Here is a 118,197-nt window from a genome sequence, read left to right as displayed (position 1 = left end):
ATATTGTCAATGTGGATTGACAGTATTGTCCAAGTGGAGAATTAATATTGAGAGTTCTCAGTAGATGAGTCAATATTTGGGGGATTAGAACCCAGTCTGACTTCAGAACCCACACATTTAACCACTACACTGAATTGCCGTTGCAATCCCTTAATTTCTTGATTTATTTGTTGATGCAACAAATACTTTTTAAGCTCCAACGTTTAGGCACTTAACACTGAGTTAAGTGCTGAGAAAAAAGAACAATATAGCCACAGTTCCTGCCTTCATGAAACTTGTTGGAGAGAGAGAGACATAGACAGTAATTAGCTAGTCTCTTTGTTGGTAGAGCTATGGCCATCTATAGAGGACAGGCACCATGAGCAAGTGTAGCAGGTGGCCTTGATCTAGACTGAGAATGAGGGAAGGCTTTTTGAGAAAAGAGACATTGAAGGAGGGTGGGGAGGGAGGGAGGGAGGGAGGGAGGAAGGAAGGAAGGAAGGAAGGAAGGGAGGGAGGGAAGGAGGGAGGGAAAAGAAATTGCTAGGCCAAGAGGGAAACAAACATTCCAAGCAGAGGCCTGAAATTTCAAAAAGTCATGTGCAACCCATGGAGAGAATGCCCTGTGTGCCATGAGTTGAGGAAAATGTGGTCCTCCAGATGCAAGGAAGAGCTATGTCCTGCAGAGCCCAGGGAGCCCTGCTGAAGATGTAAGACACGATCCCTGAACAACTGGAAAACAGCAAAATGATTTAAGTGGGAAGACAATATGATCACTCACAAAGACTTGCCAGGATCAACCCACCAATCTCCCTCTCTTGAGTTATCTTTAGTTACAAAATGCTAACAAATTTGAAATAATTTTCAGTACTATTTTTAATCACCGTATCCTCTCTACTATTTAAGAGATAGAAATAGTTACAAAATATAGTGGGCGCTCTGACTTGCATTGAAATCCCACTTGAGAATGAGACTCGGCTCAGCAACCCACAGTGCTGCCCACAGACAGCCCCCAGCTGTCAGCTGTGTTCAGAAAACCTCTTGGTTAAAGAGAGCTGCTATGCCAAGGGCAGCCAGAACACATGACAGAGGTGTGAAGACTTGGCCCCACTCCCAAACTCCAGGCAGTTGTGTGTTGGAGAATCGGAGCTCCCTGGGGAATCAGCTGTGTCCTTTCTTATGGTGGCTTCTGTGGCCCACAATGGCAATTTGGCCATTAACCTTCCAGAGCTACCTCAGACCCCACAAGTTAAAAGACAAGAGTCCCTAACAAGATTGAAGATACCCTCACATCAGAGCATCCACAAATTCCGGGGCCCACAAACCAGCAGTACTTCTATAAAGTTTACAAAATCAGGGTTTCCCCCAATTCCATCATATATGATAATTTGCTAGAATTACTTGTGGAACCGAGAAAAGCACTGTACTTATTATAAAGGATACAAATCAGAGCCTCCGTGTCCCCTTGACATTAGGACATGTGACCCTCCCACACATCTGTGTTCTCACAAACCATGAAGCTCCACTGAGTTTCAGTGTCTGGAATTTTAACTGGAGTTTCATTATAATGGCTGTGATTGTCTGAATCACTTGTCCCAAGACTGAACTCAATTTCTAACCCCCTTCCCCTCCTTAAAGGTCAGGAGGTTGGGCTGATATGTGGCTCAAAGCTTCAACCCTTTAAAATCATGTGGTTGGTCTTTCTGGCATGACTAGCTCCCCATCCCTGGTTAGAGTCAATCAGGTGGGGCCCAAGGGCCCACCATAAAATGAAGATATCACTCAGGAAATTCTACAAGTTTAGGAGTTACTGCCCAGGTACTGGGGATGGTATTTTGTTGGTTTTCTTTTTTGTGTGTGGGAAGGGCACCAGGGATTGAACTCAGGGGCACTTGACCCCTAAACCGCACCCCAAGCCCTGTTTTGTATTTTTTATTTAGAGACAGCGTCACACTGAATTGCTTAGGAACTCACCATTGCTGAGGCTGGCTTTGAAGTCACGATCCTCCTGCCTCAGCCTCCTGAGCTACTGGGATTACAGATTGAGAATGAGGGAAGGCTTTTTGAGAAAAGAGACATGGGATTACAGGCATGGACCACCACACCTGGCAATCTTTTGCTACTATCATGTTTAAGTTGCTTTTATGGTGGTGGTTGTTGTTTTTTGGGGTTTGTTTTTTGGTACCAGTGATTGAACCCAGGGCCATGCTTAACAACTGAGTCACATCCCCAGCCCTTTTTACTTTTATTTTTATTTTGAGACAGGGTCTAGCTAAGTTGCTGAGGCTAGCTCTGAACTTGGGATCTTCCAGTCACCACGCTTGGCTACTATTACATGTAAGTCCTGACACTGTGCCTCAGTTTTCTCTGCCTTCCTTGCTCCTCAGAAGGGCTTCTCATTTTCATACTTAGCTCTGATTTGCAGAGTAATCACTCTAAGGCTTTCATTGTCTCTCTCAATTCTACTTAGCAATAGCATCAAACTCCAGTCCCTTTATAGTTACTCCTTTCCCTGTACTTGAGAACACTGCACCCAGTTTTGCTGTATACCCTGTGGTTTTCCCAGCACAGGATCGGTTCCCTGCTTGCTTATGTTACCTATGTTGCACCTGACACCACTGATTCATTGCTGGACAAAACAGGTGACCAACTCCAAAATCCAACCAATATCTGCTTTCTTGGACCTTTCCTGACATCAAATATTTCATGTTTGTTTCCATGAAAAGTAGGCCCTGAGTCAAAGGTGAGTGTTTAAGAAGTTTATTAATGAGTATAGTTGGGATCAACATCAGTGCAAAGGTAGGGAAGAAAGCAGGATCAGAGAGGGAGAAACTGGCAGTGATGCTGTTGTGTAAAAACACCATCCCCAGCCAGTCATGGTGGCATACTCCTGTAAGCCCAGTGGCTCAGGAGGCTGAAGCAGGAGGATCTCCAAGTTCAAAGCCAGCCTCAGCAAAAGCCAGGCGCTAAGCAACTAAGTGAGACCCTGTCTCTAAATACAAAATAGGGCTGTGATGTGGCTCAGTGGTCGAGGGCCCCTGAGTTAAATCACCAGTACCCTTCCCCCACAAATAAATAAATAATAAATAATAAATAAATAAAAACAGTAGCAGAAGATTAAGTGGGAACTTCCAAAACAAGCTAAGATCACCACTTAGTGTGAGGGGAACTCTGAATAAATCCTCTAGCTTCACTTGCTTTTAGTTGACTTTAAAAATCACTAATTTAGGAGGTCCTGCAGCTGAGCAAAACTTATTATTGCTGTAGACAACACATCTGACACATGCATTATGAGGATACCAGCTGCCTAGGTTACTTTTCAGGATTCGAAGCTGCTTTTGTTATAACTACTAACTCTTCGTTTGGGCCTGGGGGTAATCTCTTTGACATCAGGGGACCAGAAACTCTCCCCTCAGACTAATACTGCCATTATCTGAATATGTGTCCCATGAGGGGGTCACAAAGATTGATAACACATGCACAGGCCACTCAATATGTCACTTCCTATGGCCTTTCCCCATGCCTTGTTTCAACCTGCTTCTTTTTCTGATAAATATTCCCGAATCCTATCCTTAGGGAGTCATATTTGTGGATATTTGTGACTCCCACCTCCTCATATATGAAGAATCCCTTGCAAAATTTGAAATTGTCATGTCAGTGATTGGCCTTCTGCACAAAGGGAAAAGTGGTTCAGCTTTGGAAACACCTTGGTGATCCAGTCAGGAAGCAAGACAGACCTTTAGCCCTTGGCTTGTAGGCCTTTGCTGGTGTAGAGAGGCCAAGCAGCTGCCTGGGACACCTGAGAGCAATCTGGAGAGTCAAGATTTTTCAGGTATTTTAACCCAGTGTTCCCCATCCCATGTGTTAGAGTCCCACTCTTTCTCAATTGGCCAGTGTGACCCAAAGGCATTTGGGTTCATTTAACAGTTTTAAGAAATGTGAGTTTTCGGGGCTGGGGATGTGGCTCAAGCGGTAGCGTGCTCGCCTCGCATGCGTGCGGCCCGGGTTCGATCCTCAGCACCACATACCAACAAAGATGTTGTGTCCGCCGAGAACTAAAAAATAAATATTAAAAAAAAATTCTCTCTCTCTCTCTCTCTCTCTCTCTCTCTCTCACTGTCTCTCCTCTCTCACTCTCTCTTTAAAAAAAAAAAAAGAAATGTGAGTTTTCTTTAAGCCAATTTGAATGGAATTAATTAGGAATTTTATCAACATGTAACATGCATACAAAGATAAAACACATAACTCACAGACACAAAAATCTTATAACTTTTATTTTATAATATTAGTCATGAGACAAAGTGATATAATAATAAAAAAATTATAGCCAGGCATGGTGGTGCATGCCGTAATCCCAGCATCTTAGGAGGCTGAGGCACAAGAATCATGAGTTCAAAGTCAGTCTCAGCAACTTAATGAGGCCCAAGAAAATTAGCAAGAACCTGTCTCAAAATAAAACATAAAAAAGGGCTGGGTATGTGGCTCAGTGGTTAATTCCCCACCCCCACTGCCCACCCCACCCCTGACAGCCACAAACCCTGTACCAAAAAAAAAAAAAGAAAGAAAGAAAGAAAGAAAGAAAAATAAAGAAAAGAAAGGAAAGAGAAAGAAAAAAATGACCAGTTTGTAAAAAGTCAGTTAATTCCAAATTATATTCATGGCAAAATGGAACAAGTTAAGGTCACCTGTTCAAAATGAAGATTTTTATTTGTAGTCTTCTGAAGGTTGTGGACCAAATTTTTCAGGCAAAGCATCTCTTGTAGCAGTTTGATTTCCAAAAAGCCTCTTTTACCTTCCCCTTTTCCTTTTCTCAGTTTCAAAAGAGATTAGGAGTTAACTCTTAGATGTAGGCATTCCAGCTAGGAGATAACAAACCTCCAAGCAACCTTGAATAGTACATTTATCTTAACATAAGAAGAAAAAAATCAGCAGGATGAAAAGAAACTAGAGAGCTTAAAAGTCATTACATGCTAACCCTACAATTACAGCTTGGGCTGAGGATGTGGCTCAAGCGGTAGCGCGCTGGCCTGGCATGCGTGCAGCCCGGGTTTGATCCTCAGCACCACATACCAACAAAGATGTTGTGTCCGCCGAGAACTAAAAAAATAAATAAATATTGAAAAATTCTCTCTCTCTCTCCTCTCTCTCTCTCTCCTCTCTCACTCTCTCTTAAAAAAAAAGATTTATCTTAATGGTTTTCACAAGAAATGTTTTAAATTAAGAATGTCAATCAGGGCTGGGAATGTGGCTCAAGCGGTAGCGCGCTTGCCTGGCATGCGTTCGGCCCGGGTTCCATCCTCAGCACCACATACAAACAAAGATGTTATGTCTAAAAAATAAATATTAAAAAAAATTAAAAAATAATGTCAATCAAATGAAAATATTAAATTCAGCCTGCAGAACCCAATGTGAATTCATTGGAAGAAGACCACCAATGTTACCATAAGTTCAATTATGTTCAAAAGTGCAAGAGAAACTGCCAATAAAAAAGGGGGGAGGGGGCAGCAGATTGGCCTTAGGAACTTTCCACCAAAGTTACTCTTGAGGATTCTGGGGACAGTTTGCATTGCTGGGTTTGACTTCAGTTATGCCCAATGCCATCTCCAGGACCCATTTTCAGTCCATTTCTCTCCTGAGTTCCAAATACAGTGCTTTGAAGTAGTATTACAGGAAAAAAAATCATCTTTTTCCTTTTCATGGATTTGTAACTGAAAGTTGCCCAATTTTGGGAAACTCAACCCAACGGTCTGCTATGAGAAATGAATTAACGTTTTCTATTCCTTCAGAACTTAGATATAATTGGCAAAAAGTATATAGTTATGCCATTTATGCCAGAGCTGGAATCAGATCTCAGAAGTCCAAAGAGAACCTAACCTCTGTGAGCAGAGATCCTTAATCCTTACGCAAACTGGGACCATCACAGTGAAAGTCAAACCAGAACTCCCTTTTGGAAGTCAAACATTGGAGTCCTGAAATAGGACAAAGAAGGCCATCGGAAGGGAAAGAGAAATGGCATTGGTCACTTGTATCACAGTTACTCATGTGATTAATGTCTTTTGGACCCAGGAACCATCTGCCTATTGCAAAAGTGAAATTATGCTCCAAAGGTAAGTGGTTCCAAGATGGGAAAATTCCTGGGGATGCTGAGCATGCCAAAATGCCCCAATCCTTCTTATTAAAATGAGTGCACCTTCCTTGCAAGATGATGTGAAAATCTGTTTCCAAAATAACATTCATTGAAAATCCCACCAAGATACCTCCCCTCGCCCCTTTCTGATAGCTAGACAACAATTAGGGTCAAATCATTATATTCCAGGGCATCATAGGCTGTTAATATTGAAATGCAATCCTACCCCAAAGAATCAGTAGGACCTAGCCAGCAAGGATCAGAAGGAGAAAAAGAGAGCAAGCAGGGGACTGAGTTCTGAAGGTTATGGGGTGGGTGAGAGATGGAACATAAAGTTAGATAGTGCAGAATTCATCAATTTGGGATCACTCTCCCAGGATATGGGATTCAGGTGAGAACCCTAGATGGAAGTGTGACCACACTTGGAACGTCATCAGGAAGCATGGTAAATCAACAGCCCACAGCACAGCAAGTTAAGTAGTTAAGTAGAAATGCTGGTATACTTGATCATGTAAGAGGGAACAAAACAGCTCAAATAAGGTGGCATGCTAGAATGAAGATACTTATGTAAAGCTGGACAACCCAACAGATGAATATCTTTCATAGGAAAGTTCAGAGGATAGACCACTTACCAAATCAATAAGGAATTCTCTGGTGCCAGAGAGGCATCAGCATTACCCAGAAATTCAGTGGTGGCTTTTCCTATAATTCAGGTTAAAGGTAGAAGAGGCCACTTCAGAACTGGGCTTATTAACAGAAGTAGGGATGATAGGTCCTTGTAACACAGAGGTCACATGTGACATTTAAACTTCAGAAGCCAGATGAATGCTTCAAGGGAAGAGTGGTAGTCAAGGGGATTTGACTCACAGAGGTTGGGGAGAGGGTGAATAGAACCAGGCATATAGTCCTCCATCTAAACAGCAGAGATAATCAAAGCATAGATGATCAAACTGTTGAGGGCAGATGCCCTGATAAAAAGTCACTATCACTTGCCTTGTTTCTGGACTTGAGCAAGGTTTTGGGCATGGACTACACTGACAGAGGGAGCAACCAAACTCCAGGAGAAGGGACTCTGCAGCACTATGACAGGTGTGGACTTTCAAATTGTCATCCTAACAAGTTGCTAGGGCTAGGTGTAGACTAGGTGGTAAGAGACTGCTTTAATCTTAAGGAAGCCCCCACACTTTCATGGGTTTTACCTCCAAGAAACCCACCAACTTTTCACAATGGGAAACTAATAAAGATGCCATCATGACTCTCAGAGACAAGAGAAGACTAATCATTGTGAAATATACCCAGAATATTCTTCACAGTGAAGGCCTACTTTCCAGGGAAAAGAATACCAGAAATTTTTTAAAATTTTTATTTGTTTTAGTTATACATGGCAGTAGAATTTTGACACATTATAGGTGGAGTATCATGTCGCATTTTTGTGGTTGTACATGATGTGGAGTTACACTGGTGGTGTATTCACATGAAAACATAGGAAAGTTATGTCCGATTCATTCTACTGTCTTTCCTATTCCCGTCCCTCTCCCTTCCCGTCATTCCCCTTTGTCTAATCCAAAGAATTTCTATTCTTCCCTCCCCACTGCTTAATATGAGTTATCAACCTCATATCAGAGAGAACATTTGGCTTTTGTTTTTTGCAGGGGCAGGGATTGGCTTATTTCACTTAGCATGATAGTCTCCAGTTCCAACCATGTACTGACAAATGCCATAATTTCATTCTTCTTTATGGCTTAGTAATATAACATTGTGTATATGTACCACATTTTCTTTATTCATTCAACTGTTGAGGGGCACCTAGGTTGGTTCTATAGCTTAACTATTGTGAATTGAGCTGCCCTAAACATTGATGTGGCCATGTCACTTTAGTATGCTGATTTTAAGTCCTTTGGGTTTATGCCCAGGAGTGGGGTAACTGGTCAAGTGGTCGATCCATTCCAAGTTTTCTGAGGAATCGCTATCCTGCTTTCCAAAGTGGCTGCACCAATTTGCATTGATGTGGTGCATCACTATAGTATGTTGATTTTAAGTCCTTTGTATATAAACTCAGGAATGGGATAACTGGGTCAAATGATGGTTCCATTCCAAGTTTTCTAAAGGAATCTCCATACTGCTTTCCAGAGTGGTTGCACCAATTTGCAGTCCCATCAGCAATGTATGAGTGTACCTTTTTCCACACATCCTCGCCAACATTTATTGTTAATTGTATTCTTGATATTGTTACTTATATTTTTGAAGGTGGAATGAGAAGGACTTCATTACCCTAAGTACATGTATGAAGACACAAATGGTGTGACTCTACTTTGTCACACCATAATTGCCACGAGACTGGAGTGAAATGAAATGTTAATATAGTTTTAATTTGCATTTCTGTAATTGCTAGAGATGTTAAACATTTCCAGAAACTTATTCTGCCTTGTTTTTCTTATCTCACTTAAAGAAGTATAAATAGATATATAAATAAATAAAAATTGTGAAGGTCACACTACTCAGGGGCATAGCTCATTAAAAGATAAAGATTTAATCATAAGAATAAAAAAAATTTCCCTCCCTACTTCTTACCAGCACACCAATATGGTTCCAGAATAGTAACTGGATTACAGCTAAAGAACCTGCAAGATACAGATTCTGAGAAAGAATTCTTAGGGAAGCCCAGCTTCCACAGGGGGGACTACACAAGGACAGTAACGGAATTTGTCCCCAGCTACAGGGAATATTAAACGTGGCCCATCTCTTAGCTAGATTAATATAAAACCTCACTTTTAAATGCAATTTCTTTCAGTTCATATTTACCAATATATCATGCTAAAAGGCAAGAGGAAATATCAGCTGAAAAGACAAGCAAGCATTAGAAGCAGGCTCCGATATGAAACAGATATTGAAATTGTCAAATGGGGAATTTAACATAACTGTGATTAATATGTTAAGGGCTGTAATTTTAAAATAGACAACATGCAAGAGCATATGGATAATATAAAAAGAAAGATGGAAACTCTAAGAAAGGATCAAAAAACAATGCTAGAGCCAGGTGCCATGGCTCATGCCTGTGATCCCAGCAACTTCGAAGGCTGAGGCAGGAGGATTACAAGTTCTGGGCCAGTCTCAGAAACTCAGGGATACCCTCAACAACTTTGTGAGTCCCTGCATCAAAATTTAAAAAAGGGTTGGGGATGGCCTGGAGTTATGAAATGGTAGAGCACTTGCCTAGGACAGGTGAGGCCATGGGTTCGATCCTCCGCACCACATTGAAAAAAAAGTAAAGAATAAAGAACAACAAATAAAGGTTAAATTCTTTAAAAGTGTGTGTGGGGGGGGCCGCTGGGAATATATCTCAGTGGTAAAACACCCCTGGGTTTGATCTCCAGTACAAAAAAAAGGCTAGAAATCATAAACACTGTAACATAAATAAAGATTGTCTTTGATAGGATCATTTGTGCACTAGACATGGCCAAGAAAAGAATCGGTAATATTGAAGATAAGTCAACAGAAACTTTCCAAACAGATATGCAGAAAGAAACAAGAGTCAAAAACCCAAAACATAACATTAAAAACAGTGGGTAAAATTTTTAAAGTATAACATAAATATAATTGGAAAATCAGAAAGAAAGATAGAATGAAAGAGAACAAAATATTTGAAGTAATTATGGCCGAGAATTTTGTAAAAATTAATGAGAAACATACATCCAGGAAATTCAGAGAACATCAAGTAGGATAAATACCCAAACATAGGGCTGGGTATGTGGCTCAAGCAGGTAGTGCGCTCGCCTGGCATGCGCGCGGCCCGGGTTCGATCCTCAGCACCACATACAAATAAAGATGTTGTCCGCTGAAAACTAAAAAAAATAAATAAATATTTAAAAAAAATACCCAAACATATAAAAGTAGGTGTGTTAACTCAAACTGCAACAAAGCAAGGACCAAGAAAAATGTATTGAATGAAGTCAAAGGAAAAAATGCCTTACTTAGAAAACAAAGGTAAGAATCACTGTGGAAACCAAGCAAGCAAGAAGAGAAGGAAATAAAGTTATCAAAGAAAAAACTCATCAACCTACAATTTCAGGTAGAGCAAAATTACCTTTTAAAAGTGAAATAAAAACTTTCTTAGTGAAGAAAAACAGGGAATTCATTGCCAACAGAATTTTATGCAAGAAATAGTTTTTAAAAAAAAATTCTTCAAGAGAAAGAAATGGTGGCTGGGAGTGTAGCTCAGCAGTAGGATATGTTTAGCATGTGTGAGGACCTCGGTTCAAACCCCAATACAAAGAAAGAAAGAGAGAGAGAGGGAGGGAGGGAGGAGGGGGTGAAGGAAGGTCAGAAAGGGATGGGGGGGAGAGGAAGAAGAAATGATGTAAGTGAGAAACTCAGATCTACATAAAGTATTGGAGAGGGAGTGAATGAAGGTAATTATTTTCTTAATTTTCATTGATCTAAAAGGTAACATTTTGTTTGAAATAATGCTAACAGGTTGACCCATACAGACTAATAAAATGAAGGACACCAATGTCACAGGGATGGGGGACAGGAATTGGGGATATTTTGTGAAAAGTTTCCCATACTACTCACAAAGCAATATAATGTTATTTGAGAATTGGTTTAGATTAATCAAAAATGTATATTGAAAACTCTAAGGTTGGTTAGGTTGGGGAAGAGGGTGGAACAGAACGCATCAGAAATTGGTTTCAGACCCCATTGCGCTGGCTGAATCTATCTGATGTAACCCTTAAGGAACTCTGGAGTCTACTGAAGGCTTGCAACTTCCAGGGGGAAATCTAGAATGTAAGGTGCAGTTAAACTCAGTCACTTTCAGCTCTTAGCACCATAGCAGCTGCCCATCCCCACACTACTCCACAAGCCGCAGTGCTGGTTCTTGGAGCAGTTTACAAATAGCTGGGTGGGGAGGACTGGGGGAGGGGGCAGGGGAGGGGCTGAGGTTGCGTCTCAGCGGTAAAGCACATGCCTAGTGTGTGTGAGGCCCTCGGTTCTATCATCAGCATTACGTATAAATTAAATAAAGGTATTGTGTTCTCCTTCAACTAAAATATATATTTTAATAAATAAATAAATAAATAAATAAATAAATAAATAAATAAATAGGGATGACCCAGAGTGGACAAAAAGGACAATGTCCTCCAAGTATCAGGGATCTGTGTTTTGATCACTGATCACTGCTTCTGATCACAGGGGCAGCCATTGTTGTACCCACCCCCATCTGTTGTAAGTCCCTGCAGCTAAAGTTACCTCTGGGAATTGAAAGGGCTAGCCCCCCCCACCTCTCCTCCTCCTCCTCCTCCTCCTTTCTTCTTGTCCTTCTCCATCTCCTTCTCCTTCTTCTTTCCCTCTTCTCCTCCTCCTCCTCCTCCTTCTTCTTCTTCATTTTTTCCCCCATTTTTGGAGCCAGAGAGCAAAAAAAAAAAAAAAAAAAAAAAAAAAAAGAACATTAAAAATAACATATATAGAGAAAATTAGAAAATGCACATTCCCAGAGAAAATCCCTAAGGTCTTGAGAAGACCTTAAGTTTACACCTCAGGGTGATCATCAGCACAGACAGAATAAACTTTTAAAAATAAATGCACAAAAACAAGTTAGGAAACCAGTAAACCCCGGGAAAGGGGGAGAATCTGATTTCCAGAATTACCATATTATGAGATTAAAATGTCCACTTTTCAATTAAAAAAAAATCACAATCATATAAACAAACAGAAAAATATGCCCCCCCCAAAAAAAAAAAAATTGACGACACTGTCTCTGAGAAAGCCCTGATGGCAAATCTACTAAAGAAAGATGATGAAACTTATGTCTTAAAGATGCTCAAAGAAGTAAAGGGAGACACAGAGAAAGCCAGGGGAAAATGTACCAACAAAATGGAAACATCAATAAAAATAGGAAACCTAAGAAGAAACCAAAATGGAAACTCTGGAGCTGAAAAGTACAGCACTCACTTGAGGGATTCAAAGGCAGATTTGAGCTAGCAGAAAAAGGAAGACAATAGAAATTATGAAGTCTGAGAGAACAAAAGAAGAGAGAGAAAAAAGAAACCACTGGGAGCCTGCTATAGGTGGATATGGAATGTCCCCTGGAGTTAAAGGTTGGTCCCCAGCTTGGCACTGTTGAGGGGTGGTAAGTCTTTGAAGAGTGTAGTAGTTAATTTGAATTGTCAACGTGATTAGATTAAGAGATGCCAATGATTAAGAGGCTTCTGGGTGTGTCAGTGAGGGTGTGTCTAATGATTGGTCTGTGTGATAGCCAGCTAAAGTGGAGACCCTCCCTCAGCATGGGCAGCGCCATCCAATAGGCTGATGGCTTTGATATAATAAAAGTTGGAAGAACAAGGAAACAGCAGCAGATGCAAGCTTGATTCTTCTTGAATGGGTTCTTGATTGCTGCAGTGATTATCTGAGGATATCAGACCATTAAGCAATGGTCACTTTTCCAAAGTGGACTCTGCCAGTGATTCTCCAGGGAGTTTCCAGAGGCCTTCAGTCTTGGACTAGGTTAGCACTGCTGATTCCACTTGTTCTGGGGCTTCAGCCTCTTGGGCTGTGCAGTTACTGCTTCTTCCAGCTCTCCAGCCTGCAGATGGCCACTGTGGACTGTCCAGCTTCTGGTCACATAAACCACCCTAATATATCCCCTTTTTTATAATTATACTTCTTGTTGATTCAGCTCCTCTAGAGAACCCTGACTAACACAAAGGGGATTGTAGGGCCAGTCTCTTCTTTCTCTTTCACTCCGCAGCCAGAAGGTGAACAGATTTTCCCTGCCCTGTGCTTCTACCATGATGTGCCACTACACACCCCAAACAACAGGGTAAATAGATCATGAACCAGAACCTCCCAAACTGAGTCAAAATAAAACTTTTCTCTTTATAAATTAATGATCTCAGGTATTTGTTAAAGTGATGGAAAGTTAACTAACACAAACACTGTCAGGCAAACCAATACACTCACTCTGGGGATTCCAAAAGGAGAAGAGGGACAGATACAGGAAAGAGACGATATTTCAAGAAATCATATCTGCACACTTCCCAAACTGTACTTTATGAAAATTAAGAAATTTTATTTATCAAAACAATATAAACAAAGTAAAAAGGCAGCCCATAGAATGGGAGGAAAAATTTTCAAATCACATATGTGATAGGGAATTGATGTCCAGAATGTTTAGAGAACTCCTAAAACTCGATGACAAAATATCAAGCAGCCTGATACAAAAATGGATAAAGGACTTGAGTAGACATTTCCCTAAGGAAAATAGATAGCAAATAAACCCATGAAAAGATGGTCAGTGTTTACTAATAGGGCATTATGTAAAATTGTGGATGTGTAACCAACGTGATTCTGCAATCTGCATTTGGGGTAAAACTGGGGGTTCATAACCCACTTCAATCTAATGTATGAAATATGATATGTCAAGAGCTTTGTAATGTTGTGAACAACCAATAAAAAAAATAAAATAAAAAAAAAGAGAAAAAAAAAGATGGTCAGTGTCAGCAATCATTAGAGAAATGCAATTCAAAACTACAATGAGATACCACTTCAGAACCCTTATGAGAGGTGATTATTTTAAAAGAACAAAATACAAATGTGGGCAAAAATGTAGATAAAATAGAAACATTGATTTCCTGAAGGAATGTAAAATGGTGTGGCCAATGTGGAAAACAGGATAAAAAGTCTTTTAAAAAATTGAAAATTGATTAACCATGTGATCCTGAAATTCTGCTTCTGGGTTCAGAATAATTGGAAGAAGGAGCTCAGACAGAAATTTGTACACCATTGTTCAGAACAGTAGTCGAAAACTGAAAATAACCCACATCTCGTGTTGGGGCCATAGCTCAGTGACAAAGTGCTCGCCTAGCATGAGTGAGGCACTGGGTTTGATATAACTACAAAACAAAAATTAAAGAAAAAAACCCAAATGTCTATTCATGGATGAATGGATAAAGAAACACAAATATATACATAAATAAAATATTATTTAGCTTTAAAAAAGGAAGGACATGTGCTATAACATGGATAAGTCTTAAAAACATTATGTTGAGTACAGCAAAACAGACACGAAAGGACACATATTGAATTAATCCATTTTTTTGAGATACCTGGAGTGGTCAAACTCATAGATACAGAAAGGAGAAAATGGTGGATGCCAGGGGCTGTGGAGGAAGGGAGATGAGGACATTGTTTTTAAATGGGGACAGAGTGTCGGTTTGGGAAGACAGAGTCCTGGAGATGGGTGGACACCAGGCCGTATTACTTTCTTCTCCCAGTTTTCAGCCAAAAAAAGCACCATAGGATTCCATTCCAGGAAGTAAGACAGAGGCAACCAATTATCCCTCACCATACAGAATAAATAAGGCTTTGAGTGGAAGCAGGCATGCTACTTCTAGCAAAAAGTCTTCCAGTTCCAGGTTCAACATGTTTCTGGAAATATATCATGCTTTAAAACAGACACCGTCAAAGTGGGTGGGTGAAGCAATTGGGAAAGTTCTACCAAAAAAAAAAAAAAGGAGGAGATGGAGGGATTGGAAGAGGAGGAGGTCAAATGGGAGTGGGAAAATGAATGATCTGGGGGAGTACTTAGAACTTCTACAAATAAGAAACAATAATTTAAGTCAGACGCAGTGGTGCACATCTGTAATCCCAGCCACTCAGGAGGCTGAGGCAGAAGGATCACAAGTTCAAAGCCAGCCTCAGCAACTTAGTGAGACCCTGTCTCTAAATAAAATATAAAAAGGGACTGGGGATGTGGCTCAGTGGTTAAGCACTCCTGCATTCAATCCCCAGTAACACCCCCCCCCAAGAAAAAATAAGAAGGAGAAGGAGAAGAAGAAGAAAAGAAACAATTAAAAAAAAACTTTGAATCCAAAACTCTAAAATGTGTGTGATGAATGTGTCTTGTGTAGGGGATTTCATATACATGAAGCTTTATGCTGAAGAGTGGAAAACGATCTTTAAAAAAAAATGTCTATACATCATCAGGATAGTTACATCCGATTGTGGGTTAAATATCAAAGGAAACTAAGCCCAAACAGATGCATTCTTACAGTATGAAGCTGTTAAAGAAAAAAGTCAAAAGTGTACCCCTTTGGTTTTAACAAATTTATTGAATAACTTCTGGAATTCCTTAAAATGAAGTGTGCCAATGAATCTTTCCTTCCTTCCTTTCACAATGGACAGATCCATACTCAAACTCAGTGACTGTAAGGATTTGTTTTGTGCAATTCTTCAAAATGTCATTTGTTTTTTCACTTAAAAACAGATACTCTGGAATCTGAAAAAAAAAATAAATGTCAGAGATGATCTCTAAAAGCAAATGGAGTTAATTGAAACTGAGCCTCTTATATTTCTAATTGGTCAGGTGCACCCTGAATATAGCAAAATGCATTTTGACATCTGTCTTACCATGAGGAGATTTTAATCACCAAAAGCCTATTCTTGTAACGTGATTGTTCTACTCAGTATCAATGCTATTTGAGTAATAATAATAAGGAAGTGAGAATATCCATTTTAATAAAACCATGCATTCTTATGTGTATTTTATTTGGTATTAACACCTTACTCTCAAAATTATTCAATAATTATTTGTCTTTAATCTTTTTTAAAAATTAGGTTTCTTGTCTGCCCACTCAATTGTCACCTATAACTTCTGTTATTCTTATTTTAAATGTACATCTTTCATTCAATTCTCAAAATCTTTTCAATGCCCCACATTTCTTCTAGGCTTGGATTTTTCTTATTTTGAGATTCCCAGAACTGAGCATATTCTTCTAGACTAGACATGTGTTGAAAAATATTCTCACCTTTCTCCCCACATGTCAGATACTGAAAAATGTTCACTGTGCTTAAAAAAGGAATACCAGCAATAAAAGAGCCAACCACCCCCAAAGTAATTACTTTCATACTTTTCATTCCACATCTATGTAGGATTTAGGTACTGTGGTAAATGAGGTGAGAGCTGATATGATGTGGAAATAAATGAGCTTAGGAAAGGATTGCCAGAAAGTTTGATGTACTCTCAAATTGTTCCCTTCATAGATGGATTCAGAAAATTTTGTCTAAAACAAGACAAGTCAGAGGAATGTTCTGAACCAAACATTTGGAACTCTGCTTAGTTCCAACTATGCGAGTATAGTTTTAGAACTTTAAGCTTTGTAGAATTTCAGAAATTAACTTGGAAATCCATTTCAAAGAAAACAAGACCCGTACATGGAATAAGAAATCTTTACTCCTGGTTTTCTGATATCAGATATTTTGTGGATATCTTTTTTAGTAAAAACCAGTGAGTATTATCTTGAATATCTTGTTAAAATTATCTTATTAAAGTCATTTCCATTAAATTCACCAGAAAGATTTAGAATTAGCTTTCACCCACATGTTCTTTTCTTTTTTAGGTAATACGTAATGAAAATGGACTGTTTGGTGTTGGAAGATTGGGATTAATGTAGTTTTCTAGAAACTTGCATTGCTTTTTTTTCCAGTGGAGTAATACTTTCATGATATAGGAAATTTTTGTTTCTTCTACTTATTACTGTTTCATACTTTTTCATAAGTTAGTTTCTACTTTTGCATAAGAATTTAAAACAGTAATTAATGACTCCTAAAATAATAATTTAATGAAAAGAACAAAGAGGAATTACATTAGTATAACATTGCAGATAAGTGTGCAGTTACCAACTGGGACCATCGGACAATTGTTTTGATCCAAGTTCCCTAGAAAGCAGATCCTACACTGAAACCTCACATGTTAACCCTGGGAGTATAAACTGAAGGAAACCAGAGTGAGGGGGAAGGAAAAAAAGCAAGTAGGCAGGAAGAATAAAGTTGACAGTGCATGTCTGCAAGCAGCCATAGTTTGGCAGCAAATCATCACTAGTTGTTGAGCATGAGGGACATCTCCAGATAGACCACAGCAGATGCCATGGGCCAGTCCTCTCCATTTGTAATTCCTCTTCACTCTCAAGGATCCATTACCAGGCTATGCACACACTGATAAAGGCAAAACTTCCTCAGTCCCCACCCTGGGGTAGAGCTTCTTGATGTAAGTTAGTGCCCTACTAACAAACATCTAGGTTTATATCCGTAGTAACAGCAAGAGTGGTGCCCTGGCAGCTTAAGGATCATGGAATGGTATCAGCCATTTCTGGAAGCAAAAGTCAGTAGACAAGTCCTAAGGGTCAGGCAGGCTGAGCCAATCCAGGGAGCATGTACTTGAAAAAGTTGTAAACTTGAATCTCAGTTTTATTGTTGATAAAATAGGAGACCATTGTGGTGACTTATTACAATATTGTGACAAAAATTAAATGGTTTAATATATTTAAATGAGATTAGAAAGTGCCTCCAAAGGATGATGTTATCAATGCTTTGAGCCACGATGGCATTATTATCTTATTACATATGGAACCTATTAGGTGACTACGTAAAAAAATACAATGTCCATTCCAATTAATAAGTTCAGTGCATTTGTTTAAAAACAACAAAAACATCCATTAACAGTAGAGAGAAATCACTGTTTCTCTCCTTGAGATCCATGCCTTTGAGCCACATTGTAAGGCACAAAGGACAGACTTAGGAAAAATGCAAAGCACTATTATTGAAAATTTTATCTGTCAGAGTTAACAAAGGGAACATGATATATAATCCTTTGATGAATAAATATAACACTAGGACAAAAAATAAAATCCAAATTCAGTTCCGAAGAAAAGCCCAGGTTCCAAGTTGTGGGGCTAGTATTTCCCCTTGCCTTTGGGCAAGTCTTTTCAAGAGGCCATGTCATGCTCTGGCCATTTCCCCCTCTTCATCTCTTTCAGATCTTCAGGGAAGTGCTCACTAAATCAAGTTCAAATGACAGGAACCTGACCTAGAGAGGTTCCTCTTCCTTAGTTCCATTCTATGTGCCCCTGGGTTGGAACACACCTTTCACCAAGTACTGAAAGCGTAACTCCATGTTCTTTTCTTTGGATGTTGATAGTAGGGCTCTGCCTGATCACCTTTCCTTGCAATGTGAGTTTCTTCTCCTGGCCCACTGTGCGAAGCTAGGACATATTATTGTAGCTGGTTCAGCATGGACACAGACATCCATAAGACTAGCTTGCATCAATATAATTGGCTTTGAAACTGGGAGATAGACAAGTATTCCCTCCCCAGAGCCTCCTGACCAAAAGAAAATGGTGAATATGTGTCAGAAGCGGGGGAGTTCACCTTCTTTCGTGTTTTACTGGATGCATGTTACTGCATGTGAACTGTGCCATAACTATGCTTATATTCATGTTACCCTGTTCATTTTTTATGCTTAGCTTTTCAAATGCATTTCTCTAAATGAAACAGCAAAGTATTCAACTTTGTTGCCCAAACTTAAGTTATTTCTTCCATCACAAACTAAGAAAAAGAAATGACTTGTAATCTTATACTGGGCCAAGAAACTAAAAAATGGAAATTTTACTTTAAGCATATTACCCTTTCTTATTATGATTTATCATAATACATCTTCTAAGGGAAGTCAAATTGACTCCCTGTTATAAACAGGGAGTTTTTTCCATTTTTAGCTCCTTAAAAAAAATCAAAGATTCAAATATTCTTCAGAAAATACCCAGAAATATCAGGTTTTTCCCCTTTATAGGCAAAACAATGTGGTACTGTTTCATGAATGCCATGATGGGGTTTTTTTTCTTTTCCCTTCCCTAAGCAGTAGTTTTCTGGTTTGCTTTTAATGGTTTCCCTAAAAAAGATCCCATTTTCTGTGCCAGTGCTGATGATTGATTTATATTTCACTTTCTGTCTTTGATTTCTCTGTTTTAGTGGTTTTGGTAGCCTAATAGTGCCCAGTTCTGCTCATCATTCACGATGTTCAGACAGTGCTAGAAGTCTGCTTTCAGTTTTTAAATAGAAGAATAATAACTACCTGGTTTGAAAAGCTCTTTGGGATTATGGGTTTGGTTAATATCCTCTAAAAACAATTTTTAAAAAACCGTAGTAGATTATAAATGACTTTTTTATGTGATTGCATCCCCTGGTGCTTTGAAATAAAAACACAATAAACAGTGTGAAATCACTTGGTCAGAAAGGCTAATCCTGGGTTGATGCCATTTAGATTTAGATTTAAATGTCACTCTATTTACTCTTTTCAAACTTTGCTTCAGGTTTTACACTAAAAACACATAGAAATTAAAAGCCCTCATGTGAGCGCCTGGCGGGCCCTCAGGCGGCCGGGCGCGGGCACCGCGAGCTCCCGCCCTCCGCGGCGCCGGGACGGGAAGCGGCGGCGGTGGCGGCGGCGGGGCCGAGCAGCCCTGGAGCCGCGGGCCGGAGCGGGCGGCGGGCCCCAGGCCGGGGGCGGCGCGGACGGCGGGTGCGGGCCTCGCTCAACCAGGAGACATGATGAACATCAAGGCCTTCACCTTGGTCTCTGCGGTGGAGCGGGAGCTGCTGATGGGTGACAAAGAGCGCATCAACATAGAATGCGTGGAGTGCTGTGGCCGGAACCTCTAAGTAGGCACCAACAACTGCTTCATCTATCACTTCCTGCTGGAGGAGAAGGCTTTGCCCACAGGGAGAGCCGCGTTCTCTGCCACCAAGCAGCTGCACAGACACCTGGGCTTCAAGAAGCCCGTGAACGAGCTGCGGGCGGCCTCGGCCCTCAACAGGCTGCTGGTGCTGTGTGACAACTCCATCACCCTGGTCAACATGCTGAACCTGGAGCCCGTCCCCTCGGGGGCCCGCATCAAAGGGGCCACTGCGTTCGCTTTGAACGAGAACCCCGTGAGCGGGGACCCGTTCTGCGTGGAAGTGTGCATCATCTCCGTCAAACGCAGGACCATCCAGGTGTTCATGGTGTACGAGGACCGCGTGCAGATCGTCAAGGAGGTGTCCACGCCCGAGCAGCCTCTGGCCGTGGCTGTCGACGGCCACTTCTTGTGCCTGGCTCTGACCATTCAGTACATCATCCTGAACTACAGCACTGGCCTCTCCCAGGACTTGTTTCCCTACTGCAGTGAGGAGAAGCGGCCCATCGTGAAGAGGATAGGCAGACAGGAGTTCCTGCTGGCTGGCCCCGGCGGCCTGGGTGAGGAGGGCGCTTGGGCGCTGCCACCGACAGCACCTCTATCCTGCCGCGTCGTCTAATGTCTGCTGTAGTGGGAGAGAGGTTTTACTTCCTTATTTTTTTGGTCCCAGGAATTAAATCCAAGGGCATGTAACCTCTGAGCCACCTCTCCAGCCCTTTTTGTATTTTATTTAGAGACAGGGTCTCCCTGGGTTGCTTAGGGCCTCACTAAGTTGCTGAGGCTGACTTTGAACTTGCAGTCCTCCTGCCTCAGCCTCCTGAGCTGCTGGGATTACAGGCATTCAACACCACATCCAGCAGGGGAGAGGTGTTAACTGTGAAAAATTAACACAGTCATGCATGTTCTGCTGATAGGGATATGTTCTAAGAAGTGCACATTTCGGTGATTTCTTCATGGTGCAGTTACCACAGGGTGTGCTTACATCAACGAGGATGGCTATGATGCCGCTGGGTGATATCATGCTCTATGGGACGAGTCATGTACGCAGTCCCTTGTGGACCCAGTGGTCTGTAAGCGCAGCACGACTGTACTCATAAAGAGTGTTTGCCAGTGTTCCTCAACACTCTGGCCAGATCAGGGCAAAACTACATGACACATGTCCTGTATTCCATCAGTAAGTGCATGTGGGGTTAAGTAGGCAAAGGTGGTTTTGTTTTGTATTAAAGTGGAGTTTGCAGATGACTCTGCTGGGAAAATTATTTTAAGTAAATAACCACAAAAATAAAACCCTGTACAACTTCTAGCTTTTCCCAAGTGGGTAGGTCTGTAACGTGGTTGTTTTTACTCCTCGTTCTGAAAACAGGTTGAGGCAGCTCACGAGGGTGTTTGGAAGGGTCACTTCGGCCCACAGTTTTAGAGGTTGTGGCCCATGGTCAATCAGGTGGACCTGCTGCTTTGGGCGCCTGGTGGGGTTTCCAGATGGCAATGGTGAGGAGCAGGTGGCAGAGCAAACTGTTACCTCCTGGGCAGCCGGGAAGTGAAGGAGAGGAGGAAGGGGCGAGGTCCCGCTGTCCTCCTCAAGGGCATGCATGGAATGACCTGAAGACCTCCCACTGCATCTCCCAGAGGTTCTGCCAGTTGCCCCACCCTTGGGACCAAGCCTTGGCATATGGGCCTTCGGGGACACCTGAGACCCAGACCAGCATATGTCCATAATTTTCTCTAGTATTCCTATATTCTCTATTTTTCCTATAATTTATCCCACCAAAAAGTTTTTAGTCACTTTTTGAAAGGGACTTTAGCTGTTCTCAGGTGGCCCTTTCCAGTTCCCTGCAGTGCATTTCAAGGTTGAGTACAGAGCTATTAGCATAAGTGGTATCTTCTGGCATGCTCTGTTAGTCCTGGGTGGCTCCTGTGAGAGTTAGTGTATGTTTATGTCGCAGGGTGCTGGTGAGAATCCATTCTACAGTCAAATGTTTTAACCTTCGAGAGTTTTTGTGTGGATGTCTCATTTCAAAGTGATTGAAATATTTTCTAATATTAACTAAAATCTGGGTCATGAACTAGTTAAATCTCTTCTTGAGTTTTACTTTTAAGAAAATAGACCTTAAGTCGGGCATGGTGGTGCACATCTGTAATCCCAGCAACACAGGAAGCTTAGGCGGGAGGGTTGCGAGTTCGAAGTCAGCCCCAGTGAGGGTGGGGCACTAAGCAACTCAGTGCAACCCTGTCTCTCAATAAAATACAAAATAGGGCTGGGAATGTGGCTCAGTGCCTGAGTGCCCCTGAGTTCACTCCCCAGTATTCCCCCTCAAAAAAGAAAAGAAAAATAGACTTTATTTTTAAAAGCTGTTTGAGTTTCCCAGCAAAATTGAGAGGAAAATATAGAGATTTTCTATCTTGCTTCTGTCCCCACAGGCACACCTCACCCATCTTGTATTTATGGGTGTGTTTTTCAGTTTGTTTGAACTGGTTCCAACCAAGGCCCATACATTGCAGTTGGTTGGTAGCTCAAGTTTCTTTCTTTCTTTCTTTCTTTCTTTCTTTCTTTCTTTCTTTCTTTCTTTCTTTCTTTTCTTTTCTTTTCTTTTCTTTTCTTTTCTTTTTTCTTTTCTTTTCTTTTCTTTCTCTTCCCTCCTGCTTTGTATTTTTACTTAATTTTTGGTTGAAGAAGTTGGATGGTTTCAACCATAGCTTCTCAGTGCCTGGATTTGGGTGATTTTATCCCTGTGATGTTTATTTGCCTCTCTGACCTCTGTTCTGCAAGTGGGTCCTTAGGAGATATTCATCCATTCCTCCTTCACGTGTTTCAGGAATGCTTCTGTGAAGCAAAGTCTGTCCTCCTCTACTGTTTGGTTATCCCTAAGCACTGGCATGAAAAGGTAGGATGAGACCATGTGGTGTCCCTCTGACTTCTAGAAATGCCTTTTTAACAAGCATCGTTATGAACTCACGGGCCTCAGCATTTGTGATACACTTGGTTCCATTGGTGCTTGGTGTGCATTTGTTCAGGTGTACTCCTGAGCACCTTTGATGCTCAGGAGTCTAGAAATCTAATAGCTTTCTTATCTTCTGGAATGTTCTGGGCTCACCTCCTGATTTGCTGCCCCAGGTCTGGTTTCAGCCATTCCTCCAAGGAGCCCTGCTGTTACACACCACGGTCTGGGGGCTGGAAGTGCTGGTTGGCCATCATTTCTAGACCTTTTCTGGACAGCACTGGGACCTCCATCACGAGCTCATGTTGATGGGACGGTCCATCTGTATGTTGGCGTCTACTTGAAAGGAGAGGTTGAAACCACCCCAACATCATTCCTTTGATTTATCCCACAGTATGCAGAATAGAGCAGCAGTACCACAGCATAATTACTGGAAAAAGTCTGATTGTTGGTGGTTCTTTTTGTCCTTAGGATATTAAGAATCAAAAATTACTGGGTTTAAAGTCCTTGGAGTGGTTCCCTGTGTGTGGCTATGCCACCAACTGGCATACAGTTAGGTTGATTTGTTTTATTTTACTTTCAGATCTTAAGAAATTGCTTTAGTTTTGTTTATTTTTTATTATATAAATATTTACAATCCAAGTGATGCAGCAGGGTATAATCAAAGAGGTAACCTTCATTTTCAGGGCTTATTCTTTCATTTTTAAATAAAACATATGAAAAAAAAAGCCCTCATGTGCATCAATATGTTTTGAAAAGTTATGATGCCCAAATTTAGTTGACTTCAAAAAATAACAACTGAGATAAATGGAAGGAGAAAGGAAATGTAGATATATGTGCTTGATACAACAAGTTTATTGCAGTCATTATTAATGATGGTGATCAGTAAGCAATCCACATAGAGGGATCATTAGAATGTGGCCCCGCCAGTGTTGGGCCTTCACTTCTGTGGATCTACAAATATACCAGGTATGATGGTTGGACTTCAGGATTTTCCAACTCCAAGATTTTTTTGACTTATGGTGGTGTGCAGCTTATGGTGGTTACCAGCTTTGTCAGTAGATTTTGAATTTTGGTATCTTCCTGGCCTAGCAACATTGGGTCTGGTCCTCTCTTGTTATAATACCACAGTTCCCAGGTAGCCTTGGGATCACCCTGGGAAGCAGCCAACACTCCATATGCACTGCGTGACTGAGCTGCAAATTTGATAGTTTAGGTAGATTCAGTTCATTTTTGACTCACAATATTTCCAACTCAATGATGATTTTATTGGGACCTAACTGCATTGTAAGTCAAGGAGCATCTGCAGCCATAGAATCTAATTCCCATTTTTAATGAGTGATAGAATATATTTCATAGTGGAAACCTTTTCTACTGAGAACCTAGACGTCGGTTCTATTCCCACATGGACTGTGTGACCAATATTCTATTTCTTTATGACATAAGGGATTCACTAGTTTATCATCAGAGATCTTTCAAAAACTGAAATTCTATGACTCTCTGTTAGCTATAATTCTATTTCAAACGACTACTGGCCATAAGCTCATGACATGGGATGCCTTCTAAGGGTGTTGGATCAGCAGGAGACCTGTCACAACTCCTGGAAATGGCTCCTGAGAGGGTGCTATTGGGTAAGCTGTGATAGCCTGATGGAGCAGAGCCCATGCCAGGCTCTTGCTTACTGCTGGGCCTGAGGGTTTGTCCAGCTACAAACTTTCAACCATAAGGGGAATAAGGTGGCCTGTTCTGACACATACATATTTTTGTTTGGTAACTCAAATTTCTTCAGAAAGAGGACATATACTTATTTTATTGTCAAATCTCTTTTGAGTTCTCACCAATCTAAATATTTTACATTAAATAAAATGGAATAAAAATCTTGAGGATTTGGGTATAACATTTGAGTAGTGGTGTCCTGCTCATTTCTGTACCTCTCCCTTTCTTTCTCTCCCTCCCCCATCTTCTCTTTCTCTCTTCCTCTAAGGCTGTTTTTATATCAACCAATTTCAATTCACTGTAAGATTTTTTTTTTTTTAGTAAAACATCAGAGCAAGGAAGGTAACTCCATGGTTGAACATTTAACCTAGTATGCACTAAGTTCAGGGGTCAGTCCCTAGGACCACAAAAACAGAATCAAAATTTGCTAGAACATTCTTGGAAAGTTGAATCTTCTTCCTCTCCTAATGTTGCTGCCACTTTCTCTAGGAAGGTAATTTATTTAATCAAAAAATATGATTTGATTTTTGTTAATTAGTCAATAAACGTTTCCTGAGGACTTATCACATGCTGACCCTAAGCTACACAGGCACTAAAGATAATTGAGATGTGTGGTAGCTCCTACTCCAGTGCAGTTAATATTCCAGCAATAAAACCAGAAGCAGAGGGCTGCCCATAGAAGCCCAGAGGCTGGAGAGGAACCAATCCTCATTCAGGAGAGCCGAAGAGTCCAAGAAACATTTGAATAAGGAAAAGGGAAGGAAGGCATTCTCTAGAAAGGGGAGTGATTGTATGCAGATTGAACAAACACAAGAAACAGGCATGATGGGAAACAAGACCAGAGACTCTCATAGCAAAAGCAAAATGGCCCTGCTCTCTAGAAAGCAAGTGACTGAGAGAAATCAATGTATTTCTACATTGTAGACCCTTTAGAAACATGCTTTTGAGCTCTGAATATCATGATAGTAGTAAAAGAGCACCTGTATTAAGGTTTTTCAGAGAAACAAAATCTGTAGGTTATGTGAAGAGATATTTAGGAGAACAAGAGAAAGAGATTTCTTATAAGGATTTGGCTCACCCAGTTAGGGAAGCTGAGAAGTCCCTAGATTTGTAGTTGGCAAGCCAGAGACCTGGGAGAGCTGATTGAATAGCTCTAACCTGAAAGCTGGCCAACTTGAGATTCAAGAAAAGCCAGTGATTCACTTGATTCCAAAGCCAGGCAAGAGCTGATGTCCCAACTCCAGAGTCAGGTAGGAGGAATCCATGTCTTCTGAAATATACTGATTGATGCTCACCGACAGAGGAAGGATCATGTGCTTTACTCAGTCTACTGGTTAAATGCTAATCTTATCCAAAAATACTCTCATAGAAACATTCAGAATAACATTTCATCAAATATCTGGGCACCACATGGCCCAGTCACATTGCACATAAAATTGGTCATCATAACACCTCAGTCTTTTACGTATCCAGTGATATTCTTGGATAATTACTAAACTAAATTATCAAAATACCATAACCCCATGACAACTATTTTTTTGAGAGCCTCACAATACCACAGAAATTCTGAACAATTTCTCTAAGTCATTGGAATATAGGTTGAATATCCTTTATCTGAATGCTTGAAACCTGATGTATTTCAAATTTCATATTTTTTCAGATTTTAGAATATTTATATATACATAGGTATAGCCTGTTTTGTTTTGTTTTGTTTAGCATTGCTGGATATTGAACCTAGGGGCTCACACATTCTAGGCAAGTGCTCTACCATTGAGCTCTAGCCATGGCCCTGTTTGTGTAGGAAGAGATATCTTGGGAACAGAACCCAGGTCTCAACACAAAATTAAATTTTGTTTCACAGACACCAAATACATGAAACTGGAAAGGCAATTTTATGCAATATTTTTAGTGCACTTGTTTTGATGAGGTCAGATGTGGAAACTTTCACTGGTGGCATCGTGTTGGTGCTAAAATTTAGATTTTGGAGCCTTTCAGATTAGGAATGCTCACCCAGGTTGCCATCATTGCTGTGATAATTTATTGACATTATTTTCAGAATTGATAGCTAACTCACGATTTTGATTCAGAATATGTTGGCATGCTTTGGTGGTTAAGTGCATGTGCTAGAAAGACAGTCTGCCTGGGTTGGCATCTCAGCCATGCCTTTTACAAGCTGTGTAACTTTGAGTATCTAATTTAATTTCTCCATGCCTTTGTATTTTCATTTAGAAAGTGCAGGTATTAATAATACTTAACTGTGTTGCAAAGATTATATCAGTGAGTGCACATTAATGAACGCATGGAAAGGTGTTAGGGACATGGAATGTACTCAAGAAATAGTTGTGTATGTAGCCACATACCTATTATTGTAAAATTCTATTTCAGCCTCGGCTCAGTAATGCTTCAATATTGGTTCTTTTTGAGGAAAAAAGTCCTCATCCAAAGCAGTAACATTGACTATACTCAATTAGCGTACACTTTTGATAGACTAAAACCAAAACATAAAGCCTTAGTTGGCTTGAGAATGACACCAGATTTAGAAAAAGAGTTAGAGAGGATGAAATAGAAAGTAACACATTTATAGAATATGCATAGGCAGAGGAGTATTTGATTCATTTCACTACTTCTGTTCTGTTTAGTTTGTTGTAGTCAAAGAAACTGTCCATATTTGAAATGGTTCTTTGGCATCTTAACATTAAAAAACATTTGCAAAGAAACTAGTGTCTTCCAACGTTGGGCACTAATTGAGAAATGCATGATGGTGCTCTTAGTCAGGTCTTGAGTTGGTAGGAATAACAGTCAGATAGATTGGGGCCAAACTGTGCTTGAAATTCACCTGACTGATGGAACAGCACTCTTGGGTAAGTCACTGGGATTCAAATCTCCTCAGACAGTTAACCAAGCAACCAAAATATCCAGATCTCCTTTTCTAAATGTGTTATTTCTGATTTGTACTAACAACCACTTCATTCAATAAGTGACCTCATATCTGTTTCAATAAGTTGTTTGTATTACATGAAATATACTTGCTGGGTGACAGTGAGGAAATTCTTTGATTTTCTTTGAGTTTGACCTAGTGAGTGCTCTGTGTCTTTGGGAAGTTCCTTACTTTTACAGTGTCCGTTGATGAGGGTCTTCAAGGCAGCCATTGTGGCTGACCACAGTTTAGAGGCCTTGGTACCTCTGAGTGTTTATATAACTTTATTATGAGGCTAGTAACTCATAGGTGATGGAATATGATGCCTATAATACTTTTTTTCTCTTTTAATATATATTATTTTAGTTTTTGGTGGCATATATGTCCATATCACCATGCACTTTGTTTATACGTCCACAACTGCTCTATTTTAAAAAGTAATTTCCCACATTTTCAAGTTCCCATGTCTGACAAGTCTGTCACTGAACATAATCAGACCCAGCTCTTTGAAGTTGGCTGTATTTGTCCATTTGATTATTACCTTGGGAAAATTCTTCTTCCAACTAAAAAAGAATTCTTTTCTTCTTTTTATCAAGTGACTAAAGATAGCAGAGGATTAAGTCTGAATAGAGTGATTACTACTTTCAAAAAACAAAATCATGAAAAGTATTTTGTTGTTGTTATTGTTGTAGCTCGGACTATTTGATAGAGTTCCTGCAATTGGACTGCCCCTGTAAATTCCCTTTTCCCTCTTATTTCCTAACTTGCAAATCTGTGGGTGAATTTCTATGCATTTGTAATACCTACATTAATTCTATGTCTTCAAAAATTTTAGAAAGGAAAATTGAATCATCACGTCTGTATGTCTTTATTGTTATTCGTGGTTATTCTTATATTCATTCTTAGCCATGGGGAGAGTGGTACACGTTCTTTTCAAATATTACTATAAAGTTGATTTTTTTTAAAACAGAAGGCTATTATGGAGAAGCCAGTTTCAATCTATTATGAAAACTCTGCACTTTTTTTGAGAGCTAAACTCCGAATACACAGAGCTGTGCCTTCTTGTATTTTCCATTATTCTTTTCTTTCAGAAATCGTGCCATTCATTTAATACTTCATTACAACCGAACTGCAATATGTATACATGGCGTGCAAAATGAGCCATTTTGTTTTAAAACAGATTGCAGATGAAAGGAAACCATTCATTTCTTGCTTGCTTGCTGTAATTACTAGAGCACTAATTACTCCAAATCACTGACATCCAGGGTCAATAAGGATGACAACAGAAACATCAAAGAAAAGATGTGGCTTGCTTGCTATGACAGATTTTTTCATATTCCCAGCCATGGTATTTTTTTATGGCTACTGTTTTCCAGTTTGATGGTGAAAAAAAAAATACAGTCAAGATTGCTGAATGTTTACTATTATTTCATTCACAGTTTGACGGTCAGAACATGTATATGAGCATGACAGAGCCGAGCCAGGACTATGTGCCAACCAGCCAGGTGGGTTAATTAATCTTCTCTGCCTTGTTTCAAATTGTAATTAAACAAATTCAAAGAGTTGCATTGCAAATGAGTAGCACTATCAGTAACTGCCGCAATCAGGAATAATCATAATTTATAAACAAAGCATTTAAGCCTTGTTTCCAGTTAATGAGATGGAGCTGATAAAATACCAGAGTTGGCATTTGTTGAAAGATGCTACCTTGTTTCCTCTCCAGAACGGCAAGCAGCTGTTTTGCCAGCATGATCTTTCCTAAACAGTTGTTTTACCTTTAGGAAATAAAGTCTTTACAGGTGCAAGTTATTTGTGCTTCTGACTGTAGATGAGTTAATCATTATAAGATACACATGTCACAAATAGCTTTAATTATCGACTATTGGGGCCATTTTCAACAACATGTTATGTTCATCACCAAAATCACAGGGCCAGGACTGGTGGGCCCTACTAGCAGACTGACTTTAGCACTTTCTGGGGGGCGTAGTAGGGGTGTTAGGGAGTGGTTTTGAGGCCTCAAAGCAGCATGTGATTGAAATCTTTCAAGGGCACCTTTGTATCCATTTCAGTGGGAATGGTTGACAAGGCATTTAATCATGAGAAGTGACAACAAATGTCCAATGAGAATCTAAATGGTTACATTTATGAAAGAAAATGCCTGTTTATTTATTTTTGGATACTGAAGACCAGGCCTTCATCCAGAGAGGGCATTTAAAGCAAAATTATAACTGCCCTGGGGTGCCAGTAAAACATAAAATATAAGAACATTTTAAGCAAAAATAAATAAGTGAATAAATGAGAGGGAAGGAGAGTTCATAGGAGCATTTTGTGGGATGAACAAATTTTTATCTAGAAGAGTGAAACCAGTTTGGGATTTTACATATCAATCACTATAGCATAAACTCTAACACAGTTAAGTAGTTTCAAGGCCTACTTATCTATCTAAATAGATCTGATAACTGGGAGGAGCAGAGGGGGAGAGTAGTATGAAACTATTTTTCTTCCTGATGGTTGTCCAGGAGTTAAATCTAATCTACCTGTTGGGGGTATGCTTCTGGAGCAAAATGCCTCATGCTTAACTCAAAACAGACAGGCCTGTATCTCCATGAACTTTGCATTTATTTAGAAGCCATTATGACCACTGCCTTCTCTGCTGGACCTTCTGGACATTACACTATGTTGTTCAGCTGAAAAGGTCATCATGAAGCTCAAAGATCTCAAAGCTCAAAGGTTTCCTTCCTTTCAGTTGAGTTGATGGGTCTGAGGCTACCTTTGGAAGGCGAGCTTTTTTGCATTTCAAATTCTTACTCAACTGAATTCATGCTGCTAAGTAGTCTCCAAGATCCATAGGTAGTTCTGAATAGGACTGTTTGATTAAAAAATGAAAAATGTTACTATTAATTTTCTTCTACCCATCAGTCCCAAAACTGTACTGATAAGTTTAGTATTACTATTAGATTAAAGCAACCCGGTACCATCTCATTGGTGCCTTTAGGGTTTTGAAGTGTAAGGGCTAATTGAATTTGTTTGAAACAGTAGAAACACAAACTCAATAAATGATTACTGCTATAAAACAGCTGCTCCCTTTCAGAGAATCATTATGTCCGTCTTAAAGAGTTTTGGATAAAGGATTGGAAATTCAGAACATATGCATCATAACAACCCAGATCCTTAGATTTCTAAATTCAAATACAATGGGTGATATTCAGCCCTTACTGAATTCAAACAACTGAAATTATTTTTCTTACTATTTCAGTCAAGAGTTTCTAAGAATGTTTCAAATACCAGTGATAAGTTATATAAAAGGAATAAAGAGTTCCAAATACCTTTATGCTTTTTAAAGATATGGCAGGTTTGTGAGCCAGAAGCAAACTATTTTTTAATAATGCAGCATATATGAAAATGTTTTTAGAATGAGCTATTTTAAAATTAGACTAATGTAAGATAATACATACCCTGGAGGGGAATAAACTCCACAAATTACATAAGTTGAATGGCCCTTGCTATATTTTTCACTTAACATTCCTTTTGTTTACTGTAATATAGTGTGTTCAAGAATTCATTACCTGGTATTCTTTTAGGAAATTTTAATCAATTTACCCCTTTAGGCAGCCATAAATAAGATTTTAGTCATCCTGCAGGAAAAAGGAAAATAGTTTTGTTCCTTTTCCTACATAACATCAAACATCTGCATAGTTTAGTAATCCAAGACAACTTGCCTCATAGCATCACTCAACAATTATAATTCCTGTTCAATTTTCAAATCAGTACATGCTTTGGGACTTATAGACTAAGTTGCTAAGTAGCAACATATGGTGCACTACTGTTCCTGTGATGTTGCTGCAAGCATATAGCATAATTCTAAACTTGAAATGATTGTTATAGAAAGCCAATGCTGGAACTGCTCCAGAAATGAAAGTACACTGTAAAAATTAATGATATTCTTTTAGATGGTCCCAAAGGGCTCTTTGGCCCTCTCTGCAGCATGCATTCTATACATCTTAAGCTATGTATACAAATCCTTAAATTTTTTTGCATATAGCTTTGTAATCGATAGGCAGCTTTTAAATTGAACATACCACTCCATAATAAGACTGACAAATAAGTAATAAAAACCCATAACATTTCCACTGTACTCTGGCGCCATTCTTGGAATATTGACTATTCTTCCCTGTAATAGCTATAACTGAGCTGGTCATTCAGTACCTTAAACACCATTTAACTTTTTTTTTTCTTTTTATTGCTCTGGATAAAATGTGAACCATGCAATGCAAGATTTCTTTGTGTTTCCAAACCCTGTCTAAAGGGACCCTGTTGCTCATGAACTTTGCAGAATCCTTTTCTATCATTTGTGGGACAAAGTGAGTGGGCTAATGAAAGGCAAGACAGAGGAGAATGAAGGCAACAGCCCCTCAGGGATTCACTCCCTTCTCCTTCTTAATCTGTCGTGTTTGATTGAGGTTATACTCGAGCTAAAAAGTCACAAATGCAGATATACAGAATGAACAAGTCTAGAGATCTACTTTGCAACATGAGGACTGTGCATAATAATGTGTTTGGAATTTTTGCTAAATGAGTAGATTTTGGTTGCTCTTCACACACACACACACACACACACACACACACACACACTGAACACATAAATAAATGGTAGCTATGTGAGATGATGGATATGTTAATTTACTTCACTATAGTAACCATTGTACTGTCTGTATGGGTCTTAAAAAATCATGTTGCATATCTTAAATATATGCAACAAAATTTGTTTTTAAAAATATCTAGACCAGTGTGCCAGAGAGCCTAAGAAGACAGAAGGGTCTTGGGCTTCCCTACCCCCATGCTGTGTTCCCACCAGAATCTTCTTAGCTCATTCAGGTACATGAGCTGTGGTCCTTCGCTCTCACTAAAAATTCAAGCCCTTGTCTCTACCCCTAGAGTCTTTATAGCCCCTTCCACAGTTCCTCACAGTGACTATACTCAGGTATCAATGACTATCTGAACTAAATGCATCAGAGGAAACAGAAGAAGAGTTCCATTCTCTTCCCTATTTTATTTTTTCCATTTTAGTTTTGAATATGTGACATTGCTTTTCCTTATTCTTTCTTCTGTGGCAGCTCTGAGACTGGCCTTCTCCACAGCCACCTGTGCATTCTCTACTTCTGTAGCATTGTGCCCCAGTCCTGTGGACTCAGGAAGTCTGTTCTTTCCAGGCCTTCACCTGGAACTGTGTAGAAAGATGGTAGAAGGACTGATCTATTTTTGTTTTTGTTTGGTGCCAGCGATTGAACCCAGGGATGCTTAACCACTGAGCCACATCCCCAGTCTTTTGTTTTGTTTTAATTTTGAGACAGAATCTCACTAAATTGCTTTGGACCCCACTCATTTGCTGAGGCTGCCCTTGAACTTGTAATCTTCCTCCCTAAGCCTCCAGAGTTGCTAGGCTCACAGGCACCCACCATCATGCCTGGCTTATACTGATCTTTTCTAAACAAAAAAAAAATGATCCCTTGATAGGAATAAATTAGATGAATTTTCTGGTGTTAGGTAATGGAAAAGCTTAGATTACTTGACTGACACAGGTATTTCAATAAATATCTTCCTCCAGGCCTCAGCCCTCACTGTCTAAACCAGTTTCTTCTATTTTGTTTCTTTCTCTCCCTCTTGCTTCCTGCATTCCCTCCCTCCTTTCTTCCTACTTCTTTTCCTTCCTCCTCCTGTGAATGGTTATCCTTAAGCTTAAAGGAATTTTTGCTGTTAATTCTGAGAATCCTAATAAATGCTAAACATTAAATGTCCTGGCCTGAGGTCATCATTTAGGTTTTTCTTGGCTCGTGATTACTTTTCTGTCTCCTTTTTCTCTACCACCAACCTCTACTGGAATTCTATTTCCTACCTGGTTCCTCAAGTCTTGAGATTAAAAATAACAATGAAAAATGCTATAGTTTGGATAAGTGTCCCCAAAGGTCCATGTGTTCGAGGCTTGCTCCAAATAGTGGCACTGTTGGAAGGTGGTGGAATCTTTAGGAAGTGGGGTCTGGGGATGTTCTTGAATCACTAGGAACATGCCCTTGGAGGGGACTGTGGGGCCCAGTCCCTTCCTGTCTATCTTTGCACTCCTGACCATGAGATGAGCACCTCCACCATGTGCTCTCCACCTTTGCTATCTGGCAGGCCCGCCAGAGGGCTGAAATCAAGGAGTCTGTCCAATCATAGACTGGACACTCTAAAACCACGAGCCCAAATAAATGGTTTCTCTTTATAAGTTAGTTATCTCAGATATTTATTTTGCTATAGAAATGGGAAACTGACTAACATAGTAAGAACACAGCAATATCATATCTTCCTGGAATCTCACAAAGGACCCTTTCACATATATTTCCTACGGTACCTTTTGAATATAAAAGTTAATGAGCATCTGTCTATCTAAGGCAGCTCTTTCATGAGTTTCAGGTTGGATTTCTAATCCAGCTAGGCACCTGTCCCTGACGTCAGCTCAGAATTAACACATCAGTTCATCAACATGCAATTCATCACCTCTTCTGCCGCCTACTTCCTTGCCTCCCCCCACAGATTTCTTCTTCCCATATGCCTTTAGTCATAAGTGTTAATACCACCTACCCAATCACCCAAGATGGAGCCTTCGGGAGTCTCCCTTACCACTCAGTTAATTCCAGAGAGTATATATTCTACCTTTTTTTTGTATTTTTTTACTCTTTCCCCTCTCCACAATGACTGCATAAATTCTGGGCCTCAGTTTCTCATAAACTACTCTCATCTTCTCGCTTCCATCTTTCCATTTCTCCTCACTGTTACTGGATGGTTCACACCACAGACCTTGCCAGTGTCTACATAGGAGAGGGGCTGAGGGGCACACCTGCCCCTCTGTGACACATGGCACATGAGAGTTGGCAAGGATGTTCTTGTCTTGCCCATGTGACTGTGAACTTTTGAAGGTGGGCCTTGCTCCTGTGTTTCCCTGGATCTCCTGTTTCTAGAATAGTGCTCACATACCTGAGTTACACAGTATTATTGGTATAAAAATGAGTAAATGAGTTAAAATATTTTGCATACTCTTTTACCACATAATTTTTTGAGTCTTCTACTTGCAATAAGTCTTAGCCCTATATTGTAGGCATTTGGGAAATCTAATTTGGTTCACTACAGTAGTACCCCTTATCTGGGCCTCAATGCTATGACACATTAATATAAGGCTCGAATGCTCCCTCTGCCTGAGAGTCATTTCAAGGACAAGACTTGAAGAATTAATGTGATAATAAATCACATAATAATAGGCAATTATATAAAAACAATATCACATTGTTTACAAATAGCAGTTCAATGGCAGTAGAACCACTAGGACTCTCCAAGTTCTTTTTTTGTACAGTATTCTCTCAAATCTGCAGTTTAGAATTGTGTTTTAAAATTTGCAAACGTATCAATGACTCTCTAGCTTGTGATTACATGTTTTCCTAATGAGAAAATTCTCCAGGTCAGAGTGTAAATGAGGTATGACAAAAAGAACCTAGAGAGGATAGTGTTTTTAAGAGCGGGTTTTTTTAAAAAAATCTTTTTACTATGGGCCATAAAATGTCCATGATCGTGACAGAAATGTGAACTATAAATTAGACCGATTACTTTTAGATTGGTTCCTTTTGGAGAAATTTCAGGAGTAAAGTCAACTTGACTTTTTGACCATTGGCCCAATAAAATGATAAAGCTGCCACGCTTTGAGTAATCTAGTTTAGTCCAACAAAGTCTGGCATCTTAACAAGGCCAGACTAGTTACTCAAACCAGTCTTAAGTGTAACATTCAAATGATTACTCTGTGCAGTCCCGGAGGTATTCATTACAGACAAAATTGCTCTTGTTGCCTTGCATACGAGCTGAGTTTTCAATGGGAAATGAAAGGATGCCTGGAAAAATAGGCCACCTAATTAAGTTAAACTACTATAGCATTTGGCTTGACATCTTCATTACTCAAAATTAAAAAGATGCTTCACTTGAGCACACAAGTTACTATTGTTTATGTTGTTTTCTTCCTAAATTGGCTTCTTACATGGAAGTCTGTTTTTTAGCATTATATCTTGAAATAGCTCCCATATTTCTTACAGTTTATAAAAATGTTTTAATAGCTGCGTGGATACTGGATGCAGGCCCCATACAAATATCTACATATATTTGGTCTCATGATCATTAAACACATATCAGTTCTGCATATTTTCCCCATCATTTGTGTATTGGTGTGGTGGAACAATTGAATCCTTACCCACCCAGCCTTCATTATTATGATTATTATTATTATTGTTGTTATTATTATTATTATTTTAGCTGGGTATTGACTCTGTTGATTATAAATGACCATTCATAAGAAATATGAATTTCTCAAAAATGTAGATCATGAAATTAAAGCTGAAATTCATTTGTCCAGTAGAAGTGTTTTCTGTCAACCTCGCCAGCAGAGCTATTTTAGGAACATTTTTAAACATAAACACATGTAAAGCTCACCATCTACTGATTGCGAGTTTCTACTCATTGACACTAATGAGGCTGCTGACAGGTTAAATGTTGTGTATCATACACATTTCCAAGCTGTGGGATTTGCGAATGTAAGACTAATTTTTTATTTCAGGAAATGAATGTTTGTTGCTGGGTATGCTGGAGGATTTTATTATAATTGTTGAACAGTATGGTTTTTTCCCAACATTAGGAAAAAGTATATCAGATATCAGATAAAAATTATGAAAATATCTGAATGGGATAGCACTAGTGGTGTAAATAGATTCTTAAAACATCAAGCTCCATTTGGTGCATGGTTCACTCATTGGGAAAATGTCAAGAGACACCAAGATATTTAGGTGATGGAAAAAGGGTATGAGGCTCTAGTAGCAGACTGACAAACTAAGCAATAACATTTGATACTTTTTGAAATCAGCATTTTGGCTTGTTCACAAATGTATTTTGATTTTTTTTCTTTAGCATGTAAACAATTATGAAAACTTAAATGATCTTCTCCTGGCAAAAATGTAAAGTTATAACAAGCTATACTTTTTTTTCCTTATATACCTGTCACTAAAAAATGCCCAAAACATAAGTGTAGCAGTTCACACTTCACATAGTAATATGCTGTCTAGCACAGTGGCCACGCCTAAAATCCTAGCAGCTAGGGAGGCTGAGACAGGAGGACCACAAGTTCAAAGCCATCCTCAGCAATGGCTAGGTACTAAGTAACTCACTGAGACCCTGTCTCTAAATAAAATACAAAATAGGGCTGGGGATGTGGCTCAGTGGTCCAGTGCCCGGTACCAGAAAAACAAAACAAAACAAAACAAAACAAAAAAAAAACGAATAGTAATATACTGAGTAATGTCACTTGTCTACAACAACTTAGTTTCCCAACACTTAGTTTCCCCAGTGTTCTAACAAACACTAAAACTTTAATACATCAATATGTCCAGTAGAAGTCATGCCATTTTTAATATAAAACACCTAGGCTTAAAAAAAAACTGAGATTTTCTGAGACCTCCTTCTTCATAACCTCACCTGCCCCCTCAAACACCTTTTAATAGTGTCAAGTTTTTCTTTATAATTTCAGTTCCTCAGTTTGGAAGCAGACCTAGCCGGACTTCCCAGAAACACATAGAAAGTTTTGGTTTAATTCTTACCTATGTCCATGAGTTTTCTTCCATGTTCTTTCTGGTGTATATTATTTCACTGTATAGATATAAATTTTTTTAACTATCACTCTGATGATTTTAAATTATACAAAATTAGTTGATCACTACCTTGGAAAATGTTTTCCATACCTCCCTTGCTGTTCTTTAATTATGATAATTGATTCTGTTGGTAGAAAAGCCTAAGGAGTGACTTTTAAGACACAGCATCAAATTATTCAAAAGGAAAGGCCTGATCTGAAATTCACAAGAGCTGTAGTACTCATGAATTGCAACCAATAGAGAGGACTTTTCTGGATACAATTGGACTTCCTAGCATTTCAGGAGAAGACCACTCTTCAAGAAGGGCTGAGCCTACTATGAGTTGCTATTTTCTAAAATCATAAATCAGAGTGGCCTTAGAGAAATGGGGTTGAGGGAGGAAATAATTCTCAGGCTGGGGTAGGGCCCACAGCTATGTTCCGAAGTTTCCTTCAGAGAAGTCTGGATTCAACTGTGCTTTGGGTACCGAGCTGCTATTTTCTAAAACCAGATACTATGTTATCTCACCCAGCTTCTTCTGTAGTTTTGTGAGGGTAGTTTGGTGAGTGAGTAGCTGTTCATATTAGCATCTCTGTGGGTGAGGATTGCAAGATGACAGTCTTCTTCAGCCACCATCTTGTTCCACCTCCATCTCAGCTGTGTATTTCTTATGCTCTGATTTCAGTTAAACTTCTTGCTCTCAATGATGATAGTTAAGTTTCAATAGGAAGCTTAAGTTTGACTGGAAGTTTAGGTTAGCATTTTCCTAGCCCAATGTTACAAATGAATTGGGTCCATAATAGCAATAGCTATCAGGTGCAAGCTACCTGTTTCTGGCAATGAACTGAGCAAAGGCTGTGCCTACATTTTCATGTTTAATTCCTACAACAATTCAGTGAAAATGAGCCTGATTTATTGACTTGGGAAACAAAAAGTTACTAAATTTCATAGTGAAGGACTCTGGCTTTGGGAAGGTCTAAGGCCCATGTCAGACTCCATCCTTCTTTAACTAAGCTTAATTTTATGTTAGAACAAGATGAAAATGTTGCCAGGTGAAGTGGTCCATGCCTATAATCCCAGTGGTAGGAAGGTTGAGGCAGGAGGATCACAAGTTCAAAGCCAGCCTCAGAAAAAGTGAGGCACTAAGCAACTCAGTGAGACCCTGTCTCTAAATAAAATACAAAATAGGGCTTGAGTTGTGGTTCAGCGGTCGAGTGCCCCTGAATTCATTCCCTGATACCAAACCCCCCCCCCAAAACCACAAAATACTGATATACTAAAGTCAGTTATTTTCTACACCAAGATAACTGCAAAGGGTTATTCTGAAAAATATTAGGTTGAACCAAATGAAACCACCAATATTTAAACATTTTAGCTACAAAATCAGCAAATTAATATTTGTTCACATATGGAAGCTGTGTAAATATAAGGTGGTTTCTTATTGTACCTGGATTTGTGTTTCCAGGGTGATGATTCCTCCTTCCCCTCTTTACTAGCCTTTTCCATGTCTATACCACCCCTTTTATGCACTTTGCAGATGAGGAAACTGAGGCCCAGAGAGGTTAAAATATTTGCTTGATTTTTTTGTACTAGTTGGGTAGATGGGAATCAATAACATCTTATTTAGATTCCTTTTTTACATGTAATAGTTGAGTAAAATTCATTAGGTTTTAATATACTGTTTTTAAAAGTGGGTAGTCTTTGAACTTTAAAAAATTTTACTTAGTAAAAACCTGAGTTGATTTGTCTTAGATCCCCTCTTGAGCATAAACATTAGACTCTAGAACGTTATCCTAAGGAAAGAAATGGATAAAGTTATTCAAAAATTAGGAATACCCCGATGTTGAAAATATCATTATATTCATGTTATACAATTTATTCTATCAGTTTATTTAGCAATAATATAGATGGTATCAATTGACATGGAAAATTAGTCACGATTCATTTTACATGATCAGATTAATCTATATAATGGTATAACAATAACAATGCAACTAACATCTATCAGTTGTTTTTCATAAAGCAAGGTATTGTCCAAAGTATGTACATTATTTCTTTTGCTTTATTAAATCCTGATAAACTCTTGAATGCTACTATTATCCCTACTTTACATATTTGGAAACTGAGGCCTAAATTAATAACAACATATACTAAGATATGACCAAAGATTTTCATACACCATTTCTAGCTCTATAATCAGATGTCTGTAATCTGGTTTCTGTTTTTAAAAACAAAAAGCTCATGAGGAAATATCAATTATTCATTATTTATTTATTTATTTTGTTGGTACTGGGGATTGAACACAGGACCTCATGCATGCTAGGCCAGAATTCTGCCACTGAGCCTCATCCCCAGCCCCAAAAGGAATTGTGAAATACACAAATTTCAGTGTTTTGTTTTGTTTCTGAATGGCTGGATTGAAAGTGATTTTTTTTCTCACATGTATTTTCTGTTAAAAAAAACAGACTAAAATGGGTTATTTATAAAATTTCTAAAGTACAGTAAAAATATAAGACTAGTCTCAGAACCTATCAAGCCAATATGAGAAATGAAAAAAATTAGATAAGTAAAAAGTATGGGTTACATTTTACATAAGATTATAAATTAAACAATGCAATTAAATTATCCTCTTTAAACACTGAATATGGAATGGTGGCCTGTCACTGAAAAACAGGCTTGAGGCCCATTAGGGTTTGGGATTAGCTCCTTCCCTTAAATCTGCTTCCCTAATCATCCTATATGGGTTGTAAGGGGAGCATATTATTTGTTTTCTGGAAGCTTGATTTTAATTTTTTTTTAAGTCGAAGAAAGACCTTTATTATAACAACTACACAAAACTCTTGGTTTTAAAATATCCTATAAAAAATACTGCCTGGAGACCCATGCAGAATTCTGTAAGTGATATGAAGGCAAACCTCTTCTCCATCCCAGAATCCTTAATGATTATGGTAGGAGCCCCTGTATGAAAAATCTAAGGACTTTTCTGGAAATACATGGGGGAGGGAGTCTGACACCAGCCATCAGAGAGGACTATTAGAGAACCCTGCCCCACCTACACCCAATCTGAATCAAGTGCTGGTCTCTGGAACCCCACATCCTCTAAGCTTCACCCCATTAACTTCAACCTCCAGGTTCAAAGCTCTTTTGCTCCTCCAGGAAGAACCAGTGTCAGGCATCCTCTGGGCAGGTTCCAATTCACCCTGTTCTCTGGTCTCATTCTGGCTTTGTTTTCTAGTTTTCTATAACTGAGCAAATTTTACCTGACACCCCAGGTATAGTAGAAGCCTACATTTAACCCAGTACCCTTAGCTTGTTTTGCTTGCGGAAACTAGTCTTGCCCTTGAAATTATCTGAAGGTTGAAGAGCTGACCTTAATATGGAGCCCCCTTGTTGCTGCTGGTACAAGGATCACTTATATCACATATCAGCAAAAGGCCCTGTTATCAGTGTAAATCTGCTCATACTAATCCCATCTCATTCCAGCCTCAGGTCCTTCCTCTTTCATTTACATTCTGAGATCACTCAGTTTAAGACTTCAAGTATGCTGCTCCTTATTGGGAACCTAAACTCCTCTTTCTTTCCTCAAATTTATTCCTTTAAAATAAATGTATCTTCTTGTTCTTTGTTTCTCAAATCACCCTTAGCAGGATGCCTTACACATAGTATTAACACAACACATGCTAATATGCGGAGTAAGGCACTTGCTGTCTTTTACTTAATGTGGGTTACAAAATTAATGAGCATAAATAAAATAAATGCTATGCTTTCTACCAAAAATTTCATTTTGCTAATTGTTGCTTGAAAAATTAGTACATTGTGTGTTTTTAAATGAAGATGATTTATTGCTATTGTCTAACATGTGAAGAAAGGCAAAAAAATTGTTTGCAGGATCATTGGCTTGAGCACATCAATGGCACTGTTGGACGATTCTTGCTGAGTGTGAAGATGATTTATGTAACAGACCGAAGCTTTCCACAGTAATACATTATAGTCTTGAGCTATCAACCCTTGTTCATGCAGAGACAAAAGAATCTGAAAAAATACCTACTTCTGAAGGTCTCCTTAAAAGAAATTAGAGATCATGTTGATGCTGTTTAAACACTTCTGGGAAAATCAACCTTACGCTGCAATATCTTTACTTCTGAAAATGTGCAGAGGAAGTTTATTATTTTTCTAATAAATTTCTCACTTCACTTTGCTTTCCTTTGAATTATTCGAATCATGCAACAAGAATGTTCAATAACAGAAGATGAAACATGTTTAAACATTGGCATTTTCTATCTTTGACTTTAAGGAATTATGTTACAGATTAAAAATTAAGGCATTCTGTATATGTGTGATGGCAGCAGTATTTATTTATCTTTCAAATAAAGATCTATATGAGAAACATATTTTACTATGTTATAACCATAGCCATATTTTTAGTCTATGCATGATTGCATGGATCCATCACATAATTTAAAGATGTGTACAAGATGATATCTTTTGAATTCTTCTGAGTTATGGGACTTCTGTCACCAGAGATTGAGTGCTAGTTATAATGATTGCAATATGTGGACAGAGACCCACAAATATAGGGCCCTTCTGATAGAGAATTAGATTTTTAAAAGAGAAGAAAAAGCCAAGCCAAGAGACATTCCCATTATTTATTCCTGGTCAGCATACATTGACACTGCATTTGGACAAAATGAAAACATGCATTCTCTACAGTCAAAAGAAAAGTCTGTGTAATTAGCATTCCACTTGCAGATGCAGTAATGTAGAATGAGGATAAAAAATAAGAACAGGCTGTAGCAAAGGAAATGTGAATTGCAGACAGAGAAAATAATGTAAACAGGATACCCAGGTCATTGACTATGTAAAGCATCATGATTAAAAAGGCGTGTGAGTCTGTAATTAAACAGACAGGGGAAATGAGATCTTCCAGAAATTAGGTGAGAAGTTTCTTTTTATTTTTCATTGAAATGGGGAGCTGAGGAGGGTTGGATATGCAGGAAGAATGTTGGTTTTAGTCAAATGGCTGAAAAGGCATCCATGCAAGCAGATCAATCCAGAGGATCTGAAGGATCCCCTTTAACTTCCCTAACCCCAGTCTCTCGATTCTAGACTCAGAATTTATCCTTTTGATTAGCAATTTTTTTTTGGTACTAGGTATTGAACCCAGAGGTCCTTAACCACTGAACCACATTCCCAGACATTTTTTTAATATTTTATTTATACAGGATAATATTGCAAAGTTGGTTAGGGCTTCAGTAAGTTGCTGAGGCTGGCTTTAAACATGCAATCTGCCTGCCTCAGCCTCCTGAGCTGCTGGGATTACAGGCAGGAGGCACCATACCCATTTGAAGATGGCCTTTTTAGCAGCACAAGCCAGTGTATTAGAATGTTGTATCTTTTGTGTCCATTCAGAAGTGGACATTTCAGTTCACAAATGCCTTTTACCTTTTACCTGGGTTAGTAGGAGTTGGACCACCAGAAACTCATCAGGCCGGTGCTTCAGGCCTGCAAATAAAGCTCCTTGAAGGAGGGAATTTGTTGATGTTCTGCACATTAAGTTATTAATAGCACTTTCAGCATCTTTTGACTACTCCCTGTTCCCCACTCTCTTTTTATCCTTCAATGTAAGGCATGCAATTTAATCTCACCAAAACACAAGTGAGGCTTTAGCTTACCTTTTCATGGAGAGTGATTCAATGCATTATGTATAAATGGGGGTACACTTTTCTCCACTAGGATGCTTAAATGATGGCAAATAGATGGAAATTCTGTCATTGTGGGGAACATATCTATATCCCTAGCACAGTGTCTATTTGTTTTCTTAGACTCTACTCAATCCATGGCATGTCTATGAACATAGACATAGGTACACAAAGCCACCCTTTATTAAGAACTTTTAATCTGGCAAACGTATATTTTAGGACTTTGCACATATGTTTTTGTTTTTAATGCTCCTAAGAAACCCATGAAGCAGGTTTTGAAACTGAGCCTCACAAGGAATAAGAAACTTGCTTCAGAACCCAACCTCAGAAATGCTTTCAAGAACCTGGACACAGACTTGTACATTGGACCCTGAAGCCTCAATTCCTTCCAACAAGCTCTGTGACTGTTATTAGTCATTGAAGGAATCATTATATGTACTCTCAACCAGTCCAAAATCTGTCTCCTTGTGGTCAGAGAAAGATGTAGCCCTTTATAAGCTAAATGTGCAAATACCACCTTTTAAGGTTTTAAGAAAATGACTTACAAGAGTCATCAACTCAATTATTTAGAATTGTAAAAATACTCTCACAAGGATGATTATATTTTAAAATTACTATTTTAATACTTCCAATACTCCCTTTGTAGCCTTGAATAGTTCATATGTTTTCTAGAATTAGCCAAGCCTCATGACAGTACACCCCCACCCCATACTCTTGGGCATTTGGACCCTTCTCCTGGAGACAGTTAGCCATGGTGCCTCCATAGTGGGATGGAAGGGTCCCAATATGCCTGCTAGCACCAGCAACATGACAAGACTTAAGATCAGGGAGAATCTGGTTGGGTAACAACCATATAATTTTGAGTCATTTGGAGCATATAGACTGGCTATAGTTTGAACCAAATCACTTTGCATATTTAGTTGTTATGGTGAAAATCTAAGGTTAAATGAAAGGTATTACCGTAATTTTACCCCACTATCCTTAAACGGTTTCTCGCCATTTGTGCAAGTGGTCATCATTGACATTGACTATTGCCTGGGAAGAGAAAGGTGGGATGGTTGAGGCTACGGTTCTGATTCTGGCCTCCTGGATGGGATAGATAAAACATAATTTAGGTCATGAGCTGGCAGATGATGCTACCTTTGAATGTCTATACCTGCTCCGCCCCAGCATTCTCTACTGGACTCGAGCCCCAGAGAGCCTCCCAGGTCATGGGATTCAATCCTTGGTGGGCTTGAACTCAGGCTAAAAAAAAAAAAAACTGTAGTTCTGTGATTGTGTGAGAATTTAGAGACCCTCTTGGAAAAGATCAAATTTCTTTGTTCCTGAGAGGGTTGATGAATGAATGATTATTCATACTCAAAGCCACGCTGAAATTTGAGGGATGGAAATATGTTGAATGGAAAGAGCCTGAGTCACCTGACAAGGGCAGCGAGTCTCCTGTATCACTGGATGGCTGTGACATAAACCTGCTCTGACTGCACAGCCCCTGCTCCCTCTCCTGTGTTCCTATTGCTGGGGTCAGAGGACCTTCTCAGGCCCCTTCATCTAATTAGGCCCTCACTGCTGGCCAGGTGTGGGCATCAGAACTGCTGCCATGACCTGACTTCAGGTGTCTAAGCATTCACCCAAAAGGGCCCTGATGTCCTGCCTGTAGTATGTATTAAACTTCACCAGCTTCTGAGAACCAGGGGCCCATAAGCTCTCCCTGAGGAATCTCTGTGTCACCATGGTATGGTAAGTGCAAGCCAGATCAGCATCCAGAGAGGGACACAGACTTCTCCACCCAGCTGTCCCCAAGCTACTCAAGCTAATACTCTTCTAACAGAGTGTTTTTGGCCTATTGACACACTGTGACCTGAACCGACCAGCACAAAGTCTTGGGAATACAAGATAATTATTCAAACCCAGGGAATAATAGGGGTATATTCAACAAACTTCTTACCTTCAAAGGCTCATCTTAGCATTCCTTCATTCAAGCATTTATTCATTCATTGTTTTATTTATTCATTCAGAAACATTTAACATTAATTTTAACCAAGCAGCTTCATAGATAATGAGAGAAGATACTAGATCATATCTTATGGTTCTTCCCCTACTGCAAATTGTCAGGAATATAAAATGTATTATTAAGTTAAACACCTTCCTAATAAGTTTTTAAAAATCAAAGTTAAGCTGTAATGTCATAGAAATCATTGTTGCAGAATTAGCTAATTCGTGTCTATGTTTTTTTTTTAAATAAAAATTAGTCTGGCATTAACTTTTTAAACATTTCTGGGATGTTTTGACATTTGTACAATTACCATAAGGCTTTTACATGGTATCAGTTACACTGTTATACACTCTCAGCAAATAATCACATCATGACTTCTAATGCAAAGTATAGAAACTACTAAGTAGCCTTACATTGTTAAAATTCTTGACCCAAATAACCACTGATTACTGGTTAAGTTGTGGAATCTGTGGTTTTGGTATATAATTGCATGGATTAAATAATGTTAATGTGTAATTACATGAAAATAAACCACGTAGCTTAGTTAAATTGCAGTACAATTGTTATCACTGAATGTAAAGTGATACCAATTAAACCTTCCTTTAAAACACCACAAATTAAGATTTAACTACTGAAGAAACTCTAGAATATAAAGTCATGGTATACTCTGGATAGAATATCTCAGTATTTTCAGAAGTTTAATGGTGTTTTTAAAATTAAAAACATCTTTCTTCTTTACTTCTGCATTAATTGTGACTTATTCAGGAAAGTTTCAAATAGTCACTGGATTAACTTCTTAAAAGATGTATCTAAAAGATGCAGCATTGTAATATTGACAAAGAAACAATTAAGGAATTAAGAATTCCTCTGCTCATATAAAATAAATAATTTTAGTGGGTGGGCACTGGAGAAGAATTCGGAAAAAAAGGAAAAAAACTTGTTACTAATGCTGATTCTGTTTAACAAAGGAAATTTTGTTCAACACAATTAGGAAATTTTGTTTAACAAAGATAGTTGAGGATTAGCAATTTTGTATCATTCTACCTAATAAAATAGTAAAAACTGAACCACTTATATAAATGTTTCTAAGCAAGAAAAACAGTTTCTTCATCATCTATCCAGCTCCTTCTATGTACTGAGTTGCCCGTTTACCAGCTAAGTGAACTTGGACAGGTAGTTTAATCTCTGAGCCTCAATTTTCCTTTCAGGTAAATGGGAGGTAATAATAGTTATACAAAAGCATATTATATGGTTCAACTAAAAACAGTGCAGTCAAAGAATTCCATACACTACCTTTTATGAAATAGACATTGATAAATATGCTTTCTTCTACTTCCACACTGGGCATCTTTTAGGCTTCTGTGAATATCTGTACAAGAAACTGATGACTTAGTTCTGTAGACTTAGGATCTATAATACATCAGGTACAGGAGAATTTAATCAAACTGGTAGTTTTGACACAGGTCACTAACATATATTTTTCAGACAAGAAATACATATCGTTATAGAAGAATTTAGTAATGGGTGATTGAACTTTTTAAGCTGGTGACTTTTTAAAAACAGAATGTTAGAAATATCAAGAAACATGATGTATAAGGATGAATCAAATTGTTCCTTCATATACCCTAGACTGTAACCCACACTTGCCTCTCCATGGCCAGGTCTAAATTTCAGGTGTTCAAAGTAACTCTTCATTTAATCTTGTCTTCTGACAGCACCTCAACAAGTATATCAAAACTTGTACAACATTTAGCAAGTGCAATTTGAAGATTTTCTTTCTGTTAGACAAATAGACGCCATCTGGAAAAAATAACCCCAGGCGCTTGGACGCAGGAGCATGAAGCTTATTGGCTGAACACCCAATGAATACCTTACACTGCTTTCTTTGGCTCCTACCCTTTGCCTGCTCATTTCAAATCTTGCACACTTCAGTAAGCTGTGTGCTGTTAGACAAGGGGATCCTTGTTACCCATGCACGCAAACACTCTGAAGGCTCTCTTAATTTGGAAGATAGGCTTGCAAGAATTATCTGGACGGAAATGTTTCCTTTCATATTGAGACACCTGTTCCATAAAGGACTGCTAAATATAGCTGTCCATTGATATTAATTTCTAACAATGTTTCTTTATTCAGTTGTTGCTTATATTTTTCAACTTTTACCACATTCCATTTTTAGACATGAGTGTCTTCATATAATCTTCCCTTCCTTCTTCCCTCCCTCCCTTCCTATTTTATCTAAATCTTGTAAAAGAAAAAGCCCCAGGTGCTATTACTTTTAATGCTATTTATTTTACTGATTGACTTTTATTCCAGAATTAGGAGTATAATAATATTAGTATTATTTTGTCTGTCACAAATGGACTGAACTGAATTTAAATGGTTGCAATATTATTTATCAGCTTTTAGGAGGAGATCAACTAAATGTTAATAGAAATCATGAAAGCAATCTTCACTTTTGTTTTGATGATAAAATCTTTGTGATAAAGTTAGCTTTTAATGGCATGCTATATCAAACTTTTGGTGCACCCACACTTATGCAGGAAGCTTAAGTTACTTCTTTATTAGTAACTTTTCCTTTGTCAGTTGTGAGCAGGTAGCTTTTCAAAACTCAAAAGCAATTGCCCTAGACTTCTGGAATTCATTTTTATTACATCCCATAATCTGAGCAGTAGGGAACCCTATGAAACATGTTCAATCAAACATTAATTTTATAAATTGCCTTCGTTCCCCACAATTCCCATGAAAAAGGTATTCAGCTAGATTAAAACTCTGGAAAATTTTAATGGAACCTTTGAAATCTGTTTGAGCTCGGCTTCCTGGAAAAATAAAAACTGCCTAATGGAAGCAGTCTTTATACCAGAAGTGGATGTGCCTTTGAGGCAATTTTCTTCTATGTGAAATAGTGAAAATGGCAGCTGGGTAATCTGAATGCTTGAAATGTCTCTGCCAAATTAAAGGGTCATGTGTGCTCTCTCACGGTGAGGAAAAACAAGTCCATGAAATTTGTAACAATGTCACTCTTGTCTTCTTCTCACAGTCCTACCCTGGTCCAAGTCTGGAAAGCAAAGACTTTAACATTCCTCCCATCACTCCACCTTCCCTCCCTGACCACTCCCTGGTACACCTGAATGAAGTTGAAACTGGTTACCACTCTCTGTGTCACCCAATGAACCACAATGGCCTGCTCCCATTCCATCCGCAAAACATGGACCTACCTGAAATCACCGTCTCCAACATGCTGGGCCAGGACGGAACGCTGCTTTCCAACTCCATTTCTGTGGTAAGAGTCTGCTTACCTGTTTGTGGCAGGGAGGGAGAGACATAATAAAGGCAAGGAGTCATTTAACCGAAGGACCTTTCAATTGGGATGATGGCATTCTGAAATGATGAAGACATTTTTAGCGATGGAGCATGCTTCCTATAAATCTTTCAAATTCCTAACATGATTTTCCATTGTATATTTATGACAAGGCAAAATCAGTTAGTTACTTGTGTGATCGCTCATATTTGCAACCCAAAGTACTAAATGTTGCTTAACATTGAATATGCTGTCACACAAACGTCTTCCCACTTTTTAGATAAAAAGAATCCTCCTAAAGGTAAGATCCCCACATCTCTGAACAGGAACTGCTGTCAATCTTGCTTCCCGCCTCCCCCCCCACTCATTTTCTACTCTCAAATTTCACAAATTTACCTTATAGTGGAGGCAAGAAAGCAGTTTTTTATTTCTATTTTGGAAGTGTAATTTGTTTGATCAAAACTCACCCTTTGAATTGTTGAACAGTTGAAATTTCTCAAATTTAGTGGGACTGTTTATCACCCAGAAAAGTAGTTAAAAACTGTAATTCCCAGGACCTGCCCAGAGAGTCCAGGGGTCTGTATTTTTACAAGCATCCCATAATTGAGAAACACTGACTTACCATAAAAGCTTTCCTTCTGGATTTTATGTCATCTAAAAACTTAATTTCTCTGTCTGTATTACAAGGAGTGAAAAAAAAATGTCAGTAATATATGGCCACAGGCAGAACTTCTGACCACATCATTAAAAACACCTCTCAGGTTAACTGTGACTTTTAATTAGCACTCTTTGATTTTCATTGTTCAATCAGTTCACAGTCCAACTAACTGTGTGTTTTGTTTTGTTTTGTTTTTTTGAGTCACCTAACATGGCTGTCATGTTCACAATGAGCAAATTGATTAACTTGCTCATATTACTTTGTTTCTGATACAAAATGCATTTCATGTGACCACTTATCTAGATCACTTCCAGATACATCTCTAACTAGAGCCACTTCACAAGAAGGTTTTTCTGATAATCACCAACCTAATGGGAAGGGGCTAAAAGGAAAGTCAAAATAAATCCCCAAGTGGTTTTGGAAAATGAAGCTGAATGCCACAATAGTTCATGCAGTTCTCCTAAAATCTGACAGCCTTCTGGGTGGCCAAGAGGGGGAAACTTACATGCAACAGCATCAGTAGGAGAAATCCCAGCCCAGTTGCCCTGGTTTTTAGGTTAGACTACATCCATCTGAATAGATGTAGTAATCTATGAATATTAACTATGACTCCATAAGATAGAAAATAGATTTTTTTGAACAAGCATGCTAAACATGTGATTTTAAACATGCCATGTTTTAAAATTTTGAGACAGGTTTTTCTAATTTTCTAATTGGTCTACCTACATTCCTTATGTTTACCTTGAAATTGCAATCTTACTGATTTAGGCACTTGAGTCCCTGGAATTCATATGCATGTATCATTGCACCCAGAGAAAAAAATACTTTTAAAACATCAATTTTTTGGTATAACAATTGAAAACACCATGTTCATTTGAAATATAATATGGGTAAAGTAACTGATAATACTGCAAAAAAGTAACTGATAATTCTGGGAAAGGGGGAAGTTGTCATTGAATAGGAAGCTAACATTTTATATATAAATTCAACACAAAATACTGGGGCACAAATTTAAAATCACACTTAGCAACTGTCTGAAGATTAAAAAAATAAAATAAAAAAGTACCAGATATGTAGCTAAGTGGTATAGTACCTCTGGCTCAATCCACAATACCACAATCTCCAAAAGAAAGAGAATGAATTCAGGAGGAAAGAAAAACTGAGATATCTATAGAGTATCTCACCCCCTTCCTGGAGGAAAAATATACACAGAGTTGTGTTTCTGATGATAATCCCACTCCAGAATCCACAACAGAATTTGAGAAGATTCTGAAATGTTGCCACAAATGTTCTCAGATAGAACTTAAGGTAGGGGCTAAAGATATTCTATAGGATACTATAGGACTTGTTAATATATGCTCCAGTTGACTGTCCAGTGGAGATTCATGGCTGACCTTTCTCAGAAGAAGACACAGGACAGCAGAAACTAAAGATTACACCAGGGATTTTAGCCAACCATTGCCAGATCCCACCAGAATCAGTGCAGCCAGTTTCAACCACACTCACCATCCAGTCTCAGGATTTCTCTGCACACTCATCATTTACTGTATTTGTAGAAACCAAGTGTCCTCCCTATAAATCACAAAGTACCTATACAAAAGAAGAAAACTCAGGTTCACTGAACAAAAGTGAGGGAGCCTAGAAATGGATACCCACAATGGAAGGCTTCACACCAGATGATCAAAAGTTGCTTCTTTTTACTGAATGTGTGTGGATTGGACAATGCTTATATAAGGGCTCCTGATTGGACACACCTTATGTCTTCATATGTTCAATCTGAGCCTAGTGAGTTTTTTTAGTGACAGGAGATAACCTCAAATCCACAAATAAATGATGTCACAATTGTAGGGTCTTCTCTGTACATTTATTTTTTTTTCTTTTGATTTTCTGGGAATTGAATTCCAGATCCTCAGACTGCAGCTAATTTAAGGCAAGGTATCCTTGGAGAAGTAAAATCCAACCAACCCAGAAAAATACTTGCATTTAATCTTGCATATGAGGCCTTTTGAATTTGTAGATTTTATATATATATATATATATATATATATATATATATAATTTATGGATGGAAATAATACAGTGACAATCCTGTAAAATTTCAGTTAACTTCTCTTGTGTGGAAACAGATTGAAGATTAAAATTATATGATGTAGAAAGATAATTATTTTTTAGAATACATATATAAACAGTAAAAATTGAATTTTATAGCATAACCCAAAATAACCACTATGTGAAAATTACCATTATGTTACTAAAATATTAGTAATGAAGTATATGTATTTTTGGAACAGCACCCTGAAAACTATGTCAAGACTCCAGAAAACCTCACTTCACAGAACCATATTTGAGAGTTATGCTTGTCCTGAGTTCAGGAAGATGAAGGACATGACCATTTCTTTTTATGCTACAGGTGAAAGATACATTATTTTTAGCAATATTTTTCCCAACTCATAAAAAACTAGAGAGAAACTGTCCTGAGTGAGAACAGGGAGAGTTAACCAGAATGAAGTGTAATGTGTGTGTGTGTGTGTGTGTGTGTGTGTGTGTGTGTGTGTATTTTTTTTTTCCCCAGATACAAAGATTTGAGTCTATTATTTAAATTGATTAATGGTATATTCCTAATTTTATGACATGGCCTTAGACCCAATGGCCTTTCTATAACATTTTCTTTTTCTTCCTAGGATGAAAGCCCCTAAAGAGAATAGGCTTGAAATCAAGATGAATTGTTTTGCTATGCATGATGTCATACACCTGTAATTAGGGGATTTAAAATTTTGCTTCTTTAAGAATACTACTAAAGCACAAGAAATAGAAACAAGAGTCAATAGGGCTGGGGATGTGGCTCAAGCGGTAGCGCGCTCGCCTGGCATGCGTGCGGCCCGGGTTCGATCCTCAGCACCACGTACCAACAAAGATGTTGTGTCCGCCGAGAACTAAAAAATAAATATTAAAAATTCTCTCTCTCTCTCTCTCTCTCTCTCTCCCCTCTCTCACTCTCTCTTTAAAAAAAAAAGAGTCAATAAATGGGATGAATTTAAACTTAAAATATTCTTCTCAGTAAAGGAAAAAAATCAGTGATGCAAAAAGTGATACCAGAGAATAGGAGCAAATTTTTACCACATGCACATCAGAAAGAACCCTAATTTCCAGGATGTATAAAGATTTTAAAAACTTAATACCAAAAAACAAGTTTTCCAATCATTAAATGAAATGATCTAAGGAACTAAGATAAATAATCAATCAATAAATTAAAAAAATCAACATCTCTAGCAATTAAAGAATTGCAAATCAAAACTACTCTAAAATTTAATCTTACTCCAATCAGAATGACAGTTATTAAAAAATACAAGCAAAAATGTATTTTGATGAGGATGTGGGGAAAAGGGCCCACTGTTACAGTGTTGGTAGGACTCTAAATTGGTGATACCAATCTGGAAAAGAATGAGGAGATTCCTTAGAAAACTTGGAAAGGAAACATAATTGACCCAGCTATCCCACTCCTCAGTTTAGACCAACAAGAGCTAAAACAGCATAATACAGTGGCATATCAGCATCAATGTTCATTGCAAATCAATTCACAATAAGTAAACTATAGAACCAATCTATATGCTCTTCAATAGATGAATGGATAAAGAAAATATGATTTATCTACACAGTGGAATATTACTGAGCATTAAAAGAGAATAAAATTATGGAATTGGGAAGTAAATGGATGTAGTTGGAGAATGTCAAGTTAAGGCAAGTAAACCAATCCACTAAACCAAAGACCTAATGTATACTCTGCTAAGTGGATACTGATCCACAATGAGGGAAGTGGGAGGTAGCATGGAAAAAAATGAAGAAACTATGAATAAGACAAAGGGGAGGGAGGTGATGGGAGATGGTAGAGAGGTAAGTAAGATGGTGGAATGCAAGGGAAATCTTTTGTACACAAAGTAGAGGTACATGGGTTTGTAGCTATTCTTTCTGTATGAGAGAAATAAAAATTTGTGCTCCACTTGTGTACTATGAAGTGAAATGCATTCTACTCTAATAGCAAGTTAGAACAAATTAATAAATTAAGTGATTTTTAAAAATTCAGGACAGAGACTTGCCTTCCCCTAGATCTATATATAAACATATTCTGTATATACCATGCACATATAAAATGTATATAATTTATAAACATTTTTTTCATATTTTTATCAATTTTTTTAAATAAATGACAACAGAAGCATTACAATTCTTATTCCAGGTATAGAGCACAATTTTTCATATCCCTGGTTATATATAAAGTATGTTGTCACCAATTTGTGTCTTCATACATGTACTTTTGATGATGAACTCTGTTACATTGCAACATCCTTGCTAATTCCCTGCCCCTTTCCTTTATTTCCATCTCTCTGCTCTATCTAAAATTCATCTATTTCTCTCATTCTCTCCCTCTCTACCCCATTATGAGTCAGCCTCTTTATATCAGACAAAATATTTGACATTTTTTTTTGGAATTGGGTGGCATCACTTAGCATTATGTTCTCCAATTCTATCCATTTACCTGCAAATGCCAGATATGATTACACACCTAGAAAACTCAAAAAAATACACCAGAAAAATTCTAGAAGTAGTACATAAATTTAGCAAAGTAGCAGGATATAAAATCAACACCCATAAAAGAAAGCTATTTCTGTATATTAGTGAAAAATCTTCTGAGAAAGAAATGAAGATAACTACTCCATTTTCAATAATATAAAAAAAAAGATACTTGGGAAGCAACTTAATGAAAAAGGTGAAAGATCTAAACAAGAAAAACTACAGAACCCCAAAGAAAAAAAATTTAAAAAAGACCTTAGAAGATGGAAAGATCTACCTTGATCATGAATAGTCAGAATTGATATTATCAAAATGACCATACTACCAAAAGCACTATACAGATTTACTGCAATTCTGATCAAAATTCCAATGGTATTCCTCATAGAAATAGAAAAAGCAACTATGAAATTTATCTCAAAAAGAAGAGACCAAGAATAGCTAAAGCAATCTTTAGCAGGAAGAGTGAAGCAGGTGGCATCAATATACCAGACCTTAAACTAGACTACAGAGCATTGGTAACAAAACAGCATGACATTGGCAAAAAAAAAAAAAAAAAAAAAAAAAAAAACAGACTGGAAGATAAATGGTACAGAATAGAGGACACAGAGACTAACTCACAAAATTACAATTATAATATATTAGACAAAAGTGCCAAAAACATGCACTGGAGAAAATATAGCCTCTTCAACAAACCACTATCTCTTGCCATGCACAAAACTCAACTCAAAGTGTATCAAGAACCTAGGAATTAAACCAGAGACTCTGCATCTAATAGAATAAAACCCAGGCTCTAATCTCCATCATGTGGTATTAGGCCCCAATTTCCTTAATAAGACAACTGTAGCACAATAATTAAAACAAATAATCAATAAATGGGATGAAATCAAACTAAAAAGTTTATTCTCAGCAAAAGAAACAAACTGTTAGGTGAAGAGAGAGCCTACATCCTAGAATGATTTTTTACCCCTCACACATTAGATAGAGCACTAATCTCTAGGGTACTTAAAGAACTCAAAAAGCTAAGCAAATAATAATAATAATAACCCAATCAAAAAATGGGCCAAGGATCTTAACAGAGAATTCTTAGAATAGAATATACAATCAATCAACATTTTTTCTATATATCTGATTGGTTATGGTGCTCCCATTACAGGGCCAAGCATAGTTCTGATTCAGTTTCTAAGGAAGGGAGACACAAGCAAGAAGTATTCTGAACTCTCCTTTATAAATTATCAAATACAATTATCTATGTCATTTTCTAAACACAGCTGGACATGGGAAATATAGGCTTGAAGCAGAGAACATTTTTCTTAGAAACACAGTGTAAAAGAAAGACAAAAAATAATTATTTGCACCACATTGAACCATAAGAGAAATGGAACCTGGAATTCAGAAAAGAAAGATTCAAACATTTATACTTGGGAATGTGGATGACATGGATGCCTAAAGTGAAAGAAAATTCATGTGAGTAGCAGATAATGGTTAACCAATTAGAATCTGCAGTGTCTTCCAGGGGCTTTGTCAGCTGTGCACTAGAGAACATACAGGTATTCATAGCCTCCATGAAGAAAATTATTTATCTGTGCCCTCTAAAATTATTCCAACAGTACAGATGAAAAAGCATGATGAAAAAACATGGGTATCTGGATACTAAACATAGGTATCTGGATAATAAATGGCAATTCAGCAGCCCACAGATAACTACCCAGAGACAGAACTTATGAAATTTCTTCAAAGACCATCAATGTATTGTTAGCTCCTGACATAGGGATGTCAGTCTGGCGAAATATTATTTTCTCTCCATTTTGAAGAGAGTGCATTGAGAATACATTTCAGGGGCAACTTAAATACTTTTTTTTTTCTTTCATGTTAAGAAACTCTTCAGAAATAGAGCTCACAAGACAGATTTCTTAGAAGGGTAAATGCCTGGAGATTTAAAATAAAAACATATCAGTGGCCCTGAGTGACTCAGTAAAGAAATAAATCTAAAAGGCTTATTAGAAACTGAAAAGCAAAAAGTAACTATTTCTAAAAATAAATATGTTCATTAGTTGCTATCTCCACAACATGTCATTTAGTAAACAAAAAATCATGTATAAATATTTCTAGGATTGTCCAAATTTTATTCCATATGTTTTATATTAAACCCCCAAATCCAGATAATAGAATTCATGATTTACTGCCAAAAATATTACAGAAAAAAAATTAAGGAGTGGATGTTTAGTAAATGTGTCATTTAACAATTTTATTACCATATAATTTTAAAGAAATTTATTCATTTTCCTGCAGCCATAGTGTACAGAAATTTCTTATTTATTTTTCCTGTAGTAATTAACAAAGATAAGCTATAGAATCCACTTTAAATAACCACCCTTAAAAATCATACAAGAAACCTATAATAAATGATGAGTAAAGAAAAAAGTCAATTTTAAAAAATAATTTAAACCGTTTTCTTTTTCTTGAAATCAATCTCTAGCTGCATTTTTGGATCCTTTTCTCATCTTTTAAGCCAAAAATATATAAAGAACAGAAGTTTGAACTGCAAATTTATACATGAGATATGCTTATTAACTATAAAAATTCAAAATCTTCAGAAATTTAAGAAATACAAAATAAAAATCCATCATAGGAAAAATTAAGTAATACTGATGAAAATTTAAAACAAATAAATAATCATTAACTCAAAAGAAGTTTAAATTAGTATCTATTTGTGGAAATTATTATGCTATTGAATATACATGATACTCCCCATCACAAAGACTTACTGAAATAAGAGCATATTTGATCATGATAACATATAAGTATGCAATGGTACTCACCCAAACACTTGAAGCCCAAGGGCATGGCTCAATACAATATACATCTAGGAAGAGATAAATAATAATCTGTAGGAAAAAATAGTCACTAGGGCCAGTCACATTTCATAATATATCCAGTTTAAAAAACAGCTTAAAACACTATGTATAAATTTTATATAGGTGCCTTATGCAAGTGGTACTTCACATGTGTACAATTTTAGAAACAAAATATGTAGAAATTATGAGAAAATAAAAGTCACAAAAATCACATAAGACTGAATTATACATCCCATATACAGATGATAAAACTCATCATTACAAAGGTGATAATTTCCCCAAAATTAACTCACAATATATCTCACCAAAATTGCTATGTAAAAATATGAATATATCACAGTGAAGTCTACTTTTATGTGTATTCTACAAACCAATAATTTAAAAAACTATAATATATATATATATATATATATATATATATATATATATATATATACCATAGAAGAAAGTAGGAGAATAGGGAAATGAGAAGTACTGAATACTGAAGGGGAGAAAATTATATTTCATGTTTTATGGTTATGTCAAAATAACCCTGACAATTAAATACAACAATAATGCAATAATAAAAAATCAACAAGCTTTACTTTACATGAAGTAAGAAACCAAAGCATATTTTTTTTTAAATTCATCTACAAAGTTATATGTAATTTTAGACCATGTCCTTGTGCACCAATTTCTATGTTGAATACTTGGCCAGAAAAATTGAGCCTTACTCTTGATCAAACCTCTAGATGGAATCACCAATATATACGTTGGAGCTACAGGGGATAGAAGAATACATTAAATGACACCAGACGGGTGCTCTTATCAAAATTCAGTCTAGGGAAATGCTACTGGGAAAACAACCTATCTTCTTTAGCAAAATGCCAGAAAACATGTGAAAGAATCTAGAATCTATGGCTTCAAAAAGATTTAGAGATCTCGTAAACCAATTTCAATTTATTAGATCATGAGTCTAGCAAATAAATTAATTGTGAGATAATTAGGGAATTAGAATAGTGATTAGACATTACTTATATCAAGAAATTGTTAATTTTAAAGTTGTGATAAATAGGTTTTTGGAAGAAATAACTACAGACATTTTAACAGATTTTAAAAATATAAATTATCCCCCTAAATTAATAACTGCAGCATAATTCTACCTATTATCCCAATAGGTCTCTTTTTGAAGAGTAGAGTCAGATAAAATTATTTAAAAATCCACATGGAAATATAAATGCTTGACTAGCAAAGAAAAGTATGTAGGAGATAAATAATGAGAGCCTCACCTTCAAGTGAAAGGTGCTGTAATCAAAATCACTGTAATATAATCCACATGGTATTGGTATAAGAGCAGACAAACCATTGGAACAGAAGAGTGAATCCAAAAATAGATCTCAGTATATATCATAATTTAATATGTGACAAAGGTAGTATTTCAATTCTGTGGGAAAGAATGGTTTACTTAATAAATAGTGCCGGCATAACCAGCTATTCATCTAGAACAAAATGAACTTGTATCTCAATTTCACAACAAATCAAAAAATGAGTTCCAAACAGATTAAAAACTTAAGTGTAAACAATAAGTCTTAGAAAAACACTTTGCAAAACTAGGAGATAGAGAACATCTTTAACTAAAGCCAGAAACCCAGGATGCATAAAAGATAGACATATTTGATTGTATAAAAATTTAAAACTTTTAAATGGCAAAACGTACCAAAACAAAGTCAGGTAAAAAAAAAAATATGTGCAATTCAGATAACACATAAAGGGTAAATATTTCTTATATACAACCAATTCTTACAAATTGATAAGCAAAACATAAAACATTCCAATTTTTTAAAGGGGCAAAAGGTATAAAACATATTTCGCAGAATGGCAAATCCAAGTGGCTAATAAAGATATTAAAGTCAACCAGACTCTCCAGCAGCTAGGGAATTGCAAATTGAAATAATGAGATATTACTCTACACCAAGCAGACTGGAAAAAATTAAAAAGAATGGTATTATCTATTGCAATCTCATGCATTGCTTGTGAAAAGGTGACTGTTGTTGTGTTTTGAGAAGAAATAGTCCAGCAGCATCTATTAAAGAATCCACATAGCCTTTGACCCAATGCAGCCTGGGATTGCAGCCAGTGGGAATGCAAGAAGAATTACAGAGGGCTGTATGTAAACTTTAAAACCAAGTTAATAAACATTCATGAAGATGGTTGAATAAACTGTGTGTCTGCATCATAAAACTCTATGCAGCTTCTATCAAGAAGGAATTAGAGCTACTCCACATGAACAAAAACCATCTCCATAGGGTGTTGAATGAGAAAGGCAAGATGCAGAGAATTGTATGTATTATGGTTTCCAGTAATGAAATGGAATTTGTGTGTGTGTGTAAATGTCTACATTTGTATACACACTTCTGTTTATAATGAACGTGCGGCGAAACCATGAAATGCTCTACATGGAGTTGGTAATGGGGCTATGTCAAGTTGGGGAAAGGGAGGCTTTGGGGAGATACTGAAAGGAGAAAGGGGAAGAAAAACTTGATCCCAATTAGCATAATGATATTCTATTGGTGTGTATATATATATATGTATAATGTATGTACATTATATATATGTGTATATTATACAAATATATAATGTGTCTGTACACATATAATTTTATATGAGGAATATTAGGAGAACACATTGGCACTGAATCCATATCTACATATTTGAAAGGATATGCATGATATGTTCCTAAATTCTAAAAAGCTAGTTGGACATGGTGGCCCACCCTGTCATTTAAGCAACTGGAGAGGCTGAGACAGGAGGATAACAAGTTCAAGGCCGGCCTTCACAAATTAGTAAGACCCTGTCTCAAATGCAAAAAAAAAAAAGGGCTTGGGATATAACTTAATGGAAAAGTGCCCCTGGGTCCAATTACGACTACCCCAAAAATAAATAAATAAATTTTAAAAAGCTAGTAACATGTATGATATGGTTTTATTTTGTCAAAGCGAAGTGCATGCAAACACACCCCTGTGTCTGTGGTCTGTCTAAATGCTTGGCATTGTGAATGAGCCATGGAAATGATGTGATGGGCTCAATGCCAGGTTGTTGACATTTGTTACCTCGGAGGCGACAGAGCTAGGGATGAAAGGACAACGGACTTTCTCTTTGCACATCATTGTACTGTTTTGATTGTTCAACAAGTCTTCATAGCTTTGTAATTTGAGAGAGGGGGAAAAAACCCAAAAAATACATACAGAGAGACATCCATCTAAGGACATGATGTCTTTCCTGACGCACGGAGGTCTCTGTCTTTCCAGCCTGCTAAGGATTCCGTGGTTTCTGAATCAGGAATGGGCATGCAAGGCTAAGCACATCTCTTGGGGGCATTCATTGCGACAATCATTGGCTTTTTTCTCCTTTCATCAATGAACATCATTTTTCTCTTCCTTATCTACAGTCCCCCCATGTGGCTATTTTATCCAGTTTCATGGCTTTAGACATGATGCGTGTCCCAACAACCTCCACATAGAGACCTCCAGCCCAGTCCTCTCCTCTCAACTGCAGCCCCTGGACACTGCCCGTTGACAGCTCCACATGAGCATCTAGTTGACATTTCAAGCCCAACATGATCCCAAATGGGATTTTTGATACCTTCCCTCTCTTCCAAATGCCACCAAACCTACATGACCTTGGGATAAACCTCATTAGGGATCTGTAGGGGTCCTGTCTCAGGTGGTCAGGCCAGAAAACACAGGTCACCTGTGACTTTTCTCTTTCTCTCTTGTCCTCTAGCCAATGCATCAGGAAATTCTGTTCCTTTTGTCTCCAAAATATATTCAGAATTGGCCACTTTTATCACTTGTCCTGCTTCTCTCCTGCTCGGAATGGCCATCCGGTTGCTGGCTACCCTGGGTCTGTTGCCCTCCTGCTGTGGTCCATTCCGCAGGCACCCATAGTCCAGCCCTTGAGCATGGATACCTTGATAGGATCACACCTTTGCTCAAATCCTGCACATCCCTCTCTGCACAAGCCCCTAGAATTGTTCCCATGTCATTTAGAATAAACCTCAAGGTTCACACAGGGGCTGCCTAATCTGACTCTCTGTGACCTCTCAACCTCTTCTCCTTCCACTCTCCCAGTTTACTCTCCACAGCCATTCTGGACACCCTGAAGTCCCTCAGCATGCCTGATGTGCTCTCCCGCTCTGGTGCCATCAAGCTCACAGTCCCTTTGGTTCAGAGTGCCCTCCCCCAGGACCCTGCTTGCTTTAGCTTTCTTCTCTCCTCATTCAATACCCACTCTCTTCCCCTGCGTCTCCTTGCCCTGATCCGCTGGCTCATTTTCCCACTGCACCCATCCTTTCCCGACGCACTGACATGTTTATTTACCAAGTTCATCTTTTATTGTGTATCTCATCTCCCCAGAATCTAAGTTACAAGAGGGCAAAAATCCTGCTTGGTTCACTGATGTGATAAGTGCCTAAAGCAGTGGCTAGACCATAAAAGACGCTTAACAAATACTCGTTGAATAAAAGAACAATTTGGGGCACTGTATTAGCTGGGAGCCTGGTCCTGCTCCATGTTTTAACCCAGGGTATTCTCTAGGACTGTTTTCCTCCTAAATATAATTCCTGCTGCCTTCTCTCTTTTAGAAATCATTCCAATATCTGGCTCAGTGAGGGAGCTTTCTATCATTTCCCCCACATGGTTACGAATTCTTTCTTTTTAAAAGTAATTCTTTGGTGATTCCATTGACTTTGACCAGGAAAGAAAGACAGATGCATCTCACTTGCCCATAGCTGTTCAATCTTTATTGTTATTATTTTTATTTTAGTTGTAGATGGACATGATACCTTTATTTTGTTTATTTGTTTTTATGTGGTGCTGAGTATCAAACCCAGGGCCTCACACAAGCAAGGCAAGTGCTCTACCACAGAGCCACAACCCCAGGCCTTGTCATTCAATCTTGTCCTCACAGAATCGAGAATTTGTTAGTGAGTCAAGTCTCTCCAAATCTGAGTGCATCTGATGAATTTGAGTTCTGAGACTTTGGGTCTTGGTGACCCTCCTAGTAAAAGGCAGTCTTGTGAAGCCTGACTTGGCCACCTTTCTCTAATAGCTCCTCTCCAGCCTTTAAGTGTACCAGTGCCCACGTTAACCAAGCGATGATGAAGTATGTTTTCAATTCAGAGAGGAAATGAATTGCATAAATTCTGGATAATAAAGATGAGGTTCTAATGCCTGACACTACCATTCCTTCCTACTGATCGACTCAATCTTAAAATCAAAGATATCCACCCACATCCTGCAGGAATTCATTGAAAATCTTATGCAGCTGAAAAAATTTCTATTCTCCTTTCACCATGGCTCTGGTAGTCAATTAAGAGCTTTTCAAAGTGTGACATATGCATCTTTATGTCTGTCTTCAAAGTCACTAAAGACCAGATTTTGACCATTGACTCCTGTGCTGAATATGCACGCCCCACAAGAAGAAATTTGGTTAATTTGGGACTTTGGGAATGTGTTAAACTATTTTTATCTAATTTTCTCCCAGCATAGCATTTCTGAATGACAGAAAAATGCTTTTTTATTCTCTCCTTTAAAAGCATCATATTTTCAATGTTTTTGGTTTTTTAACGTGGCCGTGTTGGACTTGAGGGGGGAACCTGTCACCGTTAGCCCACGTGTTCAAGGCCAGACGTGAATTAATACAGATCACAAAATCACACAGCAGTGACTGCAACTGTAATTTTTAAGAAAGTGACTTGAATTTTGACAAGTACTGTGAAGCAATGCCGAGAAGCACTCTGGAGCCCTCAGATGACTCAGCTCCCCGCCTGTACACAGAGGCAGGACTGACTGGTTTTCCAGATCTTTCTGTTTAGCCAATAGACAGACCCATATCCTACTCCGGCAGCTAACAGTCCTGTCCTCTTCCTTAGCCTTCTGCAAGCTTCTCCAAAGAACTCCAGCTGCAAACCATTGGTCTGAATCACTGAGGAGTTTATTTTCTTGGGGAGACCTCTGCTCTAGAAGACTCTGGTCTTATTTTGAAGTTTATTTCATTGTTCTAGCACCTTGGTAGTAAATAAGTTCTTCCCCATGTCTTTGTGTTCCTCTAAAACTGTTACTTTTTTTTTCACTTTCTTTGCTGTAAACACATTTTCCCTTAATTAAAATTAGTGGACATGGAAAATCATGGCTCATCATTCTCTGTATTATTCTTGGGGACAATATTCAAATTCTCTCTTTGATCTGTTCTATTTTAACTTTTACTTGTGAAAAATGGAAAGCTACTTTCATTTCTCATCATCTTTGGATGCTATTCAGAAATTCTATATGACTGTTGAAATGTGGTGGCCAAAACGGGACCCCATTTACTGGGTCTTTGTAGAGATGGTAGCTTTTAAAGACTGAAAACAATCAGAGAAATTAAACAGGAAGCAATAAATTTAACTGTAAAGTTTTTGGACTTCTGTACCAAATTAATAAAGCTAGCTTGGAAAGTATTTGCATTGAATACAACAGTTTAAAATTCATTTATATATATTTATATGTAGTGTATGTCTAATTCACTCACATGTATGAAAACTGGCTTATATATAATATCTAATTTTAATGAATACTTCTGTAGAAAGAAGATAAGTCATTTTTAATTAAAACAATCATTTGGAGTAACATCAAGACTCCAGTCAATACATGAATAGATAATACTCTTTTCAGTCCACAACCACTTTTCTTCAAAACCGAGTTGACATGTCATATCTTGGAAACTCCCAACAAACCTGTAGGAAAGTAAGCTCTTTTCCAAACTCTCTGATCTATTATTCCATAGATTATTCTACTGTCCCTGCCCCTTGTATAGCAGTCACTAAACTATATTGAACTTTTTTTTTTTTTTTTTTAGTACCAGGGATTGAACTCAGTGCATTCAATCACTAAGCCACATCCCCAGCCCTATTTTTTTTGTATTTTTAAAATGTATTTATTTAGTTTTAGATAAACACACAGTATCTTTATTTATTTTTATGTGGTGCTGAGGATTGAACCCAGTGCCTCACACATACGAGGCAAGCACTTTACCACTGAGCTACAGCTTAGCCTCTATTTTTTATATATATATTTTATTAAGAAACATAGTCTCGGGCTGGGGATGTGGCTCAAGTGGTAGCGCGCTCGCCTGGCATGCGTGCAGCCCGGGTTCGATCCTCAGCACCACATACCAACAAAGATGTTGTGTCCGCCGAGAACTAAAAAATAAATATTAAAAATTCTCTCTCTCTCTCTCTCTCATTCTCTCTCCTCTCTCACTCTCTCTTTAAAAAAAAAGAAACATAGTCTCACTGAATTGCTTAGTACCTTGCCATTGTTGAGGCTGGCTTTGAACTCGCCATCCTCCTGCCTCAGCCTCCTGAGCCACTGGGATTACGGGCGTGCACCACCCCATCAGGCTCTATTGAACCTTTTCCATCTATATTCTGTATCAGAAATGATCGTCACATAAGAAGGTGTCAGAACAAGGACTGTGTGTTCACTTCATTCTTTCTTCATTCTGCATTGTGGTACATGTAACAGGTGCTTCAAAATTGCTTATAGAACAGGTTATTATTAAAACAAATAGTAATTATAGAATTATAGAAAAGATCTCCCTCTTCAAGCTCTCAAAGATATGCCACATAATGCAATATGATTTTGCTCAAAGAGAGTTTAATACATCAATAGATAGGTGTCCCTTTGTTCTAGCAGTTGAAAAGAGGTGAACATTATTAAGAATATATTAAAAGATAAATCTCTCTTGAAATTAATTTGCAAAATCAAGGTAATGCCAGTCAGAATGGAAGGTTTAAAAAAAAACTTGATGAAATTATTCTTCATCTTGAAAAACAAACATGGCAGAAGAACCATTAAACAAGTCTTTGGGCAAAAAAGGAATAATGAGGGGAAATGCTTCTATCAAATATTTAAATTTTCATTACATTATAGTAATTAACATGCTACAGACTGGTATGGAGACAGGAAAATTCTGTTAGATCAACAGAATGGTAAATTCAGAAATGAATATGAATGTTATTTTAGGATAGAGCTGGCTTCTTAAATAGTGGTGAAAGATTTTTTCCCCATACTTTTTCATACTTCATCAATAAATTATATTATGAAAAATGGAAAGTCATTTGACAAAGGACAGTTGGATCTTTACATCACTTCTTTCAACCAAATGGAATTCAACGGTTCAAACTCTCAAAGAAATACTACAAAAGCAGAAACATGAAACTAGAAGAAAACATGAATTAATTTTTTTTTAAAAAGTTTGAGTGGGGAAGGCCATACTAAATACGACATGAAATCGAGAACTCACTAATTATAAGGCTAATTCTTTGAATATTTTTAAGAACCCTGAAAGTTGCAAGCAAAAAAAAAATCCCACCCAAACAAATAATCCTCTGTAGACAAAATCAAAATAAACAAGAAACACAGCGAAAAACATTTGCCATCCCTGGTGCCCAAAGGATTGATCTCTAATACGCAAAAATTTCCTGGCATTCCACATGGAAAAGACCAATAGACACATTGGAAAGATAAGCAAAGGATATAAACACAAAATTCAAAGGAGTGCTAATAAATCTATTAAAAGATAATAAGAACATCAGAATACAGCAGTGAAATGACCTACTTAATTAGCATTTAAAAAAATTAATAACATACAATTTTGGCCATGGAGAGGGGAAATAGAAACTCTCTAAACTGTTGATGGAAGGTTTAAAAAATAGATAAATTATTTGGAATGGCAATTTGGCAACATGAATAAAAAATTCAGCTGGGGACGTAGCTCAGTAGTGGAGCACTGGCTTCTCGGACCTTCAGAGCAAGTCTGAGCGTGAAATCACTTTCCTCTTCTCTGTCACTCAGTGTCTTTTGTTTTCCAAGGTCACTCCTCTGAATGCTGATCAGAGATACCTGTTCCTGGCCTTTCCTTAAACAGAGGAAGTTAGAAGCAATTTGTGGCCCGGTGTGGTGGTGCACACCTGTAATCCCAGCGGTTCCAGAGGCCGAGGCAGGAGGATCACAAATTCAAAGCCAGCCCCAGCAAAGGCAAGGCACTAAGCAACTCAGTGAGATCTTGTCGCTCAATAAAATACAAAATAGGGCTGAGGATGTGGCTCAGTGGTCGGGTGCCCCTGAGTTCAATCCCCAGGACCAAAAAAAAAAAAAGAAGCAACTTCTGGTCAGCTGAGTGCCCTCAGTGGGCAGCATCCCTGGCAACACACCAACTGCACCACATGCCGAGGGGAATCTCCCGATCCTTGCAGTTCGTAGACCCCCTGCCCCCAATGTCTCATGCTGATAGTCCTTTCTGTCACTCCCTTTCTGCTCTGACCTTATTTTTCATTCTCCTACTTGGAGCCTCTCCGTACCCGTCAGGCTTGATGGACACACAATCCTCCCCCCTGTGTGTTTGGCTTCCCCTGGGGGCTCCCCATGCCCTTTCTCAAGGCAGTTTTCAAAAGAATCTGCAAATTCTTGACCCTCCTTTGTTCCAGAGGTAGACCCCAAGTCTACCCATAGTCTTAAACGCTGGGGACCACGGGACACAGTGTCCTGGGTGCTGCTCAGGTTTCTTTAGGCTTCCAGCAAGGCTGATCTGGACTCAGCAGGTCCTGAATCCTGGGTGCTGGATTAGCCCCCCATATCCATCAGTCCCCTTGCCCTTTCTTACCCCGCTGCCGTCAGCCTGCCTCCTAACCCCCCCCAGGGTTCTCTTGTACTTTTTCTAACTAATATTTTTCATCCAAAATTCCCTTACCTGCAACTCTTGAGCTGGCTGTTACGTTGGGGGGAGCTTGTGAGTTGGTTGGCTTCCCAAGGACAGTGCCCGGTGGTCAGGGGAGAAGTACTGGCTTGGGGTGTGAATGTGAAGCAGCCCCGTCCCAGAGCTGGTTGTTAAGACTTTCCAGCACACCACTGCCCACCTCTTGCCTCCCACAGACTCTGTCTACATTTAATTCAGAAATCACTATTTCCACTTACCATGGAATCACAGAACATTTGCATTCGGGAATGTAAAATGGCTTAGAGCGGGTGGCATCACCTCTCTGAGCCTTGTCTCCTGTCTGTAGAGTGGTGATAACAGCATCTCCCTGGCAGGTGGTGGTAGAATGAGACGAGGTCACCCCAGCAACGACTGCATACTTGTCGTTGCCATCCTCCTCTTTATCCACCCAGCCTTGAGTTACCCACCTGTCAACTGACACGTTTTGGTGCTCTTCTTCTTTGAATCGCTGACACTAGTGATTCCTAAGTGAAGTGTTTTAAGCTGGAGAAATGGTTTTAATTGAGGGGAAGTTCCCCAAAACCAGTCCTCGCACTTATATCTGAAATGAAGTGTGAAACCCAGGGCTCTCTGCAGTGCTAGGCACCGAGAAGTTCCGGAGTATTCCAGATGTGAGTTCCTGGGTTCCTATCCACATTGGCTTCTTGGACTTGGACAAAGCTATTCTTCTGGGAGTCCCCGCCTGGCACTGACCTCTATTTGACTTTGCCTTCATTTCACAGTGCCAGCTTTCCCAGTGTTGTGGTCACTGTGCATCAAGGTCACTTATGAATAGTCTGGGTAAGTCACGTTCATGTCACTTAGGTCCTCTACCCAGAGTCTGAAGCCATGCCATGCCATCTCAGCATCCTCTGACCTGGAGTAGGGCTGGCAACGTGTTTTGTCACATGGAATTCACATCTGATTCTTCCTGCAAGACTGATTTTGCTTTCTGTGCTCATGTTACTGTATTTGATGAGATTTTCCTTTACTTTATAAAATGCATTATTTTAATGACTAACAAGTATCTCAAGAAATGTATAATGTAAAAATATTTTGCATAAAGTTAAAAACAAAGTTTATTTGTTTGACTTTGGGGGGTGTCAAGGTCATGTTTTTTGCTGCGCTGAAGTTCCTATGGAACTTGTATTTCCAAGTTAGCTTTCCATGCCGTTAAATTTACGTATTTTAGTGTAGAGTTCTATGAGTATTGACAAACACCCGTGATGTGTAACCACCATCATAATCAATATATGGAACATTTTCATCCCTTCCAAATTCCCTAAATCCCTAGGGCCCCTTGGAGCTGACCTCCCTCCTGTAAGCCCAGGCCCTGGCAACCATTCATGTCTTCTGTCCCTGGAGAATCACCTTTTCCAGGAAGTCCTGTTCATGGGAATCACACAATATGCAGCCTTTTGAGTCTGGCTTCTTGATTTAGCCAGTGTATCTGAGACACATCTCTGTATGTCATGCATGTGTCATTAACACAATCATGCACCACGTAAGGACATTTCAGATGGCAACAGGCTGCATATATGACAGTCCCATGAGATTACGACAAAATTGAAAAATTCCTGTCATCTAGTGATGTCCTTGTCATCAAACAGTCATAGTGCACACATCACTCATGTCTGTGATCGCGCTGGTGAAAGAAACCTACTGCTGTGCCGGTCACACGAAGCAGGGCACCTACAGTTATGTACAGCAGAGAACACTTGATAATGATACCCCACAGCTGTGTTTCTGCTTACCTGTTCACTACACTTTCCTTCTATTGTTATTTTAGGGTGTGTTCTTCCTTCTTAGAAACGCCTTTTGTAAAAGGGTCTACCACACTGTGCTGGCCGCAGCCTCATCGATGTGTCTCTTGATTGCCTCAAGAGGCCACGTGGGACGTTCCCCCATTCTGTCTAGAGGGGTGTAAGCATGTGCTTGATGTTCTCGTAACAGCAAAAATTGCCTAGCAACTTGTTTATCAGAACATCCCTGTCCAAAAGTGATGCACGACGGTAGCTTGCTCTTTTTTATGGCCAAACAGTATTCTACTGGATGAAAGTGCTGCAGTTGATCCATCCACCAGTGGCAGGACACTGGGATCATTTCTAGTTTTTTTGGTAATCATGAAAAAAATCATTATAAACATCTGAAGAGAGACATTTATACAAACAAAGGTTTTTATTTCCCCTGGGTAAATTCTGGGGACCGTTTTCTTGGCTTCCTCTACTCCTGAGGCTCCTTCATTATCCTCAGAAGTCACCAGCCTGGGGGCCTGAGCACACAGCTTTTCCAGCACACATTTTGTGCTGTGTGAAGTTCTGGAGTCAGGGAGCAGTTTCATTTTTTTAGGTCGCTGAACAAGTGACCTCCCCTCTCTGGAGAAGTGAGCGGAGGGATGGGAGAGATGGACATGTGATAGATGGAGGGAGGAGAAGTGAGGAAAAATAAGGCGGCCGAGCGCAAGCCAGGGCTTGTGTCAGGTGCTGTAATTAAGGGCTTCTTCTTAATTAGCAGCCCAGCTGCCTATAAAATTGAATTGTGCTTCTCTGCTTATGAACTGGAATCGTGACTCACTGAGTTATGATTTGCTTCAACCCACTCTTGCCATTTGCATGTGTGAGCTGATGTCTTGCAGCTGATATCTGGACGAAAGTGAGATGATGATGAGGTCTCTGGTCAGCAGGGACTTCTATTAATAATTCTATCTATCTGAATAATAATCATAGCTAGCGCTTCCTGAGCTCCTGTGTACAAGATCCCGTAGGAAGGACTTTACATATGCTAACTCATTGAATCCTCACGACAGTCTCCATGCAAGCTGTAATTTTCTCCACTTTACAGATTTACAGAAGCAGAGGCACAGAGAGGTTAAGAATAGTCAGCGAGTAGCAAAGCTGGGATATGAACACGAACCATCTGGCAGGAGAGAGCCTAATTCCTTAACCGTGGACTGTCCTGCCCCTATGTGCTGGTTATCAGGAGCCAGACCTCTGGCATTTCTTCTCCACCTGGCTCTACAGGTGGCTTCTTTTTTATCCCTATTTTACAGATGAGAGAATTGAGACTCAGAGAAATTCAGTAACTAGGTCAAGATCCCCCAACGGGTGGGTGGCGCTGTGGAGAATGGAGTCCAAGTCAGTCCACGTGCTCCCCACCACCTCCCCCTGCCTCTAACAAAATCGCTTGGTTTGCCGTGGACTTGACCTAAGTGGAGAGACTGTCAAAGACATGAAATGAAGATGAATTTGTCCGAGTCTCTGTTAACCTTGCTGCCCGGGCTGGGCAGGTGCACACAGGATTTCTGCCGGGAGCTGGTTCCACGCAGCCTGCTGGCCCCAGAGAGGCACTCTATGGGGACCTGGAGGTGTATGGTAAAAACATTCTGATTTCTACCAGGCCTTTCCTCAAACAATAAACTCCCCTAGGAAAGCTGAGAAAGAACAAAAATAAATACTTGTTAAGGATAGATTTACAATAGATGTCCTTTTGCATTCATTTGACTCAAATTTCCTTAATAGGCTGCTTATTCTAGGCATTTGTTTGCTCTAATTAGTTTTTTCATCATGTGATGGTTGTTCTCTGGAGAGAGTGGGAGAGAGAGAGAGAGAGAGAGAGAGAGAGAGAGAGATAGAGAGAGAGAGAGAGAGAGAGAGAGAGAGAGAGAGAGGGAGAGAGCCTGAATGCCTGAGCTGCAGCCATGACTGTAAAACCACCAAAGAAGCCCATCACTGCCTGACCAGCTCTCAGGCGGTGGGGGTGAAGGCCAGCTCTCCTTATCAATCTGACCTTCCAGGCAAATGCCTGGATTTGGTTTTTAGTATTTGCTTCATCATTACCGAGCATCTTTGTGCCTGCTCTGTGCCCACCACTCTTGAACATTTGCTATCTCCAGTCCCCACCACAGATTTTTATGTACATGTCAATCTCTCTGCTGAAAGATGGGCTCCTGAATATAGGGAAATATATCACTCCGAATGAATTGGAAACCGGATCTGGTTTTCTATCATCCAGGAGCCCCTAGTTTAAAAGGAGAAACTGACATATAGACAAATAACAGGAAGACACGGTACACTCTGAGGGCGCGATAATGACTACCACAGTAACAGTCAACATCTAAAGAAAAGGGATGGTGGTCCGGGTACCACGCCAAATCCTGCACATGTTTATATGCTTTTAAAATCCTCAGTGAAATTGGTGCTGTATCAGTTATCTATTATCATAATAATGCTGGGTAACAACCATAAAACCTTAGTGGCATACAACGTTTATTTTTGCCCACGAGTCGAGTCGTCGCATTTCCTTGGCCGTTCTGCTTCCAGCTGGCTGTTGGCTGAGGCTCCTGGGCTGGGCTCTCTCATGCATCTGGGTGGCTGCAGGCTGGCAGGTCTAGGGAGGATGGAACAATTTGCCTGAGTTTTATGGGATCTCTTCTCTAGCAGGTTAGCTCCCCTTCTCCTGGAACTGGGAGGATTCCAAGGAGCACACGGAAGTGTGCACAAAACTCTCGATGCTGAGACTTGAGAATGGCATAGTGTCATTCCTGCTGTAGGTGCATTTGGCCAAAGCAGATTTACAAGGGTAACCCGGATTCGGGGAGTGGGGAAAGAGAATGATGGAAGGAGCTGTGTGATATTATATTGTAAAGGGCAAGGTTACCAGAAGAATAAAGAATTGCAGTCATTTTTTCTCTTTGTCATGAGGTCTATTCTCATCCTGATTTTACAGTTGAGGAAACTGTGGCATAAAGAGATACCTAAGCTCACCCAGAAAGTAATGGCCATGTAGACAAAGGAGCTACGGTTATCATTGCAAGGGGGACACTGATGCTTCTGTAAAAGATTTGAAGTTTTCTTTGGCATGGAGATGAACTTGACCTAGGCACTCTAGTGGAGGCTGTGCTGCCTTGCCCACATCATACCAGGGCCTCCCAAGTTTATGGTTAGCTGTAGTGGACAGCTCTTGTGTACTGAGAGCTCCTCACCTCAAAAAACCCTCTGCCCTCCTGCTGAGGCTTTCTCCAGGGCCCTGAAGTTGTGCTTGGGCAACCTGCCAGCACCAGACCAAATACCCCCAGGGGCCACCCTCCACGAAGGTGCCCCAGGCACCCCCTGGGCCATGGTGGAACACTTCGGTGGCACAGTTTGCAAAGTTTCTCTGAAGTTCAAGGTGGGGCTTAGTCCCCAGATTACTCTGGTAGGAAGGAACCTGCTCTAACATTTCACTGTCTTCCTTTCAAGTAAGCCACTTACCAAGCTCTTGACTTGGGGTCTGCTTTTGTAGGAAGTCAAACTAAGACACCTTGACAGAGGGATGAAATGTTGAAAAGAGGGAGGCTGGCGAAATGTTCCTGGGAGAGGACATTTTGGACACTTTTGAACATTGTTTTTAAATTTTCTTTGGACACATAGTACTATATTTGTATAATAATGATTTATATTAAGTTCACATAATTTATTTTCAGATCAATTCCTAGAAATAAGGTTAGTAGGCTACAGGGCTTAAATATTTCATTGGCTTTTGGCCACAGTAATATAAATTTTAACATTTAGGGTTTGTGTAGCACAGATATTTATCTTCGAATCTGAGGAAGAATTTTTTTTTTTAATCTTTTTGCAGCTCTAGGGATTGAACCCAGGGTTGCTCTATCACTGAGCCTCCAGCTTTCTTTCTTTCTTTTTTTCCTTCTTCTTCTTCTTCTTTTTTTTTTAGTTTTCTATTTTGAGACAGAGTCTCAATAAGTTACTGAGGCTGGCCTCGAACATGTGATTCTCCTTCCTCAGCCTCCTCCTGAATCACTTGGATTATAGGTATGTGCCACCACACCCAGCTACTGAAAAACTTTTATAAAGAAAATAGACTTATTTAGCTATGATTTTGGATGGAAAATCCATGATTGTGTGGGTCCATTGTTTCTGGAGATGGCCCCTTTGGCGAGGCAACAAGATGGCAGAGGTAGTCATGGGAGGAGGGAGAGATCACATGGTATGACAGGAAGCCAGAGAGTGGAAGGGGTCAGGTTGTTCTCTTTACAACAATCCATGCTGGAGGGAGCTATTTGAGGTTCCATGAGAACCTCACTAATTCTTCCAAAGGCAGCATCTCCAATGACATAATCACCTTCATTCGACCTTTCCTCTTGAAGGTCCCAGCACCTCTCACATTACCCACTGAGGACCAAGTCCCTAACACACAAAGCTGTGGGGGACAAACTCATACAAACCACAGCAGTGGACGACTGTGAACTCAGCAGTCCACATACACCTAAAATGAAATAACATTAAGCACCCTTAATCTGAAAGTCCATGTACCATGAACTCCTCACCAGCCAGACTTCCATATAAACCATCATCCATCCCAAATTCTCCACTTGTCTCTTTTTTCCTCATCTCTTCTGACCTTTTCCACTTGGGCTCCAACCCAACCACCATCTCCTGGTGACCTTTTCCTCAGGCCATTTGCCCTCCCGCGGTCTCCTCCCACCTGAGAGCTGTTCTTCCCTGGTCAGGAGCACTCATCGGAATCTGCGCTCAGTGAAAGACGCTCTCCTTCAGGAAGCCCACAGACAAGACACTGTGTTCGTGGAGATGGCACAGGAGTCAGGGTGCGAGGGAAGACCACCACAACAGGGTTCAGACAATCGGGGGACTTGGGAGAGGGCATTAAAAAAAACAGTGAAACTTGAGAAGAAACTGGACCATTCTCTGCTCCCCCAAATATCACTTCAGAGCTTTCAACTCTGTGCTTTGTTCTTGTGGCCTCTGAAGGCTTTTTGGTCTTCAATAATTCTCTATTAAAATGCAAATACCTACTGGGAGTTGTTAAGCCTTATCAGCTAATAGTTGACTGTGGAATGAGCCTGCGATCCTCCTTTAATGGGGCACAGAATGACAGAGGGAGAGGCCAAAAAAAAAATGGTGGAAGGAAAAATAGATTCGGGAGGAAGGAGGGAAGATATTTATGGAAAGGGTCATTTTTTGGTCTTTCTTCTATTTTGATCAGTGAACTTTGCTTGCCATTACCCACGGCTTGCTCCTCTGCCTTCTCAAGAGCACCAATTTTAAAATGGTCGGTTTGTTTCTCTTTGACCTGAGTGTACACTGAATAAAAGAAGGAGCATCTCTGCTTTGCCTAAATTAGGAGAGGTAAAAGTGATCTAAGAAAAAAAGCAGTAAAAATCCCTTCCCTGGTCTAATTTTGCAGCACTTGACATGGAGGTATCAACTTTCTATTCTTCTATATTTTGTTTAGCTTTTTCTCACCACTAAAGAAAAACATGCTTTCCCTTTCCGTACCATCGCCCACCCCTCATCACCTCAAAACCCACTTCTGCTGCTCCCTCCAGGAAGGAAAGAGCTTTGTCATTTGCTTTAGGGGAGGTGGGATGGTGGGCACACGAGGTGATGCCAAGGGTTCACTTTTACTACCTCAGGCCCCACTACACCAGTGTAGGGGTGGACTGTGAGGGTAATCAAGGACCTGCTGCTGGGCTGGAGGAGGAGACAAGGAAGCACGTTATTTTCAGTTTGTTTCAAAAAAAACTAATGGAAATTATAGATTAACAGAGTACACTTGTGTGCAACTAGAGAAATTCAACTTGAGCCAGCTTAGAGAGAGAGAAAAAAAGTGGAGCTAATTGGCTCATGAAATCAATCCACAGGAAGAACTGAAGTGTGCTGAGCCTCAGGGACTGCTGGAGCCAGGGCCTTCAATGTCACCAGGACATGATCTCCTTGCCTGTCCCTCACCTGTGCTCTTCTCAGAGTGTTGGCTTCATGCTCTCGACTAGTGGTCCTCAAGAAGGAATGGAGAGAAATCCGTGTCCCCTGCCCAGGAACATTGGAAATACCTGGAGACATCTTGGTTATCACAAAGAGGGGAAGATGTGCTGGCCTCTCTGCACAGAGGCAAGGGTGCTGTGAACCTCCTACTGCGCAGAGAGCAGCCTCCCCAAACAATTCTTAGACCTCAAGTGTCAGCAGGAAACGAGAAGCCCTGTTCTAAGGCTGTGTCTGAATTAGTTTTGTGCTGCTGTGACAGAATACTAGTCTGGGTAATTGATAAGGAACCTGTTCTAGAAACTGGGAAGTCCAAGATCAAGGGTCTGCATCGCATGAGGGCCACCACAGAAGGGAGAGGGGTGGGGGGGATGGAAGTCATCCTTTTATAAGGAATTCAGTTTTGAAATAATTGCATTAATCCATCTGCATGGGCACAGCCCACATGACCTAATCCCCTCCCAATACCACAATCTTGAGGCTAAAGTTTTGGACACAGGAGCTTTGAGGAACACATTCAAAGGAAGCAATCAGCTTCCTCCAGGTAGCTGGACGCGCAGCTGCCGGCAGCTCCCCTATCCATCAGCTGTGTCTGCTCTGTGGGGCCCGAGGCTTGCTCACTCTGCCTCAATGTCTGAAGCTCCAGGAAAGTCCTCCAATTGGTCCAGATTGGTCCAGGGTTCCACCCCTACAGTATTCACTATGAACAAAAATGTGTGTTTTGGGAAGATCATAGAAACCCTTTCAAGGACCTCATGGTTGGAGTCAGAGGGGAGTATTTTCAGAAGGAAGAGGGTGAAAGTCTATAAATGACATTACTAAGTTAGTTTACTTTTTTAGGGAGACAATACTTTTTAAAACTCGAAATACAGGGACATGTTATTGTTTGAATTTGACGTGTCGCTCAAAAGTTCATGTGTGAAACAATTAAAGAAGGTTCAGAGGAAAAATAATTGGGTTATGGGAGGTTCAACCCAATCAGTGGATTAATCCCCTGATGGGATTAACTGAGTGGTTAGTTGAAGGCAGGTGGGGTGTGGCTGGAGGAGGTGGGTCACTGGGCTGTGTCTTTGGGTTATATATTTTATATCTGGAGAGTGGAGTCTCTGCTGTGTGATCATCACGTGAGCTTCTTCCCTCTGCCATGATGTTCTGCCTCACCTCGAGCCCAGAGAAATGGAGTCCACTGTCCATGGACTGAGACCCCTGAAAAAGTGAGCCCCCCAATAAACTTTCCCTCCTCTCCAGTTGTTGTAGGGTTTTTTAGTGACAGCAGTGAAAAAGCTGACACACAGGGCACAAAGGTAGACAAATGGTCCTGGTGGAGTGAGGGTTGAGAACTATGTGGATCTAGACCCGCCATGACATCCTGTAGCACAGGGAAGGCCAGCATCCCGTACTCCAGACCCTTTCTCTTCCACTCCTCCTGTGAAGACAATTCCTGGGGGACCCCGTCCCCAATCGGAATCAATGGGTGGTAAGTGGCTATTTAGATAAACTAATTATCTCTAATGTTTAGCTAGCTAATGAGTTATTCCTTCCAGATGACATAATGCCTAACCCCATTATAATTGTGTATCCTTTAAAAAGTCCTTAAAGGAGGAAAAAGTAGTAGAATTTGTAATCAAAGAGAAATGTGGTGGGAAAGTATTTTTGTTTTGGAGGCTTCTAGATACAGGTCATTCAGGCAGGTAGAAAGTCATACTTTATCTGAATCAGACTTATTTAAAGTCAACGTTTTCTGAAGTATGTTCTCTGGAACACTGGGTCATTGGGATAGTAGTAAACATTATTGAAAATAAAGATTTTGCAAATAAATCAATTTGGGAGAGGCTGGCTTAGGTGACATTTATCTTTACTATAATACTCAATGCATTTAACAGAAGGCTGTTTGACTCTCTACAGGAAGTTTAGCATACAGTTTCCAAACCTATTGCATCAAGGAATCTCTTTGTTGAAGTGCACTTCATGTAGGGTGACCAGCCCTGTTTTACATCCTCTGTCCCTAAATGTTTGCTAAAGACACCCCCTTTCATTCCCAAAATGAACCAATCACCACATTCTAACTGGAATACACTTTGGAAAATGCCTTTCTTTTATTATCTGGATTGGTGGAGAGCAATTTTTTAGACCTTCCTGCATCAGCATTAAGACTTTCTGTTTATGGCATATATTCACTATTTTGGTATCAAAGTTGGAGAGAGTCAGTTCTTAGCATCTCTAGAGGAACCCAGAATCATCTGAAGCAATGACCTCCCTTTGTCCCCCAGAACACTTCTGTATTGACTTCTATCAGTATTAGTGTTAGAATCTCCAAATCAAAGCCTAGAATGTTTAAAATGAGACAGATTGACCCTAAGGTCCTTGTAAGAGATAGAACTTCAATTTGAAGAAGGCAAAAGAGAAAGCAAAGTTAGTAATTTGGGGAAGAAACTTTCAGAAGGACAAATGTCAGAAACCAGAACACCTTTATGTATCTAGGGGTTGGACCCAGTTTCTTGATGCTGCTAGAATTCTCTCTCCAGTCACAGTTGGTTTCTACCTTATTTTCAATCTTTCCCACTGGGGACTGGGGACCATGATGCCTCCCTAAATGCTGGTGATTACAGAAGTCAAAATTGATGACCTTCCAGAATTCACATAGTAAGCACCAGACAAAACAAATGACGACTTCAAAATCAGTACCCCGAGCCCCAACACTAACTAACATAGAGCAATTTCATGGAGCAGCACAGGACATTGGGGCTGTGCTGTAGGGTCAAAGTGTTGGAGGAAAAAAAAAACTCCTGTAAACACAATTTCTCCTGGAAGTCCCTCCAGTCACCTCTGAAGTACAGTAGACGTGTGGGATTTCGTGTATCCAGCTTTCAATAAGCACAAATGACAGAAGTGTGCACTCATCTGTCTACGGAATGTAGAGAAAATAATGGAGAGCACAGATACAAAACATTGCAAAACATTGCATCTGTTTCTGGATTTTTACTTACATAACAGAGAGATGAGAAGGGAAAGAATAAAAAAGAAAAGAAAGACTACAGATGGTTTCTTGTAGCCACAGGCAGGGCGAGGGGCCCTGTGGAGTCGGCTCCTGTTCCCACTGGGCGGGGCTACTGCAGGAAGCTGGGAGGAGTCCCTAGTGTCACTTTGACTGCGCTTGTTTACTTTTCCTCTGTTCTCTCCCCCTCCCTCCCTCTCCCTCCCTCCCTCCCTTCTCTCTCTCTCTCTCTCTCTCTCTCTCTCTCTCTCTCTCTCTCTCTCTCTCTCTCTCTCTCTCTCTCTCTCTCTCTCTCTCTCTCTCTCTCTCTCTCTCTCTCTCCCTCCCTCCCTCCTTCTCAGGTCCCACCCTCTCCCTGGAGCCCTTGCAGCAGGCAGAGTAAGGTAGTAAAACCATGGACGTGATGTGATCAACTACTGTCACTTCGGGACCTTGGAGAAATGTACTTAATCTCTGCACCTTGAATATAAAGCAGGAGCAAAGATCGCACCTACCTTATAGTGATGATAAGCAGAAGGCACTTCAAAGCATTCAGCATGGCACCAGGCACCCACAGACCCTGCCTGCCCTGGCGGAGTCCACTATTTGCAGTAGGACCCAGGGTCTCTGCTGTCCGGATGGCTTCTCTGCGTGTGTCCCCTGTTTGTTTCTGCACCACGCTCAGTATTTTGTTTTGGGCTTGTTTTGTTTTCATCCATCTTTGCACTGGTTGGCACCTTATGGAGAGAAACCTTCTTTGGATTGCTTCTTTGAAAGCCATACTGCATTTCTCATTCAGGAATTTAGGAATTCACTTAATAGTTATTTATTAAGGGACTTTCACGTCCAGGGGCTAATTCTAGGTGCTGGAGAGACAGCAGAAACCGGTCAACACACATCACACCCTCGTGAGTCCTTGACCTAGTCGGGGGGAGAAGGAGGCTAGGAAGGAAGGGTTAACAGCCATTCCCCTCTCCTGCTTGGACTTCAAGCAATGTGCCTCTCTCCCTCCACTGTCCCTTCTTGCTTGTGTCTAGTTTCCCGATGCCATCTTCCTGATGCGAACTTTTTCCTCTTTCTGGTTTATTTGCAAATCCCATAGGTTGTTTCCAGCAGCTTCTTTGTCTTTTGGCCTCATTGCCTCCCAGAGACTGGTGGCCTCCTCCTGTGCTGGTCCAAGCTGGCTCCCTCTTCTGCCTGGTCCTTTTAGAGTCCCTTCCTGTGGTGCAGGCAACAGATCCCAGTTTAGCATCACTCGTGATTATAATTAATGTGCTGTTTCTGCCCTCTTCCAGATCATTAATGAAGATGTTAAATGAGACCAGAATGAAAACATGTCCCCGTGGCATGCCGCTAGACACCTCCCCACAACTCAACACTCTGCCATTTGCTGTTTCATTACCCTTTGTTTACCTTGCGAGCTCAGGCCCTCGCTTTTGCAAGAGACAGAAAGCTTGGTATTTCTGCTGCTGCAGAGATGCCACATAAGGGAGGGCATATTAAAGCCTGGCAGATTGTAAATGCATCCTTTTGAGTTTGAATTAAATGTGGATTATGAATAGAGCATTGTCGGTAAATACTCTGTTGCTCTCGTCCTCTCAGATGCCTTTGTTTTCTCTTGACTTTCTGCAGCTGTTCTGTCTTTCCGGGAGCAGAGAAGGGTAGATGCTTGCTGGATGCAAAGAGGTTGCTTGGATCAGCTTAACTATGACTGTGAAGTTCTTCCAGTGCATGAGAAAGCTGAAGCAGATGCATTGCATGAACCACCCCATATTTTCTCCCCTGTCAAAATCCAGCTCCTTCCAGTACAGCTTTGCAATGCCATCTCACTCTGACTTTGGTCTCACTACGGCCTTCTATGACAAATGGGATTTGAGTAGACATTATATCAGTAGAGGCTCTGGGACAAGCACTCATATGTCTCTGCTTGTATTCTTGCACCTCTACCATTGCCATGAAGGACATCCTGTTGGGCGATAGGACACAACACTGCAAAGCAGAACTGCCCCAATTGTTCTGCCAGGACCATCCTAGATATTCTGACAACCATTATCTTCAGATATGTGAGCGAGCCCACCAACATCAATAGAATCTCCAAGCCAATTACCAGATGCATGAGCAATAAGCATATTGCATGAGTTCTTGTTTGTTATGTGGCATTAGCATGGCTGGAGATAGCTCATACAATATCAACTATTTGTAGTTTCAGAGACTGGGAACTCCTTGATATCTCAAAAGTTTTCCAGAGAGTGGGTCCCTGGCATGATCCTTTATAAGAAAGTAGAGGAAAGAAAGTGGGTGTATTTCAGTGATATATTTAACAGCACAGGCCCTGTGTTCAATTCCCAGTACCTCAAAAAAAGGGGGAAGGAGGAGTGGTGAGAGAAAGTTTTTTTATTTTTTTAAAATTTTTTTAAACATTTATTTTTCGTTATCAGCGGACACAGCATCTTTGTTTGTATGTGGTGCTGAGGATCGAACCCGGGCCGCACGCATGCCAGGCAAGTGCGCTACCACTTGAGCCACATCCTGAGCCCAAGGAAAAGTTTTTTAAACAGAGATTCAGAAGAACAAAATTGAAAACAAATTATCATACTGGCTGGGGAGCCCAGTGGTAGAACGAGTGCTTAGCACACACAAAGCCCTATGTTGGATCCCCAGCACCACACATACACACATAAAAAGAGATTACTACAAATACAAAATTGGCACTGGAGTCTGGTTTTGGGATTTGAAAAAGTAAAAAGCATAAAATGTGTATGTGTTTCCTGCTCAAGATTGTTAAAGCTTTTATTGAGCACCTCCTGTGTTTGCATGCCTTTAGAATTCTGATCATTACAAGTAAGCTTTAAGGGTCAGCAGGTGAGGGGTGGGAAAAAAGAATAAGAGCTGCAGAATCCGAAGTGCCCGGAGCTCCTTTTTCTAGTGAAGATAGGAAAGGGAAAGGAGGCTGTCCCAAGAAGACCAGGAGTGTCCCAACTGGTACCCACTCCCAACACTGAGCAATGGTTTGCAGCATCCTTTCCAAACATCTGTCCTGTTACGGCGCATCAGTCCACAGCTGGCAAATGTTCCCTTGGATTGTGCCAACACAGTGACAATGTCCTTAGGTCATGGGTAAAGCATAGATTATATGCTTAGCTGGAATGGAAACCACATTCTTCTGCAGTGTGGAGGGGCAGCTGCTAATTGCTCCCTGGGGCATTTCTTGCTCAACATCTCCCTAGGCTTCCTCCTCCTCGCTGACACCCAACTTTAGGACTATGCTACTCAAAGTGTGGCCCCAGGCCAGCAGCACAACATCACCTGGGAGCTTGTTAGACGAGCAGAATCTCAGTGCTCACCCCAAGCCTACTAAATTCAAGCTGACATTTTTACCAGGACCTCAGGGGATTTGTTCACGCATTCAAGTTCAAGAAGAACTGGTCTTAAGGGACCAGAGCTCTTCCAGAGGGGCAAATAATTTATTTTGGGGTCAGTCACCTCCTTTAGTTGATGAGCTCTGGAGGGCAGAATCCCATCTTCTGAATCATTGTATCTCAGCACTCAGCAGTAGGAACTCAAAATAAATTTGTTCACCTGCAGTAGCTGATATATCCAAGCAGCCAGGCCACGGGCGCTTACTCCACTAGGCCATGAATAGATCTTTCCTCTCCAGGATTCCCGGGTCTCCTGGAGCAGAGACCACCTCCAATGTGAAAGTTGGCTCGGGCTATGTACAACTCTGCCCAGCTCTGACCATTTCAGAGATTTGGATGATGTAAAGTGCAAGGTCAAGTACATTCAAATGAGCAAGTTTGAGACCAGCATTCCACATATATTTGAATGTCTGTGCTCTAACCAAAGTTAGAGCCCTGTGAAAAAAAAATTGGCTAAGCATCCAGCAGTGGACTCCAAAGTGGACCAGCAGGCAGGAGGGGAGGGAGAATGGGAAAGAGGAAGATAATAGGAAGAATGATGTTGGGGGAGGGGGAACCAGGTGGGGCTATGGGACCTAAAATTTGTTTTCTTACTTGCTATCAAAACTTGGAATTTTTCACCCTCGCTCATGGTGTCATTGACATTAAATATCCAATCTTCTCTGGCCCACATCAACTTGAGTAATATCCACAGCCAAGGTTGGCTGCATCTGCTCTCTTCCTCCTTACTCAATTCACGTTAAGAATGCTCACACCACACAGTACTACTGGGATTTTAAAAATGATTTATTTTGCTACACAATTCAGACCTTTGAACCTTATTGGATGCTGGGTGCCATTTTGACATAGTAGTGAGGGATAAAAGGGGCATTCAGGGGAATTGTGGAATTCTGACTTTCTATAAATCATTAATTTTATTGTAGTAAATAGAGGTCACCTCCTGAAACTTCAAAAGCCTGCCTTGAAAAATGGTATGAAACTATCAGTGTCCATCAAAAGGAAAAACAGGACAAATAAAGTAGACAGAAAAGGATATTTCCTCAGTTTTAAGCCAAGGCCACTCCAAGAAGACAGCTACTATGATGAAAGCTATGTTTTTAAATTATTATTTTTGTTAATGTTTGTTTGTTTTGTATTGAGGATTGAACACATGGGTACTTTACCGCTGAGCCTCACTCCCAGCCCTTCTTGTTTTTAATTTTGAGACAGGGTCTTGCTAAGTTGCTTAGGGCCTCATAGGTTGCTGAGACTGGCCTCGAACTTGCAATCCTCCTGCCTTAGCTTCCTGAGTCTCTGGGATTGCAGGTGCGTTCCACCATGCCCAGCCATGAAAGTTACTTGTAAGAGATGGACTGGAACTTTCCATTGCTTATTTGAGCAAGTTGTAAATTGTCCCTGCCCTAGATAAGATTAGAAACTAGATGCAAATATGCAGCTAAGTAGCTGGGAGCATGGGTCCTTGGCAGTCAGTTCCCCTGGGAGCTTAGAAGGCCTCCGTCAAAAGGAGAGAAACTCAAGAGCAAACTTCAAAACTGCGTCCACCTTAGGGAGAATAAAAGCAGGCCCACACCACAGCAGGGCACGAAATACAAACACATCTAGGACCAAGATGGAAGGCCGGTGAGCAGCAGGAGGCGGGGAGCCTGCGCAAGCTGAGGTGCTGGGGTGTGCATTATTCAGTACTTGGCAATTCCCTTGTTTCTTAACTGCAGAGGCAATAAGGCAAGCTCAATTTCCCAGCCCGACTTGCAGCCAGGTGTGGCCACCATGGCTCACTTCTGACCTTCAAGATGTTAGTGGAAGTCAATGGAGAGTCCTCCTCTCCTGTTTACAAGGGCAAAGTGTTGCTGGGAGAGATTTTGTCCTTTTCCCCTCTACCAATCTCTCCTCAGTTTCCTGTCTGAAGCAGATGCCATGGCTGGATGTGCAGCAGCCATCTTGAGATCCTTAGGACCATGCACCACATGCTGAAGGCAGCGCAACTGCAAGATACAGGAGCCTGGGTCCCCGATGGTGGTGCTCAGCTGGGGCACTAGCCCTGGCCTTAAAACCCCTGCATGGGGAAAATTAGCTTCTGACTTTCTATTAAAACACCTAGGGTTGGGGTTTTCTGTGATACACACAGTGATATATTGCCCCCAACTCTGGCCATTGTACCTTCATTCTGGAAAAGCTGTGGCCATGTACGCTCCTCCCTTGGGGTAACATTAGTCCAAAGCAAGCAAATGGGTTAGCCTGGAAGTCTCCAGTTTGGGTGTGTTTGCTGGGATTCCATTGACCAAAAGAAGCTCTGAAGCCCAGCCCAGCAGCCGGGCATAGGGACCTGGGAGTAGCCCACAGGAGGAAGGAGAGGGGACTGCCCGGCAGAAACTCAGACAATCGCCACCATTCTGCAGAGTCCCGGGGAAAGCTGGCCTTCACTGTGGGAAACAGTCCCCCTTTCACCCACTGCCTGATTGCAGAAATGGCCAGTGGTGCCAAGGCATGGTAAGTGGGACACAAAGCCACCAGAGCTGCCTACAATCAGGTCACTTCAGAGATAACATCACCCTCTCCTGATACCACACCCTGCAGAGGGTGGTCCAGCTTCAGCCTCTGGGAGGCAACTGGCAGAAGGTGGGGAGGAGGGTGGGGAGGAATACCAGCCCCCCTCCCTATGGGGACAGTGCTCATCTCCTTCCAGCTGGAAGCAGTAGAAGCCAGGCTGGTGACCCAGGTGCCTTATCCTCATTTACATTCTCTCCTCCTCCTCCCATACTCTGGACTGTTCGTCCATCCAGTCGTTCAATCAACAGGCATTTATTGGTCCTTTATTTCCTACCGCGTCCTGTTCTTGATGCTGCAGAAAACAGTGAGAACAGGTTCACTGGTGCCCTCACCTAGTAGAGGTAGACAGATGACAAGTAAGGAAATAGAATGAGCGGGACGTCAGGAGAGTGAGAAATGAAGAGGGGAGCAGGGAAGGGAGGAGGGAGGAGGCCCAGCCCGCAGCACTGTCTTGCCCTTCACGGTGAAGGTCGCCTTTCCCGGGCTCTCCCCAGAGCTGTGAGCTGCAGTGGGCTGGACCCTGATGGATCCAGCCATGGCCAACGTCAGGGGCACAGCTCCCACAAACACTGCCACACAGCAGGGGGACGGCTGGCTTTGACCTCATACCACACACCCCAACTCTGTGAAAAGGAAAGGAAAATTATGATTAAAAACAAAAACAAAAACAAAAAACCTTGAAAGAGCTTTCAAAATGGAGGGGAGGGGTGGGCGCCAAAGGAGCAGGATGGTGTGTGATTCCAGCTGCTGCCTGGGGCGTGAGCCTGGGCCACCTCCACCCTCAGCCCCTTGTGGGCATCTGGAAGTTCCAGAACTGCTGGATGATGACTCTGTGCCCAAAGTCTCACCTACATATCAGAGGTTGTTGATATCAGTCTCAGGTGCTCTGGAGAAGCTTGTGGCCTCCCCTGAACCTCTGCAAGAGCTCCATTTAATCTCTATCTGTCATTCTGCTGACCCTGAGAATGGGTGGTCTCCACCACCACAGCCTCCCACAGGTACAGGAGCACTCAGAGTGAAGTGTTCATCTCCTTCACCCTCTCAGCTCTCCTCCTCTTCCACCACAAAGCCCAGTTCCTGCACATCTCTGTCCAGACACTGCATATCTGAGCAGATCCTGTTAGCGCCTGGCCTAGTATTCTAACGCACCAAAGGCTGGTCAAATATATACCCAAGTGTGTATATATTTTATACGGATGATTATGTACTACATCTCGATAGTTCACTTAAGTTATCTATAACTTGGTATTTTTTTTATCAGCACGGAGTTATCTCATTCTTTTATTGTCAGCATGATACATCATTTTATAGATACACGGACGGACATCTAGCTTGATAACTTTCAATCTCCTGCATATATCAACTTTGCTGAAGTTATTTCTTTCAACAGGACTTGCAGGTCTTGAGACATGTGCATTTAAAAATTTTTTAAGAATTTTTTTTCTAGTTGTAGATGGACAGAATACCTTTATTTAATCAATTTATTTATTTTTGTTTATTTATTATTTTATTTATTTTTATGTGGTGCTAAGGATTGAACCCAGCACCTCACACATGCTATGCAAGTGCTCTGCCACTGAGCTACAGCCCCAGCCCACATTTAAATTTAAATTTTGATACCATTCCCAAATTATCCTCGGTAAAGCTTAGACCAGTTTACATCTTCTCGCCAGTAAAATATGAGTTAGAATTCCATCCTGAAAAGTGAAGACCTCTGTTTCTGTGGCCAGATGTGGCCATTCCCTGCCTGGGCTACTCCTCAGCATGTTCTCTCTTCTGTGCCTGGGAGGAGGATGTCAGCATGGGACACCCAGGCTGTGGCACCCCAGGGTGTGAAGGGAGCCCTGGGGCACTTGAAGGAGTGTGGACTCACACTCACAGGCCCTCTGCTCACCCTGAGAGTTGGAATCGTGGCTGCCTGCATGTGACTGAGGAGCATCCCGTGGAACTCCTCAAAGGTGAAGCTGGCAAATCAGATTCAATGGAGGTCTCGAGGGGGATATGTGCATTTCTCTTGGTGGAGTCCCTTGAAATTTAATGGTGACAAATATGTCCTGAGTGCTCACTGTGTGCCTGGTAGAGCTGAATGGTTTCCTTGCTTCCTCTCATCACCCTACCCTGTATAGAGGAGGATGTTCTTATTCCTGTTTCTTAACAACACCAAAGAGATGCTAATTGGCCACACTTTAGGAGAGGCAAGCACTTCAAGGCTTGGTTGGTCCCTATCACCCCAAGGGCCCTGGTTAAAATCCTGGTGCTCTCTCTTTAGCAGGATAACCTTGGGCAAGTTGTCTTTTCTCTTTTCAGTGGTTCACTTTCCTCCTCTACAAAATGGAGACATGGTTGTAAAGTTGAAATACATAAATAGGTAGAAATACCCAGTACAACTGGGCTCTCCATCTCAGTCTACCTCTTCAAGTTGGGATTTGAATCTCAGTTTATTTTACTGTATCCTCGGGATCCAGTCCATTCTTAAGATTTGAAGAAAATAAACGAAAGAGAAAAAGCAAAGTTTTATTCCTGAAGTAAGTGCTGTTTTAAGTGTTGCTGGATCCACCCTCACCCAAGCTGTGGGGCTCGCTGGAGGCTCCAGGCTTGACTCCCTCCATCGCTGTGAGCAGTGAGCAGCAGCCAAGGGAGCACAGGTCTGCACCCCCCAGGATGCTCATCTGCAGAAAGCCAGGATCTCTGCCTTCTAGAACTGTTCCATTCACACCATCTGGCCGCTTGAAAGGGAAAGAAAAAGAAGAAGAGGGAGAAGAAACCACAGCCATGTAGCATGAACGTAATTCCTAATCTAACTGATACACTCACGTTTTCTTCATGTAACAGGAGCCAAATTTAAACATGTCAACATCTCAACCATTGCTGATTTTTCAAGTGCTATATGATGCATCTGGCGGCCGCTCATTGAATGTTCTTCAATGATGGTGACATAAATGTATTTACTCAAATATAGCATATTGAAAAAGCAGATAGTAGTATATTGTGATGTCCTTTGTTTGTGTTTGCATACATTGGGGGCTCTCTGAAATATGTGGATTGAAATTTAAAAGATGTGGCTATGTTTTTAAATGTCCAAAGGATCATAATTAGAGAGCTTACCAGCCATTGAGTCCATTCCCCCTCATCTTCAACATAAGAAAACAGCCCAAGGTTAGTCTGATAAGGAGAGAGGAGAGAGGGAGTCAAAGGATCCTGGACCCCAGCAGCGAGATGCAGAAGCTGGAGCAGCGAATTCTGGAACCCAGAGAACGGAGCCTCCCCTCCCCTGCTCTCTTCTGCTGTGACCTTCTGGAGAGCCGGCAGATGCAGCTGCTGACCACGCAGGGCCTCTCTTTTCCTTCTCCTTTCAGTTTGCTCCAAGATGGGGATAGTGCACCTGAGGATGTGGAAGGGTTCTTGGGATCCAGGCCCCTAGACAGGAAGGGAAGGAAGCAGGGCGGGGCGGGGGTAACCCTGGGTTGTGGGGCAGTCCAACCAACCCCGGGATGTGTCAGGATGTGTCAGGATGTGCCCTCAGAATTGCCAAGCCGAGGTGAGGGGGTTGGCATGGATGATCCCACACTCACAGCCCTTAGGTGCTGGGCACCCCAGGTGAGGCAGGTCTCTTCAGCCTAGGGAGCTGCTAAACTGCCAGATGCCTTGGCAGTTGAAGGAGAGGCTGTCACACAATGCCCACTGCAGCAGGACCAGGCCTGGCACACAGTGGGCTGTGACTCAGTGGATATCTGTTGAGTGGAAAAGCCATGGGACAGATCTGTGAGGGACAGAATGAGTTGTCACCTTCATGGTATGACTTAGGGACATTAAGAATCAGTTCATTCAACCAAAGGCCAGATGTGCTCTCTGATAAGCAGATGCTGACTCACAATAAGAGGGGGGAGTTCAGTGGATTAGACAAAGGGGAATGCAGGGAAGGGAATAGCAAAGACAGTAGAATGAATTGGAAACAACTGTCCTATGTTTATATGTGAATACACACCAGTGAAGCTCCACACCACGGACCACCACAAGAATGCGAAGTTATTCTCCATGTAGGTACGACATGTTAAATACGCTCTACTGACCTGTATAACAAAAAAAGAACATAATTTTTTTTAAATTTAAATCTATTCACTCAAGACAAAATACAACTCCTTTCTACTGCCTCAATAGTATCTGAAGTTTCTCAAATTTCCCAGGCAAGAGAGGTGTTCCTAAGCAAGGGCCAGTCCTCAGATGTGCAAGTCTGAGACACAGCTCACAGTGCTATGCTCAATACCTTGCTCCATTCCATTTTAATATGCAAATCTCGGTTTGCAGCGCCTGGGCATGATGCATAATGCAAGGGACTTTTGGACTTGACATCCCGTTCCAACGTGCAGTTCCCAGATGCTTATGTTTGAGCATTTACGTCTTGCTATTTTAATTTGCATGTTTCCAATAGCTGCCTCTACTCATTGCAGAACAGGGCAAGCATGAATACACACGTACTGTGCATTTATCATCTTCTCACAACACTCGCTGGTCTGGGACCCAGTCTCACTGACATTGTCTTTCTTATGGGGTGGCCTCAAAAATGAGAGATGTGGTCAGCAGGATCACTCTGGGGTCTTTGACCTGATGTCTTCACTTTGGAACACCTTCTTTTGTTCAGCAAATCTATGGTTGTCCTGCCTTTAGCCTTCAAAGAACATTCCTTATAAGGACTAGTTGTGTGAATTTATATGGCATGTAACGTTATGTCCTGGATGTAGTTGTTTATTAAAAATGGGACTTCAAAGCACTCCTGTTGGGGTTGGTGATAGAGCTCAGTGGCAGAGCACTTATGGAACATGTGAGAGGCCCTGGTACAGAAAAAACAAGGACAAATAACAAACAAAACCCCAAAACCCACACTTGTTGCCCTTGAAACATAAACAGATATTTTCAGGTACAATTTCTAGTGCTTTGCCTTAAAAAATGCCAATATTCAGATCCTTTGGGACAAGGGACAACTGTTTCCTCCCCATAGTCTCTGTGAAAGGGTAAAGTTTCTAAGCTGCAAAGCCTGAATTAAAATGTAAAAGACCGGGCATTGTAAAGTTTCTAAGCTGCAAAGCCTGAATTAAAATGTAAAAGACTAGGTATTGTTAAGTTCCTCTGCTACACCCAGAACCTGAAATTCCTGAGATAGTTAAGACAATGCCCTACAGGCCATTTAGCCTAGGGCCCTGTGCAGCTTGTCACAGGGCCCAACCAATCAGTTTGAATGTGTACCCCCCCCCCCTTAGGAGTGACCAATCACCCCCGCCCGCCCTGTTCCCGCCAATGAATGTGCTAATCATGTCTCAGAGTTGTTGTTCAATTTTCCCGCGCTTCATGATGATTTGTTCTGATGTATGCAAAGCCCCCCCCTCCCCAAAAAGTGTACTTAAGCTCTGCTTGACCTCTGCTCTGGGCTCTGGGCTGCTCTCCCTTCCTGAGTGAGCCTTGAGCCCCAGCATGCTGGTTCAATAAACTCCCTCCTGCCAATTGCATGAAGCCAGTCTCTTGTGTGGTCTCTTTCTCCGACGCTTCGCCGGACCCTTACACTCTGCATAGATGGCATTGGGCTTACTCTGTATGGTTTACAGGTAACCCTGTGGATGGCTTAGATGTGGCTTGTCCTCTAAAAGTTCATGTGCAAGGGGTTGGGTCCCACGCATAGTGGTGTTCAGTGGTGGAAACTTTATGTGAGGCCCAGAAAGGTCCCTAGGTCCTGAGGCTCCACCCACGAGTGGAGAAACGCTGTCCGCCAAGAATGAGTCCTTAGGAAGCCAGGGCAGCCTGGCTGCCTGGCCTCTTGGCACACACGGCCAGTTCTCTCTGTGCTTTTCCATCATGTGGTGATGTAGCCAGGGGTCCTCGCCAGGATGCTGGCGCCATGCAGTTATCCAGCCTTGGGGATTTTGTTATAGCCACCCAAAACAGACTAAAGCATCTGCCTTTGAGGAGACAGCAGCGATGACATTGTCAAAGTCAAGATGTCCTTTACAAAGGCTGCTGCCATCAGAGTTCATGCAGGCAGCAGGTTTAAGATGAGTAATAAAGACAAGTCAAGTCAGCCGTGAAGAGCGTTGTTAGGCCTCCTATTGTTGAATAGGATTAAAATGGTACCATGAAGGATTCATCCCAAGTTGTGCAGCCCCTGCCATATACTATGCTTTGGGAACAGACCTGACTGTGGCCCTGTGGCTGCTGGGGCTCCCGTGGGATTTTCCATCTGCACAGAAAAATGTGCACTACTTGAACCCAGGGTCTGTGTGTCTATCTCCAGTGTAGAAATGCTGATCCCTCAGGTCTACCGCTGGCTACAGACTTTGGAGAGCTTTCAGTCCTCTGGAGCATGGAAGCTTCACTTCATGGTTTATTTGTTCATGTGTTTACCTAGTCATTCAACAAGGACCTGCTGAAACCCTGCAGTAACTCAGGTCATGTAGTGGGACAGGCAGAGGAAGAGAATGACACAGGTGTGGACTGCGTTAGGATGGAGGTAGCACAGAGCAGTGCAGGCCTCAAGAGGACAAGGGCTCGTCTCCCAGGAAGATGACCCAGGTGGATGACCAGTGAGCGTGATGCTTTCTCAAGGATGACTTACTGGAGGGGTGGAGGAAGTCTGGGATTCTGGAAGCACGCAGTCTGTGTGGCTGGAGTCGAGCAGTATAATGACACAGTTGGATTTTCGCTTTTAACAGATCAATGATCCGGGGAAGAGATTATTGCCACTTGAACTTGGACCATGATGGAAGTGGGTACCCTCCAAAGATGCTTTAGAGGCAATACTGCCAGACTGGGTGATCCTCTGGCCATACCCTAGTGGTGGGAAACTGGGGGCCAAAGGCCGACGTGCTGCAAATACAGCCTGCCCCGTCTGGGTGCAGTGTCTCACTGCCAGAGCCCCCTCAGCCATGGGCCAGAGTGTACCTGAAGGAACACCTGTTCCCTGGGAACGATTTGTGATGGGGATAAGAACTTAGTATGGATTTGCTTAGGGAAAAAAAATGCAAAAAGGCATTCCAAATTGCTGGCCCCTTAATCTCTGGCATTTCTCTAAATTGGCCCAAGGCTGCTCCCACTCTGGCCCTGATTTCTATTGTAAGCCGACTTAATTCTGAGCAGTGGAGATGCACCGCTCTCGGGAAGCAGGCTAAGTCATCAGTTTCAGCCCTTAATCAGGTGCTTAGCAGAGAAGCAGGCCAGCTCTGGGAACGTGTGCAAATGAGCTCAGTAAACAGCAAAGGACTGGACATGGCAAGGTTAGAGACTGCTCGGAAGCAAGCTGGTCCCCTTTGTGCTCTGTGTGTGGGAAGGTAAGACTTGGTATTAACTTGCCCCAAATATATTTATTGAGCAACTACTACATGATGTGCACAAGAGGTAAATCATATAATTTATGTATTTCTTCACTTTTGATGCCTGGCATGGCCTGGAAGAGAGAAGGTCAACATTTTCTGTGCTGTGAAATGAGCCTCAAACCCCTGCAAGTACATCCAGGCATCTCAGTGCATCCCATCCTACTATGGCTGTTCCAACCACAAGCTTTGGAGTCGGGCCTGAGTTGTTAAAGCTCCAATGGATCACTTACCGGCTGTGTGGTCCTTGTCAGGTTGCTTAATTTTTTATAAATTTCAGTGACCTTACCTGTAGAATTGGGGGAACTATTAGGTGCAAGAATACAAAATCGCCATTTTTTAAGCCAAAAAAATGTCTCGCTACCGAGAATTTCACGATTGACCTTCCCGTGATAGAGGGTTATGGTGAGGATTAAATGAGATTATATATTAAAGTTTTAATTTAGTTCCTATTTGTAAAGTAGGAAGACCTCTTGACCCTCCTCTTCTTGGTGTAATAATTATTAATGATATAAATATAATCCTTACTTTTATGTCTGAGTAGGACAGTTTAGAATGTGGGTGTTGGAGGGCAGACCCTGCTCCACTAAGAGTTTTCCTGAAGCATTCCTGCCCCTGGCCACACATCCTTGCTCCTCCTCTTGGGTGTGGAATGTGTGGCCTGGCTGGTGGGTGACAGCTGTGGGTCCACACTTCTAGATGGAGAGGAAGGAATCTATCAAGACTGTTGAAGGCAGGTGCACACACACACACAGTCCTCTCTGTTCTCTCCCCACTCCACCACCCTTATCTGGACCAGTGCTGGGAAGTGGTCCTGGAGAAGTCTCCTGGGGCCAGAGACTCCAACATTCCCCTGTAGCTTCCCAGCTTCAGAAGGGGGTGGTGGTAGGGGTGGGAGAAGCAGGAAGTCCGCAGCTGAGCAGCACCTCCCACTTGGTTTGCATTGCAAGGAAGCACAGGTTTTGACATCCATCTCCTCATTCGTGGCTCCCTCATTTGATTTAAAATTTGAGCCCAGAGGAGAGTGATGTAGTTAATTAGTTCCTGAACCACCCCTGCCCCCCACAAAGAAAGGATCTGGGCCAATGGGCTCAGGGAAGGGGCTCAGGGAAGGTGCAGTGGCAGAAAGCGTGCTCCTAGGTATTGGAAGAAAGTCTAGACTGGCAAGAAAGAGGAGTGGCCGTGGTCAGGCAAGAGAAGCAGTTTCAGGCCATCGGCTGGGGATGGGGAGATCAAAGTAAGGACAGGGAATTCCAAAGAGGGGAGGCAGAAAACACTCTTCTGCCGTTCTAGCCAGAGGGGACTTTCTCCCTAGGGAATTCTCTTCTCTGGTCTCACCTTTGACCCTGATCTCTGGTTTCTTGCCTTTAGGTCCTCAGATTCTCACCCTGGGCTGTTTAGCTCCTACTTTCTTGCCCTCCGCACCCAGCCTGTACCTGACCTTTGAAGGGCTCCTAGTGCTCCCTTGCACAGAGAACCCTCTGGGTGTGGGCTCTGCAGCATGGCCGCTCAGGGATCTGCAGACCTGGAAGAGAAAAAGATCATCTCTCTATTTCTTCTTGCCTTTATTTTATTTTATTTTTTGGTACCAGGGTTTGAACTCAGGGGGCTCAACCACTGAGCCACATCCCCAGCCCTTTTTCTTTTTTGAGACAGGGTCTTGCTAAGGGCATCTCTAAATTGCTGAGGCTGACTTTGAACTTGTGATCCTCCTGCCTCTTCCTCCCAAGTCGAAGGGATTATAGGTGTGTGCCACTATGCCCATCCTCCTCTTTCCTTTAACTGAAATTTAGCTTTTCCTTTTAGTATGAATGTAGGCAACAAAGCATAATAGTGTTAGCACTATTTGTGAATTTCTGTCATCAACAGAAATCGCAAATATTTTCATATTGCAATTGTTATAATTGATATCTCTAAATGTCATTACACTCATCGAAACTATGAAATTATAGTACTTATGAGACCTGCTGCCAAAACTTACTAGGTATTACTAAATTATGACTTAACTAAACAGTTGAATAGTTGTTTTCATACATCTAATTTTCTCTGTTATATTGAATTTTTATTTTTTGCTCTTGGAAACATTATTCTGAGCCAGGCACGATGGTACACATCTGTAATCCCAGAGGCTCAGGAGGCTGAGGCAGGAGGATTGCAAATTCAAGACCAGCCTCAGCAATTTAGCAAGGCCCCAAGATACTTTGTGAGATCCTGTCTCAAAATATAAAATAAAAAGGGCTGGGGATGTAGCTCAGTGGTTAAGGCCCCATTACCAGAAAAAGAAGTGGAGGAGGAGGAGGAGGAGGAGGAGGAGGAGGAGGAGGAGGAGGAGGAGTGGGGGGAGAAAGTTTTAAAAAATTGTTCTGTTGGCTGCTGGACTTGGAGAGAAAAACTTTCAAAAATTAGAAACCTGAGTCCTTGAAATGGACACCTGTCATTATTCCCACTTGACAGCTGTTTGAGTGGAGGGCTAATTCAGTACCTCTCATGGTCCCACAGCCAGTTTGTGGTCAAAGCCATTGACTCCAAAGCCTTTGTTTGGACCACTGTCTGATGCTCTGAAGATGCTGTCCACAAATAAGGCCCAGGGACCACACTTGAGGAGTCATGGATGATATTCCAGTTCATAAAAAGGAGGGTGCTGTGGGTCTATGGGAGGGCCATGCACTCCATGCTCTTCTGTCCTGGAAATGATCAGGTACATTCTGCATTAAGTTGAACTTCCTGCTGAGATCTCACACACAGGTGTTCTGGGGAAATCTGTGGCTGCTTTGGGTCATTTGTCACACAAGTTGGATACCAAAGTTGAGCCAATTGCAGATGAAAATCCAATTCATTAATTAATCTACCATTACTCCCCCCATCTTGAGATCCTAACATGTGCCCGTTGCATGGAACACATGTTCCCTTCCTCTCACTGGGCTGGTTCCTTTCCTGTGCTTTGGCTGTTAGAGAGGCACCTTCCCTGACCACACTGATTTGTGCAGCCCTGAGCCCCTCCCTGCTTTTCTGTTTCTCTCCATGTCTTCCTATTTCATAATTCTTACAAATGTCACCACCTGCCATTGCTGGAGTCATCTTCTGACTCTCTTCCCAGAAGATGAGATCCTGGTCAGTTTCATCCACCCCTGTCTCCGTGGCACCCATAGCAAGGCCTGACACAATTTATGGTTGTTAAGTGAATGAATGGATCCCGTGCTTGAATCCAAGTTCCAGGGCATTTAGGTTTTGAAACTTATGTGATCCTGTAAGTAGTGATCCACATTTTGGTGTGGTGGAGGCATGACTTTGTAGGAAACAGCTGCTGAGGAACAGAGGTGGCTGGTGTGTGTTTCAGGGAGAGATAAGGCATCCTTGCAGTCCCTCTCCCTGGGAGCTCTCCTGCAGATTCTCCAGCTCAACATAGTGTAGGCCACAGTTGGGGAATATCTTCACTCTTGCCCTTTGTCCCATGCTTCATCTCCAGCTCTCAATTCGCTATTGGTGCTAAAGCCTCCTGACACTTATGAGGGTGGAATTGAGCAGAGAGCTTCATGCTCTCTTCTTGGGAAGGCACCAGTTTCGAGAGTTGCTGGGAAGCAAGATGTGTTTACCTGTCAGGGCCTGGGACCAGAGCAGGAGTGGAGAACAGGACTGGTCAAGTGCAGAGCACAGGCTGAATCCAGCCTGGTGCCTCGTTTGTACATAAAGTTGTCTTAAAATCCAGCCATGATCATTGTCAGAGTCTATGGCTGCTTGGATGGTGATGCTGGTGGATTTGAGTGTTTGCAACAGAGAGTACTTTGGCTGAACTTTAATTTTACCACCTTGTGATAATGAGTGAGGAGGTGGGTGAGGACAGGACTGCTATCCTGTTGCTGTTAGGGAACACTGTTCTTGACTCTCAGCATTTCTCATCAGGATACGAGACTTTGCCAAAAGATTCCAGCCCTCTTTGACCAGTGGTGACATTGTTTTTCATTGGCCACAGGACTCAGGTGCTGGACTAATAGAGATGTCACTCACAGGGTCAGGTCCCAGATTGGGGACAGAGCAGAATTGGGGGGAAGAGCTGCCAACCACTTCATGGCTGTGAATGAAGGGCTGGGTGACAGTATGTGGCCTGTGGTTGAGATGCAGGTCAGCTGGACAGTCTTTTAAAAGAATTGCCACTGTCCCAAGGGGCTATCAGTTTCTTGGTGACTGGAGCAGAGGACAGTGGATAGAGCTGGGTGCTGCCCCCATGGGTGGCTGCCTGCAGCTTGAGTGAGGTGCACGCTCTGTCACCGACCACATCATCCTGTTTCCTCCCTGCTGGTGCAGGCTAAGCATCTTGAGGCTACACAAGGCCATGATCCTGCTGTGTACTCTGTATCTAGTGGCCACGAGCACCCCCACTTGGCTGATCTTCACTCAGGTGCACTCATGGTGTAGCCATCTGCAGTTGGAAAATGCTGTGGAGGGAGGGCAGTGGTGTCAGGTGTGATCATGCTCAGGACCCCAGTCATTTAGTGGAGTTTCCTGAGGATTAAGTGAGACATTACAGGCAGTCTTTGTACACTGGCCTGCATATTGCATGCAGTAAATAATATTTAGTTTTTGTTATTTTCATCCAATATTATCATCACACTCACACCCACTCACAGGTAAAAGGAGCCATTTCAAACTGTCAAGGACAATGTGTGTTCAGGGAGCTCACTTTACACAGGGCCAGAAATAATCACACTTGGTGGAGACACAAGCTTGTGCAGCTGGTGTTCACACTTGATTTAGAGTGGTTGCCTCATGGGTGCCACATGGGTGCCATGCCAGTGCCCAGCTGAGCATCTTTCCGTCACATGGCTGTAGTGAGGGTGCTTCCTGAGCCCACCTCTGCAGTGGCCCCAGCTGGATTTAGACACTGTGCCTCTGCCCAGCATACATTAAAAGACACCAGTGTGCAAGGCTGCATTCTAGAGGGCAAGCTGGTGTCAGCCAAGTGCAAGAGAAGGGACAGGTCATCAAGGTGTTTGGTTCAGCCGAAGGCATCTTTGTCGAGAACCTTTACTGATTTCTAATTTCTGAAGGTGAAAGGAAGGAATGGACTCAGAGGAGGGAGTTCAGGAAAGAGAGAAGCAGGCGGTGACAGTCAGAGGCACACCCGGAATAGTTTGGGCACTCGTGTGCACAGATGCGAGGACGTATTCTTCAGGGCTGTGTCAATAGCACTAATATTTATTACCCACCCACAAAACAGCCATCGTGTGGCACATTCATCAAGGGCTTCTACCCTGGGAGCGTTCAGTTTTGTGGGTGTTGAGGCCTGAGTGACAACTTTAGGAGTGATTATGCAAGGGACTCCAGGTTCTGTTTGACACCACCTTAAAGCTGCTAAATCATCAAGAGAGCCTCTCTGGAGACAATGTTTTTTTTTTTTTTTTTTTTTTTTTTAAATCCAAAAGACCCATTTGACTGTTGGCAGGTGAACTAGGCTGTTTATCACGGCATGTAGCTATGGCAATGTGAGCTGTCCATGGGCACTGTGGCTTCCAGAAGCCTTCCAAAAGCCTTATATTTCTGATTGGAAATGACAGAGAGTTCTTGCCAACAAATGGCCTTGCCAGTCTCTGTGCTGGCCCTGGGGGGAGAGCCCTTCCCCACAGCTGGGGACCAGGGAGATATCTGTGCTCAAACTAAGACAAGCTGATCAGTTCCTGTCTGACTCAATATCTGCTGAAAATGTGCCTTTATCAGGTTTGCCTGGGTTGTCCCATCTGCAAAAAGGTCACATGGACTCCATACTATTGTGTTACCAGTTATTGTGAAGGTGAGACACAGGAACACACCTACACAAATGCCACATAATGCACGTATGGGAAATGCTAATGCTATGTTTCCTTTTTGTTTTTTTGCTTAAAAAGGAAATACATTAAAAAAGTGGTGGCATTCAGAATGCTTCCTAATGGGCAGCACAGGCTTGAACCATCTAGAATAGGTGTGACTTGCAAATAATCACAATGGCTGTGCCCTTTCCTGGGCCCATCAGCTGCATGCCAGCTTCAAAGCACACAGCAAGGGCCCTCATGCCACATGCTTGACTGGCTCACTGCAGAACCCAGAGAATTCATTTCTAAATTCCAGTGGTCAAGATGGCATTTTTTTAAAAAATCTGATTTGATTTTTTTCTTTTCCCAGAAGGGAATCATGGGTGACTATCCCTAATATACCCAGTAGATGGTGCTGACATGCCAGGTTGTAGCAACAGATGTGCCCTTCTCCCCTCCCCCATAGGCCTCCAGAACACCCGAGGACAACTGCCTTTGCCTAGTCTCCCTTGAGAGTGAGCAGAGAGGCTCCCTTCTGTCACCCACCTGGTACAGCAAGCACCTGGCACCTGGCAGGCTGAAAAGGTACTGCCTCCCTTCTCCACACTACTGCAGGGCCCACAGCTAGATGGATGCCTAGTGGACTTTTCCCCTCAAAAGTCTTTAATATTTTTATTTCTAAGGATTGGTGCTCATTATAAAAATTTTAAGGTACATATGGAGAAATCAAAATCCCAGCACCCCCAGTATGACTTCCATTCCAAATGGCTCATCTAAGTCAACACTGTGCAGAGACAGCTGGCTGGACAGAGAGTTGGGGGTGAACATCACACCCTGTAGCCCTGAGCTCCTGCTCTGCATGCTAGGATTCTAAGATATTTCATGTCTGCATTCCCCTCTACTTAAGAGGAGCCAAGAAATATAATGTGAGATCCTTGCACTTCAAAAAGCACCAACCACCACAAGGTACTGATTTTTGATATGACAAGAACCATCTATATTTTCCCTAGAAGAATCTTAGGTCACCTCCAAAAGAAACACATAGGACAAAAGCAAAGAATAAAAGAAAGTTATCTCAAGCAAATGGAAACAAAAATTAAACAGAAGTAGCTAATTTTATATCACAAAAATTACACCTTAGTACCAAGTGATTTTCCTGTCTTAGCCACCTGAAGTGCTGGGATTACAGGTGTACACCACCACACCCAGCTGACTTTAGTTTTTAATGCAGTTGGAATTCAATGCAAAAATTATTTTAACTGTTCAATCATATCTAGTTACCCCAATAACCAAAACATTCATTTCCTCTGATTTCAATGTTATTGTTTTGATATACAAAGCTTTAAAATCAGATTTTTCTTATTTCAACTGATTTATAAGCTAGTGTTATGATCCCTAAATAACCACTATTATTTACTTATAAAATATTTTTAAATAAATGCATATAAAAAGATTAATAAAATGATGATGATTATGATGATGATAATAACAATAATGATAATAATAATAATAATAATCATCATCATCATCATCATCAAAGAAAAAACAAACATAAAAGAGTAAATAGTATTTGTCAGGAGGGTAGATATTGTAAGAGGTAAGAAACCTAAGCCTCTTCAGACCTTTTAATTATTTGATTCTGCACATGCTATATCAATTACATTTCCTTATTCATTTAATTTTCAACTCTCAAAGAGTTGTGGTACCAATCTATGTAGTACAAGATAACAAAATAGAAGACAGTGAGAGGAAGAAAGGTCAGACAGCACAAGAAGTAAACAATAACCAATTTGCACTAGTAAATATTCACCTGTCAAGAACCACCTTAATGGGGTAAATTCTCCAGTAAAAAGACATAAAGTTCTATAACAGAAAAATTTCTATATTTTGCCTAGAATAATCTCATTTCACCTCTAAAAATCCACATAGGATAAAATGAAAAATAAGAGAAAGATATATCAAGAAAATGGAAATAAAAATTAGAAGGAGCTTTTCTTATATCACAAAAAATAGACCTTAATACCAAAGGTAAAAATAGATAAAAGTCATTATATAATGACAAATGGTTTTAATTAAGCAAGAAACTATCATAAGTATAAATATAAAATCACATAATACTACAACACATAGACATAAGACAGACACTGCTTCATCTAAAGGGAGAGAGAGTCTTCAATGCATATTAATAGAGAACTTCTAATAACAGAGTGTGAAAAATAGATGGATCTTTCATCCAAAAACATCAAAAAAGCAACACAGGATTGTAAGTGTTTTGACCATAGAAATATAAGGACAGCATTCCTTTGGTGAGCAAACTCTCAGTAGTTAACATGCGCCCTGTTTCCTATGTTTGGAATATTCTGCAGTTTCTTTCAGAAACTGGCAAGATAACTAATACATGTGCAAAACCTAGCTGTTGTGGCAATGCCTTATATGAGGAAGCTCTTTGCTAGAATCTTATTAGCCTCGACCTTGACCTTAGACACTTAGATTGTGGGGGGAACTCTCTTTCTAGACAACCACAGTGTTGTTCCAAGCTCTGCTGCACCTGAAGCTGTCCACATAATAGTAACTTTAAACAATGGACTTACTTGAGAGCCACACAAATCTCCTAACATTGCACATTGCAACCTTAGTAGGTAACTATGGAAGAAGCTGCATAATGTTGCTAAATCTGTAGCCTAATGGCACAATGAACAATAGTGTGCTACTGATGCCAGTGCCATAAGGTAACCTACTACTATAAGTAAAGCTGGCAGCTTGGAAAAGGAGACTTTCTACCATTCTGTCATTCTGCCTCTGCACCTTGCTTCTGTCTCTTCTTCTTTCTTTACACATGATTTAAAGTACACTGCAGAGCAGATGGACTTAACAGAACTTTCCAACAAAAACCAAAAGAAGACAAATTCTTTGCAATAGTACCAACAACATTCTCCAGAATAGACAATACGTTAAGTAATAAAACAAACCTTAACAAATTTAAGAAGCTAAAAATCATTTCAAATAACTTTTTTTCTGAACACAATGTAATAAATATGGAAACATACAACAGGAAGAACTTCAGAAACATCCTGCATGTCTGCAAATGTAACAACAGACTCTCAAATAGCCAAGAGTCGATGAATAAATAGAATGGAAATTTTTAAAAATTCTTCAGAAAAATGATGATAGAAACACAAAATAAAAAACCCTGTAGCATAGAGCAGAGGCAATTTTAAGAAGATTAGATCAGAACATACCTACATCAAAAAAGAAAACAACCAAAACTTCCACTTCAAGGAGGTAGAAAATCAAGAACAAGCCAGACCCAAAACTAGTAGAAGAAAAAATACTAAACATCAGAGAAGAGGTAAATAAAATAAAGACTGAAATATTATTTTAAAAATATCAACAACAGAGGGCTGGGGATGTGGCTCAAGCGGTAGCATGCTTGGCTGTTGTGCGTGCAGCCTGGGTTCGATCCTCAGCACCACACTTACAAAACAAAGATGTAGTGTCCACCAAAAACTAAAAAAAAATAAATATTAAAAAATTCTCTCTCTCTCTCTCTTTAAAAATAGTATTTATTTATTTATTTATTCATTCATTCATTTATACCTAGGATTGAACTCAGAAGCAACCACTCACTGAGAGATGTCTCCAGCCCTAATTTGTTTTTTATGGAGAGACAGGGTCCCATAGAGTGGCTCAGTGCCTTACTTTTGCTGAGGCTGGCTTTGAACTTGCCTTCCTCTTGCCTTACCTTGAAGATCTAAACTGTTTATGTCAATGGTTAAGAGCACAGCTTTGCCATTGAACTCACTTAAGCACTGGGAAGATCATGATGCTGTATTATATGAGCATTCCCAGTCATGACATCTTCGGACATCTTTGCATTGGCTTTTTCCACAGAGAGCATGAGGCTCAGCTTTCAGGACTCTGCTTGGTACATGGTTTGGTTTCTACTCTTTTTGGGGGGAGGTTGTCTGCTGGAGACTAAACCCAGAGCATCATGCATGCTAGGCAAGTGCTTCCCCATGGAGCTGTGCCCCCAGCCCTCCTTGGCCTTCCTTGGTGATCAGAGAAAGGGTCTGTGTGACTCTATTTTTATTGACTTACTGGGAAACTTTGTGTCCTCTGATTTTTCCTCTTCTGCCGATCCAGTTGAAGGAGAAAGTGCAGTGGATGGCCATCCCCCTCTTCATCTTCTTAGTCTGCTGTCAGATCAATTTGGTTTCCTGTGCTGGTGTTGGGGTCGGTGGGAGAGGGGCAACACACGTGCCACTCCTTTGGTTGCTACTTGTTTCCAGATCCTCTATTTGGTATTATGGCCTCAGATTCTGTGGACCCTTTTTACTGGATGTTAGGGATTCTGGCCTCCAATAGAGGGAAGCTCAGACTCACTCTGCCTCTTTGCTGCTGGACCAGCACCATTTAGTTGAACGACAGCCTTTCTGTGGAGCTCATAGAATGGGCAGCTCTGTGGCCTGGAAAGTCTGCATGTGCCACGTTGAATAGCCTCATCAACTGTGCATTCAGCCTGGGCAACACCATCTTCTTTGGAGTTGGGTTTGAATGCAATACAAAACCTGGAAGAGCAAGATAAGTCTCTGCTTGAGAATTTCTGAAAACTTGAAAAAACTAGTGTTTGAAATCCCTGAAATGAGATGGCGAGTCCACCTAGAACATTCTCTAGAAACTTCCATTGGTTTCTCAGCTTCATCTTTATCATATCCACAGGTGAAATATATGGATCAAAACCACAAGCAAGAGTGGAGGGTCGACTCTAACCAGTCACTAGTGGGTCTGGAAACAATTTTCTTGTGTATGTTGATGGTGCTTTTGATAGACACTGTATAAAAATGGGGATCCAATGAGGTTTCAGTCACTTAGAATCAGAGCTCATCTGAAATTGATGGAAGGGAAGGTTGATTCCCAACTAGATCCAATTGTGCCAGCCCCATCTTCAGACTCAGGAAATGATTGGAATGTTCTCCAGTTTTATGAACTGATGAAGGACAGGCCTCTCTGACCTCTGTCCAGCCAGAATGGATCTGTCCATGGGGATGGGAATGCAGCAGGCTGTTGAGGGACTTGTGACTTTCCAAACAGAATGACATGGGGTCTGGTGGGCTTGACAGAGGGATTCAGTTGTGTTTTGATATTTGATTTTGGGGAGTTATTCTATAATTGCTGCCAGGAAACTGAAGCCCATCCAATGTGGAGAAGGGATCACATGCAATTCTGTAGGTTCATTTTATTAAATGATGTCTTGCATTCTTGAGCTCACAGGGGCTTTGTGGCTGTGCATTTCCTTAGGCACACTCATGGAGCTGGGTATCTCTGCAATGGTCAACTTGGGCCTCATCATGCTGCTCTTGGCTGGCGCCAAGATGATTGAAGTTGGTGATACCTTAAAAGACCAAGCCATCTTCAACGGAGACCAGAAGTGTAAGGAAGATCATGGGTACAGTTCTGGTGTCTAGTTGAGAATTTGAATTGTCTATAAAATTGGGGGCATTAAAACAGCCCAGTTTGGCCTGTGTGCTTGGCCTGCTGATCCTGTAGGTACTCCATGGCCTGTTAGTGAGAGAACACTTCTGGGAGGTGCTTGGTATGGGGGAAGGCCAGGCAGGGAAAGGGAAGGCAGGAATATCTCAGAGGAAGGACTTGAAGGATCAGGGCATGGAGGTCACCCCTTCAGCAGCCATGATTTCTGTACCTAATGAAGGAGCTGAAATCTACTTCAGAGCTGTCATAAGAATTCAATCAAAGCCAGATGCTGTGGAGTATGCCTGTGATTACAGCAGCTCTGGAGGCTGAGACAGGAGGATTGCCAGTTGGAGGCCAGCCTCAGCAATTTAGTAAGACCCTAAGCAACTCAGTGAGACCCTGTCTCTAAAAAAATTAAAAAATGGCTGGAGATGGGACTCAGGGGTGAAGCACCTCTGTTCAGTCCTCAGTACCAAAAAAAAGAGGATTAAATTAAATAATCACTCTCACAATGCCTAGCACATGGTAGTTATTTAGCAAGTGCTATTTTTCAAGAAATAATTCAAATCAGAATGGAAATCAATGAAATTGAAACAAAAGAAACTATTGAAAAAATTAACAGAACTAAAAGTTGGTTCTTCGAAAAAATAAATAAGATCGACAGACCCTTAGCCATGCTAACGAAGAGAAGAAGAGAGAGAACTCAAATTACTAACATACAGGATAAAAAAGGCAATATCACAACAGATGCTACAGAAATACAGAAGTCAATTAGAAATTATTTTGAAAACTTATATTCCAATAAAATAGAAGATAGTGAAGACATCAATAAATTTCTTAAGTCATATGATTTGCCCAGACTGAGTCAGGAGGATACACACAATTTGAACAGAGCAATATCAACGGATGAAATAGAAGAAGCAATCAAAAGACTACCAACCAAGAAAAGCCCAGGACCGGATGGGTATACAGCGGAGTTTTACAAAACCTTTAAAGAAGAATTAATACCAATACTTTTCAAGTTATCTCAGGAAATAGAAAAAGAGGGAGCTCTTCCAAATTCATTCTATGAAGCCAACATCACCCTGATTCTGAAACCAAAGACACCTCAAAGAAAGAAAACTACAGACCAATATCTCTAATGAACCTAGATGCAAAAATCCTCAATAAAATTCTGGCGAATCGCATACAAAAATACATAAAAAAAATTGTGCACCATGATCAAGTAGGATTCATCCCTGGGATGCAAGGATGGTTCAATATACAGAAATCAATAAATGTTATTCACCACATCAATAGACTTAAAGATAAGAACCATATGATCATCTTGATAGATGCAGAGAAAGCATTCGACAAAGTACAGCATCCCTTTATGTTCAAAACATTAGAAAAACTAGGGATAACAGGAACTTACCTTGACATTGTAAAAGCTATCAATGCTAAGCCTCAGGCTAGCATCATTCTGAATGGAGAAAAGTTGAAGGCATTCCCTCTAAAATCTGGAACAAGACTGGGATGCCCTCTCTCACCACTTCTATTTAATTTAGTCCTTGAAATACTAGCCAGAGCAATTAGACAGAAAAAAGAAATTAAAGGCATAAAATAGGAAAAGTAGAACTTAAATTATCACTATTTGCAGACGACATGATTCTATACCTAGAAGACCCAAAAGGGTCTACAAAGAAACTACTAGAACTAATGAATGAATTCTGCAAAGTGGCAGGATATAAAATCAACACTCATAAATCAAAGGCATTTCTGTATATCAGTGACAAAACTTCTAAAATGGCAATGAGGAAAAATACTCCATTCACAATATCCTCAAAAAAATAAAATACTTGCGAATCAACCTAACAAAAGAGGTGAAAGGTTTATACAATGAAAACTACAGAACCCTAAAGAGAGAAGTAGAAGAAGATCTTAGAAGATGGAAAAATATACCCTGTTCATGGATAGGTAGAACTAACATTATCAAAATGGCGATGTTACCAAAAGTTCTCTATAGGTTTAATGCAATGCCAATCAAAATCCCAATGGCATTTCTTGTAGAAATAGATAAAGCAATCATGAAATTCATATGGAAAAAATAAAAGACCCAGAATAGCAACAGCAATTCTAAGCAGGAAGTGTGAATCAGGTGGTATAGTGATACCAGATTTCAAACTATATTACAGAGCAATAGTGACAAAAACAGCATGGTACTGGTCCCAAAACAGACGGGTGGACCAATGGTATAGAATAGAGGACACAGAGACTAATCCACAAAGTTACAACTATCTTATACTTGATAAAGGGGTTAAAAGCATGCAATGGAGGAAGGATAGCATCTTCAACAAATGGTATTGGGGAAACTGGAAATCCATATGCAACAAAATGAAACTGAATCCCTTTCTCTCGCCATGCACAAAAGTTAACTCAAAATGGATCAAGGAGCTTGATATCAAATCAGAGACTCTGCATCTGATAGAAGAAAAAGTTGGCTCTGAACCTCATATTGTGGGGTCGGGCTCCAAATTCCTTAATAGGACACCCATAGCCCAAGAGTTAATAACAAGAATCAACAAATGGGACTTACATAAATTAAAAAGTTTTTTCTCAGCAAGAGAAACAATAAGAGATGTAAATAGGGAGCCTACATCATGGGAACAAATTTTTACTCCTCACACTTCACATAGAGCCCTAATATCCAGAGTATACAAAGAACTCAAAAAAGTAGACAATAAGATAACAAATAACCCAATCAACAAATGGGCCAAGGACCTGAGCAGACACTTCTCAGAGGAGGATATACAATCAATCAACAAGTACATGGAAAAATGCTCACCATCTCTAGCAGTCAGAGAAATGCAAATAAAAACCACCCTAAGATACCATCTCACTCCAGTAAGATTGGCAGCCACTATGAAGTCAAACAACAATAAGTGATGGCGAGGATGTGGAGAAAAGGGTACACTTGTACATTGCTGGTGGGACTGAAAATTGGTGCGGCCAATCTGGAAAGCAGTATGGAGATTCCTGGGAAATCTGGGAATGGAACCACCATTTGACCCAGCTATTGCCCTTCTAGGACTATTCTCTGAAGACCTTAAAAGACCATGCTACAGGGATACTGCCACGTCGATGTTCATAGCAGCACAATTCACAATAGCTAGACTGTGGAACCAACCCAGATCCCTTCAATAGATGAATGGATAAAAATTATGTGGCATTTATACACCATGGAATATTACGCAGCACTAAAATGACAAAATCATGGAATTTGCAGGGAAATGGATGGCACTAGAGCAGATTATGCTTAGTGAAGCTAGCCAATCCCTAAAAAACAAATACCAAATGTCTTCTTTGATATAATGAGAGCAACTATGAACAGAGTAGGGAGGAAGAGCAGGAAGAAAAGATCAACTTTAAACAGAGACATGAGATGGGAGGGAAAGGGAGAGAACAGGGAAATTGCATGGAAATGAAGGGAGACCCTCATTGCTATACAAAATTACCTATAAGAGGTTGTGAGGGGAATGGGAAAATTAACAAGGAGAGAAATGAATTACAGTAGATGGGGTAGAGAGAGAAGATGTGAGGGAAGGGGAGGGGGATAGTAGGGGATAGGAAAGGTAACAGAATACAACAATTACTTATAGGGCATTATGTAAAATTGTGGATGTGTAACCGACGTGATTCTGCAATCTTCATTTGGGGTAAAATTGGGAGTTGGGAGTTCATAACCCACTTCAATCTAATGTATGAAATATGATATGTCAAGAGTTTTGTAATGTTGTGAACAACCAATAAAAAAGTGTATTAACAGGTATTACATTTCTAATTCCAGTTTTGGATTATAATAATACAAATAATACATATTTTCAATATCTTTTTTTTTTAATTTATATGTGGTGCTAAGGATCAAAGCCAGTACCTCACTCATGCTAGGCAAGTGCTCTACCACTTAGCTACAGCCCAAGTCGCAAAAGATAGATATTGAAAGAATAATTTCTGAATATGCTGTTATACTGTAATCCAATTGTAGGTATACCTGACATATTTTATGAAGATACATCGTATTACTACTGAATTCATAAGTTTGTATATAAACAATAAGTCTTTAAAACTTATTTTACTTGAAATTATCTTTTGAACTGGGGAGGATCTATAATAGTTCAAAAAAAATCAACTTAAACTTGTCAATTTACCAAATAATTTCAAAATTTCTTTTCTGTAGTATCTAAAAGATTTGCTAGTAACAGAAACTTATCAAATAACAAAATAGACTTTTATTATTGACTTTAAATTATGTATGTTTTAGACAAGATTAAAGGAGAAATTAAAAATGTTAAACTAGAAAATCTTCAGAGAGCATACAATTTTTATTAGCATACTAAATCAGCATACAAATAGCCAGAACATAAAAAGTCTTTTTTTTTTTTGTTTTCTGGAAAAATCCATTAAAAGGTAACCATATTTAACTTCAGATATATCTTAAAAGAAGATGAGACAAAGAGAAAAAAATTATGTTATGTTACATGAAAAAAATAAGAACCCATTAAGAGAAAAAGAAACAGAATTAACAAAGAGGATCAAGTCAGAAAGCAAGCTGGAATCTCTGTTTGTACTATAGATACAGAATTGGAGACTATAAGAATTCATTTTAATAAGGTAAATGAACCCTCAGTAAGTTTCAAATTTTTACTTTATTTCATCTGCATTATTTATAAAATCCTTTTAACTTACTTTATTTGGCCATGTTTCACTTAATGATGGCAATGTGGTCTGAAGAATGTGATTTTTTGGGAATTTCATCAACATGCAGTCATCATGTGTGTATACTTCCACACCCTTCAGACATCTCCCAGAATGCCAGGAAATACAGATTTACAGGACCTCCATTTATATGCAGTCTACTGTTTCCCAATTCTTTGGTATGTGGGGTGTGAACTACTATTTTCATTTTAAACACAATGTTATCTGAATCTAAAATTAAATTATGACATTTATGACAAAACTATTTACAGCAAATCTTAGCTTCTGTTATATGTTCAGCAGTTGTTTCCTGAATGAAGAAGTTTAATTTAATCACTGTCATAAATACCAATTTAGAAGTTTTTAAGACACAGACTAAACAGCTATGCAACTAGTTAAAACATTTTTTGTAAAGTGTTTCACAATTACATTTCTGCCTGTATTAAAGAAATGTTTTCACTCACCCAAATTTATCTGACATATGTGCAGTTGAAATGTAAGACATGTACTCATAAAGAATAAATCTACCTTTTAGAATTATTTTTTAACCTTGAATTTCCCACTCTTAAATTAAGCTTTTAGACTGCTATCACCTGCTGATATACAGTCAAAACCTTGCTGAAATTAATTTGTAGATTTTAGCAGAGAAAAATGAAACCTACAGACAGTATCCATGAGACCAGAATGCCAGAATGTACAATATGAAATTTCAGTAATATATCTTTTAAACAAAAATAGATAGACATGTGCGAAAGAAAATGTTTCCTGAATTATTTTTTTTTTCTGTTTTCAAATGTGTGTGTGTGTGTGTGTGTGTGTGTAACATAGTTAAACAGTAACTCTATTAATCTTGGGAAAGTAAAGAGTTTTTAAATCCATGTATTTATAACCATAATGTACATATTTTGGAGGTGAGGGTGGCATTTTTTGTCCCATTGAATTAAGTAGTGTTCTTAATTCAACTCTATTTCTCTGCAGCAGTCCCATGATGACTTTCAGAGAAGCCTTATAAAGAGAAAAGACTTAATATTTTTCACAAGAATAGATGATTTTTCTATAAACTCAAAACTCTTGCTTCTAATAGTAGATCTATTTTGGGGAAGTGACTTCACTTTCTTGTTGTGTTTATATGTATTATTACTTCCACTTTTAAGAAAGGAGGAAAAGAGAGGCCAGCAAATACCAGGTTTTGTATATCATTTTCTCATTTTGAGAAGAGAAACAAACACTTTGCTCCAAGTAATCTCCTACTTGAGTACAAAACAACTTTGGAAACAATGGCATACCATAATATGTTCTTAAAAATAAGTTACTGGTAAATATTTGTTCCTAATACATAAAATCTGTTTATTTCCCTTATTTTATATTGACTCATGTTTCAAACTTCACTGAGATGAAACAAATGCTACTGAGTAGAAATCTCAGGATTTTCTGAGTAGAGCCTTACACATTTTGCCTCATTTGTCATTTGTGTTTTGAAACACAGGCCTTCTTTGGTGGATTTCCATTCACAGGACAGAAATAACTGGCTTTGTGGATGAGCACTAGAAGCAGAAGCAAAAGAATCAGAAAATCATGTCCCTTACCTATGTTTTAGCCTGTGCTCCTTTTCAGAATTGTGATACATTGTTCATTGATATACATTATGTGTTTAATGCTGTTCCTACATTTATCATTTATCAATAGATGCAATTCTCATTCCTGGCTACAAAATGATAAAAAAAACAGAATATGGTAGGAATATTTTTGGGAAAAGACCTTGGGGAACTTTTGTATGTCTCAGTAGATGTAGAGCTAAGGCTTTTACTATGGGATGGTTGAATTCATGAGGTGTCAGATTGCAAATTTATTCTTCCTCAAGTTAAATGTTCTTTTATTTACCACCGAACCCTCCCAACAGATAGGTACATAATAAAATATTTGGAGTTTTTCACTGTTTAAAGTGTAGATCATATGATCCTACAAGTGGATCAACATGAAAAATAGTGAATTATTGTTATTGTATTTATTGTTTTAGGTATACATTATAGTAGAGCTGTTTTGGCATATTACATATACATAGCATATAACTTTCTATTAAAGATCCCATTCCTGTGGTCAAAAATTTAGCAGAGTTTTGCTGGTCCTGTATTCACCTTTGAACATAGGAATGTGATGTCAGATTTATTCTACTGTCTTTCCTCTCCCCTCCCAGCCCTGTATTCCCTTTTGTCTAATCCAACAAACTTCTATTCTTTCCTCTCCCACCCTTGTGTGTGTTAGCATACACATGTTAAGGAAAATATTCAGACTTCATAGTTGGAGGACTGGATTATTTCACTTGGCATGAGAGTCTCCAGTTCCATCGATTTACCAGCAAATGACATAATTTGATTCTTCATGGCTGAGTCTATTGTGTATATATGACACATTTTCTTTATCCATTCATCTATTGAAAGGCACCTAGATTGGTTCCACAGCTTAGCTTTTGTGAATAGCTCTATAAATATTTATGTGGCTGTGTCACTATAGTTTCATTTGATTATACAATGAGGAGCGGAATAACTAGGTCAAATGGTTATTCCATCCCAAGTTTTCTGAGAAATCTCTATACTGCTTTCCTGAGTGATTGCTTGGTGCAATGTATGAGTGAATCTTTTCCCCACATTATCACAGTTATTGTTACTTGCATTCTTTATATTTATTATTCTACCTGAAGTGACACGGAATCTCAGTGTAGTTTTAATTTGCATTTTTCTAATTGCTAAAGATGTTGAACTTTTTTTCATATACTGGTTAATTGTTTGCACATCTTTTTCTTTGGGTTATTTGGTGTTTTTTAAATTTTTTGTGGAGTGTCTTTTTGCGCATGTGTTAATTTTTTGAGTTGTTTATATATTCTGCAGATTAATGCTCTATCTGAGGTGTCAGTGACAAAGATTTTCTCCCATTCTGTAGGCTGTCTACTCACATTCTTGATGGTTTCCTTTGATATAAAGATAGCACCCCATTTATTGATTTTTTATTTTACTTCTTGTGCTTTAAGAGTCTTTTTGAGGAATTCAGTTCCTCCACTGACAAGATGGAGCACTGGACATGTCTTTTCTTGTAATAGGCCTAGGGTCTCTTGCCTAATGTCAGGAATCCTGACTGTGAAGGAAGAGCATCATGGGGCTTGTCCTCCTTTTCCTTCCTTCTGCCTCCTCCTCTCTCTCTATCATCCTTCCCTTCATCCATCACTTTTATCCTCCCTTTCTCCCTTGCACAATAATAAGAACACTAGGTAGGATATATGTACTCTGAAAACATACAAGTGAACAGTATAGTAATTTAAAGTATAAGTACAGAATTATTCTGCAAATATCTAGAAGTTGTTTATCTTAAACAATTAAAATTTTATATCCACTGTAGATCAGCACCCCATTTTACCTTAACCACATTTGTTTGCAAACAGCATGCTACTCTCTGTTTTCATTTTTTTTTTTTGCCATTAGAGATTGAACCCAAAGCACTTAACCACTGATCCACATCCCCAGAGTTTTATGTATTTATTTAATTTTAATTTAGAGACAGCGTCTCACTCAGTTGCTTAGGGTCTGGCTAACTTAATGAGGCTGGGTTTCAACTTGTGATCATCCCACCTCAGCTTCTCAAACCATTAGGATTCAAGGTGTGTCTCACTGTATCCAGCTTGTTTACTGGTTTTTCATAGGGATTTTGTGTGTGTGTGTGTGTTTTAGACTTTATACTCTTTGCAGGTGAATCTTTTTCCTGTTTATGCATTACTGTGCTGTGCAGAAGCTTTTGGTTTAATGAAATTATACTTATCTGTTTATGTTTCTGTCTCCTGTCCTTTTACTGTCATAACCAAAGAACCATATCGTAAAGCAATGTTGTAAAGTGTTTCTTCTGTGTTTTCTTTTTATATTTTGCTCACAAATTTATGCTTCTCTTTCTTTTTTTTCTATTTTAGATTGAAAAATAGTAACTTCATCAGCTTGTATGGTATAGCATGATATTTTAATACATGTAGCACTGTTTAGTGATCAAATCAGAGTAAAGGTCATATTTGTCACCTTAGTAGGATGGGAAGAGATTGGTAAATGGGACCCCAGTATTTTATTCCAGGAAATTTACAGTTTCACGTCTCACTGTTACATTTTTTCCTCTTTGAGTTGATGTTTTGATATGGTGTAAAATAATGTTTGGTTTACTTTCTTCCCCATGTGGTTATTGAGTGTCCTCAGAATCATGTGTTAAAGAGACTAACTATCCTTTGTCCACTCTGTATTATTGGCCCCCTTCTCAAAGATGAGTGTGCAGTGAATGTCTGGGTTTATCCTTGTTCTCTTTTTTGTGCATTGGTCTGTATGTTGCCTTCTATTTCAGTACAACAGTGTTTTCAGTCTTATAGTTTGTAATTTGATTCTTTTTTGCAATTGTTACAATTAGCTACACATAACAGTATAATGCATTGGCACAGCATATATAAATGGAGTATAACTCCATATTTTTCTTGTTGTACATGATGTAGAAGTACACCAGTCATTTAATTGTATAAGCATGCAAGGTAATAATATCTGATCCATTTAATTATCCTTCAAAACCTCAGACATCTTTTCCTCCCTTCACTTCCCTCTCTCTAATCCAAAGTGTATTTATTCTTCCCTAGTGCCTTCCATTGTGAATTAATATCTGCACTTCAGATAAAATATTCAACCTTTGGAACTTTGCTCTTGGTTTATTTAGCTTAGCATGGTATTCTCAAGTTCCATCCATTTTCCCGCAAGTGATATAATTTTATTCTTTTTAGGGTTGCATAATATTACTCCCTCCCCCCCCTCTCTCTCTCTCACACACACACACACACACTTATTTTATTTATCCATTTTATTTATCCATTCATCTGTTGAAGATTACCTAGGTTGGTTCCATAGTTTATCTATTGTGAATTGACCTACTCTAAATTGATGTGGCCACCAGCAATGTATCCTTTTCTCCCACATCCTCAAAAACACTATTATTGCTTGTATTTATGATAATTGCCATTATAACTGCAGTGAATTGAAATAGCTTTGATTTGCATTTCTCTAATTGCTAAAGATGATGGTCTTTTTTTATACGTTTGTTGATCAATTATATTTAATCTTCTGTGAAGTGTCTGTTTATTTATTGATGCATGTGTCTCTCTTTTTTGGCATTAAAGTTTGTTGAGTTGTTTATATATTTTGGAGATTATTGCTTTATTTGATGTGTGTATGGTAAAGTTTTATTTTCCCATTCTGTAGTGTCTCTCTTTATATTATAGATTGTTTCCTTTGTGAAGAATAAGCTTCTTAGTTTGAATTCATCCTATTTATTGATTCCTAATTTTACTGTTTGTGTTTTAGGAACCTTGTTCAAGAAATCAGGTCCTGGGCCTCACACATGCCAGATCAGCATTCTACCACTGAACCACTAGTCCTGCTTCAGAAACATTATTCTTAAGAGTGAAAAATTTAAAGAATTCCCTGTAAAATTAAAAAAAAGAAAAAGATTGTCCTTTTTTGCCACTTCTATTCAACATAATCCTTGAAACTTTATCCAAAACAATAAGAAAGAATTAAAGATAAGTGAGTAGAAAAAGAGGAACCCAAAACTTTCACTATTTGCTAATGACATGCTACTATATTTAGAAAATTGAAAAAAAAATTCACCTGAAAACTTTCTTGACTAATAAATAAAATCAGCGAAATAGCAGAATATAAAATAAACACCCATAAACCAAAAGCATTTCTATATTTAAGCAATGAATCCACTGGGGGGGGTGGGAAACTTTAGGAAAACCACCCCATTAACAATGGCTTCAAAAATGAGAAAAAAAAGAATAAAATAAACTACTTGGGAATCAATCTAAAAAAGAGGTAAAATACCTCTACAATGAAAACTATGCCGGTGCCACCAGGGGTGCTGGAGGAGCTGGGATGGTCGCCTTCGCAGCTGAGCCCATTCCCTTCCCACCGCCGCCCCCAGTGCACTGGGGCCACTGCTCCCAGCCCAACGTGCCAAGCTTTGGCAAGAGCTTGCCACTTTCGCCTATCCACAAGGACATGCAGGAGCATATCAAGGCAGTGCTCAACTGCATGGTAGCCTCCAAGTGCTGCAAGCACAAGCTGGAGTGCATCGCACCTGAAGGAGAAAGGGAAGAGCTCAACAGCCAGAACACGGAGCAGGCGTCTACCGCAGAGCCTGCTGTGCGAGCAGGTGGCACAGCTCAAGCAGAATGCCCTCAGCCACGTCAACAGAAGTGGCTAGCTGCTGCCCCAGCACCAGGTGCCAGTTTACTGAGCCCAAGCACAGGGCGCATGTGCGGGGGCGTGGGCGCCCAGCAGTTGGAGAGGGTGCGGTTCCCAGGGATATGCCAAGGTGCCAAGAACTTGGAGAGGGCACCCAGGACTTGACAAGGTGGATCCACTGCTCCTTGGGGGGAGGGGGACAGCACATTATCCCTCCCCTCGCGCTGCCTTTGTCCCCCCTTGAGCTGCCCCTGTTCCCTGCGCTTCTGCCCCATATTGCACAGACCCTTGCCCTTGCCTGTCCCTTGCCCCATCCACCCTTTTGTACACACCACTGCAGAAGGGGGCTCTGTAGGGAGAAGCCTCCAGCCTGCTTTTTTTTTAACTTTTTTTTTTGCCTTTGGAAGAGAGAAGAACACAGTGTTCCATTCTGCCCCATTTATGTCTCTACTCGGGAACACAGGGTTGTGTGTGTGTGTGTGTGTGTGTGTGTGTGTTTTCTTGTGTTGGTTTTTTAAAGAAATGGGAAGAAGAAGAAGAACAACAAAAACTACTCAGCCTTTTCCTTGCTCTCACTACCCCCTTCTGTCCTCCTGACACCCCTTTCCCCTGCCCTTTTTTTATTTTGTTTTGTTTTTGATTTTGTTTTGCTACAAGTTCACATTCCTGTTTGTAATCCTATGTTTTCCCGGTTTTGTTTTCAGTAAAGTCTCCATACTCCATAAAAGAAGAAGAAGAATGTTTCCCTTGCATTTACCATACACAGCTTTTATAATGTTAAGATATATTTCTAGTATACATAGTTTTCTAGTGTTTTGAACATATATTTAGTCAGAAGCTTTTTCTGCATTTATTGAGATAATATTTTGATTCTTTTCTTTACATTTATTTATGTAAAAAAATGTTTATTGATTTCCATGTGTTGAACCAACCCTGCATCCCTGGGACAAAGCCCACTGATCATGATGTACTATCTTTTTAATATGATTTTGTATGCTGTTTGCCATAATTTTATTGAGAATTATTACATCTATGTTCACCAGGAATACTGCTCTGAAATGTTCTTTCCTTGATGTGTCTTTGTCTCAGTTTTGCATCAGGTTGATATTAGTTTCATAGGATGAGGTTAGAATGTTTTCCTATTTTCTATTTCATAAAATAATTTTAGAAGAATTGGTGTTCATTATTTTTTCAACTTTGTGTAGAACTGGGCTGAGAATTTCTCTGATAATGTTTTTTTTTTTAGTTGTTAGGTTTGTGATAAACCCTTCCTTGGGAGAATTAATGTAGTACACTCAAGACTTCATACTTCAGAAGAGAAATACCAACCTTAACATTAGCCTCCTTTGACAAATGTTAGTCCTCAAATAACAATATTTTTTTAAACATTTTTTGTTTTCTCCAGGAGAGGACTTACAACTCCAAGATTCCTTTCTTTAAATATGTGTGTGTGTGTGCGTGTGTGTGTGTGTGTGTGTGTGTGTGTGTTATCCAGTGTTTTATGGTCACTTGGGAAAACTGCATTAAATAGCACAGCCATGAATTCAATTTGAGTATTTTACTCTAGCTTTTTAGCCCACATCTTAAATTTTTATCCATACAACACTTAAAGTAGCTATAATTTCTATCAGAGTCTCTACATGGAAGTATGAAATGATGGGATAAAATATTTTAAAATGCTAACTCTCCAATATTATAAAATTTATTGCTTTTGGAATGTAATGTCATTCATACTCTTGACATAATGCTCCTGAAATAAATGCAAAAACCTTTGAAATAAATAAAACACAAGAGGGTCAGTCAAGGGAAGTGACAGAGCCCCCATGAGAGCAGGATGAACATTATGAAATACTTCTGGATTAAAAGCTAAGTTCCATGAAAAGTGAAATCAGCATTTTTCATGTGTGTGTATTGGGATAATTACTACACTAAGATATTTAGGTTTTTGGAGAGTAGGAGAATATAAGATACTATTACACTGTTAAGAAATAGGTAAATAAGAGGAGCTCTATCATAAACATCATGCTGAATTTAGCCGGAAACCCAAATGTGAAGCCTAGAGATGTTTTGTAGAAAGCAACTAAGTTTAGCAAATAGATCATCAGTTCTTTTTCTGCTGAGGACAGAGTAGAAGGTAATAGTTTACACATATATTTTTAATAAATTCAATAAAATGCTTCATTTCAAGGGAAACTAATAAGCCAGGCTGTGGTAGAAGCAACTGTCAAGTTCAACTTGTTAATCTGTCTTTGATTCAGTAATAACAGAAAGTCTTCTTAGATAAATGGCTACACTTTGAATAATGATGCAATATTCATTAACTCTGGTACCTCTACAGAATAGTCACTCGGAGCCTGAAAGTCTCATGGGTACAAAGAAATAGATACCGCAAGCTTTAAGTCTTCTTCAAGAAAAGTTTCCTTTTTTCCCAAGCTTTGGATATCCTGACATCAATGTGTGGATTCATATATTCGTGTCAAAGCTGTACTCTGATGATCCAATTACCTTTCTCCTTTAAAATTACAAAAATTTCTGTAGAAAATGCTTACTTTACCAGAACACCCCAATTCTGTTGTCATTCATTGAATGAATTTAAATTGTCTTTGAAAAACATTTTTTTTCTTTAAAGTTTTCAGTGAGCAAAATCATCCTTTGATACTTGGGTAAAAAAATCAGTGAAAATTCCTTTGAAAATTTGAATACTTCTCAGGAAAATATAAAATAACTTTCTCTAAATTATTATAAACTGCTCTTATTACAGAAAAGTCAGTAATGTAATGTAAAATAATTTGGTTTTTATTGCTATTTTTTTGGTTCTGTTTTTAGCAAAACAATGTTAGGCCTCTCACTAGACCACAGATTTGTATGGCTTGTTGTATAAGAAAATAAATTTTTAAAAAACTTGAACTAATATTTTATGTGAGTATATTTGCTCTTAAAATATATTTTTTTTTTCAGATTTTTCAATTGGAAACAATTCAGAGTAATGACAACCAATATAAATATATATGCCTCCCATAGAGCTTTATTTTCCAAATGAGTAGTTTGTGAGAAGTACATATGGAGAGTGAACTGAGACATCTTCTCTTAGAAAGAAATCAAGGAAGGGATGGAGAGTGAGAGATAAGAAGGAAATAACATAAAAATGTGGAAGAAGGAAAGAAAAGAAGAGAAAAAGGAAGGAAAACATCTGAATAATGGTTTTTCTCATCTGGGAATGAAGACAGGTTAAAGCACCTTCTTCCTGAGAGAGACAGTTTTTCTCACAATTACCTCTTCCCATTGTAGTCCATCTTCTCATTCTCTCACCCTCATAATATTGAATATTTAGCAGATATACATTTTCATTATGAACCAATCTGTGCTTGAAGATAATTTCTTTATCTACTATATAGTTCAGCTTAGCCATGACCAGGTAGTTTAAGAATTGTAAAAAAAAAAGTGTAGATACCAATCATGCAGAATTTTCTCTTTTCCATTCTAGGAACAAAAATGAGAACCTCTTTTCTGTTAACCTTGACTGGGAAATGTAAAAAAGGTCCTGACTGGCCCTGGTCATGTCCAACTCTACTAAATATAGTTGTGAGCATAATGGAACTTAATCTGGACAGAAATGGCTCACAGACCCTGTTATCTGTTTCTGGTAGGTTAGTGTTAGTAACTACCATAGCTCATAAATGCAAGATCTACTTGGGAAGGGTTAAGTTATAAAAAAAAAATATGGAGAAAGAATATAGAACTCTCAGTATCACCAAATGCCTAGTATTTATCTAGTCAATAAAACTGTGTTTCTCAGTAATATCACCAACAATTTATCTGCCCCTTAATGTGTATCAGCACACCTCTTTACTTGGACTATCTACATTTATTTCAACCAGAGATTAGTTGGGTAAGAAGAAGAAAGTATAAAAATTGTAAGAATTAAAATTGTAAAAATGGATTTTCTTGACAATTTTTGTAGGAAAACACCAGCAACACTTCACAGAAAAATATACAAAAAAAAAAAGAAAGAAAAACAAGGTTGTTGGAAATTATTTATTCTCAGTAACAATTTTATTCTTGAGGGCCAGTCCTAGGCCGGGCATGTATGAGGCTAGGAAAACCACCAAGCCTTCTTTGATTGTTTTAATTAACAGACTTCATTTCAAGGAGATTTGTAAATTTACAAGGAAATAAAGCACATAATACCATGATCCCATATGCTTTCCCTTATTCAGAGTTTCTACTATTTTTTCTTCATGTATTACTGAGAAACATTTTATGTAATCACAAAATCAAAATGTTTTGCCAATAGTGATGGTATTAAATAATTATTGATATCAATAAATAGTTTAATTATTTATTAAAACACCAATTTTAGAGTTTTTTAAGCATTGACAAAGAATAATGTCAATTACCATGATGGCATCTTGCATAGTGGATTCACCATGCCAGAAGTCCCTGTTTTTCAGCTCTTTAACATCTTCTACTCCCTCTGATTTCTTGGCAATGTTTAACATTTTTAATGTTTTGACTTTTTCAGAATGTCATAAATTTGGAATTTTACAAATATGACATTTCAGACAATATATTATTTCTGGCAATATATGTTTATGATGCCTCCATGTTTTTCTCATTTTTGATAGTAAATTTGATATTTTTTAAATTTTTGAATAACCCTCTACTGTATAGATATATCACAGTTTTACATTAATAACAGGTAAATAGCTACTGAATTATCCCTCAGCTGTTTCCTGTTCTTGGCAATCATGAATGAAGAAGATGTGGACATTTGTATGTGGGTTCTGTGTGGACATAACTTTCAATTCCATTGAATTAACACTGAGAAATAAAATTAGTGGGTCATATTAAGTGTACATCAAACTTTCTTCCAGAGTGGCTATCCAATTTTTTTATCCCAACAGCAATGTATGAGAGTTCTTCTTGTTCCCCATCTTTGCCAGCTCTTGATATTGTTAGGTTGGAAATTGTGTAAATTTTTATAGGTGTGTTTAATTTGTAATTCCTTAATAACATATAATATTCAGCATCTTTTTCTATGCTTTCCAAATATATACTTTTTTTTTTGGAGGAACATTTATTTCTTTCATTCAAATTTAAAACAATTTTATTAGGATAATACTAAAATACAATAAACTATTCATATATAAGTCATTATTTGTCATGTTGGATATACCTTTTTACCAGTGTGACAGTGACCATAATCAAGTTTTTAACATTGATAGTTTATGCAGATTGTTCTTGGTACCCTATTGTAATTTCTACCTCTTGCTTCCTCTTCCCACAAGGGAAAAAAACAAAACAAAACAACAAAAACACTGACTTTGTATTGTGATAGATGATACAGTAGATTGGAAATCACACAAATTAATTTTCAGAGCCTGAGTCTGCCTAGATATTGACCTTTGAACAATCAGTCATCCCTCAAACTTACAGTACTCATCTGAAAGATAAGAGATCTTCCAATCAGGACTCAAGACAGTGTAAAGATAAGGACATAGTAAATAATGAATCAAGAATACTGCCTGACCCAGAGAAGGCTTTTGATTTCTGGTATTAAGTGTTACCATCCATGCTTTAGTTTGGTGATTCAGAGTACATGTGAGAGACTATAAGTCCATAGTTTCTTTTTTATTTTATTTTATTTTATTTTATTTTAGATCTGCATGATGATAGATTGTATTTTGGCATATTATAAATACATGAAGTATAACTTATTCTATTTAGGATTCCATTTTTGTGGTTCTACATAATGCAGTTACTCTGGTCATGTGTTCAAATACAAAGATAAGGAAGTTCTGTCCATTTCCATAGTTCATTTCTGTCACCTCTACCTATAATTGTATAGACTTTAGGGTTTTTAAGTTTTTTTTTTTTTTTTCTGATTGGTGTTATTGAGGTTGAATTCTCATAAAGTGCCTATCAGGAAATAATTTTATTGACATTTACAGTTGTGGTATAATTACCACAATTACCTTGTTTTAAGCATTTTAACCACTGAAAATATACCATGTAATCTGTTAATCAACCACTCACTTACATACCTTCCAAGCCCTGGAAACCAACTCTCTCTAACTCTATGATTTCCAATTTTGGATATTTTATATAGATGTAGTTATAGCACAGGTGAAATTTTATGTTTGATTTTGTTTACTTTTCTAAATAT

General features: G+C 39.8%; 1 protein-coding gene across 6 annotated transcripts; it reads left to right on the top strand.

The window, feature by feature from the left end:
• The first annotated feature begins 19,352 nt into the window (after positions 1–19,352).
• Positions 19,353–85,160, top strand: LOC308633837 (thymocyte selection-associated high mobility group box protein TOX-like). Of its 6 annotated transcripts, XR_014018886.1 has the most exons (4): positions 19,353–20,168; positions 28,617–28,682; positions 47,599–47,841; positions 76,830–77,044. XR_014018886.1 is itself a non-coding variant. In XM_081266985.1 (3 exons), exons 1-3 carry the CDS (start codon positions 28,632–28,634, stop codon positions 84,780–84,782), a joined length of 336 nt encoding a protein of 111 aa, XP_081123111.1. In that variant the 5' UTR covers positions 28,622–28,631; the 3' UTR covers positions 84,783–85,160. The 6 variants fall into 6 exon arrangements, 2 of the variants coding, with proteins under 2 accessions (XP_081123110.1, XP_081123111.1); XR_014018883.1 differs by lacking the exons at positions 28,617–28,682; positions 76,830–77,044 and adding an exon at positions 84,741–85,152; XR_014018884.1 differs by lacking the exons at positions 28,617–28,682; positions 76,830–77,044 and adding an exon at positions 77,763–77,947.
• The last annotated feature ends 33,037 nt before the right edge of the window (positions 85,161–118,197 follow it).

Source organism: Spermophilus citellus (assembly GCF_964194105.1).
Source record: "Spermophilus citellus genome assembly, chromosome: 15".
NCBI lineage: Eukaryota > Metazoa > Chordata > Mammalia > Rodentia > Sciuridae > Spermophilus > Spermophilus citellus.
The sequence above is the reverse complement of the archived record's forward strand: the minus strand, read 5'-3'. Positions and strand labels throughout refer to the sequence as shown.

Coding starts and splice junctions, on each gene's coding strand:
- LOC308633837 (XM_081266984.1), top strand. CDS start 19,790: ATGCTGAACCTGGAGCCCGTCCCCTCGGGGGCCCGCATCAAAGGGGCC. Junction 20,169..47,598: donor GGCTGGCCCCGGCGGCCTGG/GTGAGGAGGGCG, acceptor TTCTTCTCACAG/TCCTACCCTGGTCCAAGTCT.